At 43.1% G+C, this 144,179-nt stretch overlaps 2 protein-coding genes across 3 annotated transcripts; both read right to left on the bottom strand.

Annotated features, from left to right (window-relative positions):
- Positions 1–16,450: 16,450 nt before the first annotated feature.
- On the bottom strand, positions 16,451–26,545 carry LOC149282141 (lysine-specific demethylase 4A-like). Its single transcript, XM_089498546.1, has 21 exons — positions 26,408–26,545; positions 26,085–26,260; positions 25,046–25,160; positions 24,520–24,713; positions 24,340–24,389; positions 23,820–23,923; positions 23,418–23,555; positions 23,023–23,201; positions 22,146–22,321; positions 21,094–21,401; positions 20,595–20,715; positions 20,046–20,230; positions 19,708–19,906; positions 19,043–19,119; positions 18,863–18,918; positions 18,476–18,584; positions 18,204–18,389; positions 17,645–17,812; positions 17,121–17,240; positions 16,798–16,890; positions 16,451–16,591 (listed from the first exon to the last, which is right to left on the bottom strand). Exons 1-21 carry the CDS (start codon positions 26,543–26,545, stop codon positions 16,451–16,453), a joined length of 3,033 nt encoding a protein of 1,010 aa, XP_089354672.1.
- A 9,370-nt stretch (positions 26,546–35,915) lies between these two features.
- LOC149282140 (receptor-type tyrosine-protein phosphatase F-like) lies at positions 35,916–118,266 on the bottom strand. 2 transcript variants are annotated; one of them, XM_089498568.1, is made up of 34 exons: positions 118,129–118,266; positions 117,397–117,538; positions 86,900–86,904; positions 77,664–77,847; positions 68,482–68,499; positions 66,017–66,127; positions 53,691–53,960; positions 52,943–53,524; positions 52,332–52,465; positions 51,903–52,047; positions 50,344–50,649; positions 49,652–49,845; positions 48,932–48,958; positions 47,750–47,867; positions 47,012–47,590; positions 46,826–46,923; positions 46,093–46,346; positions 45,917–46,007; positions 45,324–45,530; positions 44,267–44,421; positions 43,227–43,342; positions 42,308–42,340; positions 41,164–41,261; positions 40,941–41,064; positions 40,643–40,818; positions 40,033–40,152; positions 38,596–38,750; positions 38,149–38,434; positions 37,840–38,018; positions 37,592–37,718; positions 37,065–37,190; positions 36,544–36,698; positions 36,076–36,211; positions 35,916–35,984 (listed from the first exon to the last, which is right to left on the bottom strand). In XM_089498568.1, the coding sequence occupies exons 1-34, from the start codon at positions 118,165–118,167 to the stop codon at positions 35,916–35,918; spliced, it is 5,559 nt and encodes a 1,852-aa protein (XP_089354694.1). In that variant the 5' UTR covers positions 118,168–118,266. The 2 variants fall into 2 exon arrangements, with proteins under 2 accessions (XP_089354694.1, XP_089354695.1); XM_089498569.1 differs by lacking the exon at positions 86,900–86,904 and adding an exon at positions 60,155–60,166 and having other exon boundaries at positions 77,664–77,849; positions 118,129–118,239.
- Between the last annotated feature and the right edge of the window lie 25,913 nt (positions 118,267–144,179).

Here is a 144,179-nt window from a genome sequence, read left to right as displayed (position 1 = left end):
CTTTTCTATGTTGGCCAGGGGGGGCAAAAGACAGCTGTGTCAGTGCAGCATGCTGGTGTCTGGAGGGGGTAGGTGTGTACCATATAGTTACGGAGCCTGGATTTATAGTTTTGTGGCTCATCAAGCTCCACCAGCAACTGTTGAAGACAGTAACCTAAAATACACTTATTTCATGCATTCGCCTTTGTGTATTTTTTTTATGGGGTTGTGTTGTTACAGTGTAGGGAGGATGCTTTTGATAGCACAAGTACTGGCACCTGCATGTTAGGAGGGATCAGACTTTTTTCCTGCATGATGGCAATCTGAGCTCATAATAGATGAGCTGGCAGCATGCTTACTTTTTCTAAACAGCATACCTTAACATGGAAGCAGGCAGCCGTAATAGGCTGCCTCTTCCATGGCGTTATCGCTTAAAGGCAGTGATTAGATTTTCCTTTTTTTTTTTTTTTTTTAACTCTTGGAGAGGTTGCTGATCAATCACTAGAATAGAGCCACACTTTACGTGGATACATGAGACATCCATGTTTAATGGAAACCTCATCAGTATGCTTAAACATGCTAGGCTTCTGCCAGGTATAGCAATCTGAGTAAATGTTACACAATGCAGCTGCGAACAATGTATGTGGTTGGTATCCTGAGCTTAGTTTGCCTGTTACATCATCCACAGCTAGCAGTCTCAAGCGTTAAAGCAATTTAAGTGGGTTTCAGGGGGAAATTCCATGAGCAAACAGAAACTGTCAGCTCTCATATCTTTTTATATGCAAATCAATCGTTTAAGGGTTCACCCCAAGTGTAAAGGTGAATCCAAACGTGGACCTGCGTGCTCACGTGTTTCTAAAGAGGGAACCACATCTTGATTGTTGATAATGCAATTTTGGGTTCCTTGCAGAGAAAAAACTGTCTTTATTTTCTGTAATGGTGCAAGTAAGTTAAATAATTTTAGAGGTTTTCTGAAGTGGGAGCATGTTAAAGGGCAGTCAATTATATTGCTGCTTGTTCTTTTCAATTGCTTAAATACTTGTCTTGTTTGTAATACTTAATGTTTAGATTTAAGTGAGTTTGAAAGGGCAATATGGACATATGGTGACCCAACTGTCATGGTAGCTGCTGTGTTTTGAGCATACACGCTCTGCACTTCTCCCCAGGGCACCGTGCTTGTAAATAAAATATTTGTTGGGTGGGTTGAGGGAACACTGTGTTGGAGATTATCCGTATCATTAGCTGCCAAAGTCCACCTGTTCAGAAATTCCAATATTTTTTTTTTTCTGGCAGGAAACAATAGAAGAGCCTGGATACCAAACACTAGCGAGGGACAAATATTTTGAGATTATTTTGCACGTTTCTCTAAGTGCGCGAAAGAGGAATTATGACTCATAAAAAAGGTGAAAAAATCACTGGCAAACAGTTTAAGTGTCAGCACGATCCCTTTTGATTTATATATATATACAAATACAATTGCGGAAAGTAGCATTTCTGTTTTCTCAGACAAATTGGCGTCCATGCCGCCTGTTAGCAGTCTTATTTTGGGTAGAGATATATTTGAAATTTTACATTTTTTGCACTAACATTGCCTCAGTGGACCTGAGTCCCCAAAACTTAATATTTTTGGTGTCCAAGGTAGGGCTAGCTTTTTGCCCAGAGGGGCCTAGAAGATCCAGCACCCCAACTGGCCTTGTGAAGGGAATGGGCTCCTTTTGAGGAGATAGACCACGAAGACCAACACTGTGAGACATTAAACACCCTTGTTCAACTTGTTTACATTTTTAATTTAATCTTATTTGTATTCTTTTCGCATTAATTTTAAAACATGGATGTTGTTTTCACTCTCATTAACAATTTCTAGTTAAGGGAAACTACACTGTCTAAGATTAAAAAGTATCTCGGGCTGCCCTGCCAGACGTTGTTATGGAAATTAATACTCACACATTTGTCTTCATGCTGCCTTATTCAATGGCAGGAAAAAGATATATATATGCTTTCAAGGTCGTTAGCAATGTAACAATACCTACCAGCACAAACAACGTGATTACTGAAAAGAAGGAATGAAATAAAAGTGGAGTTAGATGGACACCCAGTGTCCCAGGCTGCCTCCTGAAAAAAGAATGCATATAAAAATACTATGTAAGTAATTTAATATGCATTGTTAACCCTGACAAAGGATACAAAATTGCCATAGGGAGAAGCTGCATATCCAGTGCTGCAACAGAACACATCCTCTGTGGTCCATCATTTTACACCACCCAATGATCTCTTAAAAGAGCTCCTTCTCAAATAACATGAAAAAAGGTTTAAGATTAGGATGGACACTCACTCGCTCACTCAGGAGTAATTCAAGTTTTGGCTCTCGTTAGCATCATAGAAGAAAGATCTCTATCAAGATATCAGGCCAAGTCCAGAACAAAGCAAGTGTTCTACCTAGTAAGCCTATTGGTGCAAAAGAGCAAGGTGGTCCGTACCCGGCGTCCCCTTTTCTCTTGAGGTGGGCTCGTAAGAAACCCACAAAGGGTGAAACAATATGCAAACATTTAAGTGCATTCCGACTCTCACGTATTATAGAGAAAAACCTTGATTGAGATATCAGTCTGGTGCTGCCACAAGGTGGGTCCAGAAACAAAACGTGAAGCAATTTAAAGTTCTGGAGTGCCTTTTTATTATGCTATGTAGAGTTTCAGACATGGCAGTTCCTCCTTTAAAGAATGAATCCCCCATAATTCCTTATAAAATCAGCTTAATCAGCAAAATGATTGGCTGTTGGCTAAAACCAATCCCAGGCTTCCATCACACTTTAAAGGTGGGGACATGCAGATACGGACACAGAGTCCGCAGCTTACTATTGTATTTAAAATAAGTTAAACATTTTTTATTAACTCTTAGATGCCAGGATTGCTGCGAAAGTCCTCGTCGGATGTTTTTGAGATGAAATACAGTAGAATTTGCTCACTGTGACTCACCAAAACAACGAGAGGGTGAAATGAAATCCCTGACCTGCGCTTCACCGCGCCACCGGAGGGAGCTGCGACTGAAGCTTTTACACTGCCTCACCCCCTGTTGTTTTCTCAGTGTTTTCTAGAAAAGCTCTTTTCAAGGATTTTATGTGGTATTTGCGAGCAAACACCACTTCTGAATAATACAGGGTTGTTTCGTTTGTTAATGGCATGCTTTTCTTAAAAAATTTGCATTTAAATGTTCTTTCGAGCAGAATATTATAGTGTAAAAAAAATATTTTCTGTTTTGTTTTATGCTATTTTTTTTCTATTTTTTACATTTTGTTTTGATCCCATGCATGTTTACATTCCCTCACTGTATTAGCCTCTACCACTTATGCTGGGAGGCTGTTCCATTTTCAACCACCCTGTCAATAATTTTGTTATGTAGATACATTTCAAATGGCCAAAGGGATTTGTTTTAGAGGCATGGCTGGGGTGGAATAAAGCAGCGTGCGCATGCACAGATGTCAGGTAACTTGCAGGCAGTGTTATTCAGCAAAACATTGACGACGTTGCTGGGAAATGAGAGCGATAAAGCAAGCAGTTTGCCTTTACTGATCCCCGGGGGAAAAATGGCTGCCGTTATCTCTTTAAATAATAGAACGGGGTATTTAATTGAGAAAGGCTGCCATGAAAGCATGGGGGGGTGTTAAATGGAGGGGTGACCTGCAGTGGGGTGAAATAATGATAGCTTTGGTAGTGGCCTCCTCAATCGCTTCTGAATAAATGAAAAAGGTTAGTGCAGACATGGAGGGTCTCCACTCCAAAGGGCGGCAGATGGGGGGCTTCTGTTTGCCTTTTGTATGCCTCTGGAGGATGTTCCCAGCTGTCTTCCCTTTCAGCTAACACAATGGGAATGGTGCGGAGTGGGGGGTTCCACTGACAGGAGGAGACGCTCCATCTGGAAAGGGGGCTCCCGAGCGATCCCTGACATACTATGTGTGGGCGGTATAACCGGATTCTAGATTGTGAGCTCTTTTGCACAGGGCCCTCCTCTCCTTTTTTTTCCAGTAAATCCAAATTATTATGTGTTGCACTGCTTGTTACGTCCTGTTTACCGTTGTACAGCGCCGTGGAATATGATGGTGCTATATAAATAATAAATTATAAGAATAAATAATAATCTGTACTTTTAACCCCTTAATATACTATTCTTAACCAACATAGACTCACTCCATTATGTAAATTACAGATGGGGATTAAAGTCAAAGTAGATGATTGGCTAAGAATCTTTTAAAATCATAGTCTAGTGGCGTATAATTTAGCGTAGATGTAGTGATGGGGCTTTTTTGGCATCAAAAGGGTTAATTTGTCACAGTTATATGTTTTATGGCTGGGTTGTTGTATTTTTTGAAGTGTGTAAATGTATCCATTTAAGAAGCCCCATTAAATTGTTTAATAAAAGTTGCTTTCTTTTGTTTTCAATGTATCTTTTATAGTCTAAAACTAGGGTCGGAGTCTTGGATCTAAAAGAGGGAGGTTTTACTACACTGAGAGGGTGGTAGATAAATGGAGCAGCCTCCCAGCAGAAGTGATAGTCTTATACAGGGGGATTTAAACATGCATGGGATAGACACACGGCTCCTGAATCTAAGACGAGACCAACGACTGATTAAGGATTGAGTCTTTACAGCAGGAGAAACGGGCGACTAGACGGGGGCTGAATTGGGCTGATCTGCCTGAAAATTCTACTTCCATACATCTTTCCTCGCACGGAACTGACATCAAAGACCCATTTAAAGTAGTAATAACAGTGGTTGTAGCGTTATTAATAGTTGCGTGGAAAGGATGTGGAGCAGACAGAGGAAAGCTATTGTTTGGCCAGAATCTACCAGGACTCGAGGAATCGGCAGCGTCTGCCTTCTGATCATCTTCTTATCATGTGATTATTCTATGACGGGGATTCATGACCCTGATACGGGGTTAAAATTATCCTTCTGGCCCCCAGGGGAATCACATTTAAGAAACATCATTTATTTTGTAAGTTAATTTTGTAAGGTTCATTTTATGTATAAAGAGAGATATTCTCCTTGATTTGGTTCACTGATCTCTAGAGAAAAAAGGGGTCACTGTCTCTTTAAAAGTTGATAATTTGGCTCTTTAACTTTTTTGGTGCCACATTAAGCGAATGTCCTGCAGCGATACGGCAGATTGGCAAAGATACCCTGGAGGATTTTTATTTTTTCCCACCGATCAGGTCTGTGGGGGTGGATAACGCACGGAAAATTACCGAATCATATAAGAATAGTTTGTATCTTAACTGCGATGGCACACAAAGCGGATCGGTCATCAAATACAAAGTTTTATAACTAATTAAACCAAAAAAAATCAATAAATGATGTTACGATCCTCTTTAGTTCTGATAGAATAAGATATATTACATACAATTTCTTGCTTTGGGTAAGGAAGTCTAGAGCTCTGAGAGTCGATGACAGCTCTAGAACGCAGCTCTAGAACGCAGCTCTGCAGGAGACATTTGCTTTTTCCCTTGCTGTCTGTCATCGTCACCGCCATGATATCCCCCAATAACAGAAGTTTAGCACACTTTGGAACACTCAGATGTCCCAAATTATGTTTGATACCCCAGACATGTCCATGTGGTGAATAGCTGAGTTGTCTTCAATTTCAACCGTCACTCAACTCACAGCTTGAGTTGGAGACAACTAATATAACATAGTAATATAGTAACATAGTATTTAAGGTTGAAAAAAGTCACAAGTCCATCAGGTTTAACCTCACTGTTGATCCAGAAGGCAAAAAAGGGGACTTGACGACAAAATCTAATTTCTCACCGGATTGACAATCTATCACTGATCCCCGCCTTGGGGCTCACCCTAAGTGAGAAGGTGAGTCCAGAATCTTTTGTGGCTAGAGAGATTCTAATCAAATCCTGCTGAAAAAGTCCATGAAAATAAAAAAATAAAAAAAAGTTAATTAGATGTTAAATATTGTAATATAGATATTACTTTCATGTGGTTTTAGCCCCACATATTGTTTCTGAGTTGCTCTTGTGGTTGGATCAGACAGATCTGTCAATGCAGATTTTGGTATAAACTGTTGTTTTTTTATAGTCTCTGCTAAAGAATCATTCAACCCTTTTTTTGAAGACATTTTACTAAATTTGTCATCCAGACAAACTTAACCTGCATAAAAAAAACCTCAAAAAAAACACAAAAAACCTTTAAAGCTGCCGGCCCATTACCAGAAAAAATAAAAGCTATTATAACGGAGATTATATGATGGGCAGTTAAATAATTGTTTTGGGCATTTTTCCACATTTTCCATATTTGATCAGATTTGGTTATTATTATTAATTATTAATATTATTATTTTTGTGGCCCTTTCCACACGTGGCTGAGAATTTAGAGGCAGGAGGATTCCTCTCGTAATCTGATTTATCTGAGCGTCCCACGCCGTAATACATAAAGGGATTAAACAAAGGACAGGAGGGAAGTTTATTTCAGAGGAGGAGAAAAGTTACAACAAGAGACCGGAATCTAACACTAGAGGGTCTGAGGCTTGGATGGAATGTAAGGAAGTTTTACTTTACTGAGATGGAGGGTAGATAAGTGGAACAGCCTCCCAGCAGAAGTGGTAGAGGGTAATACAGTGACATGCACCGGATAGGGATACGGCTCCTGAATCTAAGATAAGACCAACGACTGATTAAGGTTTGCGTCTTTACAGCAGAAGAAACGGCCGACTAGACGGGGCCAAATGGGGCCGATCTGCCGGCAGATTCTGCTTCTAATTAGGATTTTGGTAATTCTCTGGCAAAGTTCCCAGCAGATAATGACGATCTAGTTACTGTAACACATCCAAAGCATTGCTCAAGATTAGTGTCAGGGACGCAGGTAAACCAGGTAGCCTCTGGGACACCGTGAGTAGGGGGGAGCCCCAAATACATCACCCCCTTCTGGCCCGAAACCTTTCAAGCTGCAGCGCGGCCCCTTATCAGCGTACTGACCCGAGCCAGACGTTCCTTCTCCTTCATGAAATAAATGAATACGTGAATTTTCCAAACCTATTCCAAACCTGTTACACACTTTATGCATTAAATGTTGCAGGGTAATCGTGTCCATTTCAGCCGGTGACAGCCGTCAGGGGGCCCTCTGCAGACTTCCAGAATTCTAGACCCGGGGTTTTGTTTGCATTGGTCACACATGACTACAGTACAAATGAGACAGCTGGCAGCTATTGTCTGGTACATTTTAAACATTCTATGATTTTGTTTGCACCAATTCTTGCCCCCAGCCATCTCTGGTCCCCTTAATTTCATATAAGATCCTCTTCTCCTACATCATAGTCCTTCTCTGCCTCCGTGCTTTAAGCGGTAGGTTCTTCCTACCCATATGCGAGGGGCGCCAACACCTTAATACTCATCTTCCGTTCCACCAAGGAACGTTCCAGCTCCAAGACTAACGAGTGGGACCCCAGTTGGAATCAGGGTTCCCCGTATCCTTGGCAGCTGCTGTAATCGTATAAATATTAAACAAAACCTCACCAGTTGGTGGACACCATGTTGGCCGAGCATTAAGGAGACCGGACTGCAAAGAGAGCTCCCCATCCATGACCCACAACTTTAGATTGAACAAGAATTGATACATCCTTAGATGGAATGATTCTATTCATGCCTCCATCTGAAGAAGAGACCTCCAAGGTCTCAAAAGCACTGGCCCCCCAAAAAAGGTATCAACTTCAGTTAAAGACATTATCTTCTGGCACACCAATACGGCTACATCCATTTTCCTTACTAAAGACACTAAAAGGCGTTACACCTCATAGCATCCATCACTATCAAATAGAAGCCAAGTCCTGCTTTACTGCAGCCGAGACGTTTCTTTTAATTCAATATAACTTCATTAATCAATTTCTTTACACTCAGGTGGCTACAACACTTTCAATAATAATACGAAGAATTTTAGATGTATCGCTTCGATTGCCCAACTTATTTTCAAGAAGCGCTTTAAAGATTGTGTGCTCGGAGAGTGCAGTCTGGAGGGATGATGGGAATTGGAGTCCATTAAGAAACTGCTACAGCTCTCGCTTACCTTTTGGCCACAAGCTCCATCAGTAAGTAGCAGGTCCTCTGTATTCAAGGCGTAGGTGTTGTACCCCTCTGCCCAGGCATCGCAGTCCTTAATACCCTATAAGGGGTAAACCGATCTGAACCATGGTGTAATGAGGTGGCTACCTGGGTTTGGAGGGTTGGAGGGAAGTCTGGAAGCCACAGGCTAAGACACAGAACTTTAAGCACTGAAAGGCTGCATTGAAAGAGAGCCAAGCAGCTGACACACAGTCATTAATCCATCTCTCCTCTTTAGCTACTGCGGATGGAAGGAAAGTCTCTCTCTCTTACTGACTGCTCCCTCCCACACCATTCACACACCTCCTACCCACTGCTCCCTCCTCACCACGTCTTACTTCCCAAGCGGTCAAAGAGGGACACCGAGGCAGGCATTAACAAACCAGAACAATCACGCTTCTTTTACTACAAAGAGCAAAAAAAGTGAAAGCGAATGAATGAGGTCTTCATCTTTAAAAACACATTTTTTATATAATAGACTTTTAATTTTAATAAAAAATAATAAGAATTTATAATTGTTGAAAGCGTTTTTTTCTTTAGAATCAAACTCTGAAGCGAAGGGAAGTTTTGAGAGGCACGGTGGATCAGGTCCCTAAAGCTTGGCCAGGACTGCGCGGAGGATTTCGTTTCTAAGGAGAAAGATGAGACCAGCGCAAAGCCCTAGAACCTGACTCTAACGCGGTCCAGTATGTTTACATTCTGGCTCAAGATATTGTGCAAATGAAGACGAACAAAGGTGACAACACCATGTAAAGGCTATAAAGGATTACTACATCCCTAGAAAATGTGGCCTCTTCCTACTGTCCCCAGTGGAAAAGACCAAGGCAGCCCTCCCACCACAATCACCTAAAGGCCTGATATTCAAGCTTCCCCCTTTCGCAGATACCCTCAGATAGCCTAAAAGGACCAAAAAGCAATGAGATGTGGTTCAAGCTAGAGCAAGTGAAGCTAAAGCCACAGAGACCCACCAGGTCCACAATCCTTTTGGGGTCAAAGTGTATGTAGCTCCTTTCATTCCTCCGTGGTATAACTAAGAGAGAGCGGGGGGGGCTTAAATAGCTGAAGTATTTTAAGGGACGTGGAAGCCAAATGATCAACCCATCTCTCCAAAACAAAAAAGCCGAGTCTTCTGGGATCCAGTTCCACCAGAGCATTTTCGAGATGTAGCCCTGTGACTTCAAGAACAGGCAGCCATGTTATAAAGTGACCTATGGGTCTCGAGTTTTAGTTCTCTTGTGCCGTTATAGGGGGGAATTCTCCATCAACATATCAGTCTGATCCCACCTACAAGGACTGTCCGGAACCAAAATGCGAGGCAAATTTCCCCTGCATGTGGGAACCAACAACCGCAGATGTACATTTTTGGTGTTTATGAGCCTTGTCAGTGGGTTCTAGGAGCATCTCAAACTTGTTTTGTATTGTATTTTGCACCTTGCGGGATCTCTTGAGGCTCACTCCAACTGAAAAGGGGAGTCCAGATATGGACCTCAATGTTCTCTTGTACAGTGATGGATGCCTTACAGGCTCTTTTAACATGGCCTGCAAAGGTCAGAAATGAGCATCTGTGGCAGCAATTACTGCTCCCTGAAGAAGCTCAAGAGATGCTTGAAAATGCTGGTCTTTGCTGCTGGCCTGGAGCTCTCCATCACGGCCTTATGGCTGAGCTTCTGAGGTGAGGAAGGGCTACTGTGCTCTGTTAAGCCTCTCATGGGGAATGCAGCTGTAAAGTTGTGCTTTCCCAGCAGGGTGGCAAAGAGCCAGTAGAGTGGTTGGTAGGCCATTGCACACAGCTCTCCAGCCTGGTTGCATGGTATGGCCTGCTGGGTTTACTAGCCAGATTTGTGTAAAAAAAAAATAAGATGTGTGAGATGAGATAGCTGGAAGGCCCCTGCACACAGCTCTTCTGGCTGTTAGTTGTGAGAGACTGCTGTGCCTCTTAACATGTGTTATGTGTGAAAAAAGTTTTGACAGTGGTGTGATGGGTGATTGTTGCACGTGGCTTTCTAGCCTGGGTGTCTGAATCTTAACTGAAAATACTCCCAAGCAGGAATGTACCAAAGGATGCGCCTGTCCTTGATGAGCCTCTCAAGAAGTGTCACCATCACTGGCAAGCCATATGCCAGGCCAGGGCAGAAAATCAAAGAGCGGAAGGTTCTTTAACCAAAAACACCACAGCAATGAACGCTCAGGTGGCTCTTAACTGGGGACTCCATAAAGACATTACAGGCTTCCTTGGAGCCACTTCTTTAAGGCTTCTTATGAGGGTTTCTTCTGTTCACACACACACTCACCCAACACTCACCCAAAAGACAGCAGCAGACACAAGAAACAGACACCGCTTTCTTGCCATCATAAGGCTTACCAAAATCTCACAATAGATATATGTGAGCCAGTTCCACTTCTGGATTACCTCTCATCCAAGAACATTCAAATCAGCAAACACTTATAAAAGAACTATTTAACCATTATTGGTTATTATTGTATCCACCTAGGAACATCTGAAAATGTTTAAGGTTGTCAACATACCTAGCTGTCTACTAAGACTCTTCTCGCGCTGCTTATAAGAGGAGTGGTGGACATGGTCATGATAAGGGGCAAGACTAACCCCAGGTAGACTTTCAAGGGGTGGGAAGGGGAGAACTGGGTCAGGGAATGATTGTGCCCCACCGCACTGTCCATGTGGACATTGAAGATAGTACAGAAAATTCCCAGTTCTGGTGACATTAAAGAGGGAAAATCTGGGTGGAAATAGACACCCGCCAGACCATTACAGTTGCAAGAAATAACTTTTTAAATTTATTTTGTTTTATAGTATCAGTACTTCAACTTCACGTTGGATTATTAATGGTTAGCCCTGAAAAGAAAGAAAGAAAGAATGAAAGAAAAAAAGAAATAAAAAAAATTAAAATAATAAAAAATAATTCCATGATAGAATGTGGCCCCATCTGGGGTACCTGGATGATTTATTTAATGCACTATAATGCAAGGGTTGTCTATCCTACGACAAGCTATTAACCCATTCTGTTCCCTGATGGTCACATCATGTCATGGGACAGAGAAACCCCTGGGGCTTTTAAGGCACATGACACACCGCCGAAGGGTTTTGATGCACTAGTTTTTGGAGTATTGGTTGAAATCCCATGAAGCAGCCTGCAGAGAGGTTAGGCCTATGTATGCCCTTTGGTCCTTAATCCTGGCTCTGGGGAGGCACTTTTAAATTCCCGGCAGCTCCAGGGATACAAAGGATTGTATTGACAAAGAATCTTATTAAGACCCTGGTGATCCTCACAATGCCGCCCTCCACGGCTGTCACGTTACTCTTAATGTTACAACAGAGATCGGACGCATGATTTACCAATTTGTGCTCAAATGGCAGAAAGCTTCAGACACCCTGGGTAGAGGCTGCTTGTGCGGGGTAATTGTATGAATTGTGAGGTTCGAGTCACTTTGGCCCTAACTGAACTCACTATTCCCTTCCCTATTTACGGGGATATATATTTTTCTGATACATTAGTAGGAGGTTGTTGTCACCCCCTGTATCTTCAGGTTACTACAGAGCTCAGCACCATACTATCAGACTCCATCGGGTCTGGGCTGCGAGAGGGCTTCACCTTTTGGCTGAGATCAGCTGAATACCTGTGAGAGAGGTATAGTTTGGTACTCTGGCTTTAAAGACCAGTAGCACATTAGAAGCCTGAGGTATCAATGGAGCCCCCAGATGAGGTCTACCCAGGCGCTTGCTGCGTGTGTTTGTTTGGGTGAAGGTCACACTTTATACTAACCCCTTGCATCAGCCGGGCCGGTAGGTTCACCATTAGTACATGGACTCCTCTTTTGCACCCTTTTTCTTATCCACACTTGGCTAGCCTACGCAATATCTATAGTACCATCCATGAGCTGGGGCCACAATGGCGTTGGGACGAAGAAAGCACAATACCTCGGGCTCTTCATACGTCCTTCGCAGATCAGTAGCTGAGGGCTATTCACGCGTAACACAGATTTATCCTAATATTGTGGCTCTTTAGTACATCTTAAAAAAATTTGAAATGCGTATTGTCTTAAATTTGGGATATTGGCAGGTATGATGTCTCATTACATTCATGTGTTTTGATGTATTGATCTATACATTATTCTGTTGGTCAGCTCGGCTAGCTTTCCATTCAGACCATTAATTCGGCAAAACCGATGCTGGGTGTCTGGTGGAAGATTATAATTGTCGGAACTATTCTCCGTTACATGAATGCAGACATTCCGCTTCATATTCAGCAGCTGCGAGAGTAACCAGAACAGCTGTGTTCATTGATAGGTAACGTTATATTCTATTCAAAGCATTCTCACACACACATTCTGGGTGCGAACATTCACATGCTGGTCATGTGTTTTCTCCCCGTCACACAAGACACTTTGATCAAACACAATGTCAGATTTGGAATCTGCATGGGAGAGGAACGTGTTGGCCCGAGGACAGCATCCCTGGGAAGGAACCTAACATTTCTAGGTATGGGGCCAATTTTTTTTGTGGTATGTTTGCTCAAGAAATATATTATACAGCTGATCCTTTGCCATGATATTTCTCTTATTATTTGATACATGGCTAATGCAGTTACTTCATCCATGGAGACGCGGCTGGTGCATTGTCTTCTCCTTCAACTGGAGATGCATCAAAATGTTATCAATTATTAAAATAGTGTATTTCTACTTTTCAGTTAAGAATAATTAGGATGATGTGAGGTCCATAAAGACATGGTTGGACGAGTCTGGTGTGGAAGAATTTACCGGCTGCACAGAGCCCCGACCTCAACCCCAGCGAACACCTTTGGGATGAACCGCAACGGAGATTATTTGCCGGGCGTCTCATCCAACATTGCCTGACCTCACAGACGCTCTACTGGATGAATGGCCACAAATTCCCACAGAAACTCCCCAAAACCTTGTGAAAATCCTTCCCAGAAGAGTGGAAGCTGCAAAAGGGGGACCAACCACCTAGTAATGTCTATGTATTATAATGTGATGTCATCAAAGTCCCTGTTGGTGTAATGGTCAGGTGTCCCAATACTTTGTATATGTATATATATACATATACATACACACCTCTACACAAACTTCTTAAGTGCTACCTATGAAGTCATAAGTTGGTAGTTTATATGTACGTTGTGGGTTATGTACAAAAAGCAATTCCGCCGCACAGTGGAGCGCTCAGCCCAGTAACCAGCAGAATGTTCCTCCAGTGTTCTCTATTTAAATAATCCTTGGTGCTTTGCAGTCAAAGTAATCAAAGTCATCAGGGAAGGCAAAGTCTCATCTTGTACTGGCCTGAGAAATCCATTCGAGAAAGGAGGCTTCTCTTTTAATCTTCTATTTGATGGAACTTAGTAAAGCTCTACAGCGGTTGAAACGATGGATAAACTAGAGACAAATTGACACGAGGAGAGCCTGCAAAACCCACAGGCATACATCCACAGCGGACACCGATACTCAGCATCCACTGGCCTGAATTAGAGTGCTAGAGAGTAGGCTACCTGATTAAAGCGCCCCGGCTAGCTCAGTCGGTGGAGCCGATACTCTTTATTATACCTCCTGGTTGCAGTGAAGGCAGCTTGAGGTCAGAAGTCTGATTTAATAACTTCAGTATTTAAAGAACGTCGGCCGCTATTTGTAAAATGCATCAGAGCTCATGCTTAATGGACACCAGAATGCATCAAAAAACACTTTTTTTTACTGTACCTTTAGGATAGATGTAACACTTTTAAAGGAATATGCAGAACGAAATTGTTACTGTAAAGCCGTCCTTGTAACTAGTTCAGAGTCACATACTGTACTCACTGAAAGTGTGAGCAATCTGTTAATGCCACCTAATTAGCCCAGGGGGCATCTACAATGTACGTTTAACTGAATCCAGGTCCAGCTAGCTTTTCACATTGGGATCTATCCACTAAAAGGGTTGTGAATTCAACTCCTTGGCTATACAGCACGAAGAGCCAATCTCAGCAAGCATCTGCGGCATGAACAATTTGGTTGGCCCTGAATAATGGTTACCGAATTCAAGCCAGTCTCATCCATTGAGTTATACATTGTGCAGGGTGGCTTCTTGCTGGAGAAACCCAACAGTGTTGGCCCTTTATAGCAAAGCGAGGAAGTTGAACCCACAAGTATCCCTTTAGAGAATTAACCCCTGGAGATTGCAGGCGAGTTGTGGCTTCACTATGCATGATGTAGAGCCGTTACTGGCTTATAACTTCAAGAATGGCTGAGGTGGCACAGCACAGATCATTTAATAAAGTGCAGAACCTCACCAGATTTAAATGCCTTCTACAAAGCGATCCAAGCTGTTCTTGGAGCTGGCACTCATAATGTAAAGCGAAGCCACTGCCATAAAACTGCAACAAATTGAAGGAGCAAATCTGAATAAACGGGTCCCTGGTTCGCTACCAGAGAACAGTCTCATCTTATGAGCATTAGAGGAACGCAGACAATTCAGGAACAGACTACAAACCCCGTTCCAGGACAAAACACCGAAACCTGTATTCATTTTACTTAAAACCGTACATTTTCAAACAACATTCACAGACAAGCAATGCACGTCACACAAGTTTATTGCTAAAAATGAATGATCTACCGAGCAATATAATTTAAAGATTTAGTTTAAAAAGAAAACAAAATGCATTTTTTTTTTCCTTTCTTCAAAACACAGGTTTGAATTTTAAGCTGGCCGCTCCAGCACCGGGTAGGTAAGTAACACATTTATGAACAGGTCCTCTACGACGAAAGAACTTAAATAAAATAAAACAATGATTGAAGTGCAGAAGACGCATCGGCCACGGTACGATCAAAGAACAGGACTTGCTTCCGTAGACTCGTTTTCTACCTCGGGGTAAGAGAAGTTCCTGATGGCTTGGAGGTTCCAACTTTGCCCCGGAGATTGTGGCAAATCCGGCAACCGCTTTCATCCATTCTGATTATTCTGCACTTGTTTTATCCGTTTACCAGCAGTCACCCAATATTTCTAGCACTTCAGGGGTTCACGCAACCGCATGAATTAAATTACCTATTTAAATAGAAATATATATACAAAAATCGGTCCATTTGCTGCACTGTGTTAAAAACGGCTCTTTATAAAATACACGTCTTGGCTCAAGATTTAGAGCCAAATTACAAAACCAGCAGGCAGGGAGATACAAGGGTATCAGAACTCTTAACAAGCCCACAGCTTTTACATGCTATTCTGTAAAATACTGTTACTTCAGCGGTAGAAAACAAAGTGGACAGAATGCTCGACAAAAAAGAAAAAAGTAGCGGCAATGCAATGCAATGTTTTTCCAACTCATCTTATAAAAAGATATAGTGTGCATTTAAGTACAAATATAAAATTATACTCGACAATTCACCCTTACACTATAGCACCCAAAGTCCACTTGTGGGCAAAATAAGTCCCTTGCTCTATATAGATACCCCCATACATCTGTCCGTTTGTTTCGTTATCATACGCCGACGGGCTCCACCGTAGGACTGTAGCACCTGTTTGTGATACTTCATGGTCACGCGACGGTGAACAGGCAGAGGCGGAACCAAATCAGATCAGTTTACAATTTCATGAACAGACATTTAGCTGTTAAGCGAGAGGTAGACACCGATTAGAAAATGGAAAGGCCCAACGTCCAACCTCCAGCGCAAGACATCGTAACCGCGTCACAAAATGCACCTGCCGCAAAAAATCCATTCGCAAGGAGTGAGCAGAACCTGCTAGTTTATTTTATAGACAAGTCCACGCTTTCTGCACAAGAACGCAGCATATCCCAACGCAAAGTTCATCAAATGGAAGGTAGAATCTAATTGATTCAGGAAAAAAAAAAAAAAAAAAAAAAGTCTCAATTGATGTTCAAATCCCAGTTTCTTGGATCTGACAATAAGAGGGCATTTCCTCAGTTTTTCTCCAGGTCAAATGGTGCGATTGGAGTAAATCCTCCACGGGTCATGTTGAAATAGGAGAGAAGAAAACATGTCAAAAACTTAAAAAAAAAAAAAAAAGAAAGAATAAGACATGAGAGCAAGCACCTTTAACACTGTTCGGAAAGTCGTCAAAGTGCGGGCAAGAACTTTATCATAAGTCTTCAGAGAGCTGCCCAAAATGCAAACAGGTGACACAAGCCAGCAGGAAAGTATATTTCTTCGTTACCACTTTGTAAAAAATGGTAGGACTTTTTTTTCTTAAAGTTTCAAATGTTAACTATGCCAGATCACAGTAGAATTCATAAGGTCCCATTTTCCAATAATGTATCAAATATTTGGCCACAATTTTGCACTCCCAGAACACACAGGCTGTTGTCCTCTTCTATTGATGTTGGGCAGAGAGGAGTGGTGGCCTTGGCTGGTCCCAGCCTCACTCCATGATGGCGCGGTAGAGCGCGGGCTCGATGTAATCTTCCCGATATCGGGAGTTGATGACTCTCTGTCTCTTCACTTCTTGTTTCACTTCCTTCTCGGTGAAGATTTCTGTGAAGCGCATGTCAGATGCCACGGACTGCGAGGGGAAAATAAAGCGGTAAGTACCGGACACAACAACAAGATCACACAGCTTTTGGGACAGAATGATCACACTACTGACGGGATTACTGCAAGACTATGCAATTCTGTGGCTTTCCCATACGGCACAGAGACCTGAGACAGCAAAAATAAGCCAAAATACATAAAGCGTGGCCAAGACAGACAAAACAAGAAATGACGTACCAAACGGGTTTTCACTTTCTTTGGCAACTCTTCGTCTAGAGTGTAAACATCATCTCGCTTCACGGCCAGCTGGGACCCATCTTCAAACTCCACCTAATCAACCAAATACAAGAAAATCATGGTTTTGTTTTCCTGTGGGCTTAGTCACGTTGAAAACCCCAAAACAGACATTACATCCGCACAATCACGTGCTTTAGTATCGGAATACCGGAGACAGCAGATAAGTAGGTCCTACAAAAAGGAACCTAGATTTTATTTTTGTACTACTACCGGTGTAAAGACTTTTCCCTTAAACTTTGTGTGTTCTGTTCTCCATCACTTACCTGATACATTTGAATGGTGTGAGATGCAACAAACTTGGCACCATAAACCAATCCATCTGTCCAGTGGACTTGCACAATGTCTCCGGCAGGAGGGGGTCCCATCGTAAGGCAGTCGCGACTCTGTAAATAGAGGAGTTAATACTTAACCCGTAAGATCTACAGGACAGTCTGTAGACTACTGTGCTATACGTCAGCGCTTATTGTATAAAAGGGGGTATATTAAGTGCAAAGGGTAGATCTGTTTCTGCAACATTATGGTTATTATTAGCACCTCCAAGGTTAAGCTTAGTCACCCAAAAACATGGAAACTGTCTATACAAAACCACACAGGAAACATCCCTCCGTCCGACTATTCTGTTTAACAGCCTTCACGGAGGAACATAGGAAACGTATTTTGAAGATAGTATAAATGTGACAAACGACAAGTTCATAGAACACATTTTAAATATAAATCTGGCATTAAGAAAAACGTAGGTGTATTTTTCCTAGGAATTTTCACAGAAAACCATGACGTGCGCTCTTACCACGATATCCTCTGGATATAAGTTATCGCTGAAGGAGCCGTCGTCAAAATTGACCTCGTAGAACGTTTCCTTGGATAGTTTGACCACCTCGCACTGATAGTATCTGCCATTTTTATGTTTGCTGATTACTGTCTGCCCAAGAACGATGTCCTTGTTTGAATCTTTTCCCTGCGAGGAGTGAAATAAGGTTACATATATGCGTTGCTGGATCAGATCAGAACGCAAAAATCAGCAGGCAGTTGATTGAGACACACAGACACCCACGAGATATAATGCAGCATTTTAAGGGACACTCCAGCCACCATACGCTCTTTAATACATAGGATCGCTGCACTAAAAAGTGCCGTGAGCATCTACAACGCTTAAACAGATCAATGGAGAATTAAGCACCCTTTTAATAATTAGGAAGTCACTTTGGTCTCGGATGTAATTTCGTGATATTTTCAAAATTAATATCAACTTAAAAAAAAAATTATTACACATGCACAAACAAACTAATTTTGGTTTATATATACAAAACGATAATGAAACAATTGCCATTCGTCCGTCTATGACCTACGTCATTGTTGGTGGATTTGTGCCTGAAACATGTTATAAAGACGACAAAGGGCCAGTCGTCGGGCTGCATCACCACCCCGGCTGCCTGGGCACAGGAGGCGTGGAAGGACGTGGGGCAGCGTCCGTGTGAACACTGAACACAGCACCCCGCAACTCTCTTTCTCCTTTTCTTGCAGAAAGCACATTTCTGGAACGGGAACACAAGGTCAGATTTGGACAGCGTTTAACATCCAGATACCGACCAACACAACCAGCCGCCAATCAAACACTTACCAGTCTAAACCTCTGCAGCGGGATTTTGCTGATATCCACCGGACTGCGCTCTGCGATGTTTACAAATTTGGCTTCTGCCACAGCCACGGCGCACATCACGTGCACCCACCTAAACACAGGCAGACAGGGGGTCAAACAACAACCACGGATCTCAATGAACACAAGTGCTAGACACAGCCCGATTCACAGATTACTTTAATATATGTAAAAAGACAACTTGTATAAATCCTTTGGCTTCTGTTAACAGGACAGAGCAGTCTAACGCAAGGTGCTATGGGGCAAAGGGGCTATTAGGCGTTTTGGGTCTAATTTTATAGATAAAGATAGCTATATAAATGAATGTTATATTCTCCCCATGACCCCACGTCATCCCATAAAGAGACTTACCGGTTATCATTAGCCTTCTGCAGAGCACCGCCTCGCAGAGAACACAGACAGCAGTCCTGGAGAGGAGAGACCAAAGAAAAAGAGAAAATAAATCAGTCTTTGGGGAACGATAAGTGGATGCGACACAAGGGAGATATTTCTACATTATTGGTTGGTTTGGCCATAGGTTGTGGCTCTTACCTCTGTTAAGGCATTCTCTTCGCACCTTGAGCAAATCCAACCGTCGACAGCTTTTTCTCGAGGCACCCCATAACAACCTGGATAGAAGACAAGTGTTTTACAGTCACTGCCGTTTAATGTGGACACATTCAGAATTTAAATAGCCCACTTTATTTATTCTTTTAATAATGCTTTGTGAATTTTGAGGAAACAGTCCATTCTTAATATGTTACAAACTGCTTAGAATGTTTCTTTGATTCTTAAATAAAACTCTGTATACAGTAAAAACGGCCAGCACTGCGTACAGTAATGGCGGTCGGCATCCACAAAAACTCAGCATTATCTAATTTTGTCCCAATAAACTGCCTTTATCTGCAGACCCGGAGGCTGCCATTGTTGTCAGTCATGGGATATTTTGGGTGGCTTTCCCCGTTTCCCTGAGCTGATGCTTTATGGCATTAAGGCGTCCAAATGGGAGATTAAGACAGATGTTCTATTCACAAAGTCATGGTGTTTATCTGGTCAACTGAGATACGATAACACATAAAAATGGCTAATATACAGCTGCCTGAAAACATTATCTAAAACCTTTAGATAGAAGAAAGAAATGTCTCAACTGAATCCTTTGCTATAGCCCCGTAATGAGGCATCAGCAGACAGACCGGGGTAAGCAGCGGGATACGTACTGGTGTGGACGCACACGCAGCAGTTTTTGCAGGTTACGAGGAGGCTTGTTCCATCTTCTTCCAGGAAAGGGGCAGAAAGGTTGAGTTCGGTGCTGCTGCTGGTGGTCGTGAAACACATCTCTGGGATAAGCGGTTTGGTCTTCATCTGGAATCCGACTGCGCTCGGGTCACATTTCACAGGAGTTTCTCCAGACTCTGACTGCAGGGCAAAATCAAAAGTCAAATCATCTCCAAATAATCTGCCACACACAAAAGGAACGGGTCAGACGCGTCGGGCAAGGGTATAACCCCAGCTCCGACCCAAAGAGCTGCCATCAAATGCCAAAGGTTTATCTTACTGGATAAGAGTAAGACTGGAAGAGCATGCAGACCGCGCAGTGCGGCGGAGAAAGGGACATCGCAATATTGAAATCTCGCTCTGCCTGGAAATTGGGAGGTTTATTCTGCCACAGTTGGGAGAGACGCTTGGCCCACGACTCCGCTTCTTCAAATTCCTCATCCATTAAAATCTGGTCCGGGACATCTAAATGGAGAGAGCAAGATTTTGTTAATCTGAGCACCGATAAAAGCTCTTACGCTGAGTAACAAAGAAAAGATTGAATATATTTTCACACAGAGAATATTAGTTTATATGGTCTATACGTATGGTTCAAAAGAGGACACCTACCTTTAACCAAAACATTTCTACTATCTAGTGAACACATGGGTTGTGAGATTTTGAACACTTACCCCCAAAGGAGGCATTCAGGTCAGTTTGCAGATCACATATTAGCCCAATCATTTTATACATTCACTGAAAGTATAGCTAACTATTTTTCTTCTCTATCCTGCAGTGGCAACCATTTCATTAAATAACGCTCGTTAGATATTCATAAATCAGAAATTACCATCATCACTGCCGCTCTCTTTCATCACCAGAGGATGGTAACGAGGAAGCTTGGACAGAGGTTGGCGGCGGCTTTTAGCGTTCATGTTCTCTTTCAGGGACTTCATGTGCTTTTTAGCAACCTGGATAACAAATTGACAGTAGATACACGTTAAAAGGAGGTTCACCCCAAAAGGCCGATCACAAAAAGCTTAAACTGTGTACTTCTAATCCGTTCTAATTCCATTTAGAACACATTAGACACACCAACTCTTACTGGATTCCCAGAATCCAATGAGATGACTCCACCTGAAACGCAGCTGGAAGAATACTTTCAGCACAATGAGACAGAATGGCATATATCAGCATGAAGGTGACTTTATGAACCTTGAAATGTTACGTATTCCGTGATGAAAATAAAGCACACGATCAGGACACTGCAGGGTATAATGCCGAGCAGAGCTTAAGTTCAGAAACGGGGATTGGTTGGGCTCGGTCTTTGCCAAAGTAGTTTCAGATACCTCTTTCAGGTCCTGCTCGGTGAAGCTGGCCATGTTGCTCGTTTTCTTTCTCACTGCCTTGTTGTCATTCCCCTTGGCGTAGCTATGAACAGAATGCTTCTTGCCGGAGTGGCCGCTCTGCTGTGCGTCGGAGTCCGTGTCTGACGAGCCCGAGCTGTCGGGGGAACTGTCCTGAGAGGAGGAGGAACACGGAGCTGAGCTCTGCCGGCTGGTCGATGGGCTGCCTGGGTTGGAAAACGCCGGATCCTGTCCTGGGAGATTGAAACTCTGAACGTTCTTAAGAGTTTCAAAAGTTTGTCCAGAGGAGCCTGCGATAAAACAAACATGTGAGGAACTACACAGCGCTGCTTATCAAACGCATTCAACAACACGGCTGTAACACACTCCATAGACAAAAGCAAGCTGAAGGGTCATACTGAGTCTTGCAAAGTTTTTGTGAGGGGCGACCAGACATGCGTAAACGTATCTTCGAGCAAGTGTTTGTGTTAGCGCAACATCTTGCGATCTACATGCAGGTGGTCTTGAGCACTCGGATTTATTCAAATGGGCTTCTTTATTAAAAAGGGAGAAAGTTTGCGTTTAAGTCTGAACTTCAATGGAATTGGGTCCACGCTACTTTTGTACAATCAACCAATCTTAACGAGAACAAAGCCCTTTCGTATTGTACTAATGGAGGTTGAGACTTTAATAGGCGAGAACAGAATGCGGAAACATCTGTACACATCTGACATAACAGCAGGTGCCATGAATAACAAAGTATGAAGGGGTTCCCCTCCAAAATAGCAGGGGGCAGCAGCAAAGCTACTTTGCCTTGTATACCGTTTTCATATATAATAATACGCATGTTCCTCATCTTAATGCCAGCTAGAAGTTATACACACATGTTTATCGGACAAGGAAAAGAATGGCAAACCCTTTAACTTCTCTGTTCACCTTACAACTGGCTTATAGCTATAACGGTCACTGACGGGCCCTCACGTCCAGTAATCTGCATCCCTGCCTTTTAACTGACGACAGTAATTCTAACACAGACTCTCTCCAGAAAGTTGTACCTGGCTCCATAGCGTCATCCGTGCCACTCTCAGCCTCTTTGACCTGTGCAACACACGGGGTGTCCACATCGCACGGCACGGGGCAGAAGTCCTCCGCAGAGAAGTCTCCACTCAGCTCCTTCGGCACCTCCAGACACACTCGGTGCCTCTTGGTTCCAATGCGGTGTTTGGCCACGCTGTAGTGATAGAGAGAGGCAGACTATGTATACCTGCAGCCTTTTAAATTGATCAGCAATCACACATAGGGAACACAAACAATATACACCGTGCATCCTCCTGAAGGTTTCTATTCACACTATTTCTGAAGGAATATAAATATAGAAAAAATAAATAAAAAACCCTACACGCTACCCCAACACTAATTTATTGAGGGCTTTAATCCCAAACCTGAGAAGCACAACACGTAGGATTTGCTATAATTATAGCAAATTATATACTAAAATATTTGGACCAGCAACTCAACACAGAATCAGAGGAATGTTGGTTAAACTTAAATATTGTTACTCACACCCTACACATTTTGTTTCAGCAAGCAACCTTTCAAATAAACCAACATTTATTTTGTTGGATTTAATTAACAAAGAAATCAGTGTGACGGGGGGGGCATTGTTAAAAAATCTGGTTTTATCTAATTTTGTTGTGTGCCATTAAGACTGAGCCATTCTATTCTTTACCAGAGGGTGTATAATTAGGAGCCAGGGTGTTTGTTTAGAAAGATAAAGCGAGAACACATAAAAAACAAGAATTGCTTAAATAGAAAAAAAAAAAAAGAAAAAAAAAAAAGTGTCTCCATTCACAAAGTTCTGTTTACAATAAGAGGTTGTTCTATTTCTTGACAAAGGCTCTCCAGCGCAGTGTAATTCAGTACCAGATTTACCTTTTTTTCTGCTCGGATTCAGTTTGGTCGTCAGTGAACTCGGCAGCCTCTGGAGTTGGCTGCGTATGGTCGATGGGGCCAACGTCTTTCCCCGATTTCCACAGTTTGTAGCGCTCAGGCTGGAATTTCCGCACAAACACATCCATGGATATTTTGACCATGTCCTTCCTGCAAGAACACTGCACACAACGCAGATGTACAAAGGGTTACATGTTGGCACATTAAATACAAAAGTTAAATAACTACCTGATCCAAGTTCAATGAGATTCTGGGTCCGTTTTATGCAAATCCCAACTTTATTTTAAGCTAGAGGCCTTCGCGTTTAAAAAGATCCACATCCCAAATAGCAAAGAATTACACCAATGTCAGACCAAAGCTCCATTCATGACGCTCACCAGAACAGCCTGCTTCCCGTACTCAATCCAGCGTAAAGTAGCAAAATTGGTGGACTCTGCACAGTTGAATCCATGGTTAAAGCCAGCGTGGTAGCCGTATGGGAAAGTGATCATAAATTCACCAGCTTCTTGAGTTATCTATAACAAAAAGCACTCAATAATAAGCCTGGATCAAACGAGGTGAGAGAGCACAGGGATCGTACAGCATCGATGTCCTTAAGGGTCAGATGTTCAATGTTTTTGCCAGACAAGCGAGCTTTCTCTAGTCAGGTTATGTATGCATGGATATTTTTATTAGATACCAACAAAGATACTTGATGCTTTTGTTATAATATAACTACCATAGTGTACAGACATTTTGAGTACAAGTCTAGCTATGATGCTGCAATTGATCCTACTCACCTTGTCAAAAGGGATGCCGTACTTCTTCAGGATAAAGGGGGAAATGAGAGTCATTTTGTGACGTAGGAAGGCTTCGCAGCTTTGAGCACTTCCAGGAAAAAAGCCTAAAGCACACAACACATGGAGTCTGTTAGAGACCGGAGAATGAGACAAACTAACTGGTAAAAATAGCCAGGTCCTGGCATCTCCCATGTAACAGAAGGAAGATTTGCCTGAACTGTCACCGACCATATTCACGGAGGATTTCTTGGTAAAGTGTTAACTTGGCGTAGAAACGTTTCATCGGATTCTACAGACAGACACTGTGCCCAAGTACTTTGCCATTTAACTAACACAGTTCTGCTGCGATAAACAGGAACACTTTCTCTAATTAGAAGAGTAGAGAAATGTATCCCTGCAACAGTTACCTTTAACATGGAACATTAGAAAGTAAAAATTGGGTAAATAAAAGGAAATTTGGATGCTAGGATCAGTAATGGACATTCAGTTTACTATTAACAATCAGATGATATTGGAATACCTTTGGCTAGCCTCTCCAGCCTTTTCCCGTGCTCAGGGGGGACAGTGTACCTAGGAGAGGGGAAAAAAGTTATTGGTTCAAGTTACAAAATAAGCAAGAGCATATTACATTTTATTTACAGAGTGACAGCACATACTGTACTATTATACGACGACCACCTTCCCATAAAGCAAATCTTACCAGGACTTGGGTTCACCAAAATGCAAGTAATTGATGCTGTAAAGATCCATATCTTCAGTATGCCAGGCGAATGAGGTTTTCCACATGCCAAAGTACAGGTAGGGCGTGTTTACTCCTTCTATGGTTATCCCACTCTCCCTCTCCACCACATCCAGAATCGTGTTCAGACGCCCAATGTTCCACTCTTCAATGCCCTTTGGGATGAAACAGACCACGGTAAGAGCAAGCTACATGGTAGCAGCACACGGCATCACACGAGGTACCGCTAGAGTCAAATTAACCAACATTGCCTATTCCTGAAACGCATATAAAACAATTAGGGCGAAGATCTAATGGTCAAATTCAATCATTTTAACTATAAAATGCTGGGGAATTTCACAAGTGAATTTAATTTACGGATCAAACAGAGGGTATACACAGCATACATAACACCGTGCCATCATTTAAGAGCCGCTCAACTTTAGTTCTCCCGTATAATCCCAAAACATGCTTCGGAAATCGCTGGGACGACGTCAGGGTCAAGTACCTTGTCATACAAAGAACCGTTCACGTCTGCACCATAGATGGGGGCGTTGAATGTCAGATTTTTCCAGTACTTGCGTTCCAAGTCTTCAAAGTCTGCGTAGCGGGGAGTGCAGTACCTGCAGCAATAAGCATTGAGAGATGACCAGGAAGAACACAGCAAGCCGGATAAGCCACACAATACGCCTTGCTCCAAGAAGATGCTTTCTTATGTTATTATTTCATCAATGCCAGCTCAATGTGTATCCTCGTACGCAACACCTAAAAAGCCACTTAGCAGGAATGATTTTGTCTGCAGGCTGAATGTCTAACAGTAAATGAGCATTTGGTAGAATGAATGAATTGAAAATAAACACGTAAAAGTGTATAATTTAAGTGAGAAGAGGTTATTGCTCCTTTGAACAGAATGTAGAATTTATATGAAGGGGAAAAACAAAATAAGGCTGAAGGTGTAGAGCAGTGATTCTCAACCTTCCTAATGCCGCAACCCTTTAATACAGTTCCTCATGTTGTGGTGACCCCCAGTCATAAAATTCTGATATGCAGGATGTATTTTCATTGTTACAAACTGAACATAATTAAAGCATAGCAATTAATCACAAAAACAATATGTAATTATATATTGTGAAATATTTGTTTTCCGATTGTCTTAGGTGACCCCTGTGAAAGGGTCTGTCGACCCACAGGTTGAGAACCGCTGGGGTAGAGCATGTCGGAATGCTTTTAATCAAGGCCACCCAACATAGATCTGCGGCAGAGTTGGATGTACAGCGGGCCTTTAACACAAGAAGATAAAATATAGTTGAGCTTTAAGGAAGGGAAGTTAAAGGCTGTAGACTAAGTTCTTTAATGTTAATTTACAAAGTGCCAACATATTATGTGGTGCTGTACGACTGGTTCCTAAATGTCTCATTGTAAACTTGGCACTCAAGCAAGCATTTATTTTAAGAGCTTATAGTCTAAATACTGCAACATGGCGCACTGGCCCATTCTTAAGAGAAATCACATTTCATAGTACATCGAGTTCCACCACCGGCTCTTACTTGTCATTATTAGCAATTCGCCGAAACTCTTTGACGGTCATCGGTTTCTTCTGGATGTTATACTGAGTGAAGAGTCCAGACTGGCCGGTGACCACCTGCTGAATCGGGGCTGGAATAACCAGATCGTCCAAATCGTCGTAACAGGTTCGCGGCTTCCATCCCTTCGGAGGAACAACCTGCAAGAATATTTCGAAAGCTCTGAGCACTGCAGAAGCACGCGCATGACAACGGGAAACAAGGAGCTGAGCAGGGATCAAACCACCGGTGTACAGCTTTGAATCAGCGTTGACTGACAGGTCAGCACTAAGGTGCGCTTTACCCACCTTTGCCAACCCAGCGCGGTGCGCTCCTTGCGACTCAATGTAAGCAATGTAACGCTTGAAGTTGCGAAACTCTTCCGTGGTCGGGTAGAACGTCATGATCCTTGAGCCGGGGTTGGGGTTGTCATTTTCGCCAGCCATCCTGGCGTCAAAGCCTCCAGGGCTCTTCAAAACCTCAGAAGAAATCGAGCCTGCGATACAACAGATAAAAAAAAAAAAGATGTAAACTTGATATGTTTGTGTATTTATATTAGTGCTAAATGACTAAGAGTTACATCACATCTTCAAACAATCTAAAATAACATTTTAAAACCAAAAGGTCTATCCCAGATTTTTAAAAAAATATTTAGCCTGCAAACCATAAGATATAAAACTACATTTAATGACACATGTACACACATTATATTTACATACACACATATATATATATATATATATATATATACACACACACACACACACACACACACACACATACATACATGTATATACATACGCCATTAAAGTCAGCATCTGGCATATAGGTATGATGTCTGGAAGTACCCTATACGAGTTCCTGTTACACCATCGTAATCCTCAGGCTGCTATAGCAACGTAAAGATTCTGACTGTGAATGATGACAGCTCCCCATGTGACAAACCTGATGTCATACAAGCACGTGACACTACCACAAACTAGAGGAACACCAAAAACCCTGTACGATGTACAAGTAGTAAAGTGAGCACTTTAAATTCTATCACATGCAGACGGTTTGGCGCTTTATTCTGTATCCATGGTACAGGTTACTAGTCCAGGCACCATGGAAAGAGAGATATATATATATATATATATATATATATATATATATATATATATATCTATATCTATCTAACATAGATCTATCGATCTTATGGGTGCACCTGTCAAGTAGTTCTATACAATAATATTTCAGTGTATATGAGAAATAGCAATAAATATTTAATGCTGCAGTCAATAAACTCATCTGAACCAATCGGGTTCCGTGATTGGGTCTGAAATTAAGAACCAGGAAATTAAATCAAATCTGCAAAGTAATTCATGTCTGTAAAACCCTTCACCGCGCCCGCGCGCCGTGCCCGCTCCCTGAGCCGGTTAATGCAGATAATAACCATAAAAATAGTAATAATCATAATAATAACGATATAAACCGACGCCCCACACCCACCGCTCTTAAAGAACAGCCCAGCTATGTGATTGACAGCCAACACAGGAAGCACGGCGAATTGAAGGCGTGGCATCTTTATATGCCAGGCTATGATTGGTTAAACCCACGGTAACCGGAAGCTCTGCACAGGGAAACGTGCGCAGCTTTCCTATTGGCTGATGAGGGGATCATTATCTTGGCCAATGTGTACCCACCCCGGAGCCCCGGTTTGGTGGTAGTGTGAGGGGACATAGTGACGTAACACACAGAGAAAGGACGTACCGTAGGTTAGCTGGGTAGAGAACGAAGCGGTATAAGTCGCGCCCCTTTAACAGCCTAAAAATACCCAGGTCGGTAACATAGGTCACTGTGGTCGCCGTTAACGATCTTATCACGCCGTGTCCACGGCACCTGCCCCGTTATGTGCCCTTGGTCGTTGCCGGTGCGAGCTGCTTTCTTCTGCTCGCCTTTTCGCTTTCGCATCACTGTGCATGCGCACTGCTTCCCAAACGCTTGAGAGCCCAACAGCCAATCAGCGTGCGGACATCGGGCTGGGTCGAGAAATGTTTTGTTGCGGCTTAGAGGCGGGGCTCGTATTCTTGATTGGCCGCGTGAATGAGGTCTGCATAGCGCTGTCCAATCACATGCTAACTGCATTGGCTTTCCGAACCAATCAGCCGTTTGGGACGGGACACGGAGAGGCCGTTTCTGAACGCTTTTTGTGGGCCGTATATTGTGTGTAGAGCTGGATGGCTTACACGGACCTACGGAAACTCAAAGGGACCAACATACCTGCAACTGATGGGAAATAAACAGAGGATTGCAGATTCCTGTGTGTTTGTATAAAAATATCTTTATGTGTCTCTGTACACGAACAGCTGGTGAAACCTATAGAAGAATAAAGTAATTCCTTTATTACACTAAAGCACACAATTTTCGGGTAAAGGGGGTGATTTGTGTGCTTGGTCCGTCACCTTTACGCCACCTGTAATGGTTACAATGTGTGACAGAACTTAGTTCCACCTGTACATGTTGCTAGCGCCGTACAGGTGAAGAGTTCTATCCCCCGGTAAAAGCTCTTATTTCTGGGCCGGTTTAGGATCTAGTGAGCGCCAGAGCTCGTTGGACAGCGGGGTAGAGTGGCAAAATAGGGACTGTCCATCGGGACAGTTGGGAGGCATCGACACTCTGCCCAATCAGAAACATGAAACCTGCTCTCCTAATAAGACAAAATAGCTTAATTTGCGCAAATTTTGACCCACTATTGTGGGTTCGCGGATCGCGTGTCAGCGGTGATTGTCGTGCACAGTGAGTGGGAAGAGGATGTGGTTTTGTCTTCATGCAAATTATCACCGGAGCTTCTTATGGTCATTTTTCCCCCGAAGCGACTTCATGCTAAAAATGTTCTTAATATAGATAAAAAGGCGAAGTTTGGGGAACCCACAGAAATGACCCAAAATAAAAATCCTGCAAAAGAACTCTCAGCCGCCAGCTGACCGGGGGACTGCCGTTTTTAGAAATGTAGGAAAATCACACGAAATTATTTTATAGAACGGCACCCAAAAAAGGACATTGATTCCCGGGGCCGGACGGGTTAGACCAAGGTGGGCCTGGCACAGATGGTCAGTTGGGGCCTGTAGATTTCCAACAAGTCAATTGGCTCTAGCGAAGGCGGTCAATCGGTGACTTCAATTGTCAGACCAAGCGAGAAAAGTAAAGCTGCAGCTTGTTTTTTTTTTTTTTTTTTGGAGGACCCGAGGTTCAGGTGCTCTGCTGTGAAAAAAAAGGTGCCAAAATGTGTCTTAGGGGCCACCGTGGAACCAGATTCCCTTCTTTTCTTCAGGGGGCTGTACCCCCCCCAAAGAGATATGCAACCCCGCACACCGAGCCTAATGACTGCGATTAGAGCTGCCAAACATACCTCGGGGCTTTGAAGCTTTCCCTCTCTAAGCCAATGTTTGCCAAAAGGCAGAGCAACGAGTTCTGCTGCAGCTTCTACCTCAGGCGAGTGCTCTAAGTGCTTAAAGTTGGGAAAAAAAACTCTCCCGAAGATATAGCCCACCCCTTCCCTCTTACAAAAGCTACTTAACTATAGGGAAGAAATCATTTGCTGGTGAGGAATAATCATGCAAATCAGTTTAGTGAGACATGCTGCTGGTTATATGACGCGGGATTGACTACATTTCCAAGGCATGTTATTTAAGTGTTTCGAGTCCGTTCTGTGGTCCTCATCATCATACGTCTATGGAAAAGAAAGACAAGGAGAAGAAATGCACGACAACAAAACCTTGTATACCATATTCACTAACCATTAGCCTACCTCGCAAGCCCCTCTTTTTTAATGCGCCTCTTTTATGCAGATTTTTGCAACGATGTTCCATATATATTCCTTAACACCATAAAACAATAACAAGTGTATAAAGGTAAGGCGAGAGTCCACCTTTAACAGTTTCTACTCCTAAATGCAGAGCTGGCCCTGTATAATGAATAATATAATCAGCCTTCTGGCATCTTATCTCACTGCTTTGCTTTATGCTGTGGTATCCCAGGGCCTTACGGTTTAAATGCCACCCCGGGGCATGTATGTATTGAAGTCAGTAGAGTAAATTCACTGATGAGCTAATTAAGTGACGTCGCGGCTCGGCTAGGGAGTTTACAAGGCCGCGCTGGCGCTTTAAGGCCCACGGCTTAAGGTCACTCAGCACGCAGCCGGACACATCCAGCCAGCGGCCACAATCTGCAAGGTGCCATGATGGCCCATATCAGGACTCCCCGTCCACTTCCCCTCCAAAGATGGAGGTGTTCCCGGGTATGCCGATGGCCGGCCCTGAGCGGGATTATAACTTGTTTTTTATTTTCTTGAGTTGGGACCTGGGGGGACGGAAGAAGCTTTTCATTCATGGCTTTGTCCTTTTAAACATAAGCAGCTGGGGAGGTTAAGGTGGCAGGGAGCAGGCAGGATAATCAGGATTAGCATTCAGCGTCAGGATGCAGCTTCACGCGGATATTTTGAGATACAGAGAGGATCATATGCAAGCCGTACAAGTAAGACTGATCGGTTACCGATACGCGTCACATGCCTCCACCACATACCGTCACGGAGATAGACAGGGTATCATAAATTAATCATTATTTGTCTGTCATTGTCTGATCGCCTTAAATAATTCATAAAATATGAACGGACGGAGAAGGTACTGATGTCACATACACAGCGACAGTGAGGGACCGCAGGTGTCATAAACACTGCTGTCGTCACACAAACCCCCCAACTTCTCCGGCGGATCAGGATGCGGAGCTTAGGGGGTAGAATGTAACTCAAATTGATAGTGCTACTGTGCATGCGCAGCATGCATTCCCCGGGGTCCCAGACACCAGAGAATGAAATCGGGACTGTTGGATTCCGCCCCCGAATCCCACTGTCCTTCCTGACCTTTACCCCCGTCTGGAAAAGTGGGACAGAAGTAGAGCTGGTGGGTACAGCCTCACCAACAAAAAATGCATATAAAAGTACTTTAATGTGCATTATTTAAACGTTTTTTTTTTTTTTTTTAAAACAACTTCCCTTAGAGAGAAGCTGCAGCTCTAGCGCCCCCTGCCTTCTCCATTGTTTGAGGTTTTATTCAATGATTCGTTAGGTCTTCCCCGAGCCAGCACTGGCGGTATCCTTTGGGATGAATCACGAGCCGGGCGTCTCATCCAACATCAGCCCCTGACCTCACAGACGCTCTACTGGATGAACGGGCAAAAAATCCCACAGAAACTCCCCAAAATCTCGCGGAAAACCTTCCCAGAAGAGCGGAAGCCGTTATAGCTGCAAAGGACGGTCAGCTCTGTAGTAATGGCCATGGCTTTAGAACGGGATATGGAACAACCTCCTATAGGTGTGATGGCCCGGTGTACATATAGCGTATATACCCCCTTAGCATTATGGGGCATTAACCAAGGTGAGCGCTGATACACTAGATATACTGTAACCATATCGTGAACAGTAAATAAAAAGGAATTGGATGTTGGAATATTCACGAAAGCTTTTGTTTTATTATATGCCGGGCTGATTTCAAAAGGAGGAAGCAAATTCTCATTTCAGATAAATAAAAAGAAGCCGAATAATTTTAATTGACTGCCGCAGGCAGGAATCGCACGTCGCGGGGTCTTCTACTGATAGCGGCAAGCGGATCAACCTGTATGCAGCGCCACCTAGTGGCCAGAGGTGAGTATGCGGTTTCCCCTGATGGAGGCTCTTAATGTTATATTACATTTATTTATAATATGCAGTGGGGTTTATTCACTAAGAGGAGAGTTGGTAGGGGACTGTGCAAGAGAATTTTGGTTTTAACAGTCCAACGTCACTACTCATTACGAAGAGCCAACACTGGCAGGTTTCTCCAGCGAGTAGGGCTGAGCTGGCCCTGTATAATGTATAATTCAATGTCTAGGGAAAAAAAAATGGCACTGATTTAACTATACATTATACAGGGTCAGCCAAGCTCTCCCTGCAACAGAAGCTTCATGATGAATAGGACCCAAAAGTCCTACCTTACAGCGTAGGCTTTACTGAGAAATCCTATGTGACTATTGTCAGATATTTATGCGGTTCAGCATAAAAAGCGTGAGTCACTTCATGGGTTCATGGGAAGGGGTAACCTGTTATGTTATGTTTTTCAAAATTAATAAAAATAATTAGAAAATAAATAAAAATATTATTTTATTTGCACAATTTAACGTATTATACTGCTGTTTCTATACACATTATTGGGGCGTTTAGGGCTGTAGAACCCTGCGATACCCTCATACCCAGCAAACATTCTGACCTCCTAGAAAAGAGGGGGCATCAGGAGAGGAAAGATGGAGAGAGGGACTGGCACTTTTAAAGAGGGGCACTTAGTAGGTATACTTTAAAGTAAAATATATCTGAAAAGCTGACACTGTTAACCTGAATTTGTTTTAAAAGTTTTATCTCTAATCTAAATGAGCCAAACTTTGGAAGGCGACAGCCCCACCGGCACGGCCGGTGACAGCGAGGGCCGGCACATGGCGCTTCGTGATAGCCCCGTGCTCCTCGCTCACCGGCTGGCTGCTGTCTCCTGCGTTCTCATAATGATTTCCAGCCAAAGAATACAAATTGAAATGTAGAGAGACGGCCGGCGCGCCCCGCGGCAGCAATCAAGCTGTCCGAGACGGGTCACTCTAACCCCGCTCTGAGATGCGGCTGCCTGAGAAGAGATGTATGAAGAATAGATCGCTCTGAACTCGGACACTTAAGACATTTTTATATCGTTTCCGCAATTTGCCGAGAAAGATGAACGGCGTTTCGTGTGATTTTAAAGGGACAGCGAGTGATCGGAAACCAGCGGCTTTTAAAAGAGAGACCGGAGTTCGGATTTCATTCTCTGAATGTCCAATGTATATATATATATATATATATATATATATATAGTTGTTATTGTCATACATATGTATAACTTAACTATCGATATAATTTAATGCCGTCCAGTTTAACATAGAAACACAGAACTTTTCAGTACATCAGACCCATTTGGCTCATTTAGTCTTCCCCGTTTCTCCTGCTATAAAGACTCCGGCCTTAATCAGTCGTTGGTCTCGTCTTAGATTCAGGAGCCGTATGTCTATCCCATGCATGTTTAAATCCCCTCACTGTATTACCCTCTACCACTTCTGCTGGGAGGCTGTTCTACCTATCTACCCATCATAGCGGATGCCACATCAGCTGTCACACATTGGGGACATTTTATTGTGCGACACCCGAAAAAATAAGCTTTATAATAAATCTGTATTAGTCATTTACCATACACCAGCATCAGAGGTTCTATCAGGACACATCCCTGAGCTGATATGTTAACGGCTACTCTGGTATCCGCACGGGCCGGTCCTTCCCGGAAACTGACAACAAAGGCATGGTTGGCGTGCGCCCCGACACATGACTGAGCCAAGCAGAGACGCCCCGCGGAGACGGCGCTCCTTAAACACATCCGAGGACCCGCTCACAGACGCTTGGAGCAGATAAACTGCTTCTGCCCCCGGCTCGCGTTGCTGCCCCCTACCTGTCAGAATAATGGAGCGGGAGCCAAACTGCTAGTAGAAGACCGATAATCGTTAAATGCCTCATTAACCTTTTCCTCCCTCAGCTGGGGTTTGAGTTTAGAGATAATTTAGAGAATTAACTCATTTATTTTCTGTTTTTTGGGAGTCATCGCTGCCTCAAAGCTATTTGTCCACGGCGGGCAACTATTTCAGCCACAGATATTTGTGAATTGAATAAGGGCATTATATACGGATATACACGCATTGTCATTTATTAAGCACTAATAGACGGAATTATAGACTTACTTATTCTCGCAAGCACATTGGTATGCCCAAGGCCAACTACGATCCAAATACCACACGGGAGACAAAAACGCTTCCCCCCCCCCCCCCGCCGGCTTCAGATGGTACATTGAGAGATAATGTGAGCTCGGTGCCCGGTCTAACTAAAAGATGAGTGACAGCTCTTATTAGTCACAGTGGGTTTTCTTTTTTTTCCATCCCAGACACATAGGGTTAAACGGACATTCTGCTAATTCCAGCTAAATGAAATGCTAGCTCGTCTTCAAAAAAGGGTCCGATCTCCCAAACGGCTGACGACTTCTGGCAACGGACTATACCGTGCGGAAGATCCTCGCAGTCATCTGAATCCCTGGAACAGAATTTTTTTTTTTACCCACCTTTCAGAAGATTAAAGGCCATATTTTTTCCGTCATGCAGACCGCAACTCAATGGGCTTTTACCCCCCCAACCCCCGTAAAACATCAAAAACATCAGACAAGCTTGTATGAAACCTGATTATTCAAATTTATTAACATCGAGAATTTTCGGCAAAGATGTGTGTTAGTAGAGTGTGTGTGTACGTTCTTGTCTTCATTTTTTTTATTTTATTAGTTTTTCTTCTTTTTATTAACAAATAGAAAACATACTGTATACAACAGAGCAAACCCCTAACAGCACTAATGTATACACAAGGTAAAAATGATCGCCTTATCCAACATTAGAGACCCTGCGTCCGTTCCGATTTCACACCAGATACATTTTGGATTAGTTGTCCACCACCTTTATTTATATTTTTTTTTATCGTTTTATTCCCATAGGATGGCGCGTCCCGTTCCCCGTGGTATTAGCAATAGACTATTAATACAGAAATACCATTGTTACTCATAGTCCTTCCCCCCCACAAGTTTTAGTAGAAGGTTCCGGAGGATCATCATTGTAATGAACGTTACCATTTTTAACATACGAGGAATCAAGTTTTGTGGCACCATACAGGATTCTCCAAAATAACCCCCCCCCCTTACTCTAATATAACTCGGAAAAGAGAAAATATAACCTTCAAACATCTTCATTCTACAGATTTGAGCAAATATATACTTTTTTTTTTTCGTTCATCATCCTTGGAGCCCCCCAAATCTTTTTTTATGTCCCTCGCGCCAGGCGAGCGGCTCCGTACGGATGTGGACAGTAAAAAATAAAAGCTAAAGTTAAAAAGTATTTAAAAAGGAAAAACTAAACTAAAAAGACAAAAAAAAAATAGGGCTTTTTTTTTTTTGTGTGGAAATCTTGGTCCCTCGGTCTTCACCTGTAACGCTTCGAATCGTACACCCCAATTTCAGACTCCCGTGAGCATGTGGGAGCGCACAATGGGTGAGATGAGACATACACCAGCTATAAGTCCGAAGTCTCGAGACCACCCGGGGCTTCCTCCCAAGGAATTGTCCGTCGTTCCGTCGATTGTTCGGAGTATGAAAATAATGTGCTATTTTGTTTCCACCGGAGCGTTCCCTTCCCAGGGGCACAGAACAGAAATACAGGGATACTTACAGTCAGAATCCTCATTTTTTTTCTGCAGTTTTTCCCCATAGTGCCATAATTGTTTGGTTTTTTTTGTTCCATAAAAAAATAAAATAAAAATATAAAACAGAAAGAAAAAAGAAAACCAAAAAGGAATTGCTGCCGGAGGAGGGACGGCAGCTTGGTACATAAAACTTTGCTGAACGGACTTTTTTTTTTTCTTTTAAAAAAAAAAGAGAGAACAAAAAAAAACACTCTACAAAATAGATTAAAAATAAAAAAAAAAGGTGATCATTTTCATGTTACGCGTGCCGTAGGAGCAAGACCTGAATGGAAGGGGACGCGGGAATGAGTTGTGCTGATATCCCAAGCAAGTCTTGCAAAGCTTTGCATTTGTATTTTTTTTTTCTTGGTGAGACGGGAACAGCGCCTGTAGAAAAAGACCTGACGCAGGTTTACTGCTCCGGTGCCACGATCCCGACGCGTTTCGCCCAGCAAGGTTAGTGGTAGTTATGTTGCATAGTGGTCAAAGCTGCCCAAATACTCCAGCGCGGCTCTGTAGCACAGTTGATACTGGTCCTGCACGGAGAAGAATAAAGCGTCAGGCTAACCACGTATATCATCTGCAGCAAGTACCGATTTAAATGGCGGACCGGTCGAGCGTCCTCACCTCTGTCTGCACCATCGCTGGCCGCTGTGTCCTCAGGGTCTTCACTGTCTGGAACATGTCAACCACCCCTTCGTACCTCATGCGCTCCAGCACGATACTCAGCGTGATAAACACTCCGGTACGGCCCACGCCGGCACTGCGGAGGACAAGGCCGGTTAACGTTGTTTTTAACCATCTATGGGGTGAACTGGTTGCAAGATGTCCCAATAGCCCCAACCTCTACTCTTAGTTCATCTCTGATACTTACAAGGTTTCATGTTTAAAACCCGGTGGCAGAGAGCGACTGCTCAACATAGACCCAACAAGACTCAAAAGCAGAGAGGTGCAAACGCCTAACTTTTTGGTTCCCCCTTTACCCGGAGGGATGTGCAGGTGAGTTCAGTCTTTTCTACAGTACACTCACTCCTGGACTCTAAAAGCACCTATACTATAGCAGATATCCGATCGCGATCATTGTTAACGCTGTACCTGCAGTGGACCGTGATGGGTCCATCTTGTCCGAACTGCTCCTTGGTTTTGTGCACTTGCCCAATAAAGTCAATAAAACCTTCGCCCGTTTTCGGCACTCCCTGCTCCGGCCAGTCTGTGAACTGGAACTGTCTGATCGTCCGAGACTGGCCATCCTGCAGAGCAGAGGTCTGATTAGTTCCGGAATGTTGGAATCTCTTTTACTTTACATATATGAACAGTAAATACAATCATTTGAGCAAATATCACATGGTAACCGACCACGGTAAATTGCAAACATTAGATAAACCAACGTTAATGTAGCAATATTACATTAAACATTTTCAGTGCTATATTATAAGATTGTACAGCGCTGCAGAATATGATGGCACCATATAAAACAATAAATAATAATACCGTACTGTATTCCACCCTGTACTTAAATGTTATTATTAGTTATTAAATGTTATTATTTCCGCCGAAGGTTATATGATAAGGAAATGTCCTCATTAGTCTCTGTAGCGGCAGAGGTCAGCACTCACCCTGGCATCGGTCACTTTGAACTCGCGCAGGATGTACTGTGGCATGTTGTACTCGGCCATTGGGTCCACCACAAAATACTGGTACCTCGCTGAACGCTCCGCAGGCCAGTATTGGTGGCACTTCTCCTACACAGGTAATAAAATAATGTGATTAAGGATCCGGAGACTCTCACGCAGACAGAGCCGACATGCTTGTATGGATCCTAATAGAGGGATGCTGCTGGATTTCACTGATACTAAAGCAAAGACCCCACGAGATGCTGAAAAGCTCTACGATGGGAGTTTGGAGATGGCTGGATAACCATGAGACTACAACCTACATCAGGTAAGAAAAAGGTGGAGAATCGAGAATATTGGCTCATAAAGAGCGTGATAGACTGCTCGCTGCTGCCTTACAAGAATCAAGTACAGCGAGACCTCATAATCATATTATTAGAAAAAAACACTCATTTTCAATACGTCACGAGAGACGTCTAAGCTGCTTCTATGACAGACATGCCACCATCTACTATCGTTCGCTTCCTTACCCTTCCCATCTCTCGGAGCTTCGTCAGCATCACCACAATGGTAGAATTGTGCTCCCACAGCATGCGCCAGAAATCTTCGGTGGTCTCAGCCAGGGGACCCTGAGTTGCAATGTAACCCTTCTGTTGTCTGCAAAAAAAAAAAAAGAGTTAAAGGATTAAGGTCAGGGATGTGGCGTCCACAAGCTGCCGGACGCGATCCTGGTACCGGGTCCGTCCAGATATCGTGATTACGGAGAAGCGACCTTTACCTGTAGCCGTCGATGAAGCTGGCGTTGATGTAGTCGGAGCCTTCTACGCCACGAATGGGCTGCAGGCAGACGCGACTCAGCTCGTACGGCATTATGTTCACCAGTCTGTTTTTGAACTTGTTGCACGGGAGGTTGGCGCTGATGAATCGTGAAGTGTGGGCTTTAGAATTGGCCAACAGCTTAAACGGAAAGGGGAGGAAAAATAAATACAGTTAATAAAGAGCAGGCGGTCAGACGGGTTGTTCATGGAGCAACACCATACGATGCTAGCGCTCTAACAAGACCCAAGCTACAGTCTCCGCCACCTACTTTGAATTCGAGTTCCATGGCGGTGACGCTCTCGCCCGGAGGCACCTGAGACAGTTTCTGGATGTGTGCGAGCAGGCTGCGGGCCGGGACCTCCGTGTTCCCGCACATCACCGCTTCGAGCAAAGCCTCGTGGATGAATATATATTGGTCCTCTGTCTGCACCATGTAGTTGCGCTGGGCACGCATGCAGGTCACGTGACCGTAAATATCCACTGTTTTCTCCAGTTTGACCCGCTCCAGCATGGCGTCGATAACGACAAAACATCCCGTTCTGCCCACGCCGGCACTGCCAAGAAAAAAAAAAAAATGAAAATACCGATTAATCTGGTCCTACGGACAAACCACAGCTTTTCCCACTGGCTTGTATACATCCACGTTCTTATAACATAAAATAGGTCTATAGAAATATACTTCATAGACTAAACGCAAGCATCAGCATGTGCGTACCTGCAGTGTACAACCATAGGTCCGGCGTCCGGAGGGTTGCAAGCTTTGACCCTGCGCAGGAAGGCAAGGATTGGAGTGGGGTACTCTGGAACCCCGTGATCCGGCCACGCCATGAACTGGAATTGTCGAATCTCCCTCTTTTCGCTGGAGCCGTTCTGTGGAGTAGAGAGAGAGGTCACACGTTGTGTCATTCACCTAGAGGTCTATTCCCTACGGTCAGAGTTAAACCCCCGGGTTAAGATTCTCTGGTTAACATATCAAGGATGGTGCACCGGGGTTAGGACTGGTTTGAATTTTGACTCGGCTTCGCTTGAATGGCTCGGCAGATATGGAGGGGTCTCTTGGGACCGGCGACGCTACCCAACGGGGGAGCTTCCAGATATCTCAGTGTCATACAGTTCCAAAAAACTTGGCATCAAAAAAAGATTAATTTGGGTTGAACGCAGAGCCAAATAATCGATTTCCCAACGGCTTACGATGAAGGTCAACGTTGGTGTCCAGATCTGGGCCGCGTAAGCCAGGATTAAGCGCGGTCACCCCCTACTCTGGCAGTGGCCAGGATCGGTTACTGTCATCAGGTGGTTTATCGCACATCAAGAATTGAGTTTGTTCCGAATGAAGCTACTTTGGCTACGTAGCTGCCTGTGAGTAAAGCATTCCAGAGTTTGTTCTCTCGCATAAACCGGTTAAATAAAACAAGACCAATTAGCTGTAATAGCTGCTGCGAGGGACCTGCAATGCACTAAAAAAAAAAACATCAATCCAAGTGATAGGTACCCCGGAACTCGTTCAACCCAGAGCCGCTATCTGCATTTATTGTTTCTCTCATTAAGCTCAGTGCACCGTAAAATTATATTATAATTGAAAATTAAATTAAAGCATTACGGTCTTAATTTGATTGTCTACCTTCTACTGCAACATTTCTCTCCTTTATTCCCTGTACACCAAGAGGTGGTTCAGCACGTGTGTATGATCTGTTATTGGCAATAATCAAAATATTACAGGGTGCCTGCCTTAATCCCCAGACAATTAATAACTAAAGAACTAATTACCCCTTTATGCAGCATCCATAGGTGCGAATTTCACAGTATGTTAGTGGAACGTGAAGCGCCACTTTACGGCCGTTTAAAAACAATAATAATTCTTTGTTTTTGTATTTAAAAAACTGCCGCATACTGGGGGACATAGAAACCCGATGCGTTTCGCTCCGAAACGATGTACACTCCTGGACTTAGTGAACAGGACTGGATGGTGACTTTTATCCCGGCGGCAGGTCCTCAAACATGCGCACACAGAGTACAACATGGTCATTGTGTCTGGGCAATCATCTATTGGCACTTACCATCGGCTTGGAAACCGCTAACTGGTTTACCCCAAAAAGCCAGAATGTGAATCAGTGATTGGTACATATTTAGATGTTCGGCAAGGTTGTCTCACCTTGTAAAGGGCAAATGTCCTCACGGTGTACGTGGCCAGTTCCACTGTGTCCAACAGCGTGACTTGAATCATTCCGTAAGTCTCGGAGCCACGGCTTGGCCAATACTGGTCGCATTTCACCTGTGAATTAGAGCAGGTAAAAAAAAAAAACAACCTTAAATATTATTATACTTCCTTATAAACCGCTCACATTGGACAAAACATAAAGGAAAAGAAATACTGTATGGGATCTGAGCAGCGATATTGGGTAATACTTTTAATTGCTGAGAAAAGCATAATTCTTTGGTACATTATGATATGCTTTCTTGTAATACACGGTTCGCCCCAGGTTGGCTGTAAATCAAAAAGAATATAAAATATAAAAAATAATTGTGTGGGTGATTCTCAGCTGTTTGGCCGTGGGCAGCGCTCATTACATTTACATCACGCTCGCTCAGTCCTCAGATGGTTGAGGATGATAGGCACTGAGGTCTACCAACAACTCCCACTATCCAACTCGTTAGTAGTCTGACGATAATGTCAGTGTAGATCAGGTTATAATAACAAAAGCAGATCATGGTTCCCCGCGAACACTTAATCCCATTGTGCGTCCCAACATGCTATGCCTAACCCTGGATTTCTCCTCCAGCCGAGTCATCATGACAATGGTAGTCGTCCTCTGTTCCCAAACCATGCGCCAAAAATCGCTGAGGGTCTCTGGTAACGGACCCTGTGTGGCAATATAGGCATTCTGCTTCCTGTACCCGTCTATGTAGTTGGCATTAATATAATCGCTGCCAGGCACACCTGCAATGAAAGAAGACAAGGTTCTTAGGATTTGGAGTGCATTCAGCGATTGACAGGTTGGTCATCTATGGAATCGATGAGAAGACATGGCAATGGCGTCCATTTATGTGGGAACAACGTACCATCCACTGAGGTAAGAATGACACGAGAGTGGTCATATGCGATAACGTTTGCATAACGATTCTTTGGTTTGTTGACTTCCAGGTTGGAGTTCTCCCAAGTGAACTGTTGACCTGGATCAATGGACTAAAAAAAGGGCAAAGGTCACACTCAAGAAGTAAATTGTATAGAAAAAAAGGAGGTTTTGAGGGACCCATAAAGGTCCACAGTGAAGGTGGGACTCACCTCATACTCCTGAGAGAACTTGAGTCCATCGTTGGCCTTCAGCCGCTCAATGTTGTCAGCAAGATCACAGATAGGTATCGGTGGATGGTCCCTCATGCCTAAGACAAGGGAAAGAAAAGGGTGACTGGTCGTGTCCACGGTAGCTGCCGGACAATCCGTGCCCACGAGTGAGGATGGACAGTGCAGCGGAATGAGTGGACACACAGACAACATGCTGCAACACCCCAGAGAGAAGCAGCAAAATGGGCCACAACGTGGTGGCCACGCATGCTCTGCATGAGAGGATGCAGCACCGCGGAGCCGGGTACATTGGAACAGCCGCACCGCGGGCTCTGATGCTGCTAAACAAGTGGACGTTGAGGAGGGGGCAAGGTACAAAAAATACTGAAAAAAGATGAGAGAGACAAGAGAAGGTGAGGTGTTTGCAGAAGATGGAGGGGGAATGCAGACAACTCAGGAGGAGCAATGAGGGGGGAAAGGTACAGATGATTAAATAGGTACCAAAAAGCTGTGAGAGAGATGCCGTTGTGGGATTAAGTGAATAAAAAACTGAAGGCATGGGAGGGAAAGAAGGAAAAGGACAGAGGTAAGGCAGGGCAGGGAGGTTGGGATGGGGATATCCAGAAGAGTTATGGAAATAATTGGTTTCGCCTTCGTCTCCTAGTCGCCACGTGTGAAAAGTGATTAAGAATTCGTTTAGGAGCCTAAACTGCTTTACAAGAGTAGGATCGTAAAGTGCTTTATGATACACAGGGACCCGAGGAAGGACGCGCATAAAGGTAGCTAGATACGGCCAGCCGCAAGCCATGTGTTCTCGCTGGCCGTGTCTACATACGCCACGCGCCCCCCACTATCCCTGTACTAGTTTGCCTACCTACACGTCATTACATGCTTACTTGGGGCGGGTTGTGAAACAAAAATAAAAGCAAAGAATGAGCCAAAGGTGTAAAAAACAACAAAGGGGGGTAAAGGTGCCATGGGATACAGGGGTAGGCAAAGTGAAAGGTGAGGTGCAAGCAAAAATTAACAAATTAAACTGTAGCCAGGACAGGGGGAGAGAGAGAAGAAGCCAGGGGGAGTTATGAGTGAGGAGCGAGGAAAGAGGTAACTTCTCTAGATGGATACAGTAGGTTGTCAAACTAACTTGATATATTCGGGTAACTGGGGACACTGGCACCTGCAAGGAAAACAAAAGGAGCAAAGAACAGAAAGTGGTTAGAAGGGAAAGTGATTTAAAGGGGCCTGAGGGGACCTATCAAGTCTTGGAGAGCCCGGTGGCTTCCACAAGCACTCTAGGCACTCAGCGGATAAAGGTGTGGAGTCTGCCCCGGTGCCATGTCTAACTCCGCTTGTCTTTGTGTGACTACCCCTGAGATACAATGTATCTCTCTGTTACAGGGTTTAGACTTCTATTAATTAAAGTCGTACTATGTTACATGATGACATATAAGAGGAGCAAATCATGTTTTTACTGCTCATTCACACACACGCCCCGCAGAATGACAAGCCTTTCGATAAAGTCCTATTCTAGAATGTCATCCGAGTCATCTAACTCTGCTTTATACAGGGCCAGCTCAGCGCTTCTTGCAGGTGAAGCTCCCAGCGGTGGTCCCACGGAATTAAGGAAGAATATTTACTCTTCTATATATAATGTCAACGCGTGTGAATCTATTTTCCAGATATTAAAAAGGGATCGGGGAAAAAAGAGGAAAGCTTTACTAGAAAAAAAAGAAAGATGGACAGAAAGGAAAGGTGGAAGACAGAGAGGTGAGGGCTATACGTTAACTCAAGCCGCATACCCTGCACTGCAGCAGGACACAAGGTTTTACTAAAAGGAGATTCAAGTGGTCAACTTGTCCCACCAGATCAGAAACAGGCACTGCTCAAATGTTCCTCAACCAGGTTCTGGATGGCTGAGGATCTTTGTAGCAGTAATTCCACAACACCAGACCCCCACCATCCATCCTTCTATATATATGTATTGATAGCATCCATGTTAAAGCAGCCAAAACATTAAAAGGAGATGGGGAGGGTAGATGATATGGGGGTCAGACGGGGTCTACCTGGAGTTTGGTAATTGAGGCGTCGCATTTCCACAGGATCAGAAGAATGAGCAAGGAGAGAATCCTTCAGTCCGACAGACTGGTCATCTTTTCCAGAGGGGGAGTTGGTCCTTTTTCTATGAATCAATACAGATTTATTATATACAGTCAACACGCAGAACTCATATACGTTTAGGGGATGGAGGTTATTACGGCAGCATGAGTTGCATGGGATCGGCATACAGCTATCCTTAATATAAAACGCAACCAAAGGCCGAGTAAGGTTTGGAAGCTTACAGAAGTAACAGCAGATACTTACTTACAAGTAATAAGATGGGCAGAACATACGCTTCCTAATACTATCTGATAACTAATCCTACACCGGCTGTTATAAGGAGGACATTACTCAAACAGCATGTAGAGGTTGTTGATATAATGTAAAAAACTTTATTTTGAGATATAAAGTAGCTGATTTAGCAGAAAAGGAGATAGAAATAGCACTTTTCGCCCCACGTTGATGTCATGGTTAGTTGCGTGCACAAAGATCAAGTTTATCTGGTGGGCAGCAGAAGACCACCCCTCAAATGACTTAACAGTGACGTTACCAACTTTTCAAGCAGACTGTAGTACGAGATGTGGGGAGAGAACAACTACAGATCCTACCTTTCTTGTTTACTAGATATCCACAGAGAGGCAAATAAAGGGGGAAGAAAAAAGAGAGGTACAAGAAAGTTAATAGAAACTACAAAGAAACTACTGGACACCGAGGAGACGTAGCATGCGGCAGAAAGACAAAGGCATGCCGGACACAGGAGACACCTTCACAACATGTTACAGTGAAAAAAAAAACTAAAACTATAGTAATTTATACATCCAAGGGGGAGAAAGGGGTCTTTAGAGATCAGTAGAGTGGATAATCATGGAGCGAGGTAACCAGCGTGAGTAAATTTTCTGCAGTGGGTTCCTCGCTTACTTGGTAAGGAGAACAAAGAGAAAGCAAAAAACAAAACACAGTAACAATACCAATTATTTGGGGAACACTAACCCCAGCTATAGCTTACCTTTTGAACAGCAAGATAGCAATGACAATGATTATGATCAGTATGACAGCTAGGACGGGACCCATCACCCACAACATCTCCGGCTCCTCTTGTTGCTTAGCAGAGGACACTTCCACCACAATGTCGTCCGAGTAGGGACTGGCGGCGTATCTTTTCTGGAGAGAGCCATAGTCAGAAAAGAATGATTACGGCAGGTCAACTGCTTTCTGGATGCAGGATAAATCACCATTAGCACCAGAACTAAACCTAAGCGTTGAAGTCAATCTGTCAACTGCAAGAGTGTTCTCCGAGATACAAAATTGAGATTGACGGCTCTGTTACTAAAGTACTTTAACTTGTGTGCAGGAAGGGTTAATGTCCACCTTAAATACATTTAATAAATGACTTAGGAAGTAATTCTGTCAGTAATTCTTTTTGTGTATTTGGAATGAAGTCATCAAAATCACGAGATCTAAATAAAGTTTTTATTAAATGTAACAAAAGGATCTATTGAAGTCTCCTAGAAGAACAGGATTATTTCTCTCCTCATTCTTTAAATAATGGTTTTGCTAAGATATATAAAGAGACAGGGATAGGGAAGGGCAGCTGAGACATACATTTTGCTTTTTAAGTCTCTTTAGATAAATGAAGGCTTTCCTTGTTTAGGTGGCATTGCCCAAGCATGACGAGGACACAATATACCTGCAACGTGTGACTGTGAGAACGCAAAAGAGCTGTGATGTGGCCACGACCTTCAAACTTAAAACCAATGTTGGGTACTATGACAAAGCCCCATATACAGTGCCAGATTAAGATCCTCTAGGCGCACACACACACACACACATACATACTGTATGCATACACACACTTGTACCCCACTTTGCACCCACGTCCCACACAGTGCAGCTACTGTTATGTGGCCGGTGGAGTAGCCTTAGAAGGTTATCCATTAGAGCACTGCAGGCCCTCAGAGCTCAGGGGCCCATAGGCACGTGTATAGAGAATCCAAGGGATAATATGTCACTGGCTATATATATGTATAATGATATGAGATTAAGGTGCAACCCAGAACACTCACAATGTCGCCGTCTTCTAAAGCCGCTAGCACAAAGCAGGTGTAGCTGTAGTCTGGGTTCAGAGGCTTGTTGATGAATCCGTTGTATTCCTTATTGTCGCCCAGAGTAAAGGAGTCTGGGAGAATGTTGAGTCTAGCAGCTATGTAAGGCTTGTTCCTAATTGCTTGTCTTCTTTTGCGATGTGATCCCTGGTTGATGGCCTCAAGTATCTACAGAGAAAAAGAAGCCGTATGGGTACGGTGTGGATTTGGGACATAAGTAAACAGGGACTTTATTAGGGTTTCGGGTGTTTATTAGCCAGTGATGACCTGCATATAAGGGATTGCCAGGGAAACAAAAATAATGTTAAGCAAACTCCGAACAAATTCATAATGTCTTCAGGCGTCAATAAACATTGGAGGCTTTCATGATCTCCTTTCTTGACCAGATGTGGTTTCTCCATCAAGTCCAAGTCTTTTTATTAAGGTAAAGCTGGCCCGAATGACCAGTCTAAGAGTTATGACCCAAGCTATTCACCCCCAACCCAGCAGCTGAGCTCTCATCGCTTGTGGGACTCTACCCAGTTCAATAGTTTTAGATAAGTGTGGATTCTCACCTGTTCCAGCTCCATTTCTTCTGGGCTTTGCCAACGAGCACTCATTCTACCACTGGAACTGTCCAGTGGGACGACGACGACATAATACCACCTGTTGGAAAGAGATGGTTGCTGTTGACTAGTGGATTGAATTCTGGATGGGTTAAGGCACAACTCAATTGCCTAACTGCACCTACCTGACAGGGGCAGATGTTTGCACGCGTGGCAAGTACAAGGTGAACCTGCCTTCCTCCATGTACTTGTTGGCAGAGGTGGGCTTGCTCTGCAGAACATCGGGGGCTGTGCGGATAGACACCCGATGCTGCAGTCCTCCAGCACTGCTTCCTCGGTTCATTAGAACAAAGGAATAGTCTGTATCAGGTTCAAGGTTGTTGATCAGTTTGCGCATGGAGTGTCCGTCCACCTCTACATGCTGGTTGTTGTACAATATCTGAAAGGACAATCCACGATATACCATTATAAGGTACACAATGGTACATGACAACATCTTAGAAGGTGTATAATACATTCATGTTTGGTAAAACTGTTTGGGGCAGTAGACTATACCTTTACGTTAACCTTGTTACATTTTCCAGAGCAGGTCTAGCTAATAGAACAATATTTGGAACCAAAACTCATTTTACCAGGGATTTCAGAAAAAAAGACTTTTATATTCCTACAATTACAAGAAATTCTATCAGAGACCGAAGCTCTGGTGAAGTCCACTATGAAATGGTTAATGGGTGTGCATTCAAATGCCATTTCGAGGAATGGGACTGCGTGCAGGTGTTTGATGGCGTGCAATGAAGTTCGAGTATCAAACAACAGCTTGTCCCCAGCTGATGAAACAAAGAACTTCTGCTAGCAACCAGAGGAGAGAGACGTTAAACAAAGACGCACGCAATTTGATTTTTGTTTAGGAACACTGACCTTGAAAGGCACAGCTGATTTGTAGGAATCGGGAACTTCCCAGCTAAGCAGAACGGATGTTTTCATCACGGCATTCACTCGGAAATTCTTAGCAAACACTGCAAACAGAACAGAGGCTCATACCTGTGCTACAGGGCTGTCTCCCCCAAAGTGTGTCGGCATAATCAACCCATTGCACCCCATTACCTTGGTCAACCGGCATGGTACGAGATTGAATGCTAGGGCTCAGTGGTCCGGGGCCCTTGTTTGTTCTTGCGCGCACTTTGATGTCGTAGGTGGTGTCTGGCTTCAGGTTAACTAGAGTGATGTGTGTGTCGCGGGTGGTATTGGTAAGGTCTTGTTGGCTGTTGATGTCTCTATATACCACTGTGTAGTTGGTGATCTTTCCGTTGCGCTCCGCCAAGACTGGTGGATCCCAAGATACCTCCGTAGTTGATGTGGTGAGTCCAACTACCTGCAGGTTCTGGGGAAAGCCACTGGGGACATCTTCATGGGTAGATATTTCCTTCTCATACTCCTCCCCGGTACCAGCCCTGTTCTTGGCAGACAGCTTGAAGACGTAGCTGGCTCCCTTATGCAGCCCAGTTACTGTATAGTGGTGCTCGTTTTTCCCAAAATCCATAGTGATGAATTTCTCTTCGTCCACACGCTTGTACTGTAGTCGGTAGCCCAACAGCTCACCTACCATTTCCCTTGGTGGATGCCACTGGATCAGTGCTGTGTTCAAGGAGGTTGTGCTAATCATCATGGTGGGTCTACCGGGCACTGGAAAACAACATATACCATGTTCAGATCGAGGTAGGGGAAACACCTGGGGACCATTAATAGATCAGACCTATGTTAGCGGCCCCCTTGACTTCGCCTCGCTGGACATCCTCTGTCTATTTAGGTTTGTAACATCACTTGTATTATGGAGGAACCCACCTGCCCCTGTGGTGCTGACAATCCTGGGTTTGCTCCTTGCCCCATCTCCCTTGGTAGTATAGGCGGCTACGGTGATCGAATAAGTTGTCTCTGGCGAAAGCCCGGTAATTACAGCATCCTGTAAGGTGGGAAAACACAAAATCAATGCCCGCAAATTGAGAATGTAGTGCCACATGTGCACAGAAGGGGGGGATGTCGGAGCACGTAACTGAATCCGTCAATATCTTTTTTAGGATACATGCTTACAAAGGTTAGAACCTCATTCTGAGAGCCTGGGTCCCCTGCCAATGTCTCGTTTTAAAGGAAAAACTAAAATGGAGCTCTCTAGGATAATTATTGATGAAGATCTCCACAGTTCTATAAGCAGGTTGGACATTCTGCACGCTGGAAAGTGTAATCCATGCGCTATACGGTGCAGTCCCTGTGATAACTAGAATATATTTTCATGTATCTGATAAAAAGGGGCATAGACAATGGATTAACCTTAGAATAAAAAATAAATGGAATCAAATCATGCTTCATGCCGCTCCACGCTGATTTCTGTATTGCCCAATTACCCACTCAAAAAACACATACCAAACAGGAGAAGAGATCTGCAGAGGGGTGCAGGGGGGCATGATGTGCCATGATGATAAATACCCTGCCTCCACAATAAGCAACATAAGCCATTTTGTTCAGATTTAGCCCTTATGATATACCAAAGCCCATCACAAATCCTGATTTTTTGCCGCACTCCATGCAAGGTAACCGTCCCGCTCCGACCTTACGGCCCAGAGAAAGGAGGACGGTAAGAGGATGAATAAGAGAAATAGGAGATAATAAGGTGATCTAAGGATGGAAAAGAATCAGGGAAGTCAGCGAACTGACCAATGATTATACATCAGAAACGCAGGACTGTCACAGAGATCTCCTGCCCCAGCCCTCGCTACAAGGGCTAAAAAATAATCAGAGCTGGGCACCCTACAGCCTTCAAGAAGGAGATGACTCCAGCGGCCGATATTACAAATTAAAATAGTTTAGGAGACCATTGCGGTTGTTTGATAAATAAGAAGCTATGTTTTGCAGGTTTAAATGGGTTAGCCCTTTGGGGGCAGTTCTGGCCTCTGTGACAGCCTTCTGGTCCCTGGAGCCACGATGCGATCACGCAGTCCGCCCAGAGACACAAACACGAGGGATACTCACGTAGTCTGCGGACTCCTCGGGTCTCCACTGGTAAGGACAGAGAGAAGAGGGGTGGTAAATGGGTAACGCAGGCAGAGGATATTAGGGCAAACAGACAGGGTAATTATTAAGGCTCTAACTACAATGAAACGAGACATGGATTTAATGATGAAACAGGCAAGCATGACATTGTCTACCAAAACAAACTAGGTGGATGCAGGTACTATGGGGTGAAAGATGAGGTTATTACAGGACATAAACATGCCAGTAGGTTATTAAACAAACACAATCAGGATTTTTTATATAAATACAGGCTGGTATCCTATATACATATATATATATGCATATGTCAAGTAGTCAAATATGAATTAGCGAACTATAACTCCTATACATATCTGAAAGCAAATGGACAGCAGCAGGCTGGGAGAGATGTATAGGAGTGCATATCTGACTAAAGCTGACATCACGTGAATGTTACTATTAGATCCAGGAAGGAATAAGCATGCTTTATGGTTGCTGGGGAACATACAAAAGATGAGTGCAGCAACCAATTAGGGATTAGTATGTTGGGATGCACTGGAGGGAAGAAATGGTCAACCAGTGGAGACCACGCTTTCTGACCATAATTTTGCCCAATCTGTGCTCTTCTTAGAAGCTTTAAAGATTGGAGTTCGGTTGGGAAAGTTCCAAACGTCTTGGCCTTAGGTAAGTCTAGGCTTGACTCCATCGTTCACATCTTACCTGGGCCTCTGCCAGCATTACATCCTTAATTATAGGATTTCCTCTGGGTTCCCCACCTTCCAGGCGAACGTAAGTGACCTGGTAGCCTCGAATCTGACCGTTTTGCTTTGTCGGGAGAGGTGACTTCCAGGTTACCCGCACAGATGTTGAGTTGACAGAGTCCACCTCAACTTTCCTGGGAGGTGCACTTGGCACTGGAGTGGAGTAGGAGAGAAGATATTACGAGTCAGATATTACCCTGTTTAGACATCAGAAGCAAGGAAAAGTAAAGGTACAGCGGTGGCCAAACCCAAAGGGAGATCATATGCTCCACGAACAGCTGGAGCACCAAAAAGCATCGGTTGAAGCATAAAGATTAGTGATGAGATGTCACAAATTTCTGATGATTTATCATTTACATACTTTAAAATAAATCTTATTGGAATCCTAAACTCTGCAGGAGTTTTGTAGGATAGTAACTTCAATGTAACTAGGAACAGTATTATCACAACAACCGACGTTGGTCACAGGTGTACGTGGAAGCAATCTCGGAAAGCCCAAAAAGAAGAGAATGGTGTTAATAGAGATCCATTATGTGCAGCCACAGAACTGTTTCCACGCTTTGCCCGAGAACCAGTGAATGGACTGAGACAGTGAAGAGGTTAAGATAGATGCCCTGTTTGTTTGTTTTTCGGGGGGGACTGGACACTTACCGTCCTCATCTGTCCGCACAACGACAGGTGAGCTGTCCGGCCCAGCCCCTACGTCTGTATGAGCTCGAACCCACACTCTGTACTCCGTCCACTTCTCCAGATCCTTGATCTCCCAAGTGGAGATCTCTGGTGGGATGCTGTCCACGACATGCCGGGATGTGTCCTCACCAGCCATGGCTTGGTAGGCCAGTGAGTAGCGGGTTAAGATCCCATTTCGGCTGGAGGCCGGTGGGGCCACCCAACTTACCCGGATGGCGGTGGAGCTAAGACTTGTGCACTCCACATCCTGCGGCGGTGCGGATGGTGCTGAGAGTGAAACAAAAATGCAAGCAGGGCGAGGGGTATGAACATGACGGGTGCAAAACGACAAGGAAGCAAAATAAAAACAACAAAGAAAAAAAAAACAACGGAAACTATATAAAAAATACAGTCCCACACTTGTGAAACTGTTACGATAATCATTGCTCTGTTTATACGCAGTCGCTCTACTAAACGCTTTAGCAACTATTAAAGTAGAAAGTTCTCCTTGAACCAAATGTTACTAATGGCAATTGGTAAGATGGTGTTTCCATGGTAACCAAACGCTTCGCAGCCTTTCTTACACAGTTTAAATCTTTTCGGGGGAAAAAAAGCCTTTTGTCTGGCATCTGAGTTAAACCCTTCAACGAGTGAAATCTCGGGGGAAACGATGCTGAGAACTTTATAAATCTTAAGACTTTTCGGAGGAGCGGTGTCACCATGAACAGGGCGAACTTCTGCGTTTATCTCTCATGTATCAAGCTGATGCTACATAAGAACTGCAATCGTTTTATTGAGAGAGTTCATGGGCTCTGTAGGCGTTTAGTTCAAAGCAGGGTAACAGTTACACTAAAAAAAAATAATAACTAAAATAAAATGCAGGGAGGGCATTCAGATGGTAAGGAGATGCTGGAATATGGTTTACAATGGAGCTAGATATTCGATATACACAAACTATGCTTTCACAGGAGCCTACAACAGGAGTATTATATACAAATGTAAATGTGGTGCAAAGTTTTAAAAGTGATCTTATCACCATAGCAACAATGCAATGTTATGATGAGCATGAACATTCGATTGATATCTTTTTTGCTAAGATTGCATTTTAAACATTCTGTACACCTAATCGTATGTGACACCATAACCTAAACACAGCTCATCTAGAATGTGACCAAGAGGACTTCTTGGCCACTATGAGCCAAAAAAAGCCAATTAGGGTAACGTCACATAAATGTGGTAGTTTAAGCTAAATCCACACCGATACTGGGATCTTTGGTTTTATTCTGCCAATTTATCCTAAGAGTGCTCTGTGGACTCACAATAAAATTGCTTGCATGCAGGAATGCAATGCGATTCCATGGCATGGGAAGGGGTGCAGATGTGGTCATGCTGGAAGCATGCAAGGAAGGACATGGGTGTCTATTTTAAGCAATGAACTTACCATTCGGCAAACCCGTCGTGGACAGAACCCATATACCCTGACCCGTTAGCCCCCAATGAGACACAAAGCAGAGACGGCATTTGAAGTCACTCCAACTTACTGGATTGTGCTGTCCTTGCTTGGATTGCTGGGGTATAGACACCAACCCCCATGTCAGACCAAGCAGCGAGTCTGAAATTATACGGAGTGTCTGGCTTCAGTCCTTCCACGGCGTAAGATGAGGTGGGATCGAAGGTTATCTTTTGCTATAAAAAACACACATTTAAGATAACATTTACTGATAAAATCCGCAAAAATCAGATTCCTGATGGATGGAAAATTATAACATATGTTCTATAAATACTCTCTGCTCGGAGAAGCCAATTACATAAGAAACGTGATGATGACGACAATCTGTCGCGATGCTGTCCACAATATGCCGAGATGCGTCATCACTAGCCACGGCTCGGTAGGCCAGCGAGTAGCAGGCTAAGATCCCGCTAAACTGAACTGCGTTGACACTGGTTGTATTGGAAGAACATTTACATACCTGACGTCCATCCTGTCCTTCCCAAAATAAGAGCTCGTATTTGGTGATACGTTCTTGGGGTGGCAGAAGCCATGTTAGCATAATGCGGGTGTCTGATTCTGCTTCCGCCTGGAAGTCTACTGGCTGAGCAGGTACTGTGGGTGATAATAAAACTGTTTAGTGGGGACCTCTCTTACTGTTTGTTTGCCCAGATGACTTATATTAGAACTGAAGAGCAATTTTTATGATTGTAACACTTTAAACCCAAGGCTTTTTCAAAAGATTGGTCGGTTGTTCTTTACAAAAGTCAAAGGAGCTTGAGAAAATTACTCAAATTCACGGAATAATAAAAAAAGACTGCAATCTTTACAGGATTTCCCACACGCCACAAGCAGGTACCTCTTTTTAAGGATGAAAAGTGGTGCAATAATAATTTCCAAAAGCACCCCATCGGCTATCTACTTACATCTACTTACAAACAACAAAGTGCATTTGTAGCTCACAACAGGCAGCCCAACTGTTAATGAACCACAAATGCCACAATTCCTAAATAGCAGGACTGTGAGAGATTCTCAATTCATAAAATACATACAGAGCTCAACCAAAAATCCAGAAATGTGTATAGAACTTACCTCCTTGCTGTGTTTTGACCTGTATGATATCAGAAGGTGGTCCATCGCCCACTGAGGTGTAGGCCAGCACACGGATGCTGTAAGTGGTTCCAGTGGTCAATGCCCCAATTGTTGTCAAGTGGCTGTCAACCACATTGTGCTTCTGCCACATACTAAAGGGTAAGTGTGGGTCAGTAGTGTAATATACACGGAAGCCCCTTATTTGTCCATTGGCTTCATCGGGGGACTCCCACTGGACTAGCATAGTGCTGGCACTCAGCATTCTGGCCTGAACTTTCAAAGGTGGGCTCGAGGGAGCCTGTTCTCCTGTCTGGGCCTCTACCAGTTCACTTGGGGGTCCCCGGCCAATGTTGTTGACTGCAATAACTCGGAACTCGTACTCAGAGAAGGGACTGAGGCCACCGATACTGTAACGAGTTGTAGCAACTCCATCAACTTCTTGGAATGTCCCTTCCCAAGCCTTGGGCTTATACTGTATCACATAGTAAGACACGGGCTCAGGGTTTCCAGAGTCCCAGGTCAACGTGACACTGGTAGCCGTTGTCTCTGTTACAATGACATCAACTGGCGGTTTTGGTAAAGCTGCAAAAGAAAAATGATTGTTACCATTGGGAATCACACTATATATATTCCTGATCAATCAACATGATGCTGATCTTTCATTCTGTATAATGTGCTTAAATCTCAAAATGCGACAAGCTCTTATCCCCGTGCGTTTAATGCTCTTTATACCCCATCTATTCCATACCTTTCACAGTGATCTGTGCCACGGCCTCTATCATTCCCAGAGAGGAGATTGCCAAACATGTGTAGTTGGCAGACTCTCTGATATTGGTGAGTTCCAGGACATTCCGTCCGACAGGCATCTCATCTTCTTTGGTGAGTTCCACTATGCCGATCATCCACTTCACATAGGGCATGGGGGCACCCACTGCCACACAGGTTAAGTTGACGCTGCCTCCTGGCATCACCTCGTGATTACTGGGTGGGATAGAGAATCGTGGAGCAACACGACGGACTGCAAAGGGTCAAAACAAAAAAAAAAAGGAGGAAGTTAGGAGATATCATTAAACCTTTATTTTTTATGGATTTGCTGCCTTGCAGTTGTGAATTACGATATGAGAACACAATGAGACACCGACTCCACATCAGATCTGATAAAAAAAAAATAATTTGAAGCATATCCTCTGGTTTTCAGGCTGTGTATCCGTGGCGGTAGTTATGACGGGTAAATTTACCAGTTAAAAAATGCAGAAAAAAACTACTGATTAGAAAAAAACCTATTAATGGTGATACTTTGATAAAAAGGACATTCTCTCCTATACAAAAAATAACATCCAACACTCTTGTGTTTTTGTTTGTTTAATGGACAGAAAAAAAAAAATATTTATTTGTATAAATAAGAGTATGCCGGTACTTTTATGAATATTGTTTTCAGTTCTCTATGGGTTGGTGCATAATATAAAGTGGGTCAATAAAAATGCAGAAAACTCTGCCTTTTGCTTCCATTCTTGTGCTTATAACTTATATTATTCGCTTATTAAGTAGAATCATAAAGCAGAGTCTTAAAGGTTTGCCATGAGCTCCGTCTCTGAAATAAGCCCATGTCGGTATCAGTCTGCTGCCCTGTACGGCACAACAAAATATACTCCCGTTATATAAAATATAATTAGAATGAAGTGTTTCTTGTTTGAACAGTTACTGGAGATTTTTTTTAAGGGGACTTGCATTATGGTCAAAGAAGGAAAAAAAAACATTAAAAAAAGGCAAATTACTAGCCAATAAGTAATAAGCATAATTTAAAAAGCACCACAGCAAACAATGGTATGGTCCAAATCAACAGAAATGTTCCCTTGGTTCCTGTGGTGACCACTGTGAGAACTTTGCATCAGAATTGATCTTTGTAAATGACCCCGATCTATCTAGGGTTCTGTTCTTAGTAAATTGTTTATCTTCGTATTATCACTTTAGGTTGTTAAGTCTGCATGGATATGATGGAGAGAGAAGGGCTTCTACCAGCCACGCAAGGTGAGGCTGATGGGGATGAGGATGGCTTTAGCATGATGGTGGTTTTCAAACTAGACATATCAAGAACCTGTGCCTTCCACCCCACTGTGACAGCATCTCTGGAACAGAAGGGAACCCGCGGCATGTCCTGTCATCTTTGACTTGCGGAGAAGCAATTGCTAAACGTAAAAGGTACTCGCAAAACATGCTTCACGTGGGAAAGGTAGAGCACTCAGAGAACTTGGGGGGGCACAGAGAAGACTTAGGAAGCAACAGACTGAGGTCAAATGGAAGGAAAGAAGAGAAATCAGAACATTTGGCAAAAAAGAACCATGCTCGGGGGAATGCAGGCCGGGTAGAGCCTTCGAACATGCACTGGGAGTCAAACCGGGGTCAAAGGAGTAAGAGTTATTTCGCAGGCACAATGTGTACCCCACCTGTCTTCTTCACCTAGCGTTCTTTGGAAATAGACACCATTATGTTTGTACGAGGCTCCGGACCGCATTGCGTCCAAAGCAGACATTCTGCCGTGGCACCTGCTATTCCAAACCTTTCGCATCCCAAACGTTCATCATCCGCTATTCTTTGGGCTCTGAAACCGCACAAGAGGCAAAATTGCCTCCTATTAGACTTTGTTTCGCAAATAACAGCCAGTGTTTTTGCAGCATGATCTGATTGCCAAGCACTTCGGCACAATTATGTAATCTAACAAATGCCGAGCCGAGGCAGTGGGGAGCCGGGGTCAAGATAACTCCGCTCCGCTGTAAGGTGATCGAACGTACTGGGTAACTCTGTGTGACCGCAACTTCCCCGGCGGGGAGGAGGTTAGGCAAGCAAACGGGGAAGCAGCAGGAGGAAGACCGAAGAGCGTTTAATAATTTAGCAGGCATTAGAGTGCAGTTACAGCCCGCAGCGCAGAAAGCCAAGGATACGTTTCCCAGTTCCACGATCGGAGACGCTCAGTCCACCCCAAGGATCTCGTGTTGCGCTCTGCGGTGATCTCACCGCATTAACAGGCTGGATGACCCAATTTACTTTCACCCCTGGGGAGCGAATGAGGGAAAGTGGGGGATTGCCATAACAGTTTGGAACGGGGGGATCACCTTACTTTCTTCTTCACTTGTAACCATAGGAAGAAAGCTGGAGGAACTAGATGGACACGTGACAAAAAACCCTCATATGTGCTAAAAACGCCAGTTAGCCCACTGTGCCGTGCTGTGGAATATGATGGTGCTTTGTATGGCAATAAATAATTATGAAAACGGTACTTTATATATTTTGCAGATAAGCTGCTCGATGTGTCGTGTAATCGGCATCTTCAACCCGTATTATAACGCAGCTTTAATACAGAAAATTATGCATTATAACTCTTAAAAAACTTCATCGGCCCCCCTGAGCGATCGCTCTTTGTCCAAATTCTGTCCTAAAAAGGTCACTTTATTACAATACATCATTTTATTTATTACCCTGTTCCAAGCTAAACTAAATCATTGCCTTTCCTAGCTTTTTACTGAAACGCCTACACGGTTATTACTTATTTCTATTTGCAACAAGTCAGACTCGTTCGAGATGAAGGTACAAGTCCAAATCAGGCCCCCTAAATGTGAACGTGGTGCAACTCCCATCATTGCTCATAGGGGGCGATACCGCACCACAAAAGTGTGTATTGCATATAAGTAAATAATTAGTAAAAGAAGGGCCCCTCAAATACTACCCCCCTACTTACTGATAATTATTATACTCCCGGGACTTTAAGGAACCTTCTTGCTGTTTACTTCGCATTTTAAAACATTGCACCAGATATATACCGTATATATTTTATATTTATATATATAAAGATATAGATATATATAATTTTTATGTATATTATGTATATCACTAATGTGGTTATTTGACCCCTGTGATATGTTGTAACATAATTTTATATAAAGGTGATTCCTTAATATAAAAAAGTCTTACACGAGAGCTCAGAGGTTAGGTTATCACATTTGCGTGAGTATTGTAATACTGTCTACGTGCTGCGCCTGGCTCGTCACTATACTCGCAGGACGATTCCTAGCGGGTAATAGACGATTTACGACACAAAAGGAGACATCTCTCGGGATATTAAAGATCTAGGAGAGAAATCATATTTATATCGAGAGCCATAAGCGAGAACTTGGCTTCTTGGCCAAAGCAGATATTGGATTGTGCCGCGTAACTCACCCGATTATCTGCCTTTCACGCGCATAAAACTGTAGGAACTGTTTAAGCTGAGCGTTTTACATATTTTCCAAATCAATCCCTTTGTGCCTCGTTCGACAGGCACATATAGATATATATACTGCTGGAAGGCTTATGTGGCTCTGCGTCACCCACTATAGCCAATTAATCACCTTGAAAACAAGGGCAAAATCACATTTTTGACTATAGAAGATCCCTTTTTCATACCATCATAATCTACAACTGGACCACCTTCATTGTTAAAGGGACCCTAGGTCTATTCCTCCTCCATCCTCTTCTGACCCCTTCCGATCTCCTCCATCCTCCTCTGCTCCCCCGGTCCTTTGCCAGATAAAAGTTCTTCCTACATCAGAACCCAAATCCGGTTGGAGATGTACATTTGTGGCCCCAGGCACCTGCTCGCTTTACTCCTGTCTTAGACACATCATAGAAACGTCTTGCTAATCAGTAGCTCTTTAGAGCCGGGACAATGCTAAGGACGTAGAGCATTTGAGGCTTCAGACACATCTTTAAGGTCCCGCTGATTATCACTGGACGGAGGTGGGCATGGTCAAAGTGGACATTTTCCAAGTAATCAATTTCTTTCAAACTCTCGCATTCGTAACTCCTACGCTAATCTCAAGGTCTCTGATTAATAATCACACTGAAAAAAAATCCTCCCTTTTAAATCTTGATTGTAACACACGGCTTGTCCCTAAATCCTCAGGAGCTCCCCGTAGGTGTCCTACACGGACGGACCCTACATTATCTCCATGCGAGAAAGAAACATGGAGCCCTTCTTCTTGAAGCGTTCAATCTCCAAGGATCCGGGGGGGGTGTATCGCCATAAAACAGAATAAAAGCTGCTCGACGGGGGACCACTGGAGGAGCAAAAAGCAAACAAATAGTGCTGATTATTTTATTGCTAAAGTACCCAATAGGGGCAATGTTATGAGAAAAGCTCATGGGGAGCATCTTAAGAGCGGAACAGTCACCATTAACCAAATGCAGAGCAGCTGCTAAGCGGTCGGTTTAACTTTTATTTTTATATTTTATATTTTTTCTAATATTTTCTGATATCAATATTAACATTAAAATATGAAACATTACTTAAGGCTACCAAAACATTTGGTTACAGATCCTTTAAGAGGAACACTAGGAAGGCATTAAAAATCCATATTTCCCAACATTCTTAATTCTTAAAAACTTTTGTTTTAGAGGTGTGGTTAGAGGCGTGGCCAGGGGGCAGGGATTAACCCGTTTTGTGATTTGACGACCTATCGATTTACGTATTTTTTACGCACAATTTGAATGTATTTCTGCTGTTTTAATACCTATTATTGTTAATTTTATGGCTCTAGAACCCTGCGATACCCTCATACCCAGCAAACATTCTGAGCTCCTAGAAAAGAGGGGCATCAGGGGAGGAAAAAGGGACACGGAGATTTGGGACCGTCCCTCTTTAAGAAGCTTTGGAAGAATAGAATCTGTAACAATCAATTATTCTCCTGCTTATTCATATTCGCCGATGACAGACGTGCCGCAGAGACCCATTCCAATGAGTCAGGGGCTATTAACACAGCCGCCAGAGCCGACATTGTATAGAATTCCTTTAGTGAGGCCCCGGCGGGTTTTCTTTTTTTATTATATTTCAGATGTAACTTTTAAGTTAAATTATTTGGCACAATTGATAGATCCGCAGGCCTGTATATCATTAATGGACCCCGGCTTCAGAGAAGGGCCCCGGTGCCCAGACGTTCGCATGGAAGAGTTCAGAAAGGGGCGTCCGTACCCCGCCATTTGCATTCGCTCAGGGAAATTTCTTAGATGAGAATAACATGAAGGGGTGGGAGGGAGGCTAGCGGATCGGCTGCACGGAGATAAAAGAACTCTTTAATATATGACCTTGCGGAGACGCAGAGCAATAATTAAATGCCTGGGTGAGCAGAGCAGCTTTCAGGAACGCGGCGGAAAGAGAGCGTACGTGTCGTTATCCACAGCCAAACAAACACGAAGCCTTCCTCGGGGATCGCAACTACCCGGCTCTACGGGGCAATAAAAAGGGATCAGATCCTCTCGGCTACAAACGGCAGGTGTCTAACCAACTGGAAGAGCCACACCTGAGACCGCAGTCTCTCGGAATTTACAGCAGTCTCGGGATTCTGCTCCAACGTTTCTGATGAGGTGGAAGATTTTCAGGGTCACACAGCCTAAAACAGACTATTTTATAGATTTAACCAATTTTAGGAGCAGCAAAGTTTAATAACAGTAAATGTTCTGTAATGGACTTCGCAGTATGGGGATGTGGGAAACGTCTCAATACACTTGAATGGACCTCAAGATCACGCGTATCACCATCAAAGGTGATCTTTGTTCTAAAAAATCCATAATTCCATATAAATCATTGCAAGGCGGCGTGGCACGGAGCTGCGTCTCGGTCTAAACAAACATAACTCCCCCGACAGATTTACTAATCTTTCACTTCTTTTCCGACACCGAGGCCTGTTCTATCCTGATGATCGCGCGACGTGCTGTCATGGAAGACGTGACCTCAGTGTACTTACAAGTGGAAAGAATATTGAAAATACTGAATAGGTTCCAAAAATAAGTCTTGCGCTGGCCAAGGCAGCCAGATTCCAAAGGTGACACAGTGACGGAAGACAGATTATTGAACTTCGCCTACCATGGAGGACAAACGAAACCATCTATGAGCCAATTCCAGGTCTTGCGGAGCAGAGGTGCTGTTTAAGGGGAAAGGAGAGGACCATGCAGAATTTGGCGAGCACGGGGGGGGGGGGGGTAGGGGGTTGAGGCTACAAAATGCATTATCAGGCAAACGGAGGCAAGCGGTAGAGTCACGGGTTGGGGGATAATTAGAGAAGCAGGGTCTCAGGGGGGCTGCAGAAGTAAAGCTCTCTTTTGGAGCCCCGGCTCTGCGGGTTGGGTGAGAACCAGACGTGCCAATCTGTATCTGGATTAAAAAAAAAAGTGAAAAGGACCAACCTTCTCGCTGATCTGAAAGATGGAGGTTTGTTTGGATGGCAGTGCGATGAAGATGACGAGATAGAAGAGAGACAAGGAGAAACACAGAGAGAGTAAAAACAGCAAACTGCATGTGTACAACGGAACATACACACTCTTCATATACCGCACGCATGGAGCCACCACAATGTACTCTGCATCCATACATACATCATTCATTCATCCAGAAAAAAAATCACCCCATTCAAACGCACCATACACACACACACACGCACACATACTGACAAAGGCTTACACACACACCCCGTGACACCATTAAAGAAATGCAGCTCCCTCAACAGAGCACTAAACATGTGCATGTAGGAACTTAACATGTGTGTATACCGACAAAAGTACGGAAACACACGCCGTTACATGCTACACAGACAGTATAAGATTTTGTGTGGGTACCAAACCATCAGATGCTGAAGACAAACCTCTCAACCTGCAGAAGAAAAGAATCCAATCCGACAATCCGATGCGTCTGTACCTGCCCCAAATACTGGGGTTTATAAAGTACATAATTCATGAAAATAAAGAAAAAGTCAATATTTGCAATTTTTTTTTAATTGTTTTCTGTGGTCCTCTGATGCTGGACAACAATTCCCATCATTCCCAGGTCTATGAAGGCTGACAAAGAATTGAGGTTTCTCAACGGATATAAAAAATGTATTCTCGTACATTTTTCGTATTCCCCTGGATCTAAATAAATCTGATTGTACGATAATGTAAAAGTTAAAAGCGGTCTTAAATTTAGGGGATTTTGGCCATCTGCATCATTTCGTACATGAAGGCTCCGGGTATGTAATTATAGTAATGGACAGGATGAGTCCTACAGCAGCACTCCGGGTTACTCAAGGGAGAAAAGACACTTACGATTATAAAATTATACCATCAGGTGTATGTTTGCAAATGGATACTTTTATCCTTAAGTTTTTGCAGAAATCATTTTTCCGGTCAATTTAGAAAAGAGATAAAAGTATGGAGTCTTCCAGTAAAATCTTGTTTGTAATAATTTATAGATTTTTTTTTTTTCTTACATCTCCAGTTTTAAAGTCTGCCTGTGTACTATACTCGAGATTACCGCTGTTTATGGTATAAAGGTAATATCTTATTTTGAAAATATATATATTATATATATATATATATATATATATACATAACTTTGGGAGAAATTGTTAAAATGGGAGATTATTCTGAAAAAAAATAATCAAAGAATTTTGTGAAGGATTAGAACAAAAGAATGTTATGGTTGTGAATTTAAATAAAGTGCAGAATAAAGTGCTGTTTTTGGCTTCTTTTTTATATTATTCTCCCATTATTAGCTAATTGAGCACCTTGTGTGGTTTTCCGTCCTTCTCCACCTTATGGTAAAGCCTTTTCAGAGTTTTTCTGCAGAGGTCAATAATCTCAGCAAGAGGTAACACATAGTGTGTGGGGGGGGGGGGGAATTAGAAAGGCAGATATGGTGCTATATTTGGAAAATTACTTTTCTAAAGTGATTGTTTCATATTTAATGATTTGACCCAGTTTCACCTTGATAAATACTGCATTCCATGGTTTAAGCCGAAAGAGGCAATATGATTTAGTCCGGCCATTTCATGAGACGTTCGGTATAGACAGGGCCGGCCTTAGGGGTGTGCGACCTGTGCGACCGCACAGGGCGCCATGGTTGCAGGGGCGCCTGACCGGGACTTAGATTAAAGCATCGTTTTTTTTTTTTTAAACTTTATTTAACATCATTCATGTTAAATAAAGTTAAAAAAAAAAACCGATGCTTAAATCTATGTCCCGGTCAGGGGCGCCGAGCGGTTGCTCGTGAAGTTCTCGGCAACCGCTCGGCGCCCCTTACTCTCCGTGACTCCGTCGCTGTGCCGGCATCTCATGTTGAGCGCCGGACTATTCCGGCTCTCAACATGAAATGCCGGCAGAGCGAGAAGACGGATGCCTCCCGCTCTCACCGCAGGACTCCGGCAACAAGGTAAGTGTGGGGGGGTGTAGTTTGAAGGGGCAGAGGGGGGGTGTAGTTTGGAGGGGGGGTGTAGTTTGGAGGGGCAGAGGGGGGGGTGTAGTTTGAAGGGGCAGAGGGGAGGTGTAGTTTGAAGGGGCAGAGGGGGGGTGTAGTTTGAAGGGGCAGAGGGGGGTGTAGTTTGAAGGGGCAGAGGGAGGGGGGTGTAGTTTGAAGGGGCAGAGGGAGGGGGGTGTAGTTTGAAGGGATGGGGGGGTGTAGTTTGAATGGGCAGGGGGGGTAGTTTGAGGGGGCAGAGGGGAGGGGTAGTTTGAAGGGGTGGTTTGAGGGGCGGTAGTTTGAAGGGGCATGGGGGGGTAGTTTGAAGGGGCAGAGAGGGCGGGTAGTTTGAAGGGGCAGAGAGGGGGGGTAGTGAGGGGGGGCAGAGGGAGGGGGGTGTAGTTTGAAGGGACGGGGGGGTGTAGTTTGAATGGGCAGGGGGGGTAGTTTGAGGGGGCAGAGGGGAGGGGTAGTTTGAAGGGGTGGTTTGAGGGGCGGTAGTTTGAAGGGGCATGGGGGGGTAGTTTGAAGGGGCAGAGAGGGCGGGTAGTTTGAAGGGGCAGAGAGGGGGGGGTAGTGAGGGGGGCGCCAGAGGAGTAGTCCGCACAGGGCGCCAGAACGCCTAAGGCCGGCTCTGGGTATAGACCTGCGCCAGTGAAATATTAGAAAAGTAAAAAAAAGGAGGCGTAAAAGAAATAAAGAAAAAGCTGAGCTGCTATATTTACCAAGGAGAAGGTCGTTCCCAACGACCTTAGAAGAGTGCAGTAACCGGTGATAGCACTATTGAAAGTAGACTGGAATTAAATTGATCTAAAATGATGGGTTATCTAAATAAAACATTAAATATAAGAAAGCATTGACATCCAGTATAGATAAATAAAACATGAATAAAAAAAAGTGCTTGTTTTGGGTATAACCACCTGACGAGTTTCGCCGATAGGCTTCTTCAGAGGCACTGGCTAGGAATGGTGGCAGGATTTAAAGTGTTGCGGGTTACTGAAATTGGAAGTTCTTAATTGGAAATAATGAATTCTGCGGGGGATGTGGTTATTGATGTGGGATGTTTTGTTCCTACTAATATTTGTGGTTAGGAGGATCGCAGGTCCTATGGAAGAACGTCTTGGATGGGGCAGGATGCCTGGACGGATTGGCTGCGCTGGTTTATTGTGTCTAACCTTTAATGGTACAGATACAATGTTATATATAACCTCCTGTTACTCCCCTATAGACCGCAAAGGGAAAAAACCCGAAACTTACAGACATCACGAATACATCAGTCGCTTCCTCTGCCTTCTGATGTCTGAGGACAAGGACACGAAGCAACATGAAACATGCTACACACACGTCAGGGAGCTGGGAAACACACAGGACTCATCAATACTATACATTGTAACGCATAATCGATGAACAACAAACACATACACTAAACAGATCACCTACCAAGACAACATTAACCCTTCTGTGCCTAGGGGGTTTGAAAACCCCACCCCATGATTGGGTTAAACAAGCCTGGTGATGATAACTAGTTATTAGTAACTAGATTATTCCTTTGTGTTCTCTGATTCAAGCAGCATGATAAAGAAATGATTCTTCTTTATAACATCTCTGTAACGGTTATATATATATATATATATATATATATGAAATATTCTGGATTAACCCTGTATATTCACACAATAAAATGATGCTTACAAGCTAGGCGAGCGCTTATAACATTAAACTTGCTGTGTCTCCTGCATGGATGAACAAGCTGCAGGGTGACGGATCAGGGTATGCTAACGACACGGGGTACGCTAGAGATTCTCAATTACGCATATAATAAAAAAATCATAACCCTGGAAAGCAGGATTTCCTGCTTTTTTATCTTATTCACGACACGCACAGCGCAGGCAAACCTCCTAATGTCCTCTTGGCTCTGTCAACGGAAACTAATAAAGCAAACTGGAATTTCATTCGAATACAACAAGATTTGGACACAACATGGAGCCTCTGAAAACAGATAACTATTTATTCGAACTTTTTAACTATTTCTCACCTTTTAGAGCAGGAGCGTCTAAACCTGTCCACGGGGGCCACAAGCCCAACATGCTATAATGCATTAACAGTAATGCCCAAGGCTAATTTACTACACGCTAATCGGAACAATCTGCGCACTAATGTAAGAACAGCGCTGGACACGCTTATTGTTCAGCATGTAAGTCAGCGTTATGTGAAATTAATAATTTTTGGAGGACATCAAATATATTCACCCCATTATATTGATTGGACTTGCATTCATACAACAGCTTTTGGTTTGCCAATTACCCTAACCTATCCCACATTTCCCAACGGAAGTGAAGAAACAATATATCCGGAGAATAAAGACAGATACATTGGACAGAGCAAGGACCATCATCTAAGTATTTTAGGTCATACGGTTACGCTGTGGACCCAATGCGTCATTCAGAGGTACTAATTGTAGATTTTATATTCATCCAGAGTACACACAGCGAACTTCTTGGATTATATACCGCAGGAAGCAATGAACGTGCTTATAAAAGGCACAGCGTCACTTAAAAGATCCATTCCGAGGAGGAAGTATCTCTGCGGGTGCAGCCATAATTATCCTCAGCCGTCTGTAGAAAGGATGGAGGCTCGAGAAAACCCAGCGAAGCATGTGAGGAACGGAGAAGGGTGTGAAGCTCTCCTCACTGGTATCGCATGCAAACATGGATTATCCATTTGCTACATGTTGAAGTAACAAGGCCAGGGAATGGGAAGTGGTTTGGAAACGCAACAGTGTCGCTAAAGGATAAAGAGCTTTTTAAGGCTATGGTAACAAATGTAGCAATTGAGGTGGAAAAAAGACACAAGTTTTTAAGTTCTACCATTCAAAAAAACAACTTTTGCTGTTGTTCTTGAAGAAAGAAAAAAAATCTTTGACAACTGAGAGGTCATAGTGAAGACTTGGGTAGATCTATCTATCTATCTATCTATCTATCTATCTATCTATCTATCTATCTATCTATACAGTATGTGTTTGTATTTATCTATATGTATGTATGTATGTATGTATGTATGTATATATATATATATATATATATATATATATATATATATATATTGATATAGATCATTTTATCTAGCCAGTGAATTCTTCATCTTTACTGATCTTACTGCTATTAACCCTTTTCCTGATAAATATTAGCTTAGGAAATCCGTTTTCAAAATATAATTAGGTCTAAATTTGGGGACAAGAAGCGTTGTAGCACCCAATCTGTTTTTCCTTCAACAAAATGTTGCTTCACACAACATTTTTACACCATTACTGCAAAGAATCGGAAACCAGATTAAGCAGTCTGGCTCCTGCACCAGTAGAAACAAGGAACAGAACAGGTTAAAAAATGTAGCAGTCGCAGAAAGAGCAGACGTAAGTTTTGTTCTCATTAACCAAGAATCCGGCGAAAGTGTTAGAACATCAGCCTGACAGGGAGAAAACAAAAGACATATGCTAGTCGACAAACAAAAAGACACATTCGTCTCTGCGGGGAACGTACACTGCTACTGTAGCATCACGGAGGCTGGGGTGTCATACAAACACAGCCATGAGAGAGAGAAGACGCACACTCGCATATCACAAAACCATTGTAATCATCAGGCTCACTGCATTACACAAACACACACAGAAACACGCGCACGGAACAAGTTGTGTATGAAACATATTTACAGAGTAGCCACCATAATGCTTTATCACACCAGGTCTTTTTTGGTCAACGGTCCCCCCCGTGAAAGTGATGATCAGCAGTGGTCCAGAGGAGAATGGTGACCACCGCCAACGGGCGGACATGGGGCCTTACCACGCACGTAGAGGTTGGCAGGTGCCGAGTAGCGTGTCCCGAGACTGTTGGTGGCGACACACTCGTACTTCCCTTGGTCAGATTCTTCGCTGTTCTCTATCTGCAGCGCTCCTGTGCAAGACATGGACAAAAGGGAAAGAAATGTTAAAATCCAAGAAAAAAAAAAGATGATCAAAACTGAAGGCAAGCTGGGCGTCTTTCCCTCAGCAGAAATCCAGACACCGCTTATCTGCCATAGCCGCAAGGACTAGAAACATGTCATTAAAGAGTTCTCACTTGGCACAATCTATTTAGATACGAGATTGCAGGATCGGGGAACGTTAACAATGCCCTTTAATTAGTCTGAAGGGATTTTGGCCGAGTACGCTTGCTAAGTGTACACAAGACTCCCATCGGCTGGCGTGAAACTGCCCGTGGGGAGAAGCTCGATGGCCGCCGTTTGGACTTATTTCGCGGTACAGAGTGGCTGAGGGACTTGTTCTAGTGTTACACGGTTCTGCCGCTAGTGGAAACGTGTTAACATTAACTTATCTGGGCGTCCAAATGCCAGCAAAATGTGAAAGGTACCAAAGAGTTCACGTTCTCCTAAACTCCCAGAAGAATCTTGGCTGTAATGTCTAATATGCATAAGGGAGTCAGTAAACTATAGGAATTACTGCCTAGGGGTGCTTTACTTTTATGCTGGTCTTTTGGTTGCCAAGAATTCCTTTTTGCCCTGGAATGTTTGCCCTTCGTTGCATATTTAAGGGATTTAAACGAACCCTAAGGAGCCGAGTCCCGGTCAGGTTACCTTCAGCTACGTCCTTGCACTGTTTTTGAAATCTCAATATACAACGTTGACTGCTTTCCTATTAAAGAGAATCAGCGCTGGGATGAGCCACCGGTGTCCAAATTCTACTGTAAACGGCCATATTTATAGAGATCAGGGAAACTGCTTAACATAGAGAACGTTGAAACGGTTTCCATGGGGACTGCTCCACATTTAGAACCTTGACTTATAATGACATTTTAACAATGGGATCCAGTGCATCCGCTTGGGATAACCAATGCTTAGCCGTGACATGGCTGTGTGACGCTCTATATATACAAACTATAAAGCACCACGAGATTACCATCTATTCTGAGACTGTGAGGAGTATACAACCTCACAGCAGCCCCAAGGTACATGTCATGCTGCCCCCATGTCTCATTCAAAACGCGTTGGGTGAGTTATTTTTCTACAAGGTCTGGTGCTATTCTCCCCCTTACAGGGCCTGTATGTCACAATTTACCCCACTTTACACCCAGTCCAGACATAATCGGTGAAATGCACACATATACAAAAGACAGGCATAGATGCTGCGTACACCATGAGATGCTCTGAAGCAGGGGTACTTGGTTTGATGACTGTGTGTGATGAGAGCGGTGAACTAGAAGCCAAAGCACCAATGACTCTCCTAAGCGCAATTGACAATTAGCAATAATAAGCATGGCGACTACTAAAGTCATTACAACACAGACATTATATTATGTAAAACTGATGGAAAAGATGTCGCTTCAGAGAAATCCGAGTTGGGTTTGAAACATCAAGAACATTAGATTTCACACATGAAACCGGATCCATCCCGATATGTTTCAGAGAAAGGCTTGCACTAAGTGACATTGAGATAGTAATTCACACCCCAGAGGTTGCAGCCGTGGGAAAGCTCGCCAGTGATGTTGGAGATGGTTAGTGGTTATCTGGGTGGAATATGGAGCTTCCGGGTCAATGGCAGTGAAGAATGCGAACAAGACAAGACATGGAGGTCTGAAGGAATTTCTGTTTGGTGTGAACACTCTTTATATTCTTTCGGAAAAAAAAAATGGATATTCTCACAATGGCTTCAGAGAAGATGGCCTGAAGAAATCTTGATGGCTTCTAGTAGACCAGCATTCATAAGGTAAGAGCGGGAGTCGCAGCTTTTGAGATGTCTAAGGTTTCTTCTTCAAGCTTAGCTGACTTGGCAACTCATTCTATAAACCCTGGTCTACTAAAAGGTATCATACATTTCCTTGGGGATCTAAGTGGATTCGGTAAGCCACAAAAAAAAGAGTAAATACTTGTGATCAAACCCCAAAACCGGGGGGGGGGTTAATTCTGAACTGTTTGTTTGTTTTGATATCCCCACTTTCTCCACAATCTGAATTAGTGGGGTGTGAAGCATGTCCTAAAAACACAGCGCATCACAGAATCAACTGCATCCACTAAGGAACCGTGATGTATCCTTCGTCATTCTTTATTTTTTGGGGTTGAATGTAAAAAAAAACAAATTGTGTAAAAAATGTGTAGTCACTAAGTGTTCATCCTTCAGTCTCGCAAAAGAACGAATGGAACAGAGAACGAGAACTTTGATGGAGGAGGCTGTGAATGGCGCTATGGGTGAAGATGGTGGCCCAGGGGCCGATGGGGTGGTAACAGCTGAAGAGGGACGTCCCAGCATTCTTACCTCTGATTGGTGTACCACCTGGTGAGGTAATTTGAATGCAAATAAGATTAGAGAGAGGCTGTTAGTAACGAGAAAAGGAGTAGAAATAAAGGAAAGAGAAACTCGGGGAGGATAGGAGGGTTAGTTAATTCCTTCACAGTATTTACTCCAATAAAGTCTCGGTTAACCCGGTATGTTTTAGAGCAGACATGTCACCTAAAACGCATTAATTCATTTAGCAAAAATACCAAAATAAATAGTTTTTTTTCCCTTTCAAAATGGCCCATACATGTTTAGGATATATATATATAGGATTATATATATAGGTGTGTCAGAACCCTCTGTGTATAGAGCTCTCCAGATCCCATAATATCTCTCTAATCGTTACTGCCTACTTCCTGGTCGATATCTTATTTTATGTGCGTTTTGGATCTTTCTAGGCCTGCCTCATAACTGGTGCAGGACTCAACAGAGGATCAGTATTTTCAGAAAGGAGGTCGATTCTGTTACAACCATTCCATTGGTTGCTATGGTAATAAGACTGTTTTTTTAAAAGGACCATAAGAATAAGGAATGAATAATAATAATAAAATAATAATAATAATAATGATATAACTTTCTCATCTATTTAGGGATGTATATAAAATTGTTTTTAGGTGACAGATCGACTTTACAGCAGCTGAGATCTTATACAACCAACAGAAATCATGGAGAAAGTTCTAGAACACAGGAAAACACGAGTGCTCTGCACAGGGATCAGGTCCTTGGGAAAGGCGGTTAGTAGTTTAGTAAAGTAGCCCATAGTGCGTAATGACAAATCTTTCACAAATTTACCAGAAGGAAAAGGAAAAACATTAACATTTACAAAATGTAGAAAAAATGTTATAATTTGCACAAAGACATTTAACGCAAACTCGCAAAATTAACATTGTATCCAACGAAACATCAACGCCCAAGAGCAAGGACCTCGTTTATGTCTTCATATATTGGGTTATGTTATGCTTTTCACATTCGAGGTAACGTTACAGAGATGTCAGCTTCTAAGCTCGCGATCGGAGCCGTCGTTCCCTGACGGGGTTCGTCTTAGTCTGCCGGTTTTGTCAGACCGTTTGGATATAGGGACTGTAAGAAGCGCTGCGTGGATTGTTGTCGCTATAAAAATAAGATCGTAGAATAATAATAAAGATAGCAATGTAAGATTTGCATGGCTTTGGCTCTATACTCGAATACCCAACTCCTGAGTCCTCGTTCCTGTGGGAAAAGCTTTGTTCAGCAGATCAAGGAGTAATCGCTCCCACTGATAACATAAACTCTCTATATGGGAGTCATTGTTAAGACGAACTCCCGCACTCAGAACATCAACCCACCCAGCGACTACTAACTAATCCGTGATGGCTTTCCATCGGCATCCCACCATGTCCTCCATACTGAGACTACCCCCCCGCCCGTGTGTTTTATCATGTATAACAAAGCGTCGGCGGCCGTTATCCGGCTGATTTGTATCTAGACAGCTTCAGGCTGCGTTCCGAGGCTGTGACATTTAGCCACAACGTAGAGGACAGCTTCATAATGATCTGTGCCAGCACCGAACGGGTTAAACGTATGCTATCTCTAACAATATCTTTATTTTTGATATATATTCAGTGATATCGTCCTAAAACCAAGTCCGGGAGCAGAGAGTAATTCCCGCGCGTAAAGTTCTCACACTTCTTCTGACAGAGCCAAACGATTACAGCATCTTTGTGACTTGTTACGACACGTAACGGTTTAAATACCGGAGGCAAATTTATGTGAAAAATAAAAATAATAATCGTCAACCTAAAAATTATTGTTAGCACTAAATGAGTCGCTAGAAATGCTGCTTGTCTAATTTACAGTCGCCCGTCAGCACATCGCGTATCATCCGATAGGAGACATCAATGCTCTGCGTATTGTATGCGCGGATTTAATGTTCATCTCTTCTTCTGAAGCCCTTTAACCCTTACCATAAAGGGGTGGAATATTGCTGTGCGGAGATGTACAGAGAGTTAAATAAACAAGAGCTATTGAGAGAAGCTGCATTTCAAAGCACTTAACATCGATTTTCAAAATCCATCAGACATCTGATGCCCTTCAGCCCTTGACTGGCACAGGGAATAAAAAAGATACAAATGGGGAATTCAACCCGATTACTTCAAAGCCGGCCTTCCAGTCTCTCATTTCAGGAGCTGGAGTATTGACTGATAACTCTTCCAAGGCCGCAACGGCTGGTGTCTCGACTTCCAAGCCTTGCTCTGACCGTTGGAGCCACTGGGGCTTCCAGGCCGAGTAGAAAATAAATGTCCACATATTACTGCATGTAGCACAGAGTAAACATAGAATTAGTCGCCTATGTGAATTGTGGAGTTATACAGGTCCTGGAAAATGTATGGAACCATACGTTTAACCCGTTCTATGTTTTTATCCATTCAAATAAACGATTCTGAACTTCAACATCTGGATGACTCGAGGGCAGGGGTCACCTCCGGATCACAATGTTATAAGGGTTGGCAACGCTGGACAGCGCTCGCCGACGGGCCGTTCCTTAAAAAATCCAAATGACCTTCTAGTAACATTGTTGCTAAAAGCCTTTTGAATACACGCTATGACGCTCGGCAGTCCCAAGTGCTCAGCATCTACTTCTGCCGAGGACACGGGGCACGGATTTCTTTGCTGGCAGGTTCACTTGCATGCTTTAGGTAGAGCAAAGTCCCCAAAAGCATTACATAGTTGTTAGACTTTATATGTTTTACTAGAAAATATTTCTTTTTTCAGCTAAAGGAGTTAAAAGACTTAATCGAAGAAGATCACAGAACGCCAGGAGGGTCAAAGGATTTAACAGTCTAGTGACCGTGTAAGCCAAAGAATCACTCTGACAGCTGAATTCTTCGAGGCTTGCATGTTCTTCCCTCAAAATCCTGGAACGATACGCGTGGAAGGTGTTCAGCTATGTTTGTACAATGCGAAGAAAGGACACAAAACCTTTTGTCCAGTTCTATTGTGTTACCTTTGTGACACTTCTAAATGTGTCACTCGACATGATGGTAGCAAAGACTGGCGACACAGCGATGGGAGAAGCTTTCACTTGACTTACAAATACTGTACAACTAACCAAAAATGTCTGAGGATAACGTGGAAGAAGAACCCTCTACACTCAGAGAGCCAAGGAAACGGTTGCTACAGCCTCTTAGATCTGCACAAGGCCCATCTGACGTCTTTATAGCTTACGTACCTTACTCTACGGTAATTGGCCGCTAAAAGGTATCACCCATTTCTAAAAACTCTTGACAAACAGTGAGAGCTGTGAAGTTTGAGGCTCACCACTAAAGGACCTGTGGTTCTTGTTACTGCTACATTATTACTATCTTTAGATAACAGGAAAGATAAAGCAATGTTGGTTTATCCTGACGGATGGAGATACTTTGGAAATCCAACTTCCATTCTAGAATTATTCAGTTTCTAACCTTAACGTTTTATCTTAATGCACCGACTCCCGTTAGCAGGCTCCTTACTACATTTTGTAGCACTTGTAAGCTTTTTGGTAAACCCGCTATATTTTACGGAGTAATTCCCAATGCCGGCTTTGTATCTTATATCTGGTCCTTGGCGTCTTTTTGGGAGGCGGGGGTGCCAGGGCCAGATTACCCATAGCGCACTGCATGTAAGAGTCAGCCGATGTCTTTCTATCAGCGGTTTGTATTAATCCTTAGATTGGAAAAGCCTTAGAACATGCTGCCCGGCCCTCTGGCACCAATACTCTGCTCTAAACGGAAAACGGAAGCTTGCGAAGAATTTTTTATGCCCCGTTTTCTTGGCTCAATTCCCCCGAGGAGGAAAGGGGCCGTTGAAGACCGGCCAGTTGAACGGTTCAGCTCGCGATTTATATTCACGCAGCACAAACCGGTATCGCCAGAAGTGTTGGGATAAAGGATACTTCCTAATCTCGTTCTTTTGGAAGTACTCGTTTTGGCTCTGTACCTGCGCGCCCGCTGGCTATTACCTAGACCGTTGGTAACAGCTGCCGGTTGTAATCATGAATAATGCAGATCATTCTGTTAACAACGGACAAAAAAAAGAAGAGCGACCGCTGCTCCGGTGAGCCCAGATATAACCCGGCCTGGTGAATCAACATATACAGCGTGACGTTACACGGGGCGGCTTTAAAGAATTCTAAGTCGGAACGGGGAGAATTCACTTCAAATTAAATAAATATAAAATAAATATTCTGAATCCTGATGCTCCTTCCCATAAAATAAATTGAATTTTATTACCCATTATACTTCCTTAACCTGAAACTATATGCCCCTGCTATGATTGCCCCTGCTATGATTGCCCCTGCTATGATTTGCCCCTGCCATATAAATTCTACGGGACAATATATATAAAGCGAAGCGGTCACCGTGGAACCAGCGAAAAGTTCCGCTTACTCCACTTCCCAGCAACCTTGGCACATAACCATAAGGGTCAAAGGCTTAGCTTGTACTGCAAGGAAGTGGTAGGTAAGTGGAACAGCTTCCCAGCAGAATTGGTAATGGTTAACCCAGTGAGGGAATTTAAACATGCATGGGACAGGCATACGGCTCCTGAATCTAAGACGAGCCAAGAACTGATTAAGGTCGAATGGGTCTGATCTGATGGCAAGTCCTGTTTCTATGTTTCTTCAGGGGTTTTGGTGAAGATGGAACGCTTGGCCGGAGAGAGGTGAGAGCTGCACTGTCTGCTTTTGTCGGAGAGCTGGTATTTTTCAATTTAAAGGCTTTTTGAACAAATGGAGGTTCTATTTACTACAGGCGTTTCCCCGCTCGGCCCTCTGTCATCGTTTCCGAGGCCGACGAGGACTGCTTTGTTCAGTAACACGGAATCTAATGGTGTCCATTGCAAAAAGAGTCTGAGCAGCCCAGACAATGGAAGACGGCGGAGAATGACCCGGCGTATCAATGCCGATAGAGATACAGTTGCAGAAAGCTACTCTGAACATAAAAAAAATCCTCACAAGTCCATTATTACACGTGTTACATCACAACCGCAGCGCCTGCGACTTCTGGCCGGGAAATAAGATCCCGCCAGTGCTGGAAGGATGCGCTCCTCCAGATTTTGGGGATAGTAGTTGTGGCCTTACAACCAACGGTGGGTAAAAAAGCTGTCTTTTTGCCCCGAGGGTAAAATATATATATATAGGCAACACTCATTGGCTTCAGAGTATCTGCCATAACATTATTATTATTGATTTTATATAGCGCCATCATATTCCAAAGCGCTGTACAAATGGGTAAGAAAGATCATTTATTATGGTTTTCACGCCTTCAACTACAACTCCCAGAATGTAAGACGAGGCTGAAGGAAAAACGGGCGACTAGACGGGCCGACGGGATCTGATCTGCCGTAAAAATTCTACGTTTAGGAAGTAAAACAAAGAAAGCAAACAGGCAAAGTCTTTTTCTTCTTGGAAGCAGCAGAATATCTCTCTTTTTTTGTTTAATTCACGACTTGCAGAAGAGGAAACAGATAAATCCTGGACCATTTCCAGTTCTTTCATTCTATTTTAAATTACTTAATCTCACCCTGTTAAGAAAAAAAAAAAAGTAATTTGCGTTTAGCTGGGGAGAACGTCGATTTACTAATGAATTGCGTGACTGTGCTGGGACTGCGGAGCAGAAAGCAGAGACACTTGGTATGTTACACTTTATGAACGGCGAGACGTCTGAAGACAGAACGCTTCCGACAAGACGTACTTCTGATTGCCATAAATGCCATTATTACCTTAAAACACACAACGGCGCAGGAACGTCTGATATTGGCCAAAAATACACTTTTTACCGACTCCGGCCTGTTTCTGCAGGGAAATTTTGCATCCACCCAAAGTCATTTGTTGATGTCTCTTTGTAGACAGATTAATGTGATTTAGAGGCAGAGTTTGGCGGTGATTATATGGAATTTAGATAACTCCGTCATTCGTATTCACCCAAAACGGGTGCGAGAGCGCATTCTTTGTCGGAACTTTAAAACATTTATCGGCTGAAATCGGCTCCGAAACAGATTTTAATCTCTACAGGCGAAATACGTCTCTGCTGCGCTTCGAAGATCATAGAATTTTTTTTTCAAAAGGAAATAAAAGTAATCCGCAATCTCAAGTCGATAACGCTTCCATCTGAAGTTCCCGCGGCTTCTTTGAGGATATATTATTGTTTCTTTAGATTTTTTTTTTTGAGTTCTTTTTTCGTTATCCAGTCCGAGGGCTTCACTAATATTGCGTGTTTCCGTATTTTAAGTTAAGAGCGTTTAATAAGTAGTAGTGTTTGGTTGGGGTTGGACACAATTTAGGATTAAAGAGAGTGAGAAATGTATCTTCGATCTGTTTGTGATTTGAACAGAAGGGGATGTTCTATATGCTTTAAAATGAAAGAAAATTGTATAATTAACCCCTTAATGACAAAGCCCATACATGTACGGGCTCAAAATGCAGTGTTTTCAATGGGTTTAGGGACCGCCCATTGTCCTTAAGGGGTTAAATATTATATTTTATTTTTATAGCACCAACAATTAACGCAAAGCCTCGTACAGTCGGTACATTCAAAGGGGTCCGACAAAAGTAGAACTGAGACAAAGACGAACCGATGAGGGGGGCAATTAGGGGTAATGAGGGGGCAGTCAGGGGTAATGAGGGGGCAGTCAGGGGTAATGAGGGGCAATCAGGTTCTTGACTTAGAGTTTTGGGAGTTCATTCGCAAAAGATGTAGGTGTACGTAGCCTCCATCACGCCGGCTGCATTATGTGAATTGACGTCTACAGCTAGTTTAAAGGCCGGTGAATCAGGGGGGTAGAACATCATTTTCTTGCGCATGTCAATTTGGACCCCATAGGAAGATGAATGGGATGAATGGCGGAGATGCGCGGCTCTGTATATGAATATATATATATCTAACCGCGTACATAAGGCGCTGCATGTGTTTCACTTAGCAGAGCTCAGCTTTTCGGGGGAAACAAATTACATTTGGATGTGTCTTGTTAGATTTTAATTATAATAAATGAAGTGTTTATCCAACCTTTCTATTTTACGCCTGGCTTGATTAATCTCTGCACTGAGAGACCCGGCGTATCCGTCTGGATTGTCTCTCGTTTGCATGTAACCATTTCTTAGGGAAAGAAGTGAGTCGTTTGAAATCTTTGAATCATAAAAAAAAAAAAGACGTAAATTTCTTTCTTCATCCCGAATCGTACGAACCCGACAAACCGGTACTTTCAATTTGTAAAAAAACATATTTCTATCAAGACAACAACTGTAACCCTAGAGATAGATCAATAACCAATCTTAGAAAGAGTGATATCTGTAAACATAACGTGTCCTACTAAAGGCTATGGATGACCAGAATCAGATTAAGACTGAATATTGATTTTAGCCAAATTAGGGCAACCTATTTCCGTTCCTTCCATCCGTTAGATCACAGAGGTCCCCAACCAGGTTGCAAAGCCTTGTACTTGGTTTGGTCCCGACGTTGCATGGGGCTCTGCGGAAGGATCCTTGGATGGTTCCTATCAACCTGAGGTTTGTCTTTCTTGGGACAATCTCTTGGCGCTGATTATTTTTTCTCAAAATGTGTTCTTCTGGGTCAAAAATGTCTGGAATTCCTGGATATGAAGAACTCTAAAGCCTCCAAAGCCTGGTAGCTCCTACCAGACCCTCAAGGCTTCAATGGTCTTCATATCATGACGTGAGGGTTTTTTCCATATTGGAGTCCTGGTTAGCGATAAGTGAACATTCTGCTGCCAAATGTCTTATTGTTCTGGACCAAACCATTTGTGAGAAGAACTTGTCAAAAAACCCAAATATCCCCGTTTTTACAAGTAAGGGAAGCTGATGGCAGCTGAGAGCCGAATGCACGCGACCAAGAGACCCTTTTCTCATTCGCACTTTTATGGTGTTGATATAGCAGATTATAATGATAACTGTGGCCTTTCTTACCATAACGGCAGTCCTGCGGCACAACGCTGTTAAAAATAATTAACAAGGGTGATATTTTCTTTGAGCGCAAACACAGCGCGATTACGACCTGTTTGCAGGAGGAAGCATCTAAAGGTCACCGTGCTTTTTTCCCGAAAGCGGTGAATTTATAAATGTAATTAGCACCCCCCCTCCCCGCGTTTTCAGTAAGTGTTGGGAGCGCAGCCTTGATCTTGGTGTCTGAATCAGTTCAGTAATTACACAGACTTCCTATAATAAAGTTTGTCAAAGAACGACGGTACCTGCTGTGCTGACCTTTACATGGATTAAGAAAATTCACTTGGATAGAAAGAGAAAAAGACGCTTCGCTGAAGAATGTGACAATGTGGACGGAAATGGGAGAGCACTCCGATAACCGCTATCATCCTCATTATCTAAATACTTCAGAGCCGCCTGCAAGCGGCCAATCGGCTCGATGGGCTGGAGATAGCAAGCGATTTGTGGCGCCGACTAGCAAAGACTAGATGTTATCACGGTCAATATTACGCAGCGCCACCAAATTTACAACAAGTGAAATTCAATTGGAGCTGAACGTTTCCCGTAATATCTAATAAAACACAGCTCGATTCGGACTTAATGGGGGGGGGGGGGATTCAGAAAAATATTTTTTTCTTTTTTAGCACCCAAGAAACGTTCATCTTTGTGCATTATGCATAAAATGACTTCAACTTCCATTTTGTATATACACGCTAACGTTCAGATGTTTGGGGTCACTTAGAAATGTGCTTGTTTTTGAAAGAAAAGCTAACTTTGTCCTTTAAAATAACATGAAACGGATCAGAAGCCCAGCGCAGACGGGGTTAATGCTGTAAATGACTATTGTAGCTCGAAACGGCTGATTTTTAACAGAATATCTTCATAGGTGTACGGAGGCCCTTTATCACTCCCATCACTCGTGTGTTCCAATGGCCCTTTATCACTCCCATCACTCCTGTGTTCCAATGGCCCTTTATCACTCCCATCACTCCTGGGTTCCAATGGAATGTTGTGTTCGCTGATCCATGTTTAAGGATAAAAGACTAATTAATTTCCTGGCTTCCATTACTTTTTGTCCCGTGTGTTTTAATGGAACCTGTTGTTTTGCAGGTTTGACTTTTGGGTTAGAAGTATTGGAAACCAGAACCGGGGTGACCTGTACCATCTACACACGGGGTTAATTCAGTCGCTGGAAATATGGAATCCCTACCTGAACGCAGCTGTTTGATTCGCCCGTTGCTTGTTGCAATATCCACAGGAAGGAAATCTTTGAACCAAGAGATCTCCGGATCGGGATTCCCGCTGGCAGCGCACAGCATGGTGGCCGTGCGGGTTTTTTCCACCACCTTCAGCTGGGGACCCATGTCAATGACGGGGAAGCCGGGGGGGATCTGCTCTGTAAAAACACAAAAAAACCAAGTTCAATACATTCATTCAGTAATATAACCCCCCGAGCGCTGTATACAGTAATATAACCCCCAGCGCTGTATACAGTAATATAACCCCCAGTGCTGTATACAGTAATATAACCCACCCAGCGCTGTATACAGTAATATAACCCCAGTGCTGTATACAGTAATATAACCCCCAGCGCTGTATACAGTAATATAACCCCCCCAGCGCTGTATACAGTAATATAACCCACCCAGCGCTGTATACAGTAATATAACCCCCCCAGTGCTGTATACAGTAATATAACCCCCAGCGCTGTATACAGTAATATAACCCCCAGCGCTGTATACAGTAATATAACCCCCCCAGTGCTGTATACAGTAATATAACCCCCAGTGCTGTATACAGTAATATAACCCCCAGCGCTGTATACAGTAATATAACCCCCCCAGCGCTGTATACAGTAATATAACCCCCCCAGCGCTGTATACAGTAATATAACCCCCCCGCGCTGTATACAGTAATATAACCCCCCCAGCGCTGTATACAGTAATATAACCCCCAGCGCTGTATACAGTTATAACCCCCCAGCGCTGTATACAGTAATATAACCCCCCCAGCGCTGTATACAGTAATATAACCCCCTGCGCTGTATACAGTAATATAACCCCCAGCGCTGTATACAGTAATATAACCCCAGCGCTGTATACAGTTATAACCCCCCAGCGCTGTATACAGTAATATAACCCCCAGCGCTGTATACAGTTATAACCCCCCAGCGCTGTATACAGTAATCACCCCCAGCTCTGTATACAGTAATATAACCCCCAGCGCTGTATACAGTAATATAACCCCCAGTGCTGTATACAGTAATATAACCCCCAGCGCTGTATACAGTAATATAACCTCCCAGCACTGTATACAGTAATATAACCCCCAGCGCTGTATACAGTAATATAACCCCCAGCGCTGTATACAGTAATATAACCCCCGCACTGTATACAGTAATATAACCCCCCAGCACTGTATACAGTAATATAACCCCCAGCGCTGTATACAGTAATATAACCCCCCAGTGCTGTATACAGTAATATAACCCCCAGTGCTGTATACAGTTATAACCCCACAGTGCTGTATACAGTAATATAACCCCCCAGCGCTGTATACAATAATATAACCCACAGTGCTGTATACAGTAATATAACCCCCAGCGCTGTATACAGTTATAACCCCCAGCGCTGTATACAGTAATATAACCCCCCAGCGCTGTATACAGTAATATAACCCCCCAGCGCTGTATACAGTTATAACCCCACAGTGCTGTATACAGAAAGGAGAACTAACTAATATAAATGTGATATACATTATATTTTGTAAGAACTGTTTTAACAACCAAAACTGCACAATAATTGATTTTTAATCCGATACTAGTAATAAATCGGTGGTCTGACAGACCGGAGTCCAGTCTGGGGTACGGACAAATATTTAGAAACTTCTAAACCTCTCCTGGGCCGACGCTAAACAACGGACCCAAAGTCAGCAGAGGTCGTTTCCCCCGGGGGTGGGACGGAGGCCCGAGACATTAATGTACTGAACTTTGCGTTCATTGCAAGGCATTATTCCCGTTATTTTAAATACACGCAGAAGCACAAAGAAGTGAAAGGCGCAGCTTAGACGCCGCTACGCAAAGCCGCTGTCCTGCGGCACACAATACGAGCCCGCGGTGAGCCGGAGAGCTATAAATACGCATTCAGCTGCCGAGACGCAGCCGTAACTTCCAGCTGCTATTCAGAAATTAAAAAGCCGCGGCCCGGGTTATGGATAAATAAATACAAATCAAAAGGCAGGCTTTGTTTCGCCCCAATTAATGTTTGAAAGTAGCGGCGAGGCGTGGGTGGGCTTCTGTTGGGAAGCTACGGCCACCGGAGGGGCAAAATAAAAGAAAGACCCCCATTTTTTTCCCTTTGGAGGAGAAAGACTGATGGAACTCAGGAATTAATCAAGTTCTTGGCACGCTCAGCACCCCAAGCTGTGACGTGCAAGGAATCTCTTCCCTCCGCACCCCAAAAACGATCCGTATCTAGCATGGAGGAGAGGCGTCTGTCATCCCATCGCATGGGGAAAAACATATTTTGCAAGAATACAATAAATGAATGAATGTTCAGACTCCTCGAGCTCAGAGGATGATAGAAGAATAAATGTGTATGGATGTAGGGGACGTGTAACAAATAGCTACAATGGAGCAATGAAAATACGAAGACAACAACACCCACTCTCAAGGGTCCCGTTTTATCAAGGACAGTCCTTCTTTCATACCCAGGTCACCGTTCTCTCTTTTTCCTCCCCTGCTGCCCCTGAGCTCAGAATGTTTGCTGGGTATGAGGGCATCTACAGCCCAAAAAAAAACACAATAATGTGCAAAAAAACAGCTGGAAATGGGTTTATAAGGTTTAAAACTGATGTTTTGGGGCAAAGTTCTAAATCGGAACAATCATGGTGGAAACCCGTGGAATGGCCCAGCTGATGGCCTCACACTTTGTTGCCAATGGTGGCTACTTTACATACGTGGCACGGAAGAGTCAATGTTGGGGCATCAAGCAGAGAGCTCCCCAGTACCCAAAGTGCACGAGATCTCCGAGCGTGAAAAGATCCGAGTATAACAACAGATCTGTTATTGAGACATTGCAACGAGGTCTTCATAGCTCAGCTGATACACTGCACTGACACACAGAGGGGCCGCAGTGTGCCGACTCCAGGGCATATTCAGCCACCGGCGACGAAAAGGTAATTAATCTTAAGCAGGTAGTTTTCTTTTTTAAGAGGGGAGAGAGACAGCTCTCGGAGTAATTAATGCACTGCTGACCCGTCCTATTGATTTATTCCGCACAAACGCAAGTTGATGAACAGGACACAACATGGCAGATCGAAGCCATTCACAACGTGTAGAGATCAGAATAAAAATCCACGCTGTGTTCCAGGCTATCAGGTAAGCAATCCAAAAGGTTACACCTAATTACGGCGCCGTCGTACGCCGCAAGCCGCGCTCCAAGCCATTGGAAGTGCGTTTACGATCGGCACCGCGACCACTCGTTTATAAAACGCAGCCTTAAAGGGATGGAAAATTTCATTACGGGTGCCAGGCACGGAGTTCCAGTAAAACTCTGCCTCCGTTCTGTACCGTGGAAGGGACTAAACTAGGCTTTTTAAGATTGTTTTGAAGTTTACTCTTTTTTGTTTCTTTCTTGTTTGAAGTTTAACTCCTATGCGATTCTATAAGCCCGGTGAAATGCTTGCTATGGATCATGGGAATTGTAGTTCCCAAGCTGTGGAGTTAGGTAATCGCTATAAAGAGAAAAAAAAGAGGGGTGTGTATGTGTATATATATATATATATATATATATATATATCATAAGCATCTCTAAGGATAATATGGTCCAACAGCCTCCTTTCTAGGAGCTCAGAATGTTGGGTATGAGAGTATAACAGGGTTCTACAGCCTTAATTGCCCCGATTAAGTGCAAATAAACAGCAGAAAGTTAGTTGTGGAAAATTGGGTATATACAATGCATTATTCTTCTAAATGGTTTATTTAATTACATAAACAGTTATCTACAGATCACAAAGTCAAATAAATATCCCTATAAAGCCTTGCCTGTACCCCTGCCACTGACCACCCCCCCAAAATACAAATCTGCCCCTTTGGGTATTTGAAATGTTAGCGGGTAAAGGGTAATATTACAATTTTTAATAGTTCTGATATACAATTTGAGGCATTAATGCAATCAATGTTCTAGATCTACGATGACCCCTTTTAGACCACTTTAATTGGGTTAGAAGATACCAATATAGGTGAGTGGCTGCAGATAGAAAGGGGCAGATGGAATGGGGTATGAGGGAGATAAGTCCTCCATAACCGTTATCTTCTTGTGGCAAAACATCCGTCCGTATTACCATTCCAGACATTAAGTGCATGTAACGATAAAAGTAAGAAAAAAGAAATCGGTATAGTATGGACATTTGAGCCATCCTGCTTTATGGCTCCAATAAGCTGGAAATTAGATGACAAAGAACAAAGAAACGATTAGTATAGGGAAACCTATAAAAAGAAACCTAAAAATTTATATGGAGTGAAATTTAAAGCGCCATTAAAAGCCGCCACCGAGGCCCAAATTGAGATATTTGAATATTCTGTCTGCAGCACAGGAGACGGAACAGGGCAATGCATGGAGATCTATCATCTGGCCCACGAATGGTTAAGTGGAACAAAAAAAAAGTGTTGGTAAAAGGTTTATAGAGATATTCTAATAACGGCGAGTTTGCCCCATGCGCAACAGCATCCCATCCCCGTAGGTAAATGACCTGTAGAGCTGAACAGGACTTAATTTGCATACATGGGCAAGCTTTAGAATAAAAGGGAAACCGCGATTAAATCCATATGCCTCCTAATAATTCCACTAGCACAACATGTCAACGGATAGCTATGCTGCAAACGCATCTCTAAAAGGATGTTTCTAAGGGATAAAATGCCTCCTTTACGATATAAGCAGAGGAAATCGTCTTGTAAAAATTGATGTATTGAGTGACATCATTATGATCATCAGAAGCTTCTTTCCGGCATCAAAAAAGGCTCAAGACTCACGACGACCGACGGTGAATCATTTATTATAAAAGTTTATGGGAGCACAGAGTCGCCGTCATGTTTCGTGAAGGTTTGAGCGAGAGGCAAGCTCCAAGATGGTCCTTAAACACACAAAACCACAGCGGCGCCTGTAACCAAACAAAGGATTTGCTTGTCTGTCTTGTGATGCAACAAATTCCTTCCGTGGAGGCCATCGAGCGGAAGGCAGCAAAAGAGGCAACCGACCGTCGTAATGGCTTGTTTAACCAAAGATTAGGTCATTGGGTGCCGATGGAAACCTATGGTGTGAGCAAACGATCACACATAACCTCTCCACCGCCAACGGGGCCGTGACCGCCACGAGAAGACACGACGCAAACAGAAAGAGCTCGACAAAGGAAAGATTCTAAAAGAGATTCTGCGCAATTTCCGGGAAGAAGAAGCTAAAACAAGAAAAATGCATTTCTCTAAAAGATGTTATCGGGGGGATGAAACATTCGATTAATTTCCCTTTAACATGACACGTAAAGCTGGTGAGTTATTGTGTATTGTAACAGGACCATGTTAAGGTGACCCCAGATCTACCACCCTCTAATTTGCCCCCCTGCCGACCTTGGTAGACAGGGGAAATATGGTTTTTAACCTTTTTTTTTTGCAGGCAATTAGTAATTTTTACATTCGATTCTACCTACTGGCAAGCAGGGGTGACCCCCCCCCCCCCCCGGGTCCCTACCAGATATTAGAGAAAGCGCTTCTTGTGAGTGGTCGATCTGAAACTAAGAAGGGTTAAGTTACTGGAGAGCTTGAGGAGAAATGGAGAAGAGAAGGAGAGCGTTACCCCAGCGGCATATCGATTCTCCGCGAGGATGGAGAGGGAGGCCAGCATCTCCTGACACTGAAGCTTATTAGTGCGCGGTCTGGCATTGATCAGTGTTTCGGCGGAAGGAACGGGAAAGGCGTTGTATACGGCTGTGGATGAGAGCTGCCAGCCAAGACGTAAAAAAGGGCTTCGCTTTCCAGAAGATAGAGTTTTACCTCCACCAAGCTGGTCACGGGCTGAGCTGGTTGTCACTGATGGCTACTGTGAGTTTAATGACTTCAGCAGCCACCAAAGGCCAGGAATCGATGGCGTGAAAGCAGAGCTCTGCGGACTTGGTTCCCGAAGCTGCCTCGTTTCTGGGCTCAATTTAATCATGAGCTGCAGGGGCCGATCAACCTGTTTCACAGGAGGTTCCGCAGCAGCTGAGGCTTCTCATACTGGGTGTTTAGTGGATTCTGCTTGATTTCATAGACAATGGAAGAGTCTTGGTGCAGACGGTTTTCTGGATCCAGGTTCACTTGACCGCCATTTGATCTCCCATCCCCAGTGATCTCCCTTAATGCCAAAGACGGCACCATAAAAACAGGGGATTTTGGTTAAAGTATAAGGTTTTAAATGCATTCCACCTGCTGCTATAAAACCTAATAAAATGCGAAAACACGCAAAAGAAGTAAAACGTAGTGGTGTTATGTCACACGTGTGATGTCACTGAGTTGTGCCATAAGAGGTCATCCTGCAGATCATTAAATAACCTCTCTTGCAGAGGATTTAGACATCATGCACAATCCAGTTAAATGTATATATATATATAGATACATTAACTCATTCCTTGTACTACAACTGATTGGCACTAAACAGATACATGTATTATCTGTCTTAATACTCGGTGTACAAAGCTGCAGCTTCTCCTAAAGCAGAGACAGAATGGATAACTGTGAGGTATGTCACGCAAACAAAGAGGACCTGAAAAGGCCGACTGTGCCATTAGTCCCGATGTCACGCGTTTAGAATGCGTGCAAAATTAAGGACAATTAATTCGCTTGCCCGAAAACATTGCTTCACGACTTAACGGCCGTGTCCTTCAGTCGACCTCATCCTGAGCCGCTTATCTCGGGCAGTTCCTAAAATTTCATGTGCGTGGAATCGGAGGACGGCTAACAAGCCGTGAATCAAAGAGAGGTCGTTATACGGGAATCCTTTGCCGCTTTAATCCGTTTATGGGGAAGCCACTTGTTCTCTGCTATACGGGAGGAAAGACAGATTTATATATATATTTTTTTTTAATAAATTCCTTGTTTTTTTGACGCACAGCCGTATCGTACACAGATCTTATTCATGAAAAAAAGGTAGGAAGCTCTATTATAAGTGAAAGATGCAGAGGAGATTTGATGGAAGTGAAACGTATCCAAGTATCTTCAACATATAGATCACAATAAAGGAAACCAAAAAAGAGGAGACCTACGCCAATATTGAGGACGGCATGTGAGAGATTAAAAGAATAATAACAACAATAATAAAAATGATTATAACTGGACGTTTAAAATAAAACGACTGCTTTAACGGCTGAGGGTAATGGGAGTTGTACAACAATAATCTAGAGGATGTCAGGTAATTGATGATAGTATCAGATCAAAATGTTAAAGAAGCTTGCATCTGAAATCGTTAATATTCCATTCCTGGTAGCGTGTTCTAAACCACCTGTTCCATGCCTGTAGCCTGCTAAGCACACGCCATGCTAATGATGGAAAGCAGAATACATTTATTAATAACAGCTTTGGGTTCTGACATTGCCTTTGTATTTTAAAGTCTTTAAGGAGGAAATACCTATCTCTGTATATATATATATATATATATATATAGGGGTGCGCTCCATTTACATGTTACGGTTTAATGACATAATCCGGGCAAATAAAGCATTTTCTCCGAAGCCAGATTCCGGTCAATCCACCCCCCCCCCCCGGGAGTCAGCGCTTTCGGCAGAAGTAAAGCGACACTATTTTAAGAATAGATTAGACTATTATGTGTTTAAAATAAGCACAAACTCTTCTGGGCAAATAATTGAATAATTGGAGAAATAGAAGGATATTCAGATCCCTGCTTTATCGCACCTCTCCATCCAAGGGGATTACGGAAGCATAAAGTATTCATGGGGAAGCAAGGATTTTAGCAGCTCATTAAACAAGATGGATGTTTAGCAATAAGGAGAATGGATACGGATGTCTTGGATATGAATGAAATGTCTGATCAATGCTGTACCAAAGAAGAGAAGCGGAGACCGCAGTACCAGAACCTACTTGTGGACAATGTATATTTATTTAATAGACAAGAACTGCAACCTACGATGAATAAAAAATGGAGGTCTGCCATTTAAGCATGTCCCAGTTTTAAATGGTCAGCCTCTCTCAGGGACCCAAGTGCCCGTGCCCCTCTTTTCTCCCCTCTGTCCCTCTTTCCTCCCCTCTGTCCATCTTTCCTCCCCTCTGCCCCTTTCCTCCCCTCTGTCCCTCTTTCCTCCCCTCTGCCCCTCTTTCCTCCCCTCTGTCCATCTTTCCTTCCCTCTGCCCCTCTCTCCTCCCCTGATGCCCTTCTTTTCTGGGAGGTCAGAATGTTTGCTGGGTATGAGGGTATCGCAGGGTTCTACGGCCCTAAAGGCTCCACTAATATGTATAGAAACATCAGAAGATGGCATTAAAAATGAACCTGATTAAATTGAGTGCTTTATTTTTCTTCTATCAATAGTCACTAAGTTCTATAAATGTTGTTAGAAAAGCCCCACACCCTTTAACACCCTCTTGTTAAGATGTCAGGAGGCAGTGTATGTGTTGGAGTCTAGCAGTAATAAAAGACTGTGTATATCTCATTAAATGGCCTCGTTCAACCTTTAAATGTCCTCCGTCTCAAACCCTGAGACAAAACTGCTGGCTCCGGCAGCCACGAGAACCGAGGTGTGAAACTCGGCTGGGCTCATTACCCTTCAGTTACAAGAAGCGGTCATTTTGGGTCCCAATTAGACCCATCAGTGGCGAAACTTCTGTCCGAAGCTGAATAAACTGTAATAAAAAAATAGTGTCAGCAGTAGAAGGTAATGATTTGGCGCCTTGTCACCTAAGCATGTGGAGCGACGCGGAAGGAAGCTTTGTCTTAACGAGCAGTGGAGGCGTCTCACACCTCGTGTGTCGGGGCTGCGGACCGTGACCTGCGGGTGATATGGGGGCTCGCTAATCCCACCCGCGTATGGACACTCTACACGGTCCATCTATCATAAAAAGATTAGCACCTTACGTGCAAAGTTACAAACGTAACATAATAATGTGATCATACAAAGAGCTGATACACGAGTCTGAGCATTAATCGTATTACAAAAGAAATTGAAGCATTTGTAACATTTTTTTTCTTAATGTTACCACTTTAACCTTTGTATCACTTTATAAACGCAGAGATCTGTATCATTCCCCTTTAGGTCATGACATGAAAAATCATCAACACATGCAAATCCACAAAGTGGGGCAAGCGACGGGTTAACGCCGGCAAAGGCTTCAGATGTTATAATTATCGCAGGTTATGATGAGACTGGAGATGTAACATTTAAATATTAATCTTGTTTGTGTAAAGAAACGTTCTCTATTATGTGACAACGATGATGAAGAATTTATAAACCGCCGCCGCCGTCGCGATGAGCAGTCTCGCCGTGTCTGACGCGCTTGGCATGTAAGCGGTTAAAACGCAGGCTGCTTCTCCGCGCTGAGGCTCGAGTGTAATGAGATAGCCGGTAAAAGAGATACATGGACAAGAGAACAGATGGGCAGCCACGCCAGGAACATCAATTATTCAGCAAAGGCACAAACTGCAGAAAAAGCAGACTCAGAACATGTCCGTCCGCGAGAACTGCACGGAAATCTGATCTAATTTTAACAATGTCATCACGATTCCAATGTTCTGATTGACGCTCTAATGTTCTATCTCTATTAGAATTTCTAATCTGAGGCCTACAAATTCCGCCCCAGCATTATAAAGTTCAGATTGAGACTTTTTAACCGTCTCATCGGGGTTCTAATGTTCCGATCAAGGTTCTAATGATTCTAATTCCGTGCTTAAGGTACTCATTTTCTGCTTGGGGTTTCAATGTCCCGATCATGATCTTAATGTTCTAATTGAGGTTCCGTTGTTCTAATTAGCATTCTAATTGTCTGATTAAAGTTCTAATTGGGAGTTCTCACTCTGGTTAAGGTTCTAAGGTTTTGCTCGGAGATCTGATGTTCCGAATAGGACTTTTAATGATCTGATTTAAGTTCTAATCAGGATTCAAATTCTCAGACAAAGGTTCTAAAGTTCCGATCGAGTCTCTAACATTTTGACCAGGGTTTTGATATTCTGATGGAGTATTTAACATTCTGGATGGGATTCAAATGTCCTCGGCGAGGTTTTAAGATTCTGATCAGAAGTTTAGTGTCCTTACGGGAGGATTATTCGTCCTATTGGATTCTAAAGTCGAACAAGCCCTAGGGGTCCCTACCTCCAGGAGTAAATTAGGGAGTCACTGCTTCGCAAAAAGTTCAGATGATTCTCGTGGGGGAAAATCATACTAAAAAACTTGTAAGATTCTTGTTAAATGAATCTAAGCACAAGCTTATTGGGGAAAATAATAGTCTTAAAAGGAAACAATAGCTCCAGGAAATGAAGGTTCTGTCCCTGAAATCAGACGGCCTATCTGGCACATCAGGTGCTGCCGTGCGCATGTGATTCCCATACGGTCCGGACTGGTGACGTACGGCTGGATATGCCTGGTCGCTCATTATGTTAGCACAAAAATGTAGCGTGTGGCTGGGTATATCTAGCCGTACGTCAACATCACCAGTCCGGACCGGTTGAGAATCACACGAAAATTTAAAGGGACCTCTCAGCTATCATATGCACCAAAGAGCATCCAATGGCTGGAGTCCCTTTAAAGATCCTAATACTTTCTGGTCCAGACAGCATATAGGAGATACCCAGCCTCTGATCAGGGTGTTTCTAACAATCAGTGACTTCCAGCACAGCTGGCAAAATGCGATAACAATACAGACTTAAAAAAAATGTAAAAAAATACTTATTTTAAAAAAAAATACATTGCTTTCCATTTCACAAAGCACAGTCACATTCAGAGAAAGCGTTATATCCCCCCACAACGAGATGTAACTGAGCAGAAATCCCAAAAAGATTTGACAAAATGGCTGAAAAGAGAGATTTCAGCTGCATGCTTCTGCCGAGCGGCAAAATATTATAAAAAGTGTGATTTTCGGCGAAAAGGTAGGATTTTATGAAAAATATACTTAGCGGTTATAGTTATTACAGTAAGGCTTTCCTTACATAATAGAATTTATTTTTTATAGTAGTTTTTATAATATTATCGTTCTCTCTGTTGTGAACAAAATTGCTATTTTAGTATCTGCTTCCTCTTGAGGGTATGATACAAAATATTGATTTTTCTTTTTATATGCGGAGTTCAAATAAATAGGGCATCTATGTAATGGAGCAAATATATAACCATATGTATTTCTGGGAGATAAGAAAAAAGGAGGCTACGGGAGGGACTGATTAAGGTCTTTGAAAGAAGGACCAGAAATGGCTTTTAATGTTTCCAAAGACAGTACGGAGTTTTATATGATATATGACCAAGTCTGCTTATCATAAGGTCACAAATGGCACACAGGGGCCAAGGAAGAATTTTCTTTTCATGGCCTAAGGCAGTGTCCACCATCGAGATATCAAAGTAGGGTGACAAAGATGCTCTACAAATAATTAAAATTAAATATCGCATTTCTCTTATCACCCAACAGCATGCCCTCTTGAACTTTTGGTCTAGATCCTTTAAAGAACGAAAAAATGGCGTTATTATCCAATTTTAGCTAAAGTACAAGGTCATGTCACATTTATTGCTAAGCAGAAGCTATCATCTTTTAAGCTTGGACCTTAAACCCACATTATTATTATTATTATTATTATTATTGCTATTATTATTATTAGTATTGCTACTATTATTATTATTATCATAATATTTTATTAATATAGGACCAAGATTATATTCTCCCAGCTGCAAGCAAACGCCTTTAAAAACAAATCCTCATTGGAATATTTAAATATCGAATATTTGCTTTCGTGATGCGTTGTCTCCAATTTATTTAGTTTTGGCTATATAGAAACCGCAGAAAAGATGAAAAGGTTGCTCTTAGAAATGTGTAATTTTCCCAAGTATATCATCATCAACGCTTGATGCTACCCTGGAAGAGCGTAAACAAAATCTTTTAATCCAGATGCGTTATATTGTTTACATCATAAAAAAACCTCACAAAATACAACATAAAAATAGAATAAAATTCCTATTGAAATATTACTTCTCTGGCTTTCTGCTATATATATATATATAATTTATGGAGAAAGTTCATGCTGGATAAATGAAAGTTTTAACAATTGGAACATGTAAAAAAAAGTATACTTTTAAAATGATATTATTTGTAAAACCTTGGTTTCAGTTCAGAAGTGAAATTTTAAGAGGACAGAAGGTGCTAAAAGAGAAATGTAGTTCTTAAGATGAATTAGCTATTGATCGGCTGCAAGCCGCACTCCCTCTACGTCTGACTTCCATCTCAATGGCAAAATATCAGCATTTGTCATATAAAAATAAAATAAATAACCATTCTTCAAGTTGTTTGTGTCAAGGGAATGATTCTGGGTCTTGTAACCACCGTTATTTGCTACACATTTCTTCTGTTCGGTTTCTTTATCACCAATAAAGAGTAATCACAACGTGGATCAAAGTCACAAGGAACCCGACACGTGGACTGAAACCGGGTTCAGCTCTTTCTGTGGCTTCATTTTCAGAGCCATCGCAGGTTTCATTTTTCTTCCAAACTCAATACAGTCTGTTCTTTCGCATTATCCAAGTTTTCAATCAATTAAATCTCCCCTTTCCTTGGCTCCGGCATCTCCACTTTCAAGATTATCGCAGTGAGGACACGTTTGTTTTACGGGCGCACGTTTCGAAGCCAACTTCTCGATGCCTCTTTTGCCACATTTATAAGCGAATACTTTGACATTAAATGCATCTGAAGTCTGATAAACATGTACAGTAAAGCCTTATTTATAATATTATATTATATTATTATATTATTCACTATTTTCCTCCTCTTGCAAAGTAATATGGCAAATGATTCAATCCAAAGACAATACCAAGGACTGATTCTTTAAAGCAGAAGAGAAATAGGTAAACTAGACGAGCCAAATGGGTCTAACTTTATGTTTCTATATGATTTTAGGTTTAAGTTATACAGGGCTTATGATCTGTGGAGAGCACGAGACAGAGCCGGTTTAAATGCCTCCTCCTAGTGATTCTTCGGTTCCTCGTGGAGATACTCTGTATCAAACAGATGACTCTGACTGCTTTGGTGAGTCTGTGCCAATCCACTTCTAGGCAGGTATATTACATACAAGCCTGGAGAAGACTTCTTTGAGTTGTGACTACTAAGCATGTGCCTATTGCACCCCACACACAAGGCCACAGAACGAGGAAAACGGGCAGGTCCACCAACAGAACACCACGGCCCATCATGCCAACCCCTTATGGTGACCAAAAGCCCATTCATCTTCTCTCTATATTAAAAAAGAAAATGCCAGCCGGTTCTTTCCCCCATGCCCTCTATGCTTTTAATGAAGCCCATCTGCCTTCCCCTGGGGCCTTTAAAAAAAGACTTACTCTAAGGTCCCTATGATTTAAAGACAGAGCTCACCCACCCCTTCTCGTAGGACCCGCCATGTTTAAGAAGTTCAGAGCTTAAAACAATGCATTGGTGTGAGTGCACCGGTGCAGGGGTCCCAGGCCACTCGGGGGCTGCTCTGATTACACTCCTGAAAATGCCTGCGGCTTGGCACTTCGCACCCATATGACCCATCCCTCTGCCCACAACTTGCCAACAAGTTCTATGTGAAGAAGTATTGGCCAAATGTCGCCCTGTACCATCTGGCAATTTGGTGAATAATGCGTTACTCCAGAATGAGCCCGATCACATCCGCTAATGACCAGACAAATTAATGACCACGAACGGCTTCTCTTCCACCTATTAATCAGAACGTCTGCCCGGCCAACAATAACATTATTATTTGCCAAACAAGAGACAAATTATTATCGATTTTTCGCTGCTATAAATAATGCGCTCCGATAAAAAGTGAAATGCCCCAAATTGGACTTTCAAAAGCACAGGAAATTAAACTCAGTTTGTGGCTTCATTCTGGTGGGGTTGACATGCCTTCAATCAGAAGAAAGCGAAAACCTATTCTTCCTGTTTAATTCAACACAGGGAGAAAAAAAAGACATTATAATAATATAATTATTTTTTTTTTTAATGAAAGGGATTTCAATAATAGCCAATAATAAAATAATAAATATATATATATATACACATATATATAATAAAAATGCATAAACTATATATATATAAATATATATATGGACAGTTTAATATGCAAAATTGCACAAATATTAAGTATTTAGAAATGATACCATTTATTGCATTTCTTAAGTAGAAAAGGATAATTATCTTTTATTTTCTTTTTTTCCATAATTATATTTAATACTTTTACAATTATTTAATGACACAGCAGGCTCACAGAATAGCAAACAAAAATTGTTTAAAAAAAGAAAAAAAAAGATAAAAAATTGAGAAAAATATCAACTTCATACAAGAGGGTCTAATTATATATCTTAGAACAAGTGTACGCACTGAAAATCGAACAGTCACCTACAATGCTTTACATAAATCAATAAAGGTAAAACCGGAGACGATTTGTTTTAAAGCCCTGTCAATGCCTAACGCACTTAATAATGTATTTCAAAATCTTTCCATTGGTAGTTGAACACAATATCACACGTAGCTCAAGTTCAAGCTCCAGAAACATTTAAAAAAACTGGAAATTAGGAAAATCGGGATGATGTCACAATAATAGGTTGGGAAGGGAAATTGGATTTTACTGTTGAAATAATTATGAAATCTGCTTCAAAAAAGATTTTGACCTTTTTTTTTTTGTTCATAAGTCCATTTTAAACCTACCAGGTAACGTTTGTTTCCTATTTATATACACTACGGCTCAAAAGTTTGGGGTCACACAGAATTTCCTTGTTTGTGAAACAAATGCAAAGTTTGTCTATTAAAATAACATGAAATGGATCCAGCGCAGACGGGGTTAATATTGTAAATGACTGGAAACGGCTGATTTTTAATGGAATCTCTTCAGGGGCGTACAGAGGACCTTTTAATCACTCCCATTTCTAAACATTTCGGTTAAGTCCCCCTACAGTATGCGCCGCCGCGATATGCTGCAAAAAAATCCTGGCAGGCAAAGTGTTAATGTTTTTTTGGGGGGGGGACATAAAAGTATCTGAATTGTCTGACTGTCGGTTTCACTTTGATAAAAGATATACTTTATTTTTTCTCTACTCTGTGACTTGACCACTCAGACAAATGACTGTTGCTTTATCCCCCCCCCCCCCCCGGCGCAGATTCCCTTCATTTGGCCGCTATTTACACTCCGGCTCAGCGCGACGACCATTTTTCAAGGGAAACGTTGCTTTTGCCCCGGTTTCACAGACCCCACATGGGGATAGCCCAGACTGCTATCGGTTTGGGACCTGCCTGAGCCGCGGACGCCGGCTTTCATTTACCCTCAAGTACACGGAACCGCGTGCATGCGCGGGGGGGGGGTAACACGGAGTTATTAGTGTCTCAAACAAGTCCTGAAAGACGTGCTTCAAGATATATTGAGCTCTCCAATCTTCAAGACATTTCTCAAAGTAAATTAGCCAAGGGGACGTCAGAGGTGACATTTTGAAGAAATTGATTCTCGGCTGTTCCTATAAAGAAAAAGTATCCTTTGCAGTTAATTTCAATAAGAGATAGAACTGTTTTCCCGGCTATCACCTGTCAGCGCAGACATAATACAACTGCGTCCTCATTATATCCTGTATCTCTATATATATATAATATATAGAAATATATATAGAAACCATTGGCATATAGAGGTCGACTGACAGGAAAACTGATGGATTGTTTCTGAATCAATTTTCAAAAAATAATTACCCATTTTAAGAAAAAATATGTTTTTTTTTTTTAATGGATTGCATCAGGAAAGCATTTTTATTTTTGACCAACAATTATAAAATATAATTTTTTCCCCCCGAAAATTTGGATTTTTACTTATTTTGAAAACTGATTTTTTGACCCTGCAACTAATATTATTATCCCGTATGAGAAAAGATCCATGGTATTGTAGAACCACACAAAAAGGGCAGCTACACAGGACTGGGGGATAATTCCATTCAGACCAGGACACTCGGGTGTTATGGGGTAGCACTGCCTGCGAGGGACTGGCGGGGTAATGTTCTTTGGTTGGTTAGTATTGTCTGTGCAGCGTAATAATGTCTTTTGGGTAAAAGTTATCCATGTTAAGCACGCGGTTAGGGCATAACGAGTCGTTCCCGGCATTTATGAGACACGCTGTTAATTACCCTCTATATCCTCATCATAAAACACCTAAACATGGCGGACATGTAACGAGCACGTACATTAATCTGAGCATAACGAGAAACGTGAACGCTGAATGTATTACTGGCGGCAGAAGCGAGGAGTGCGTCTCAGAGTCACCGCGTCCGAAATAAACCCCCCCAAAAATGATCTCACTCCCCGCCGGGGGCTACGGCTAATACACTAATCTCTTCTCCAAGCCCTTCTGCTACAAAGTATATCTTTTTTATCACAACTGAAACTTCTTTGCCACTTTACAGAAAGGGAACGGCTTTTATTCCTTTTTTTTGTGCAAAAAGCGACTGCCGAGATGGACGACCCCCCCCCCCCCAAATGCCCCTAGTATGAAGAGTTAAATGGTAGATGCACAGATCCATTATTATAATTACCCCCCTTTAAAAAAATGACCTGCCTTTAAATATTTAAATAGAGTACACACTTTGTAACCGTTTTTTCTCATTACGCACCAAAAACTCCCTAAAAACTTCCTTTAAAAGAGAGGAAACTACTAAAGCAAATATTTTTAATATTTTTGAATTTGTAATAAAAGATTTACGTGATCAAGCCGCCAAATATTCCAACTATAACGAATATATGGGGCGGTAGCGAGAGGAAGAAAGGTGACAAAAGCGGTGGTGACCCAATTTGTCTGCGTATTTCTGGGTGAGGAAATCACTAATCAGCGGAGACATCCGCACCCTTCTTGTGATTCACTTCCAGAAACCCACATGAAGGCACCGTATGATTTACTCCTTGGGTCTCTTTGATGTTTTATATACAGTGCAATGAAAACATTAGGGAGAGATTCATTAAATTATAATAACATGTGGTAGATAAGTGGAACAGCCTCCCAGTGGAAGTGGTAGAGGGTAATACATGCATGGGATAGACATATGGCTCCTGAATCTAAGACGAGACCAACGACTAATTAAGGTTTGGATCTTTACAGCAGGAGAAACAGGCGACTAGATGGGGGCCGAATGGGGCCGCTCTAACTTCATTTTTAATGTTTCTATGGTTTTTATGTAACTGGAAGTCTGTGGTTTGAAAAAAACGGATTTTCGTGCATGTAATAATAGAGATTTTAGCCTTTTTTTAAGGCATCTACTATATTTTTCTCATAGTGCGCACTTAAAGAGAACGCGTAAATACAGCTTTTAATTAGGAGTAACGATATATTATCAGCAAAGAAGTCGCTATTTTTTATTAAAGCAAAATTAAAGATAATCTGTGCGAGCGAATCACCAGGAAGCCGAAACAAATAATCCTCTCTTTAATTACGCCAAGTTTTCTATTTCCCCCCCAAAAATCTCCAGTTTTCATAAGTTTCTGAAACAATTTCTCAAAATAAATACTTAAAAAGTTATTCTGGAGCATTGTTTATAAAAAGTGGTCTTTTCGCCACGGTAACCAGTGGAATGTCCCTGTCTTATTGGAGCTTTCTATCCGTTGCTATGGTGATAAGACACTTTTAAAACTTTGCATCAGAATCTCTCTGGGGGGGGGTTAGGGTGTTCACGGGTTTGGGAAACTGGGACATATTTCATAAGGTTTAAGGACCGCTGCTTGTAGAGACTACACCATAAATCGTTTTCCTGAACGTCTGTCAGCGAGTAGCGCTGATATATAAACACTCTCTTTTATATCAAGTTGTGCCGGTTGTCGGCGTAAACACAGACAAAGAAAATAACCGGCATAAATCAAACGCGAGCCCTAAATCTCAGGAGGATCTAATGGCTGCGCTGGCAGCGGAAGGGAGGAGGTTGATGGAAAGCGTTGGGCCTACGCCAACGGGCCTCCCTTTCGACCATCGGTATGTGATGGACCTCCGAGCCATCTGAAGGATGGCACTCGACGGGGATGTGGTGTAGCAGGTGGTCCGAGCGAAAACACGTAAATAGGACAAACGTGCCTCCGCATCTTAATGGCCAACGGGGAAGGGCTTTGTCGGGCTTGTGAGAGACCAGGAGATCGTCTCTGGAGACGGACAGCTCCGTGACCTTCCGATTTCCTAGCCTAGAAAAACAAAACCTGATTAGGTGACCGGGATGGGATGGGGAGAGCGAGACGAGCTCGGGTGCCTGGTGGAAATGATTCGTTTTCCAAGCAGAGGCCGGTTCCTTAACGAGACGTTGGAGGCATCTCCAGAAACCTACGACGGGGTCGGCCGGCTCCTCCTCGTCTTCCTAGAACTTCTCTTAACACGCGGGAGGAATAGAGATAAATGCTGTGACTGATTCCATGGAAAGTGTCCAGCGATCTGCATTTAGGCAGCGGGAACGAAGGCTGTGTTTCTCCCAACGCTGCAGGAACGGGCTCAGCTTCTGTTTATACCGGGGGGGGGGCACGGAATGCTGATCCTCTAAGACGTGGCCACGGTGGCTTCCTTGGCACAAAGTTACCGTTAATATTAGAGCTTTCATTTCTATAGACAACCCCCCCCCCCAGACCCACATGGGCGAAAACCCAATAAATCGCTTCCATTTGTGTTTAACTCTTTAACTGACTGACTGGCTACATAACTCTTCCTTCTGCCAGAGAGAACGCCATCTTCCTTTCCACCAGATGATCTGATGAGGACAGAAACTTTCCAGCTGAATTAGATGGGAAGTGGCGTCGTATTTACTTCACATATTTTATTAGCCACATATGTTAATGTTTATTTTTGTAGCGATGCAGGATGTACTCCAAATATGTTACAATTCCGCAAGATTTATGAAGAAGCTATCTTTTAAGGACAAATTATTTTAATTTATTTTATTAATTTTTTTGTTCCATAGACCATTTATCCTTTTTTTTGTTACATAGACCATTGAGCGGCATCTTAGAGCATGCATTATTCTTCTTATAGAAGAGGGAAGATGGAGACGTTACTGTGTGATATGTGGGAAGGTTATCTACACGTCGTATGGAAGCAGGTGAGAAACACAGAGACGCAGATGGCCAAGGGGTTGGTTGGTAGACCATGTCCCCCTGTTGTGTCACAAAACCTTCTGACGTTCTAAAAGGAAATTAAACACGGGTGTTGTAATTTAAATGAAAGGTGCTATAAGTAAAAGGTCTACGAACATGGCTGTAACATGCGCAGTAGCAGAAGTATTCTCATGAAGACTTTCTTAACCATTTGGATCGCGTTCCCCTGCTGCGGTGTCTGGCTCTATCTGCCGGCTCCTTGTGTATCTTTCTACTGCTACATGTAATTACATTATTCTATAAGCCTGCTTCCCAGATCAAGCTACGGCCCTTTGCCCCTTAGAGTTGTCCATGCGCTACTGCGCTCACAGCCGTCTTCCGCTTGGTCCGGTCTCTGCAGACATCAGAAGGGGAGCCTCGTAGATGGAGCCTCGTAGATGGAGCCTCGTAGATGGAGCCTCGTAGATGGAGCCTGGTAGATGGAGCCTCGTAGATGGAGCTCCATGAACGTTGGCAGGAGAACAAAGGTCTACTCTGGAATATTAGTCTTGTCGGGCAGTCAGTCTGCCGGTTTGCGTGATTCGGGGATTTATTTTTAATCCTTCTCTACCAGCCACGTATAATTTTATTTAGAATCACCGATCCCTTTTAATTTATGTAATTATACGTCTTGCAGAGCATGGGTGTGGATATAATTAAAGTGCCCAAACCACACAATGAATATAGCCTTGTGGTGTCTTGCCATACACAATGCTCTTTTTTTTGATGGTCGAGGGACAGATGATGTCTGCACAGGGTCTGTCGCCACCAAAATGCACGCAGAAACAGGAAAAATTCTCTTAAAAAGGCCATTTCACTTTTGTGAATGTGTCAATAATCTAAAATGAGATGGACTTCGCTGAAAGAGGGGGAAAGATATGTGGAACGGCCTCCCGGCAGAAGTGGTAGAGGTTAATACAGCGAGAGAATTTAAACATGCATAGGCAAGGCATTTGGCTGGTGCAAAGCTTGAAAGATGGTCTTATCACCATAGCAACTAATGCCAACACTTTAACCAGGTTGCAACATTTGAACGTTAACCAACACAGTAGGGGGTTAAAAAAAGAAGTTTGGGGGCAAAGTTTGAAATGTGGTTTCCTATTAAAACAATCAATTCAATGTTCTGTTTCATTGGTTGCTATGGTGATAAGACAAAGTTTTGTGCTTTACGATTGTCCGTTCTTGGCTATGGCTGATCGAAGATTCTATCCAGCAACGTCCAACATTTCGCTTCTCCGCCATACTCCATGATATTTAAGTACAGACGGCAGAGTAAAAGTATATAAAAATGGCAAAACCTCCTCTTACGTCCCTAACCGGCTCAGTGAGAAATAAAGCAAACACCGGTAACATTTCACCGACAAGACACTTTATGGGAAAATTAAATATTTATATCACCGAAAATGAATATAAAAGAAAATTCTTGGAACGTCTCGGAACTCGGCTGCTGAGCTTGCATTTTTACCCTTACCGTAAAAAAAAAAAAAAAAAAATGTAAAAAAAAAAAATTAGAAAATTATTCCATAAAATAAAAAAAGCTAACAGACATCAAAATTTTCTGTTAACACGAATCCCTGTGAGTCACATACGCCCCGCCGGCGGCAATCAATTCCAAGGATTCACCTTGTAACTGCCAAAGAGAACATGCGCCAAAAAAAAATAAAATACAAAAACACAATGACTTTTTTTGTTTACATTCTTGACGGTTTGTTCTCACGGGAAGAAGACACGTTGTCTTCTTCTGTCCTGCGTCCTCAAAGAGAGAAACACAGAGCGACTACGGCCGTGCGAGCCCACAATGGCTGCGACTCCACATGCGCGAATCCGCTTTAATCGTGAGCATTATAAGAAGGCTCGCTCTTGGCCGAGCCAAATTCTCCTTAATACAGCGGAGGGCCAATTTGCGCATGTTTACACAGTGCTTTATTCACTAAGGGGCACGGCTACCCTCCTCCCTAATGCCAGCGACATTTAGCAGTGAAAACACTCTTTTTTTAGCGAAAGCCACGTAAGTCCACGAGAAATCTGGTCGCCTCGCATCACCCAGAAATGTTCAGTCTGCCCTATAACCATCATCTAGACACCGGCAACGTTCACATCTTTTCCACACCTGACTGTCCGCATTAAGAGCGTCAATGGATTCGTTTCCGTCCTCTTCTCGAGTTAAAGGAGTGAATGCCTTCTTCGGGACGGGTTACCGGCGAGCGCTCGTCTGGTCGGCTTCTCATTACCGTTAATGATCCCCTGTAATAATGCCATCGCTGGCCACGCGCAAAAAAACCTTCCCGGTTAAAGGAGGTCAGAACAAGAGTGATTATCTGTGCTAAAGTGGAACATTCTGTACTATGAAATGTTAAAGATCGGAAAGTAATTAGGTTACCTCGAAATGAATTCATTTTTTTTTTACTCCTCTTAACATTTGTAAGTGCATTACGTTAAAAAAAAAGTGTGGCATAGTAATTGCCCATCCAGGGAACACGAAAAAGCTGGATTTCATTTGGTAGATAATACTGACAGAGAAAAAGTAATCACACACACACACACACACATACATACATATATACCGTATATATAAATATATATATATATATATAAATACAGGGCCCTCCTCATCTGTTGTTCTGTAAGTCTACCCATTGTACAGCGCTACGGAATTTGATGGTGCTATATAAAACAATAAATAATAATGATAAAAAATTAGCACCGAGGAACCCCATTGTGGCCACTGTCTTGAACACTAGGTGGCGCTGTTGTATATTGTCTTGGAGGCCATTCTTAATTATTGCACTAAGTATCCCTAATGATCCGCAAAAAACGGAGCCTTTGGTTGAAACGCGTTTCGCGCTTCCATCAAAATACTATATGCCGATCCCGACATTCTTCACAAAGCAGCAAACGTTGAAAAACTCCATTGGCGCGCAATAAAATGGCTTTGGAGATGTGATACAATTCCAGAGGTCTCTCATCCACGTGGAGGGCGGTCGGATACATTGTACTATATTTCCGCAGGAGCTGAAAAGAAATGCGGAAAGGTGGCTGAAACGTTACGAGAGACCCGTCCAAAGGACTGAAATCCAAAGGATAAAAGAAGGGTTCAGAACACATTTACCGTACCCATCGCTGCAACAGACTCTCCAACGGGGTGATATGCAAAAAAAGAGATAAAAGTCAGAATCTCTATTCTTTTTGGGCCATTGTAAAATACATAATGGACATTCTCCATGAAGACAAGCTTCATATAGTGAGTTAATGTGCTGGAAAAAAGCCCCTGAAATCAGGTGTGACTTTATTATGTCCAGCAGGTTTATTTTTAGTGATACAACCGGATAAAAGAAAGGCAAGAATACCTTTGAATGGGTAGAGGGATTGAAGAGGGAAACATATGTTCCAAACACCCCTGTTTTACTTTATCCCCTGATGCCCCTCTTTTTTTAGGAGCTCGGAATGTTCTGCTGGGTATGAGGGGATCGCAGGCCCCGATAATGTGTATAGAAACAGCAGGAAATGGGTTTAAAAAAATAACATTTTGTGAATAAAAACTTATTTCTGTTCCAAATGTCATAAAAATCCATCACTATTGGGTGAATATTACATAAAAAGTCACCGGGGGCTTCTCTGGGGTAAGAGCGGGTAAGCGGCCTTGGAGGGTATAACAAGGTCTGGTAGACAGTTGTGAGAAAGAGACACCTCTGATGTATAACGTGTGTGTGTGAGATGTTTAGAGCGTGCGGGGAGCGCCCGCACCTATCGTGCTTAAAGCTTTGGGAATGCAGCGAGACCCCCGGTGCTACTTGTGACAAAGCAGGGTCTCTGGAATAACGGATACTCTCCCTGCTGTAGATAAACCTAAAAGAACTAAACTTTTGGTAATGTACATTTATTTATTGATGGGTTCCTGGGCTCTCACAATAAGGTCCAAGGTAAGCGAGTAAAAGAAAAAAAAAAACTATGCCCCCCCCACACCATCGTCACAGAGAACAGCGTTAAGCAAACATGCCCTTTCCTTCATCAAACACACGAGCACCGCCTGGATCCGCAGCGGCATGAGAACTGATATCAGCTCGGGCCGCGTCTCGCTGCCATATAAACCCAGGGCTGGGGCGTTCGTTAAAAGGTCAGAGATGAAACAATTTTCATCTCTCTTTATTAACGAGGTGAAGGTTTCGGGAGAACTTCTGTCTGAGCTACAAATCTCACTCCGGAAGGGTTCTAGGTGCACGGGCTGCTGACCTTCTACCGAGCTGCCATATCTCATTGTTTTCACGTCCTCCAAGAATTTTCCCGCCGCTCTGGTTATCGGTAACAACGTTACTTTGGAAGACACGTTTTTAGGATACATTGGAGACCGCAGGACGTATTTATAAAGCAGGTCTGGAAAGCTCTCCAGTTTCAGCATTTTGCCCCATGATTGATTATTTTTATGAACATACCCTCATAAAACGGAAATTCTTATGTTATGGCTGACCACTAATTAAAGGTGCGGTTCCACTTGGACAAAACATTACTTGTAGCCTCCAATATGTTAGCAGATCTGTCACTTAATCGCGTAAAAACAACAGAGGATCTTACAAGGCTTTTTTAGTGTCTATGGTAACCACCTACCAGCGCATGCCTTTGTGTCATGAGGCAATTAAGTATTCCCAGCAAATAATGTGAATACGACAGACTTTTACGTAATGAAGGAATTATTTTTGGGACTAGGATTAACATTTCTAAGGCTATAAAAGGGTTAAAATCTGTATAGTATAGTATAGAAAAGTTTTTGGCCGATAACATAACTTAAAACTTAGGAACATAGAATTTGCCGGAATATCAGACTCCTTCGGTCCGTCTAGTCTGCCTAATTTGCTCAAACCTTATGGTGGTCTTGTCTTAGATCCAGGAGCCGTATGCCCACCCCGAGCTCATTTAAACTGCCCCCCCCGCCGGATAAATGTTCCCTCCAACAGGACTGGACGAGCGAAAACAAAATTCTCCGGCAAATTCCTCAATATTTAAACGTTTGCTCGCCGAATCCCCGGATGAAGCAGTTAATTTAGCATTTAAAGTCTGGTTACTATAGAGAATATCTTCCTTTTTTGCTCTTATTAATGTGGACATAAAGCAGCAGGCTGCACACGCATCTCAACCACCAAAAGAAAACTAATTAGTCCTCTAAACTTGTGCGCAGAGCGATTACATGCCTATTGGGTAATTTAATGTTTTCTGCACAACTGACTCAAAGGTTTTGTGCTAAGATCCAGCGCTGAGTAGCTCGGGGGCGTTATTAAGTGTGACCCCCCCCCCGTGCGGCGCGCGCCCGCAATATACACAGCGCCCACCCCGAGACCTTACACCGGCTAATGCAAGAAAGGTCATTATTTTCATCAGCGCGCCAGGGGTTAATATTTAATAATTACAATACAGAACTAACGCATTGTGCATTTTATGTATTTTTTATTATGTATTTATTATTTATTTTCTTAACTTGTCAAAAATGTCAAGATCTATAGACTAAAAAAAACTATGTTATGGTGCTTAAACATGAAAATATTAAAACTATATAAAAAAATATATATTTTTGCTGTTTTTTGTTTTTTTTTCTCCACGCAGATTTACAACATATCACATTTCTCATGAACCATGGAACCCCCCCCCCCCCCCGATCCTTTTCTACAAAGTAATTCCGGTTTTATATCTCCTATTTTAATTAATTTGATTTATTATCCCCACTTTTTAATGGCTCCCATTGGCCAAATCCGCTCGGTGGCCGGTAACATCCGAAAAAGGCCTAAAATGAACATCTGGTGGGACGCTGGATCTCCGTCAGAACCCTTGGCATTAATACCGTTTACTCAACACTTCATTAACCCCTTTTTAGCAGCTGTGCTCTTCGGCCGGCAAAATGGGGTCCTAGAAATATTATAAATATGTATATGATTTGGTGGCTATCAATATTTACCGACATTTTGCCCCTAAAAACGATTCTCTTGTTAGCTTGGAGGTTCTCCGTTTCTCGCAGGTAACGGAGGAGCATGTAGTTTCCGTGGAAACCTGCCGTACATACTTAACCGCAGCGCTTACAGACACAGGATACATAATTACTAAAGCCTGCCAGGGCAAGACAGCGAGGGAAATGCGAGAATGGGGATTAGGGAGAAAAAAAACAACAAAAAAAAATAAAACGGGGGGGGGGGGGTATGATGTCAGTTTGATTTTCCTCCCAATTCTTGCAGATCCTGCAGATGTTTTTTCGGTGAAACGAAAACATTTCAATAAAATCACGGCGCTTCGCTCTCTGCCGAGGGAGGCGTCTTTAACGAGGGAATTTTAATGTTTTATAGAAAATCGCGTTTTTCAGCGTTTTTACGACCCGACTCTGTATTTACAAACAGGAGCCGACAGGCTGAGCTCGGGAGCGGCAGTCACGGGGTGGAAGCGCCTCGAACGCGGGGCAGAAAAAGCTCTGGCTGCGAATTAACCCCTTCCCTCCTACTACCTGCCCGTTACAGCACAGGTTCATCATACAGTATAGGCTGTGCGTGTATCTCTACACACGGCGCTGTGACATACATGTACTGCCGTGGGCTAAAAAAATAATTTTTTGGTCCACATGTAATATGTAACATATCTAAATATTTCAAATTAAATCCTGGTTGTAATCTTACTATTAATGTTTTTTGATTTACATAGCACTATCATAGACCATAGCGCTGTACTTTGCCGAGCACAATGGCGGTATCGCCCGTCCTCTTGTTGTGTTGTATTTGGTTGACGCACCGAATCCTCACGTCGGGGACGCTTCCCGCTTTATAAACATAATGACGCCCGGTTTGTATTGGAACGCTCGCGTTCTTGTGGGTGGCTGTGAAGTTTCTGCTTCATTCAACCCTCGCCTGCAAAAACAATAAAGCCGGGAAATAACCTGGCGACGGCCCCCATGCAGGACATTGTACCCCGCGCCTGCCAGCGATTCTACTCCGGATAGAAAAAAAAAATGGTCCCATCACGTGCGCCCCAAATAACAGCGAACGGAGACTGGGCCAAATAATAATAATAATAATATGGACTGTTTGAGAATTAGAGGACGCACCGGAGCCATAGGACAGGGGGCTCGGGGTTATGCAGAGCTCTAAGGTTATGCTTTACTGAGAAAGTGGTAGATAAATGGAACAGCCTCCCAGCAGAAGTGGTAGTGGCTAATATGGTGACGGGATTTAAACATGCATGGGGAAAGCATATGGCTCCTGAATCTAAGAGGATAATAATGACTAATTTTTTTTGGTCTTTATAGCAGGAAAGACGGGCACACTAGACAGTCAAAACGGTTCTTATCTGCGGGAAATTCGTCTTTGTCCTTATTTAACTGTTTCCAATTTGGGCTGCGCAGCTCAGAGGGAACGCTGCATGCGCTGCGCAGCTCAGAGGGAACGCTGCATGCGCTGCGCAGCTCAGAGGGAACGCTGCATGCGCTGCGCAGCTCAGAGGGAACGCTGCATGGGCTGCGCAGCTCAGAGGGAACGCTGCATGGGCTGCGCAGCTCAGAGGGAACGCTGCATGGGCTGCGCAGCTCAGAGGGAACGCTGCATGCGCTGCGCAGCTCAGAGGGAACGCTGCATGCGCTGCGCAGCTCAGAGGGAACGCTGCATGCGGTGCGCAGCTCAGAGGGAACGCTGCATGGGCTGCGCAGCTCAGAGGGAACGCTGCATGCGCTGCGCAGCTCAGAGGGAACGCTGCTTCCCAGTCCGTCGGATACACATTGTTTGACTCCACTCCAGACACATCAACAAGATACTCTAACACTCACAACCAAACCACGGGGGAGCATTTTAATCACCCAAGTTATATGTAAATAAATTCCATATTTTTCTTCCAAGTAATCAGCCTCATAAGTAATATTCTGTCACTTCCACTCCGACCTCTGGGAATCATTATTTTGAAACACACAATTAATTTCTGCCTCGACGTAACCCAAGAGATTCTTGGGAAACAAGACACTTGATACATTTAATTCGAAGGCAAACCACACAATCGAGTGCGTCACGCAGAATAACAGCCGCGATCCGCCGGCGCCGCTCCGCTTTCTATACGCTCCTCCCTATCAGGTGGGAAATAAACATAAGATCATAAAAGACGGCCCTTTTGTGTTGGCTTTTGTTTTTTTTTTCTCTTTTTCACAACGATTGGGAGCAAATGAGGACAAGCGAGGCTGTGAAGAGCAGACGCCGGCTCGATTACGCCAAGGTTACAGAACGAGACTGACAGGGAAAACACAGCAACCTCATCTCTCTATGTGTTAGGTTTTTCATTTCACTTCTTCCTGAGGCTCTAAATGAGAGTTTCATTCCGCGTTTGTTTGCCAAACCAAACGTATCACGGACTTAAATACAAGCAAATCCAGAATTCTTCCTCATTATAGAAACAGAAAGGTTTACTTAGAGTTCCATGCGCCAAATGGCCATGTAGAATGCATTAACGTAGTCCCTCCAGCTGGAAATGTGGTAAAAAGACTAGGGTTTGACGATGTTTGGCCAAACGGGACATACTTCAAGGAAAAAGACATTTTATATCTTAAAATGTCAAGACACTTATTTTATTAAAAAAGTATAAAATGAAGAGTAAATACGGCTTTCGTTGTTTTCTGGATACAAGAGACTTTCTACAGTTTTTAGGTCATCAAGGTCCATCTAGGAGATGTTTGCATTGCCCATGGTTCTGGTTACTTCTAGAAGATGTTTGTGACCTAGCATGGGTCGATTGAAGCTCTCTAAGGCTACAGACAGACTGTTAAATTAGGGCACCATCCGCAAGTACAGAGAAACTGATATCTCAGGCCATAAAGGGGCAGAACAAGGAAGGATATCGGGGTTGGGTAAATCTGTGCTGAACTTAGGAGCCAAGCAGATAATTTTAGAGGTCAACTCTATGGTAGCATAGACAGAGCAATACAACGGCACAAAACATATACAATGCCGGCGCTGCTAGTTGGCTCCTGGGATCTGTCCAGCCCTACAAGATATGAATATAAATCTCTTGGCACGAGCCATGCTGCAGGTTCCGTCTTTTCTCCGGTTGTAAACATTTGCTGGCACGATCGGTGCACGATGTAAACCTATGCAAAGCCTACGCAGAATGAAAGGCCGTGCATCTGGGTTCTCTCGAGTTCACACGTGTGAGATGAGCACACGCTCTAGCGATGTGTGATCATTGTCACTGGAGACCGTTGTTTGGGTGTGGGTTCAGTCTGGCTCGCTCAGCGTCCTCTCTGCGCTCCCTTCCGTTCTAATGCCTTCCCCGTGGGGCTCTGATGCAAGCACAGTCCTGGCCGGAAGCAGGATGAACTCCCACGGAGGTTGCGCATGCTCAATTATTCATGCCTGGACAATTTGTTGTTTTATCGCTGTTGCTTTAGGTATAAGACGCAATAAAACAAAACACGAATGTTTATGATGCACCAAAACTGACTTTTATGCCCGTGTTAATCCAATATTTGAGCAGGAACTCAAGTACTCCTTGGATAGTATGGGCCAGTTATACTCAGAGTACATCTCTACGGTAGTCGTGCTCCCCACAAACCTAAACATGGCCTTCAAAATTATGCAAAATGTGTGAAAAAGAGGATTTTGTCCTTAAAAAAACTGTGTGTGTCCATCATATAGCGAGTGGGAACATGATAGTTATTATTTATGGTTTTATATAGCGCCATCATTAACCGTAGCGCTGTACAATGGGTAGACAGGACATAACGAGAAGTTTGTAACATAACAAATTACTTACGGAAACAACAGGTGAGGAGGGCCCTGCTCAAAGGAGCTTACGATCTAGAAGACGAGTTTACGACCTAGAAGGATATTCTGTATTAAATGTATTATTACACGTATGTATTGTATGTGTTGATGACTGCAGTTGGCACCGAGTGGGGAGAAGGTCCTCGGTGTCCAAAGTCTTCTAAAAGTGGTCCCTGATCGCTAAATGATTCAGAATGTTTGTTCTCTGTTTTCTGTTCATGAAGTTTTAACAAAAAAAACCTCTAAACTTCTTAATTAAATGTGTTTTTTTCCAGCAAATATCTACTTTCAAGTAGTTATGATAATGTATTATTGAAGAACTGTATCAATGATCTGACAAGGAGAACGTTGAGAGCTGAGGTGGGGAAAAACAGAGCTGACATTTTACAGATAATGGCAAATTGCTACAAATGGTCACATAATGTCCTGTATACCGATGGAATCCAACCATAATTAATCACAACAGATACATTTCAAAGAGGCAGATACGCAAAGCGGTAATTATTCTCCCAGCAACCCAAGAAGAAGAATCGGCACGGAGAGAAAGGCGGGAGGCTGCGATGGAGGGAACCGAGTGCGGGCGCGCCGTCTTCAATCAAAATCCAACGCTTTCTATCACACTGGTCGCCATCTGCTAACAAGACTTGGGCACCAGACCATCAGAGAGGATTCAGACGGCCAGAAAAGAAGCAATAACAGTGGATGTGAAGGGGAAAAAAAGGTTGTGTCAGCCTTGGCGCGGCTAAACGGGCGTAAGCAAAGGCGGCTCATCCGTCTGATGCCATTTCTTCATCAGCCAATATTGGACTTATTGGGAGCTTGTCTTCTGCATCAGACGGGCCGTGATTTCTACAGCAACACCTGGATCACTGGTTTAAAACCAATCTGTCAGAGGACAGGCACGGCGGCGGATCACAAAATGCTGCCCAACACAAACTCTGATGTAGGAGACCCTTCCTCGCATCTGCACCGCGTTGGTGATCTAACGCATTTCTCCCAAATGGCACTTGGTAAGTGCGGATGTGTGCGAAATCTCCGAGAAAACATACAGTGCACATGGCAGTAAATAATTACAGAAATCACAAACTCTGGTGTAACATAACTTTTTCCACAGAGACGAATAAAGGAAATCGATCCAGAAGACACATTCCTCTTTGAAACCCAAGTTTTCTTATGAGATCTGAACACATTTTTAGCAGTGTATGCAAGGAGTTAATATGTACACGTATAATATATGGGCCTTCTATTTATTAATCTATATATCTATATATTATTATTATTAATACAATTGTATCTATCTATATATATATATATATTAATTGTTATCAAAATGGGTGTATATATATCCTTATCTATCTATATTATTATTAATTGTTATTAATACGGTGTATATAGAGCTATATATCTCTATATATATTATTATTAAATATTATTAATATGGGTGTATATATCTATATTTTTATTATTATGATTAATTATTATATATATATATATTATTATGATTATATATATATATATCTATTTATATTATTATTATTATTATTATTATTATTATTATTAATACAGGCGTGTATATATATAAATATCAATATATATATTATTCATTATTATTAATATTGGTGTATATATCTATATATCTATATATAGATGCCTATATCTCTCTTCGTATTTGTCATTGCAAAGGCAGGCGCCATATCCTAAGACAGTCCCTTTACGACTACTTATTATTCCACGGGAAAAGCTCATGAATCTGAAATCGCATAATTTCCCAAGAAAATCGACCATCAAAAGTTCACAAACGCGCCACCTCGGAGATTGATGCGACCATCAGAGTTTATGTACAAAACATTTGTGTAAGTAAGGGTGCGGGCATTCATTTATTGCAGCCAAAAGGACGAGCGAGTTTGCCGTAGACTTGCCGTAGTCAAAAGCAGCAGCAAAATGTAAAAAAAAAAGACAAAAAAAGTTATGGAAGGTCAAACAGGACAAAAGAAGAACCTCGGTTTTATAGCCGGCTCCGGAACCATCGCGAGGCGGCACGTCTGTGCCATTCGAAGGCAGCCGGGGGTAACGGTGAAGCCGATGGAGGTAGTGGGGGCCAGACGGACGTGCCTGGAAGCCGAGAGGCGATAAATCAAAGGCGAGTGGAACGGTGATGCGTTAAATACGAGCATTTCTTCCTCCCTCGTCACGTTCAAGAAGAGAAGAAATACAAGTCTGAGCGGAACACTGAGCTCCATAAACGTGATGGAAGGGCCACGGATGACGAGGCTTCCAGGCCAGCGCGCCGGCGTTTAAATAAACTCTCCAAATCACACCCCGCGACTCGTGCCGCGGCGGGCAGGCAGACATATTTATCAGAAAAACTTCTGTCTCCAGTTAGATCTGACTATTAATGTTCGCCCGTTTAACGCTCTTACACGCCGGGGTAAAAAAAGACGCGGGAGAGGCAGGAACCGGACCGCGTCTCAATCATCCGGTGAAAACATGCGCGTCGCGTACAGACGTGGCTTAAAGGTTCACGCGGGTCTGCATTAGAATGATCAGGTTCTGGCCGGAGTTCAAACCTTGGCAGGAACAATGACAATTATAAAGACGCGTGAGCGCATTGAATAACCTTCCGGTAGAGGTGGTTCAGTAATTTAATAAAATCTGAATAATCAAGAAAAAAAAGACTGTAAATAAGAAAAAATGAAGACTTTGTATCTTTTTATATATATATATATATATTAATCTTTGGTGGTGTTACATTACGTACAAACTGTTGATTTTGGCCAATGTTACTAGGAATACAGACAATGCCTCGTTATTACTTTGTATAATTTATTTAGACCGAAACATGCTAAGGACCGGCCGTGTTAATCCACTGCCATTTGTGTCAATATCCGAGTTTAAACGAAAATTACCTTCTGAACCGAAGGGTGTGTAAAGAATTTAGATGAAGCGCTTTATCGGTGTAAGTTTAACTCCGTTACTGTTACTCTAGAACAAATAAGTCGCGTTGACGGAGCGGAAAGTAATTACTTCCTGCGACAGACAGTATTTTCTTTTACCGTCCACCAAAAAGCTGTGAATAAAAAAGTATTAATTTTTAATGCAGTGTCATAAATTGAATACAGTAGTTTTTTTTTTTCTTATTCGAAATGCTTTTTTTTCCCTGCAAATGGAGAATTGAATTGAAAAAAAGGAGAAAAAAAACATACAAAATTTGAAGTATGAGGTATTCGAGAAAATGGATTTGGTTGGAAATGGAACCCTTTTCTGCTTTAAAGGATGCGGTCACCTAAATATTATATATATATATATATACACCGTATATATATACCGTATATATATATATAAACAGGTGTGTATATGGTTTTATACTGCATGTATCTTTTTTAGAGTTTTAATCATTTGTCATTATTTCCCATCTGGCCCGTTGTTAGTGATTCTCTGTTGATTTTGGAATCTTATATACAGAAGCGGCGGGAGGAAGATATACATACAACCGGTGGCGTGGCATTGTCCAGATCTCCCCCCATGGAACCAAGGAGCACACACGATCCATTTGGCTCATTTTGATCATATTTTTACCTGTTTTTATGACCTAAAACCTTACATGGTCCTTGGTCTTGTCTTATATGAAGAATAGCCAATTTATTAACCTCTATCACTTCCGCCAGAAAGCTGTTCCACTTATCTACCACCTTCTCAGCAAAGTAAAACTCTCTTACATCTAAGCCTCTGATTTTAGGCAATGGACTTTTGTCCCGACATATCTCCTCCTTTGAAACATCTAAAAAGGCTTGTAACTGGTGCTGGACTCAAGAGAGGGTACATTTCAAGACAAGACAGGGGTTAATAAATGTATACCCCCCATGTCACTTTCACTAAGAACTTCACTAAAGGTTTCTAAGACATGACAGCCGTTGGCGATGGGTGCGCTCCATACCCCAAAGTCTATTATCTTCACGCCGCCGGCAGCTCGCTGAAGCTCGGTGTAATTATCAACTCGTTAATGAAAAAGTCGCCATTTCTCCTCCATTCTCCATTTTTTTTTTTTTTAATTAGCTGCGACAAATGACTTTATATTGAGGTACAGTCAGGTCTGTTACGGAATCTGCTTCCAAGGTGAAGATTCCCTTCTTTCTGATTGGCTTAAGTCAAATACGAATGGGCTGCGTAAAAAAGGAATGTTTTGTGAGAGGAATACAATGTATCCCACACTGAACATGCAACCCTATATTCAGATACAGAGGGATCCTACGCAGTTTACCGATTCAGTAACAGTCCCCAGATCAAGACACGCGGGGCAAGCGGGGTCAGGACTGGACCCTCTGCCCACCATGCCCAAAGAGTGACCTGCTTCAGATCATTGTGAGGAGGCCATGTAGGAGCTGCAAAGGAGGTCAATGCTGACCAGATACTCTGCGAAAGCAGGACGGTACAGCAGCTTGCGGGGACAGCTGCTGAAAATCATGACTGCCCCGGCGAAAAACAGGAGACTTGTGGGGTATGCAATTGTCGGACGCCAGATGTTATTAGTCATTACTGAGTAATTCTTGTATTTTTACTCAAGGAACAACATTCGAGTGGTACTTTGGCAATTGGCAAAGCGCGTTAACACAAAAAAAAAAGTTACATTCAGTGGGTGGGACAGCACCTTTAATCAAAATGTGAGAAGCGGAATTGTTTATTGGAAGTAGCGAAAGGCCCTTTCAGGATATGGAACCTTGCCGGGTATGCCCAACGACTCGCGTCCCGTGTCTAGGAGAGGAATAATAAGTCTCCGAGGCTATGGGACCCAAGACGCCGCTGAATCGGAGCGTTCGGATGACTGCAGCGCACCTGAGGGATCCCTTCTTGCCATCTGCTTCCATTAACCGCCTTTCCTTTCCGCTAATCGAAGGTCCTCTAATTCTCTAATAAGTCCCCGTCCTCCTATTATTCTTCTTGACGGTAAAAAGATGTCAGGTGTCTCAGTGGGCTCCCCCCCCCCCCCCAGTTCCTCCCTCCTTAGCTCGCTAACTAAGCGTGACTTTAAGGCAGGTAACACACGGAGCGGAATCCGAGCCACCGCCAGCTCCGAGCAAGGACATACTGCCAGAGAACATGGCAGGCCCACCTCCCCGCGACCGTCATTTGTATCCGCCAAACGTTTATCACGGACAAATCTGTTTCTTTGAGGAAGACACTCGGAATTTAGATCAAGGGGAGCGGGAGGATGCGATATTTATGGAGCCGGCGGAGGATTCTGACATTGCTCCTTTCTCTACCGAGCCCAGAAAACAAGCAGACGCTGGGCCACGATGGACGCAAAAATATCGTAAATGGATAAAATGTTACTTAAGATGAAGAAGGCCGAGGGTAAAGCGTAATGAGGCCGATTCATCATCGTGATGGGTTTACGGGAGCGATCCCCGGGGGGTGGGGGGACTCGCCTTTCAGGCACTGTTTAGTTCATATTATTTTTAGGCAAAAGGAAGCCAATGAAGAAAAAAAAAATAGAAAAAAAAAAAATCGGCTAATAAGATATTCAAGAGGCAGCGTGTGAGGGACGAGCTAATGACATTGTATGGAGGAAATTAGGTTAAGGCTCAACGCGGACCATTGATGACGGATGACATTTAATGCCGACAAATGTTATGTCATTGACGGCAACATTCAAAAGTGTCAGTCTGTCATAGGAGAGATAGAGAGACAACGCTGAGCCGCCGTTCAATCAGATTTTCCGCATAAATGGAGATAGAATTATCTCTTTATAGAAAAAAACTTATCACAAAACACCCCCCTTTAAATTAACAAAAAGGTCACAGATCAATAACTTAACATTAGATATTAGATATTAGGGTGCTAGATTGGGTGCTAGAAGTGGAGCGGCCTCCCAGCAGAAGAAGTAGAGGTTAGCTTTTTTTGAGAGGGAGCAAGGAAAAAAAAAAAAATTTAAAAAAGGGCAGGAAAAAAAATTTCTTGTCTGAAAACGAATGGTCCACATGCACAGGTCTACTCTTTAGAGAGTTTGCGCGAGAGTTGTGTCTCGGTTGTTGACTATATGTATATATAAATATAAAATACATTTAAAATAAAAATATAAATAAAATAAAAAATATAAATATAAATAAATATAAATTTATATATAGTTTAAATATAAAAAAATATAAATAAATAATATATATATAAATATATTTATAAATTTATTTATATACTGCTTATTTTAATGTGTAAACACGGGGGATTTGGATCCCCCAGAACTTGAACATGAAGGATTTAGACTTTTATGATTTTTCCCTGATTATTTCAGACTAAGCTGTGACCTCAGCAAAATTTCGAGTTTAGTGAAGAGACCCGTTAGAATGTGATGTACGCCGGGCTAAACCCCTTCAGAGGATCATTACCTTCGTCAGATGACCGGGGATGGGAATAAAATATGGAACGACAACAAGGAATTAATTAGAGAGATTTTATGAAAAGATTTCAGCTGTCATATTCTGCTCTGTTCTAATTTAGATTCGCCTGGATTTCGTCGAGCTCCTTAACATGCAATAAATATAATTCTGAACACTGAATGGGACTCCAAGGACATCATTATAATAATATTCCAAAGAAATAATATGGATTCAGAGACAATAAAGTTCCTCGTCCAACGCCAACGTAACGAAGAAGGAACTTCGGGGGGGGGGGGGAGTAGAGGGTATTAGCAAAAAAAAGTAATTATACATTAATCTGTAAAGTATTCATATCTCTCAAAAGGCAAATTATAGGGGATTCAGGATGACGTGGATCAGTGGAAAATAGTTTAAAAAGTTATTTTGGGGGCAAAGTTATTGTTTGGTAATGAATTCTTATCTAGCAAAATATACAGAAAGTAACAAAAGACTACAAAAAAAGTCCAATGTTTGTCACTATGTCGCTAAAGGAAATAATTTTACGCTACCAGAGATGGCATCGGACTGGGGTTAAACATGCGCGGGATAGACATACGGCTCCTGAATCTAAGACGAGACCAGCGACTGATTAAGGTCTGAGTCTTTACAGCGGGAGAAACGAGCAGGGGCAAGTTCAAGGGTCCCTCAACTTACCATCTGATTACATTGTAACCAAAAAGCATCATAATTCCAGATGTGCAGCCAGAACCTTTTGTCATAGGTATGATAGCTTACGACTAAGTACTTTACGTGCGAAACGCGTCGAGCGGCTCCGCAACTTTTCCTACTTGCGATGTTACTTGAGATTAATATATCGTCATGAACTAGCTTTATTGGATCCCGAGTATTCTTCCTTTAGCCTAGTGTGAGTGCAGCACGTTCTTACAAGCTTCTCTGTTACTGCCGGTTGGATCTGCTGCCTTATGACGTTAGCACCCGCTGACATCGTGCGGTGTATTGCGGCTGCCTCGGTGGTCGAGCGTTTGGAATATATGCTATTAGTGATAGGTAGAACGCCAATTCGGGCATCGTAAAAAGTGGGGTCTGAATAAAGAGCGGGCCGCTTGTCAATGGGTTAAGCTTTATGAACTGCCTCCCGCTTGTAGGAGAAATTCACAGACGGCGTAGCCCGGAAGCACAAGGCAAATGTCGGATTACGGTGAGAGTCTTTGATTCAGATATCTGAAAGTTATAATGCGTCCCAGCGGGAGGACGCTATGAGCTACACCTCATATTCTAACACCGCATCCTTTCACCGAAACCCACTCCGAGATATGTGACTTCGGTTCTGTGCATCTCATCATCAGACGACTCAATAACTCGCTTCTCCCTGTGCCGCGGTGTCCGTAACGCAGCTCCGAGGCTTACCTGGGGAATTTGTGTCACTTTTTCATTCTAACCCTTCCCTTCATGCCGGTTGCCCCCGCCCCGCTCTCCTGCCAGACATGCAAAACGGAGTCTGTTTCTTTACTGCTTCGGGTCATAATTGAAAAAGACAGAAAGTGCTCGAAATGGCTCATGCATTATTCAGCTCATCGGCCGCCCAGCAGAAGAGGAAAAAACAAATTGAGGTGCTCCTGCATCTTCTGCCCTCTACCTCTTTCTTTGCATCAACAAGAGAAGTAATTTTCAATTACTCAAAATGAGTATACATGCTTTGTCTACGCGGCGGATTGAGGAGGTAGGAGAGCCGACGGAGAGGGAGCTCGGGATACGACCGGCGTTATTACTGTTCTGGCGAGTAGCGGATCTTGCGGTGACCCCATGGGGAGCCAGCCGGCTGAAGTCCCTGCTCCCTGCCGACTAATATGAAATAAAAGAGTAATCAGAGCTCACTTGAAAGAGAATCAGGCTCTGATGAACATCAGAGGAGCGAGGTCCAAGGGGCTTTCTGAACCCCGCAGTGAGGTCTCTGTCACTGACCAGAGCCGGGATTAACCAACTCATGCTTTATAAAACTGAAAGACACCATTCCAGCTGAGAATTATCATATCATGCGGCATTAGTGGTGCAGATACGTTCGAGAACGTTATCTCGTTCCCATCTCTACCACGCATATATAATGTGACCAATGTCTTATAGGAGACACGTAGACTGATAATAGATTGTAAGCTCACAAGCTCACAATACGGCCCTCTTCTCCTTCTGTACCAGTATGTCTTAACGCGTCCATCTTATCGTTACGTTTGTATTTTGATAGAATCGGCTGGTGCTCTATAAACATGAGACGTTCAGGAGGGTCCTGCCAGGTCCTTGAGGTGGTTCCTCGCAGGGACAGGCGAGGGTTTAAGGACATTACTGTCTGGAGGATGTGCCAAGAAGTGAAATTATATAATTCTTCTTGCAAATCAACGCTGGATGAAGAACTTGCTACTGTATCAGAGAGAGCATCGCATGCGAAGTGCAAGCTCTTTTTTATACATTAAGTAACAGGCAAGTTAGTTCAGGTTATGGAACTCCCGCCGCCTTTAATGAAGACATTTACCCGGCTGTAAACGAGTCGTGAGGCTTCATCTTATCATCTAACTTTTGGCTGCATGATAGCAGCCCCTTCACCCGCGAATACACGTCGGCTTTGGACACATCACCGAGCTATTACCGTGTAGCCACAAACAAATCCTTTTACTGAGAATGGTTACTGGATCCAAACAGACCAGCAGACTCCATAAGGCGTCCTCAAGTCTGTTCCAGCGACTGTCCAACGGAATACTCTGCTTGCAAAGCAAGGAGACATAATTATCTCTTTAATGGCAACATAAATAAACAAATGCACAACAATAAATTCCCTGTCACAGAGGTCTAGAACCTGTCCGCCTGCCAGCGGTTCTGGTATCGGCACAGAACACGGCATTATATTAACCCCTTGCTGCCTAAATATTCTCTGTTGCCTAGGGTAAAGGATGTGGGGTTGATCATGAGAGGGTTTGTAAGGCCTAAGCAGGACCCAAGGACCTTTTGTTGGTCCCAAGGCTTCCGAGCCCTGCAGAAAACACAAAATCTCCAAAATGATAAAAAAAAACCAGGGAATTCATATATATTTGCATATTAGATGTAACCTGATATCAAACTAGAAGGTGTATGTTATGGGCTTGAGGGCTGGTGGTAGCAGAAGGCACGTAGCCCCCCGCATTTCATCGTAATATGATAGCAGGAGGCAATCTGAGAAATAAGAACGTCTGAGGTCAGCATCTCCAATCCCTCCGGTGGTCCCGGAAGCTAGGGGTGATTTGTCATGTTTGACAGGACCCAGGGATCCCAAGGACAAAGCCCACTCGATAGGACGCTGTCCTGGGGTACAGGAGAGTAATTACAGGAGAGAGAAACCTGCTGTTTTCGTGACCTCTCAAAAAGGTAGATCACGGCCAAGTCTTGAAAACGCTGCCTCCAATAAAACGCAGTCCCCGGGGGGCAATACTGCACAAAGTGAGCTTTTTCCCGAGTCCGCCTGAGAGTTGGTTGGGGGAAAGTTCAGGGTGAATCTAATTCTCTCTCCGACAACCGGAGTAATAGCATAGAGCGCAGAGCAACTTCTCCGGCGGTGACTTTGGGATGAAACACAAGAATGTTTTATTCACTGGCTAACGACCCATTAAAAGCCATTAATTATACGTATGCCGGAGCAGCCTCTAGACCTCAACTGATGCGACGCCACTTCCGATAAACTCGTTACAGTGTATTCACTTACAGAGACCTAGTTTCTTAGGATAAACCCTCTACAGTATTAATTACAGGCAATTTTCCATGCTGGCGTTAGTGATAAGCTAGTGACAAAGGTAACAGTCTGCAAGTGACACATTTTACAATCATTTTTCCTGTACAAATAGAAGTTACTCTGTGTTCTAAAGCCTTTTCCGCCACGTTCTACCCAAGCTGAAGATGTTGGTTCTTCCATCTTCCGACTTAAGGTGACACAGGGGGTTTGTGAGTGCGGTCCTGTGTTGAGTTTCAGTACATTTGCAATCCGGCTTTATGTCTTCTTGTTGCCAGATATAGAGATGCTTTCCTCTACTAACAGTCTGCGTTTGCAGATATGCAGGAAAAACACGTATAATCCTCACCGAAAATGTCTCTTCCTTTGCTCGCAGGATATGAACATCATGCAACATTTATTAAGCAACAGTGTCACCGGCGGCCATTACCGTGATTATCTCTAATTATGTACATACTGAACCTTATCAGCACAGCTCTAGGAAAGGCTTCCCAGTTTGGATAGCATTCGGCTGCACGTCATCAACTAAACAGCAGGAACTTCTCATCGAGAAGATACAGTGGCAGAGATGGCTACACAGGACCACCGTTCGCCGTTACTGTTACTGAGCTATGAGTACAAGCTACATAACGTCTAACGAAGGACCGAGTTACTAAGTACTGAAACAGGTGCCTCCATTCAACTTGGCATGAATAATTCCAAAGTGACCAACGCGTTCTGTGTCCTACCTTCCAGCACGGTCAGCTTGGCATTGCTGTTGATTTCCCCCATGCTGTTGGTGGCCGTGCATTCGTATATAGCTTCGTCCCGGTGAATACGGAGTGGTTGTATTCGCAGGACCGACCCCGAGCCGTCATCGAACTCGATAACCTGAAACACAAAGACATTCCCATCAGTCCCCCGTGCTCGTCCTGATCCATAGGTTCTGCGCTGCAGCAACAGTGTAGCAACTGCAGCCTCCTGTCACGCGGAACGAGGCGACAGACGGACAGACAGACAGAAGCACCATCCCGACGGACAGAGACGCCAGCCTCCAGACAGACAATAAGGGAATTCTCATAAGAACATTTTTTTGCCCTTTAAACCTCGTCCTATAAGCAGTTGATACATAGAGTTCTATTGAAATTCGGCTGATGCTATCCTTCTGATTGTCTCAATGGCTGAGAACACCTCTTAATTTGCCTTAATGTATCACATTACACTGATTATCCGCGGTTCAGTGACTGCGAGCGCTTCATAGAGAGGGATCGGAGTAACCTCCGTGTGGCGAACACATGGCTGAGAATGGAAATGTCCATGGAACAGGCCCGTGGAGCGGCTGGCTGTTCCAGGCTATTATGGCAGGTGAGATGCGTGTCTGGCCCCTAGCCGTTCCGCCACATCAGAGCACCTCTCATTAGTATCCCATCGGGGCCGCTGACAGAAGACGCGTCTTCCACCTCTTCCCAACGCGCTATTACCTCAAAGCGCTGGGAGCTGACTTTCTTCCCCTTCTTCATCCAGGTGATCCGTGGCTTGGGGTCGCCGGTGGCCTGGCACACGAACGAGGCCACGCCGCCGGATATTCCGATCTGGTCATCGGGCTTCCTGACAAAAACCGGCTCACCTGCGGAACAACAAGAAAAACAGCCGATCAGAAAGAGAACGGGCACGGAAAATACACGTTAAGGGGTTAAACCGCCATGGGGGGAGACAAAGCAGCCAGAAATTAACAAACACATTTAATTCAATATCAATTAATTCTCCATAAGACGCCTTCGATGGGAATAAATATATAAATGCTCTGAAATTCTGTTTACTTTGGAAATAACTATAGCAACGATAAAAAAGAAGAAGAAGAAGAAGAAAAGACAATATTTAAATGCGAAGCAATCGATGCGGCTGAAAAGGTCACAGCAACAGAAGAAGAGCTGACATCAAGCGAACCCCCCGCGGATAATGCGGACCGTGTGGACGGGGGGCCGTGATACAGCAGCACGGGAGAGCGCCGGGTTCCTAAGCGTTACCCCCGGCGTGTGACATACAAAGCACACGTGACGCAGGCACCGCTAATGGATTTTACATGACCAGACGGCAGGTGTCTGTCAGTCAATAACCCCGGAACGCTATCAATGGAAATCTGTCAAGCTGCGATAACGGCATCGACCGGGGAGCCGGGACAGCGGGGGGCGTCAGGAAAATGGATACGGGATGTCGCCGTCTCAAAAGAGAAGCTTTGCTACGAGAGACGGGCGGAATCGGGGGGGGGGGGGTTGAGGGAAGCTGACGATTTAGGTTGCGTTAGCCTTTTTTTGTTTAAAACATAACATCTCCCAGCATGCAGCTGGCCCCTACCTATTTAAACCTTTACATATTATAATTAACGCAGGTGCAAGGGTGTCCAGAATGCCCACAGCATTAGGTGTCCTTGGGCAGCTATGTTAAAGATTATATACAATAAATATATTTATCATGAAATATTTAACCTTATCTCCACCCAACTTCCAGGACAGTAAAGTCCCCCCAACCAGCCACATACGCATATTCTTCTGCGATTATCCAAAACAGAAACAAACACTAAAATATATTTATAAACTCGTTTGCATTTAAATCTCTATTATTTCACACCACGCCGAATATCTGTTCAAGAGGCATTTCAATTAACGTGGATCGGTCGCTTAAAAAAAAAACAACTATTGGTTAATCTACAACGTGTAAAAGAAAAAGTAAAACTTCATGAATTTTGTAGTATAAGATTGCCTATTGCATGGCGGTGGGCACTTTGGGCACTCAACTAATTCTCCACCTGACTGCTGTTTTCTGCACCAGTTATAAATTATATTAGAAATAGTCAACTGTGGCCGCCTTTTGATCTATTGAAAGCAGCATGCCGGGATATGATGTCACATCCTCGCGCCCCGCTTCAATAGATGGTGACATAGGTGGTGACATACAAGCTTAGTGGGCCAATCAGAGGATATCTTCTGATTCTCCTAATCGGCCTGTGATCCCATCTGCCCCAGAAAGCGGGACAGTGCCCCAAAATCTAGACTATGTTACCTAAAACAGGACTCTTAGTAGGTATGTTTTGAACTGAATGCCGGCACAAAACATCCAGTTCTCTGCAGAAGAGACCGGAAAATAACTATATGGAGTTTTTCATACTCTATTTGTTATTTATTTTATTAGGTAACACAGTTTTGGTGAAAACGACGCTATATCTTGTCAATAAAGCCCTTCCCGACAAATGTATGAAATATACCATGACACAGAGGTAACAGCGACGTGAAGAGAACAATAGAATGGATGGATTTCCTCCACAAGATAAAGCGAGTCGAAAACACTTCTTCTTACTGGACACGCGATGGAAGCAAAATGAGCTTTTTTGGAAACCCTCTCCTCTTGTGCACTCCATCTGGGAGACAATTAATAGACGATCATCCTTCTCAGTCCCGCATACAATAAGAAACGACGTGATCACCCATCATACCGGAAAAATGGAGGCTGCCCCCCCCCATTACTCAGCAAGGACAAATAGCTGCGTTTAGGAGCGGCGCCCCGCACTTCTTCATATCTCAGCCGTTCCCGGAACGCTCTTTGTGCCCGGGAGATCAGGTTTGCTTAATGTTACTCGCAAGGCTTGGGGTTGGCCCAGAAGCCGAGTGATGAATGGATACGACCCGAGCCTTAGGTGTTACGGAATGGAATCGGAGGCTAATGACTGTGATAGTTTATGATGAATAAGGATCTGGCGGTGCTTCTGGCTGCAGCTAACAAGGCACTCACCGGCTTCCTAATGGACGTGACACATTTAAAAGCCACGTAAATACCAATATAAGAGTCAATGCTGATTATACGGCGGTAATGGATGTATGGCAAAGGGAACGGCCCAAACGATGGATTCCACAAGGGCTTTCTGCGTGATTTACAAAGGAAGAACCTTTTAATATTTAATGTGGATTTGTCGCTTTTCCCAGATTAGAGCAATCAACAGACATCTGTTTGGAACCCACCATACAGATCCAGCAAGAGGGCAGCCATCTTGTTCTTCCTGTTCCTACGTGATTATCTCTTCCCTGTTAAGTCGCTGATTGCTGTTGATTGGTTCAGCCAACCCCACGAACAGGAAATGGACTAAATAATGCTTCTTCTGCCACATTTTGCCGCGAATCTTCACTAAACGAGTTAAAATAATCCCTTACATTCAAACTAGGGGGTCTCAAAAACAACTATATTCAGAGAAGAGTAAAGAAAAATAGGTAGCTTTAGCAAATAAATTAGTTATACTGCAAGCTGTGCAGGCGCCGGTTTGCCTTTAAATTGGTTTAGCGTTCACCAAGTTCAATCTGTTTGCATCCTAATTATACCGCATGGCTCGGAGAAGCTTGTCGGTACATTATAAATAATTAGCCAGCATTAGAGGACATTAAAATTAAGCTGCAAATGAATCAAAATCCTTGATGTTGTCGGAGCTAAACATCAGTAAATGGAGTGGGACATTAGAAGTGTAAATCTGCAACTGTAATAAGAAGCACAACATGATGTTCAGGGAGAAATCTTTCCAAATAACTTTTTTTTTTTGCGAAATTCCGAATGCGAGAAGGATTGACACATAATATCAGCGCGGACTGGCAGTCATTCTCGTGGATATCGCGGCCGCAGTCTCGATCATCTGCCGTTCCGTGTTCAGCTTCTGTGACTCGATGGACAGAAATGAATTGAAGGAGTCACAAAATGCTCCCGACGTCATTCGTGGTCCACGTGAAAAGATGATAGTCCGAGGGGGTGAACAGAAACCTACTGGATTAGGTTAACCGCCTGCGGCTGTAGTAACATAAACTTGCTTTACCAGCATTACCGGCTTTCAGGATCTACTCAAATGACCAATGGAGGTCCTAAAACAGGTGGTTCTATGGAAGTAACGGGGGCGGCCGATTGGTCTACCTGTCACCATGTGAAGATCCGATGTACAAATCCACAGAGGGGGTCATGAGGACAGACATTAAGAAGCAATGTATTAACAAATAAAGCAATAAAGATACGCTTCTATCCGAGAGGTCAGGTGCAGACTGGTATAAGGAAGTACTTAGCGTTATTTCTTATCTCCAGGAAAAGTCGGGGGTTCTTCGAATCATAAAATAATACACTTTATTATAGATAGATTAGTAAACATTGTAAAATGAAATTACTTATGTGCAAAACAAGGCACTTTGGGCACATTCCTGGTTATGGACATGTAATGTGTCATGTAATAATTATATTATTTACTGTGTAAAAACATCATAACCAAACCCACTCGTATAAACCAACACCTGTACTTTTTACTAGTAGCAGTATTCATCGCTGACAACTTTCCTGTATTTTGAGGGACTGTTCCTAATTTCCCCCCCATGCCCCAACAGGCACCTATACTGGCTTTCACATCAGGATGAGATTTTATCTCCAGGTCTTCTGTAATTCTTGGGGACATTGTGAGGTTTCTCAACCGACTTCAAGAAGAGTCTGCTGTGAAACCCAAGACCTGTATTCCCCGCGCAGACAGGAATCATTGCTAACTTTGTTACAAGCCATTTTCATTGTGTTAATGTGATGCTTTACCGTTCACTGACTAAACGCTATAAAATAAATTACATGCAATATTAGTGTTGTTTTTGCTGTGTAAACAGGGTCCCATGGATACATTTCCTCCAAGGTGGTTTCTAACATCTAAAAGCAGCTTCTCTTTATTCCATTAGACTTTGAAGACTTGGCTCCGCGTCAGGACCGTTGCTAATGCAGACCTTCCTTTTGTCTGTTGGGAATTCCGAGGGCTTTTGTTTCTGACGGGGATGTTTGATGGAACTTCCCTTACTCAACTCGGGGACATACAGAGAGCTTCTGATAGGGAGTGAGGAAGCCCCATCCTCTGTCTTTCTAATGGGGTCTACCCTGGATCTGGAGACCTTGAGATGTAATACTGGAAACCGGACGGAAGATGAAGAGGCTACAGAGACATTTCAAGGAGGAAAATGCTCTAATGGAGAGTATAAATAATATATCATCGTAAGCAGCTAGCCTGGCCGCTTTAGGGTAAAGAGAGATAGGATGGTTGAATTATACGGACATTGAATAATAGCTACTAAAAGGGAGAGGGCGTGCGAGACGTTTTGTTAGATTGGTTTGTGAGATTGCAGGGATGCGAAAAAATAAAGTTACTGGGCGGACGAGCTTTACGAACGGTAAATGCTTTTTAAAGGGAAACTGAAGATAAAAAATATATTGTCCCCTGCATGAGAAATTGTTTAAAACATATTCATTGAATACTGTCCAAGGTCTTAAAGTAAAGCAGGCTTTATCAGACCGGGGGAAGCCATTTCAGTTGCACCTGGGTTTTCAGGCCACTCAGGAAGCAGGAGGAGAAGTGAGAAGCAGAAGAAAGCTTTACTATAAATGGGAAATGGGTACGGGCAACACATCCGCATAATATGGGCTAATCAAGTGACATCATAACTCTATTCAATCATGATGTCACCTTGATAATTTGTCTGGGAATCGCTGGTTGCTGCAGCAACCCTTGCCTGGAAAGGATCAGGTGGCTCCTCATAGATGATAGGTCATAGGGCGAGCAGATCCAGCAGCTGAATGCACCAATTAGACAATGGCTTTATCCGTCTGCGCATGCTGACCCCAATGTAAGCAAATATCATATCCAGTATCTTTAGTTGGAGACATGTCTAGGGGTTGGGGCTTTACATTTCATTTGCTGTTTCTATAGACATTAATGGGGTGTTTAGGGCTCTAGAACCCTGCGATACCCTCATACCCAGCAAACATTCTAGTACCTACAATCAGTTGAAGAGATTTGGGTCCCTAAAGGACACTTGCGGGATGCAGGGGTGCAATTTCCACAGTAACCAAAACAATGTTTTTGCTATTTTGTTTCATTCCTTAAAAATCCTGTTTTGACACAGTTTTCTAGCAGCAATCCCCACCTCTAATGAATGCGGAATTGGCAAATAACAAAAAAACCCCACTATTTCTGCCAAAAGATTAAAATTCAGCTCTGCATACATCTCGCATTATTCCAAGAGCCCTCACAAAACGGAGACCATATGTTGATACTTCTCAATATATTCCTTCCCATTGCCAATATTAAAAGATCATTTAAATACCTCTACGGGGCAGATAAAGCCTTATCAGGCTTGTAGCTAATAGGAGAAGATGCGACATTTAACCTACGGAAAGATTTTCTGCAGAGAGTTCCAATTTACATTAATGAGCATTTTATTCTGCTGCTTTCCAAATAACGCTGCTATTACCATGCAGGCTCATGTGTGCGCCACACACTAATTCTAATGGTGCTTAATGGAACAGATAATGAATACAAGGGAAATACAAACATGCTCCATCTCATCGGCTGATTGGCTCCCATCATCTCCTCGCCACGAGGATTCTTACCTGCAGGAAAGCGCGCGGGCAAGAAGTGCCGCTTCTCACGGAATGTTTGCTACAACTTTTCACACCTAAAGCACATCAGAAAAGTAATTGAAGGAAAGGTGCCGGTGTCTTTTTTTCCCCCCCTGGGATAAATGAAGCACGTTGTGATTTTCATCAGTTTTTATTAAATTCTAAGTTTTTAAAACAGTTGTAGAACTTGACGGCCTCCTACATCATGAGTCGAGCTCCTGGGCAGGGATGGACATTGGGGTAAAGAGGACTATAACCATGGAATCTGTAGATGTGATGGGAACCTGCATACAATCAGGGAAGAAGGGTCCACCAGAAGAATACAAAGAGAATCATGTTGACGTCCCTATGCAACCTTCAGCCTTGTGGAGGACACAAGAAGACTTGCACCAGTATGGTAGCCATGAACCCATGTGTCTGAACCCATGTGCCCATTAATACATGGACCACTGAAATCACAAGTGTATTTAGTTAACGTTCTTTAACAGACATCACACAGTGCTCTAGGAAAGCACCACCTCTGGTCTTCGTTAAGATGTTGCTCTACCGGTCATGCTTTCCTTTGGCATTCGGATTTAGGGCAAATGTAAAAGCCGGAAAGTGGAGACGATTCTGCTGACAGGACAATATTGCAGCATCGGAATGTTCTCAACCTCTCTCTTAGAACGGATATAACTCTACCGAGCATGTCAGGAGCAAGGCTGACCATTTCATACAGGGTGATGCCAGCGGGAAGAGCCTTGGAAGGGCAATATTTTAGAGGCAAGCCATTTTTTACAAAAGCAGGAGAGAAAACTTATTTAAGGCTTCCCTTGCTAATAAATTCTGATGCAGGGACGTTTTTATCCATTAACGCTCTGCTCCAGTAAAACTTATTGTTTCTACCCAAGGTACGCCATAGCTTGAAGGCTAGATCTTTTTTGGCTTTATTAAAAGGGATATTCTACCGGTGAAATTAACTTTATAAACAGAGAAATATTTCCTGCAATGTGAAAAAAAAAAGTGCAAAAATGAAATGTTTTTCTTGCACTGAAAGGGCAGTAGTATTTATACTATTTTAGTATAGTAAGGCCACAGGGAGCGGTCCTCTCGCTTTCCGAACATACCATACAAGATGTGATCTATCTGTCACCTCTCGGTTTATAGTATGATCCATCTGCAAAGATAAAAGGGGGCCAAACCCCCAGTGTTGAAGACCTCCCAACACTTCTGGTTCTCCCATGGGTATTGCTTGGAAATTCCCAGGCTAGGTTGCCCAGAGCTCTTCCTTTCCTGGCTCCACATACATGTGATGCTAGCCACAGGGAGCCTTTAGTAAGAATGAACTTGGTCGGGAGTTAAAGTGGGCTGATCATGGCCATAGAAGAAGAAGAAATAGACCTTGATACCCAGGTAAGCAGGACTTCGCCCAGAGACTCCGGGTCAAACCCTCAGAGTTCCCAGGTATTCTGAAGGTCACAGGTAGGTCATTCAAACACCCAATGTGTTTAATGTATGCACCCGTGTTAATAAAGAAGCCTAATGAAACCGTGAACTGTCTTTTTGGCTTGAGGACATCGGAGACAGCAGATCAGTAGGCTTTTTTTTTATATAGGAAAAGCATTTTACATACATAAAATAGTTTATTGGAAACACTTACAGCTTTCTAGCAACCTCAGCTAAAGTTGGTTTGCAAATGCCGTTACTTATAAATTATCAAACGATTGGGCCCGTTTGTCTCTTTCATCAAGACACAGAATATCTATACACTGGCCCATAACTCCAAAGTATTATTCTTTTTATAAACTGCTTCTCTACTGAGCCCCCGGGCAGGAGGTTTTTAAACAGTAACCCAATTTTTGCCACATCACAAAACAGCCGTCGCCAAGCCCTGAAGATAAATCCCGAGTTACTTGCAAATGGCTGCATACTCTAAACTCATGCACTTGTAAATGCAAATGAAAAATGTGGCTGCTTGAGGGGCTCAGAGCAAACCGCGGATCAAGTTAATAAAAAAAATATGCACAAACACTGAAGAAAAAAATGGCTAGTGGCTTGTAGCCTGGTGTGCGGTTATTGAGTTGGACCACCATGCGAAAACCATGTGTCTACCATGCAAAGCCACACAGCTGTTACAGAATCGCGAAGACCCTCTGATCTTTGCCTCAAGGCGAGCCACAAAACTGATTGACAACTCTGCTCCCATAGAGGTTTTGCATAGAGATGAGCAAATTATTTGCTTGAATAATATTTGAACTTCGAATGTAGTTTATGTGAAGGATTTAGAATTGCAACGGTATTATTCGCAAGTTATCAAATTCTGACCTTAATGTAACCAGGATCAAAAAATCTAATTGTTTCCTACATTCTTTTGGAAACTTCTCCACGTCTGGGACCAACTGAGGATGAATATTTAAAACAGTAAGCAAAACATCGTTAAATGGAGGACATTTCCCCGTTTTTATATGTATTATTGTTCTTAGGGCTGCAGAACACAGTGATGTGAGTTGGGTTGAAAGCCTGTGGTGACACTCTTCAACTTCATCTGTGAAGATGGTGACAGCGTCAGTGCTCCATATAGGGCCACAGAGGACATCGAGTCCCCAAACCTTCTTCTTCTTCCAGGGCTGCACTCCCCATTAGTATATGTAGCCCCTTTCCTTCCCTGGCTAAAACCAAGGAGGGCCGGTTCTTTGCGCTCTTTTCTCCGAAGAGGGTGACCACCGAAGTCTTCATGGAAATATGGAAGCCAGACGGTCAACCCGTATTCTCCACCAAAATCAGCACACTGGGCATCTGCCTCGTATACCAAATGGCCAATCCAGGTCTTCTAGCCACACTTTTGACCCGATAAGGTATTCCTCTTTGGCCTTTCTCAAAAGTTGAAATGTTTGAAAGTAGCTGTTAATGGCATCCAATGGCACCATTTTGTAATAGATGCCGGATGTGGTCTTCTACCATATTTCGCATCCAAGCTCCGCCACTGTATTTCTTTCACCGGCTGATGATTTGAGTTTCTATGATGTCCAAAGCAGCGACATGCTCTGGAAGCACAATTTTTTAATGCACTTTTGAATAATATATCATACAATATATTTAAAATACAGTCTCGTAGAGGGGAACCTACATTTCGATATAGCTTATCTCCAAACTGCATATTTATAAATCCTGGTCGCGGACGGCAATTAACCAATAACCTCGTTACTTATTTAGTTAATATTGCGCGGCGGGGGATGTTGCCAGATTACACGGATTTCTAATCTTCTTTAGTAAATGATACTTGTGCCGGATGCTTTAGATCTGCTACTTTGATAGTTAATCCATGGAGGTCCAGGGTTGTAGTGAAGGCAATCTCTAGGGAGTCAATCGTTTAATAGGGAAATTATTTGGGTTGTTGATGTGGGTCATTTAGAAATTTTTAAAATTAATCCTAAAGGTGGCCTTTTCTGAGCTCATCAAGCTAAAGGGACCCTCTCATCTATTAAATAAATAAAGGCTGTGTGCATTTTTATTTTATTCTTTCCCTGACAGTTTTAATACCATGTCATTGTAAAAAAAAAAATTATTAAAAAAAGACAAAAAAGGGGCAATCACTCAGTATGTGGGGGCATCTGCAAATATCTGCAAAGATCAGGACAGTGAGCAGAAAACTCAAGTCTAACACCAGGACTGGCCACCCCAAACAGAAGCCGTTTTAATTGATTTTTATTTATTTTTTTTAGAAAAAGGAAAGAACGTATCCCAAAAAGAAGTTTCTCGGAGATTTTTAGACTTTTTTGTCGTCAGCGGTTACGGTAACATAACTAACCCCCCCCCCCAAATTATATAAAAATGGATAAAATCTAAAGCAGATAATTGCGCTGAGATTAGAATTCCCCGTCCCTTTCCTATGATAACATAGTTTTAATCCCTGCATACATTATCCTTATTATTCTTGAATGTGGATAAACACACGGAAAATAAAATGGTCATTATTTCAGTTAACAATCCTGAAAATGAGGTATTTTAGTATTCATGTAGATTCCCATCGTACAGCACCGCAGAACACGGCGGCGCTATATAACTCAACAAACTCAATATATGACATTATTTACTATTTATTTGCGTTCCCAATGCACAGTCCTGCGGAATAATAATACATTTTATTTCCGGTGGTTTTGACCCAAAAGTTCTTGAACTTCAATTCCCATCATTCTACCAACAGAATGCTGGGTATCCGTACCGAGACCAAACTTTGGGTCAATAAAAGCCCTTTTTGGATCTTTTGGGGACTTTTCGCCCGGTGCAAAAATTTGCTGTCCTGAAGGGGGGTCAACGTTTAATCTTCAAAACAACCCTGACCCCCGGCCCATAAAAAACGAAGCGTTCATTCCTCCAATATGTGAATTTTTTTGACGAATAATGATCTTTGCTCAATCGCTAAAGCAATCTCAACAATCGCTCGCACTTAAAAGGCAATTGGTTTTCGAGATGAAAATCTTAAAGGTCAGGCGGCACATTGGCTATTCTATAAGGAAAATACCAGACGCTATTACCTCGAAATCAAAGTCTTCATATCAGAGGAGGCGTATTTAGAACAAAAGGCAATGGCTTCCCACTGCGGAGAGAGAGGTCACCGCCATGTTTTATCAGCTGTCCCTTAAGGTTACCTATTAGTCGCTAATTGGTGCCGGCCTTATCGCTAATTATTCATCTTTAAATGTACGCCCTGGTGTGGAAACGGTGAATCCGGAAGAAAAAAAAAGGAGAGAGACAAGAGGAAAATCAAGGGCAATCTTTCCACCCTTACAATAGATAATATCTGGCAGCCGTCCCTCAAAATAAATTATATGTGCATTCAATCAAGCTGGCGTCGGCAAAGTAGCGCTTCAAACAATGCTACTAAGTATCTACCCCTTCTCTGCGGCAGCTGAATCCCAGATTTGTTTTTCAAATAAATGTGCATTTGTCTGCATCGACAATCTCCTTTTTTTTTTCTTCGAAGAACTCACAAAACGTTACTTAGAGCGGAAGGTGTTATGTAAATTACACATCGTGATGCGTGGCAGCGAGTATTATGGGGAGGTGAGCAACGTTATCTGGTGTAGGCATGGAGATGGCTCGATCAGGGATTCCAGATCAAGGACTCTTTCTTAGAACCTTTAAATACATTTGAATATAGAGAATTAACTCTTTGAGGACAGAGAGGTGAGCGGCTCAATAAAAAAAATTGAGTGGGAAGAGATACGTTTGCTCAACAAGGTTGGACTCAACGGTGATTGCTGGCATAGAAAGACCCAACCTGCTACATGGATATATTGGATACTTAGTTGATGTGAGAATATGCAACTTTCCTCTTTGGGGGGGGACGGTGATTAAGAAGATCTATCCCTTCCTTGGTCTGGGAGAGAAGGAAGGGGCTACATATCCCTTTGGGGAGTGTAGCCCTAGAAGATGAAGATTGGGGACCTTGTGTCCATGGTGGCTCTACATGGAGCACAGGACCTTCTCCATCTTCACCGGTGATGTTAAATGCACAACATCTTTGGCTTTTTAAAAACTAGCTTGCAAATGCGGACAATATATATTTCTATACATACACATGAGTCTGCCCACAGGCAAAACAATAAAATTGCCCCCCGTAAAGCCAAATCATTTAGAAAGTAACCTTGGCAAAATCCCCCGGGGCTTTAATTTGCTTTTTACGTTAAAGAGGACTGTTCGGGATAAATCACACCGTTTCAGGGTTATGGCGTTGATTCTGATCTTTTTCTGTGATCTTCATACTCCCCACGTTGTACCCATAAATATTTCATTCACCTTAATGGCTTATTCACCCTTCAGTCTCTTCCGTGAATAGGTTTTGCATACTTTGGCTATCAGACCTTTGCGATTTTCCCGAGAAGCGCGCCACTGCGGGGGATTGGGAACCAAATACATTAGCGCGTTTTATGTTAGATAAATAAGTTATAATATACTGGGCTGGTTTAACCATTGTCTCACTACCATGCATACTATACACAAAACAACATAAATATTCCCAGCGTATAATCAATTCATGCCACGTGCCATGTGTTACCCAGAAAACCTGTATTCGGTTTGTGGCCCTAAAGTACTGGAGTATTAGGGCTCTACTCTTTCAGCCACGTACAGAGGGGCAAGAACCAATAAACGGACCACCACTTGACCCATACATTATATCAGGTGTAAGAAAGTCAAAGGTTAGAAATGTAAGAGGTATTAATGTGATACCTGCCCCAGTCAAAATCTTTTAACCAACCTCACGGAGCTGACTGCCTGCTATTGCGACCATACAAAGAGGGGCAATTTGGTTTTAAGGGGTATTGCTCTATTTGGGTTCTATACACATTATTGGGGCTGTTAGGGCTGTAGACCCCTGCGATCCCCTCATACCCAGCAAACATTCCGACCGCTTAGAAAAGAAGTAGTGGAACAGGGATTTGGGGCTCAAAGAGGAACTGTACCTCCCCAATTTTGGGGTATACCCTTTATTCCCCTCCTATTGTTCTCCTTTTTCTCCTTTTTTTTCTCGGTTCAGATTTAGAGTCATGTAAAACGCAGAATTAAAAAGGACATTTCCATTTAACCGAGGGTTTTATCTACAACAAGATTATAATCTGTGCATTATGCACAAACCGGGATTGCTTGCCAGGTAACAAACATTTACATCTTATTATCTTTAAGTGTGCATGTGTTTTGTTTTTTTTTTTTTGTTTTTTTTTAAAGAAAAGTGCATATCCAGGGAATTAATTTAAAAGAAAAGCGCCATCCGTCAAGAGAATCAGGAAAGTAAGAAAAGCCAATTATCTGTGCACCAATCTGTTAAAGTGACAAACAGCGACCCTGCATTAACATCTTTGCTAAGTACGGCGTTCGCTAAAACACTCGAAGTGGGGAGATAAGGCTGGGGAGGAATAGGAGGGGACGAGGAGAGCTTGCATGCTATAGTTTGCGTAGAGGAAGAATCGGCTGTCACATATGACAAATTGCGCCCCTCACTTAATAATAATAATAATGGGGGGAGAGGGAGAGGCAACAGACCCCCCTGGGGAAGGGCAGCTCCGCTGATAGCACTTAAACATGACACAGGAGGGCCAGCCCGGACACCAGATAAAGGATAATCGGCGGCTGTTTGTGAACCTCAACATCTGGGCGCCGTCACAAGCCTTGCTTTTAGGGAAATGACTTTTGTCTTGGCCATAATTTGGGACACAGGGGAGGAGGGAGGGCGTCCGCGCATCTCCCATATAGAGATTACGCTCAATGACGCGTTTGGAGATAAAGGAATTATTCGGTTGCTTTAAAACAAGAGAGCAGTCGAAGGGATCTGAAGCAGCTTTGCGGGAACAATGGAAAAACCAAGATCCGAACTGTCTGACCTACCTACAGACCCTGTCTTCCCACTAGCATGAAAGATTGTAAGCCCAGTGCCCCAGGAAGGCTCTTTAAATGACATAATCCATGCATCATTCATGCACTTTTTTTTTAAACATATAAAACAATACATTCCATACTCAATGCCTGTTTTCATTTCCATGGAAAATAATTCGTGAAAGCAAAGACAATCTCGCACCAAGCGGAATTCTCCGACTGATACACGACACGGTGCAGACATTTTTCTTGAAGTTGGAGCCCCGCAGAATTACACGGCAAAAGCAGGTTTCAGCTGTCAGGTCTCGCCGGATTTATCTCCAGATTTTGGGCCGTGTTCTGCCTCTCTCCACTTTAGCCAATGAAATGGACACCTTTAGGCAAGGACATATCACCAGAACACCGCATAAAACACTGCAAATTGCTAATATCTCAGTTTTACGGCCTTTATTTTGCAGATTCAGCCCGGAAAGCAAACAATTTGGGGAAATTGTACCACATCCTTAATGTCGCCATCCTTGGTTCCCGACACCCCTGACACACAAGTAGCGATGGATGGTTAAAATTGGAAGTTGAAGGCGGCTGAGCCAACCCCTGGCCGGAAGAGCCGAGCTTCGGGCAACATTATGGGAGAAATTCATAATATTTCCTGCATATCTTGTATACATGTATTTCTGGGAAGGAAGAACAAGCAGCTAGTTCAAAGTATCTAGCATGCCATAAAAAGTACAGATCAAAAGATATTTCCATTTGCTTAACAGGAGCAGGTACTGCAGACCCAGAGGTGTTACCTGCCCCAAGTCCCACTTGTTTTGATAAAAAAAAGGGCAACAACGAAGCCCCCCAAAACAGGCACAACCGTCCCTTTAAATGTATACGACCTAAAAGCCCCTTTCATTGATGGTTCCCCTTTAATGGGGTAACGTACGGAACAAAAGACACTTTTAAGGGAGGAATCGTTGCTCATTAATTGGATCTCTATGGATTAGAGGACGGCATCGCATTCATTAATCACAATATTCTAATTTCCTACTAGTATCTAGTACTTTAAATGGACATCGGTTATGGGGGTCGTCCCACTAAACGTATTTTGTTCTAACAAAATGCTGTTAATCAATAACGTTCTCTGAAACCTTCATCGCTGGTTCTATTGGCAAAGTAAACAATACTCGTTAAATCGATAAGAGCACAAACCGAGCTTCCCAGCACGCCGCGTGTATAACGGAGTCATCTCAGTTCAAACATACCAACCGTATCTCTCAGCGATACAGCGAACAATGCTGCCTTTCACCGCGCAGGGAACGTACTTAACCTGTTTTTGTCCCATTTGGTACAATGGGTTACAACGACAAAATTAAACAAAAACATGGCGGGCCATCCTTCCTAAACCTTATAACATGCATCATGAGCTGCGAATCCAAACATCTGAATAGTCCATATTTACCAATACTTTGTATCTCACTGCCTGCACACATGATGTCATCCATTTTTTCGCGGAGGCGTTGTGGGATCCCAAGAGGTTCTGCCCGGGAATTAGACCCTAACCAGGACAGCTTGCCCTGTTGGTAGAACCGTCTCAATCATGATTTTAGGATAAATTTGATGTTTTTTTATTTAATAGCATTTTTTGTCCCCCAGGAAATAGGGCAGAGGTGTCCAACCTGCGGCCCTCCAGCTGCTGCAGGACTACATCTCCCATAATGCTCTTTCAGTTAGGGGGCTGGCTGAGGAGTATGGGAGATGTAGTCCTGCAAAACTGGAGCGCCGCAGGTTGGACGCCCCTAAAATAGGGTCTTCAAGAAAATGAGGTTCCTGCCCACTTTAACTAATAGGAATGATCTAAAAACAAAGCCCAAGCTATAGTTCATGTTTAACGAATTGATAATTTATGGGCCACGCCAAGTGGTAGGACAGCAGTAGACCCCCTTTAACTGTTTCCTCTCCAAAGACCCCTGTCCATGTCTACTCATGTAGAATTTAGAACACTGCCTCCGCCGGGGGTAAGTGCCGTCTCACCTGCCCCTTGCCTTATTTCCTTCTGTGTAATCGGTGCTCGTATTCCCTTTCTTGCTATTTATTAACTGTGGGTTTGAAGTCGTTTCTTTCGGCGGGGGGGGGGGGGGGGCATAAATCTCTCCGCTACCAACATCTCTTTGCCTGTTAATTCTTGTCCATATTTCCAGGAGGTAATGAGATCTTTTCAGCGTTAATCTGAATTCCCAGCAAACGCTATTCTTGTTAACTGAGCAGTTTATGTATTTTATCGTTACGTTTGTTTCCACGCTCCGGGGCTTCATATATAACTATTTTGCATCCTTCTTTGCCGTTAAAAGAAACGCGGCTTTGCTCGGCACCCAACCCTCGGCACTAACCGGCTCCATTACCGCTGCCCAGGGTACAGACGCCTCATCTCAATCACGCCGCGCACCCACCTTCCTTCTATACAGATGTTTGGTGTCATTTACTGTCATCCTGGTTAATGACCTCATTTCAATCAGACCCCTGTGATGTCGCAAAGCGAAAGCGCTTGTTCCAGATCGTTTATCGGCTGCTTAAAAATGTAGGAATTAGGTGATAAATAATAGATGTTTAGTAAGTAAGTTCTTCTGTATTACAGAATACATTCACAGATGTAGGTGTAAAAGGTTTTAACGCTTCACGTATATAAATGAATCAATAATCATCGTTATCTCCGATAAGGTGGAATGTATGGCTGGAGGAACTTTTGGAGCAACATGTCGACCCTGTTGACCCCTTTTACAAATGCTGTGTTTTTCATATTTTTGTCAAAAAACGGAAATCTTTATTCCAACACTGCTGCTGAAATGGAAAGTAAAGCGATAATCCTCTTTCAGCGTATGATTGTATAAGGGGATTCGGGGATGGAGTACAAAGCTTGTTTGTGGTTTTCATTTCAAGAAGCCCCCGGAAAGCCTACTATACCTATACCCCCCCCCTATCATTATGCAGACATCAAACTCTTGATCAGGGGTTCTGACGGGTCCACAGGGGTTCTGACGGGTCCACAGGGGTTCTGACGGGTCCACAGGGGTTCTGACGGGTCCACAGGGGTTCTGACGGGTCTGCCGGTGCTCGATCAGGCAGAGCCTTAAAGGGAAGCGTCATTATTACTGCATCCATCGGCGCTCTCGCAGAGCAGGAGGAAGGAAAAGAAAGAAAACTGTATCTTGTGTTCTGTATCTGAAGGATATGAAGCTGCTGATACCCCTAACCCTGTGTCTCCGTCTTCTGCCCCCACTACGTTTTAAGCAATAGGACTGATATGTAAATGCTGTACCACTCCAGAGGGTAACCACCGTTACGTCAGCCCTTCTCCCGAGCCCAATGGATTAAGCAGCGTTCAGCCGCTATACTCCGCTTCTGAATATGTTGGCTCTTTACTAACGAGCCAAGAAAAACCTAACCTAAAAAAAACCCAAAAAAGCATAAATACACATACTGAAATGAATCGGAAACAGCGTTTTGTTTTACTTCTATATGACAACTAGAGTTGGTGGTTTAGCAACAGATGACGAAGATCTATACCTCCCAACTGTCCCTGTTTACGAGGGATAGTCCCTTTTTCCCTGCTCTTTCCTTGAATGTTTGCTGGGTATCAGTTTATGGCAAACTATAGTAAAGGGATTAGTAACAATGCGGTGACGTAATCCACGTTGACAAATAATTTCATTTTATATGCAAGTTTTACACAAGCCGCCTCCTTTCCAATCCACTCCGGATTTTGCCAACGAACCCGTATGTTCTCTCCATCTAAACGCTAAAAGCGCTTCTGGGTTCCCCTGTAGGACGTGAAATTCCCAGTAGTCATGAAACAATGTTTTTCGTTCCACGACATCGAACACAAACCCGGCGTGCGGCTGGCATCACCACTTAAGAAGAAATTGCACGTTACTTCAGGAGGTTTATGGCTGTAATAAAATAAAATAAAATAAAATAAAAACTCTTGGCTTTTTACCCATTATTTTATATTTAAAAAAAGGGTGTTTTGATTTTATTTAATAATGGGATTATGAATAGGTAATACTGCTGTATTTTAAAAACTAATGTGTTTCCTGGGAATGGTGAAAAAAAAACAACCTATATTCAAGGTTTTTTGTGCGGGATCTCATGGAATAATATTGTCTGCGGGGATTTAGAGGCCTTTTCCGTGCCCTTCTACTTTTGGTAATAATAAAATCTTATATACTCATTACTTGTGCAACCAAGTCCTCTCCTAACCCTTTCATTCAAGCATGGATATATCCCTAAGTATTAAAAAAAAATAGCTGCCGTCCCTTTAAAAAAAACAAACAACATCTTAGCGAGAGTATGAGATCATTATACAAATACATATGGCAGGGGCATCCAACCTGAGGCCTTCCAGCTGCTGCAGGACTACATCTCCCATCCTCCTCAGCCAGCCCCTTTGATGAAAGAGCATTATGGGAGATGTAGTCCTGCCGCAGATGGAGGGCCGCAGGTTGGATGCCCCTGACATATGGGGGCAATACCAGCTGCTCTCTGTTCATTAACAGCAATGTGCAAAGAACTAGAGGTCGTCTGTTGAGACTTGAAGAGCTTAAAGGGCTCTCTACGGTAAGAGCAGTAAAGATGTGGAATTCGCTACCTACAGACATTGTGTTATCAGATTCAACGGATGCTTTTAAAAATGATCTGGAAGACTTTTTTAGTAAAGAAGAATATACAAGGATATAAGGTTATAGGGTAGGATTAGTTAAAGCTTGTTGATAAGTCCGAGGCCATTTTCGAGTCAAGAAGGAGTTTTTTCCCCGTTTTGAGGCAGAATTGGAAATCCATTCAACGTGAGTTTTTCGCCTTCTTTTGGATCAACATCAAGCTTGAACTCGATGGACTTGTGTCTTTTTCCGACCTAAATGACTATGTTACTATGTAAAACAGCATCATCTCTTTTGCTACCAGTTTGATTCGTAAAATGGTAACATTCTGATCTTGACCGGCGAAATCACAAAGCATCGGGGCTCTGACACACACACCGGCGTTAGCGCAAGTGAAGGAAATCAATGAACCTCGTTTTCCATAAAATTGTTGTATAATCAGGCAGCCGGCCCATAATTGGCTCTCTTTGATGTTTGCTGTCTGTAGCGCAATTTATTAAATGGGGGGGGGACCCAGTGTATTCAAAGACTATCGGAACAAGAGAAGGGGAGCCGAGTGAGCCTTAAAGGGAACCTGTCACCGCAAATCACTCGCTACATTGTTTCAGGAGAGCGCTGAGTAAATGTATAGGTCTTCGGATCAATATGTTTTTGGATTAGCTCTTTTCATTTTTTTCTTTCATCACATTGTATGGATTTGCTGCCTGTCCACTTATCCGTAATCATGTGTTTGCTCTTTATCGCCGCACTACTCAGTCATGGGGTCCTGCGGAACATACAGACGGGAGCTGCATGTATACATTTCACATGTAGATGACCTGCGCACGTAATGTGTGTACGGGATCTGCTGTGTGGTGTGGGCAAGTCCCCGGAACCGCTGTCTATCACACATATTTGCATCAAGAAGCCTACATCACATGAAGTGGCATGCTTACACATGGCTGAGAGTCGTAAGAGTTATAGTTTATCAACTGGGGTACTACAACCCAACTGTCTGGCCTTAAAGATCCGTTTCAGGGATAAGGTCAGGGCAGGAAAATGGGGGGATTTTGTTTGTCACCCCTTTAACACAACAGCCAGTGGCGGATCTACCGGGGTCGCAGGGGTCGCGACTGCGACCGGGCCCCGGCGGCAGGGGGGCCCAAGCCAAGGGGCCGCCCGAAATCTTTTTTTTTTTACGTTATTTTTTTTTTAAATAAGGCAGGGGCGTCCAACATGCGGCCCGCGGGCCAAATGCGGCCCGCGAGACCTCGAGGTGCGGCCCGCGTAAGATCGGCAGCCAGGGCAACCGATCTTACACGAGCCGCACCTCAAGCCCTGCTACTTACTTGTGGGAGGGTCTTCTGGACAGCACGGAGGAAGCGGAGTTCACGTGACTTCCTACTTCCTCTGTGCTTTAGCAGAGAAGGCAGAGGGAGGCCGCGCCCCCTGCTGAAGTCTGTGAGCGGCATCGAGGGAGCTGCAGTACAGGTAAGGGGGTGGGGAGGGTGTTTGAATGAGTGTGTGATTGAGGGAATGAATCTGTGAATTAATGATTATATGAATAAATGAGTGTATGTGTGTGTGTGTGATAGCATGGATGTGTAAGTGCTGGAACCTAGGCATGATGGGACTGTGATTGCTGTTAGCAATCACACTCCTATCATGCCAAGTCAGCCAGTACATGCTGAAACCTGGCTAGCTGCCCCCCTTGTGTATTGATGCTGACAGCAGTATGGGGTCTGCACATCACTTACAGCCATCCTGTACCAGCGTGTATTGGCTGACTTGGCATGATAGGAGTGTGATTGCTAACAGCAATCACAGCGAGCACAGTCCCATCATGCCTAGGTACCAGCATTTACTGGTTGCCTAGGCTAACAGCAATCACACTCCTATCATGCCAAGTCATATTGCTAATTTTGTCCAATTGCGTGTTACCTACTTTTATTAAACATTATTATTATTATTATTATTATTATCCTTTATTTATATAGCGCCAACAGTTTACGCAGCGCTTAATACAATACATAAATTCAAGGGATATGACAAGACAAGAATTGACAGACTAAGACAAACCGATACATTTGGTGGAGAGAGCCCTGCTCGCAAGCTTACAACATGTGAGTTTTTATTATTATTTTTAAAGGTGGGGGTCATTTTCGGTTTTGGCTAAGTGAACCCTGAATGTTTTGGTCCAGAATTTTCATTTTAGTTCATCCCTAGAATAAATCTAGGGAATCCTGAATTTGTAGTCGCAAAACTTTCAAGGCCCAGAAATCAGTGAGAGGAAGAGTAAAGGTTTTGTGTCATTTTACTTTATTTTAATCTGCATATTTTATTAAAGGCCATATTTTTTGTCACAGTGAAAAATGAGTGCAGCCCGCGCACGTATACAATTCTGATGAAGTGGCCCACTGCAGAAAAAACTTGGACACCCCTGGATTATGCCCTTTGTACATGCGCCCCTTTTTCTTTGATTATGATTCAATATGTAAATTGAATTTGTTGAATTAGTTGAAAAAAAATTGTTGGGTAAAAATCATGTTTTTTGGGGGGGGTGAGGGGGTGGGGGGGCCCTTAACAGATTCTCGCACCCGGGCCCTGAGGCGTCTAGTTACGCCCCTGACAACAGCTGTTCTCACCAACTGCATTTAAATGCAAATGCATTCGGCTTCCGCTACACGCAGGTAATTGTGAAATGTTTCTGCCGTCAGTGAAATCTCGATGTTTTTCTTCCTGGCAATGCGCTAAATAAACTCTCTGCAGCTTTCAGTAAAGGCAGAGCACCAAGATCGCAGAGAAATCACCGGGAAAGTGAAAGAGGAAACAGACAAGGTGCACAAACGGGATGCGGACAACAACCGTCGGGATGCGGACAGCGGCCGTCGGGATGTGCGAGCGATGGCTCCCAGAACCTGTGTTTGCAATTCTGGGACAGTCAGCAGCTATGAGGTTTATGACAGGCAATGAAATCCTAACCAGCTTCTAAAAATAATATTATCTACTAAGAAAGAAAACAAAAAAACAATGTTTTGTAGGGTGACCAGAAATGTTTATGACATACACCCCCGTTCAAAACTTTGCACATTTTGTCCATTAAAGTAATATGAAATGGATGAGAAATCCAGCGCAGACGGGGTTAATGTTGTAAATGACTGTTGTAGATGGAAGCGGCTGATTTTTTATGGAATCTCTTCATAGGTGTACAGAGGCCCTTTATCACTCCCATTACTCCTGTGTTCCAATGGACCTTTATCACTCCCATCACTCCTGTGTTCCAATGGACCTTTATCACTCCCATCACTCCTGTGTTCCAATGGCCCTTTATCACTCCCATCACTCCTGTGTTCCAATGGCCCTTTATCACTCCCATCACTCCTGTGTTCCAATGGCACGTTGTGTTCGCTGATCCAAGTTTAAGTTTAAAAGATAATTGATCTTATTAGATCTTATTAGAAAACCTTAAAAAAAAGGAAGTGATCCCAAACTATGTGTGTGTATATATATATATATATATATATATATATATATATAGGGAATCCTGTATTAGTAGAACTGTTCCCCAGAAAGTCTCTATTCTTACACAGGGACATTTATCTATTTCGTAAATAATTGTAGAAGTAAGAAGTTGATGATTCTCAGCCTGCCGTTTTTCGGAACCCTTTTCCGTTCTGTATCTCACATATAATCATAATGACATCATTTCTAAAATTAACTTGCAATGCAAACAGAAGCCGGTGCGTTCAGACGGCTCATAACATCCCGCATCCTGGTTTCATTTGCTGGCAAAGCCTGGGGGGGCAAAAGGCGGAACAGCGCGGAGGGTCCTTCTCGCTAATCCGGAGCGACAGGGAACACACACCTGTCAGAAAATTCAGGTAAATAAACTTTTAATCCGCCGCTGGTTATTTTGGTCATACGGAGCTGCAGGGAACAACGGGGTCCGTGGGCTGACTTTGGGGGAGAGGGTTCGGAATGTTATATAAAAATACAGTGATTTAAGGTGAATTTTAAAAAAGGTGGCGTAAGATTCAACAGCAGCAAATTAGCTGGAGATAAAGATAGCATGAATTATTAGTACAATTACACCGTCCCCAAATCCTATATTTCACAGTATAAGTTAAAAATTATGTTTTTTGTCATGAAGAATTAAAATATGCTAAAAGTTGTCACTGCGACAGTTCCCCTTAAAGTCACCTGTATTCAAGCAGGGATTTCAGCTTTGATATTAAAGCGCCAAGCAATTCAGGTTAGGGTTGCAAATGCTGCATGAGCATGATGTGGGTTATAGTGCCAAGTACTATACTTCACCACCTGGCACAGAAGGGGTTAAGTAGGTGAGCGTTAAAAGGCACAGAAAGTCCACCGTAGACTTCGGTCTCTAAAACGGAGTAATGATGTGATAACGCAGGTGAGACTACGCCGTCTACCTGACGAGCGCCCCCCCTCCGTCTGTTTGCACAGCCTCTGCTCCAGACAGCCTAAATATTTCGCTATAAATAGGATTAGGTTAGAACTTGACAGTTTGGCAACATAAGCGTCGCTGATGTTTCTTTTTCACTCTTTTAAGTTGTAAAGAATAATTTAACCGAAAACGACACGTCAAACAAGTCAGATCCAGAGCGCCGTGTGTGGGCTTCGCAAAATCAACATTAAAGGAGAAAAAAAAACAAGTAACGCCTGCACGTACCCAACCCATTCACCACCCTGGCGCTTGTTACGAGATTTCGGTTCAACTGGGGTCACAGACGTGTCTAAAAACGGCAGAATTCAATCTGTATCTACTGTGTACGAGAACTGAGAACAACACTGGATATAACCCTATCAGTACTCCGGAGAATTCTGCGGGATCGACCCCGAGTCTCCGGGGCAAGCACTATTTTCCAGAGTCTCTGGGTCAATCCCGCCCACTCCCTGCCTACTTCCTGCTCCTATCCCCTCCCACTCACAGTCCACCAAAATCTATCTGGGGTTAGCTCCTCCTCTGCATGAGGCTAACTCCACCCCATGTAACCCGAACCCCCCCCCCCCGCAGCAGCAGGTAGTTGTATCAGCCAAAGAGTCTTTAGTTGAAGTTGGTATAATTTATTGGTCCAACATAGAGAAAAAATATTAAAAAGCATTTTTGGGATGTCAGAGGCCTCTTTTATCTGAAAAATTTAGTTTAAAATGATTTTTTTTCTCTCTCTGGAGACGCTCCATAGTTCTAACTTAGCTTTGTGCTAAAAAAGTGGTAATAATCATGTTTAGAACCAAAATGTGATGCTATTTTTATGTATAGCAATAAACAGCGATCCATAATCTGGTGGCGATATAAAAAGCATAATAATAACAATGTATGATTATTAATAATATTATTAATATGAATAATAATAGTAATAATTACACTTAGTATTGGGCTGCGATATCATGAGACCTGGATGTCTATATGCAACATACGCGGTAACTACGAGGCTACCCGTTCCAAGCACGGCTAATCCCTGAGCCCGAGCCTCTCATACATCACAATATTAATGGGAACCTGTTCACAAGGCTGAGCTCCATGCAAAAAAAGGCCTTTTTACAGGAGCGCGGCTCTGAATCAAGATTCTGGCAGAACATTAAAGGGTTCAGCGGCCGAGTCAGGTAACGCGGTTACGATATTAATTCATTCTCGGGAAGAGACGCATAACTCTGCCGGGGTGAGCCTGCCACCCAATGTGTAAGGTGCAGACGTGTTTATCCTGAAAAAAGCAAAGAATGTCAAAGATAAAAAAGAAAAGCAAAAGCCATAGCATGGGGTGGAGGCAGATCATTCCCAGGAAAAGGGCAAAAAACCGCGGGGGGTGGGGTGGCAGAGTACTTAGCATGGCAATGAGAGTTTGCGTACGGTGGGTGAATGAGCCCAACGACATGAAAGCAGAGGCTAGGTGGTCAAGAATGGACAGTGGTCCATACTCACCATCTGCTGCTCCACACGCTGTGTGAACATATAGCCAACCGTCAGCTGCCCCTACATCAATGGCGGCCACTGGCCACAAAGTGCCAAGTCCCAAGACTGGCTCTGGGCAGAACAGCATCTTTAACCTACATATGTCTCCTTTAACCAAGTGTTTTCAGAATTGAGATGGATTCCATGATTGAGCCCAACCCCAGATATATATCTGGATATAATTGGGGCCAGATCCACCATAACCAATATACAAGCTCTTTTTTAATTACTAAAGTCCACTCAGAATCCGTCGACGTACTCAGTAACAATCTTATAACATGATAATATTTTAATTTATAATATTTAATTTTAAGGAGTAAAAAGGTTTGCTATTCTTGCTAAACATGGGCAGCAATTGTTGAAGGCACAGCCGATGTCATCTCTTTTAGAGACATTTCATACAGTGAATTGCTATCTCTGTCGCTGCGGAGAGGTATGATGAACCGCCAATCAGCGGCCTCATTTTCAGCGGAGAAATGATACGGAATACGTATCAGTCCCCATCAGAATGAAGGCTTAAAAGGTTATGGATGTAGTTTTCAGTGGTTTCGCCATGATCAAGGCTCTGACGCAAAGACGAGAGAGGGGTGCAGTGAATGCAAGAGACAACCTTATGATTCTGACAGCTCTAACGCTCTCAATATAGACCCCCCCTCGAATTGCAGGGCAGTCTGATCGGCATTCAACCTGCGTAAAAACTTGGCTTTGTTACGCTCTGACACTCGGTATCCACCGTATCCTACTGTAAGACGAATAGAATGGAACGCCGTACCCTTTACACAAATCCAATCAACTTGGCTCCAGCTCACTTAGCATTTTAACCTCTTTTCTCAGTTTTTGTAATGAGTCTTGATATCAGGAGAAAATAATAATTTGAAGAGTGTCCGTGTCTCGGCGTCCCTGTTGGGATGTTCCGTTCTGCAGAGGAACGGATCCACAAGACAAACGAGAGAGTGATTCTGGCTCGTACGTGGCCTCGTCTAATGAGGGCACAACCCCAATTATCAAAACAAAGGCGCAAAGAGAACAGTGGACGGCCTTAAGAGTGACATACAAATTAAACGTGACGGCGTGCGGGAAATGAGGTTGTCAGCTTTAGGTTCCTCGAGGCAGACGGCAAACTAACTGCCCATCAAAACACAAGTGAGATGGTCACTTTCTACTGCTTGGAAGTCAAATCAGTTCGCACGCGACCATGAGAAAGCCAACCAGCGCCTGCCACTGAAAAAAGAGACCAAAGCTTCATAACAATAGCAAAAAGAGCCAGCGCATAACATATAGTAAACAAAAAAATCATATATATATATATATATATATATAATTTATCGCCCCTCATTTATAACGCACTTTAGGCACCCATTATAGCCAAATTGGTCCAGGGCTTTTTAAAAAATAAATTTGCCAGGTCATCAATGGTTAAATATTAGCCATCTTTGTGAATGGCTTCCAGCAGCCAATCAGTTCTGAGAATCCTTGGGTTGTTGTAGAAGGTGTGCGGCCGCAGGTAAGTGATTTTATTGTTTTTAAGAATATATATTAAAGGACTCATGAAGTCATTTACATTCTTCTTTACGGTCATTATAATATTACAGAGTAAGAAACTATAGGGTGTTTATTTACCTTCATAAAAGACACAAAGGGTATTATACTTATCCACGTTGAGATCCCGGATGTATTAAGTCATCTAATGATTACAGATGGAAAGGTAACTGTCCCCAAGGAGCCTAAACGGAAGGTTTCTTCGCTGCTGGGAAGATCGGATGTATTATCGACGTTACCAAGTCTGCTTCCTCAGCCACCACACTTTAAATAGTTAATGACTGCAAATAGCAAATTTTAATTTACCCAGCACTTGGCTCTCTCTGCCAATTACAGATACAAGTAGAAAGAATAAAGTGAAATAAAAATCCCAACAATTCTTAGCCTGCACAAAGTAGGAATAAAGTACAAACCGATGATTATTATATTCTAAGACAATAAGATCGTTAACGCAAGTGCAACGGTTACTGGAAACATCTTAAAAAGTTCTTTAACTTTCTAAAAAATGTTAACGCAACATCTCAGAAGGTTCTTCTCTTCTAAGAACGAACGCATGGTCTTCCACTTTAAAGAGCGAGGAGAATGGCATAGCGTTCTTTTTTTTCTA

This window comes from Sceloporus occidentalis, unplaced genomic scaffold (genome assembly GCF_023333645.1).
Source record: "Sceloporus occidentalis isolate IW3139 unplaced genomic scaffold, rSceOcc1.0.p SCAF_122, whole genome shotgun sequence".
NCBI classification, from domain to species: Eukaryota; Metazoa; Chordata; class Lepidosauria; order Squamata; family Phrynosomatidae; genus Sceloporus; species Sceloporus occidentalis.
The sequence above is the reverse complement of the archived record's forward strand: the minus strand, read 5'-3'. Positions and strand labels throughout refer to the sequence as shown.

What these genes read in the sequence shown, in the direction of transcription:
- LOC149282141 (XM_089498546.1), bottom strand. Translation starts at nt 26,545, where the DNA reads ATGGCTGGCGAAAATGACAACCCCAACCCCGGCTCAAGGATCATGACG. An exon ending in GCTGGAGAGGCTAGCCAAAG is followed by an intron (nt 23,924 to 24,339) that starts GTATTCCAATAT and finishes TGTGTGCTTTAG; the next exon opens with GCTTTTTTCCTGGAAGTGCT. An exon ending in CAGAAGGCTAATGATAACCG is followed by an intron (nt 18,585 to 18,862) that starts GTAAGTCTCTTT and finishes GCCTGTGTTTAG; the next exon opens with GTGGGTGCACGTGATGTGCG.
- LOC149282140 (XM_089498569.1), bottom strand. Translation starts at nt 118,167, where the DNA reads ATGAAGAAGGGGAAGAAAGTCAGCTCCCAGCGCTTTGAG. An exon ending in CCTCAATTACCAAACTCCAG is followed by an intron (nt 42,341 to 43,226) that starts GTAGACCCCGTC and finishes TTTTCCTTGCAG; the next exon opens with GTGCCAGTGTCCCCAGTTAC. An exon ending in CAGTTACCCGAATATATCAA is followed by an intron (nt 41,262 to 42,307) that starts GTTAGTTTGACA and finishes CCCTTGTCTTAG; the next exon opens with GCATGAGGGACCATCCACCG.